The sequence below is a fragment of the Colossoma macropomum genome, unplaced genomic scaffold (genome assembly GCF_904425465.1).
Source record: "Colossoma macropomum unplaced genomic scaffold, Colossoma_macropomum, whole genome shotgun sequence".
Taxonomy (NCBI): domain Eukaryota; kingdom Metazoa; phylum Chordata; class Actinopteri; order Characiformes; family Serrasalmidae; genus Colossoma; species Colossoma macropomum.
Window position 1 is genome coordinate 20,116,669 of NW_023494796.1, and position 140,914 is coordinate 20,257,582.

Consider the following 140,914-nt stretch of genomic DNA (forward strand, 5'->3'; position numbering starts at 1 on the left):
TTACAACTCCGTTTCTAAAAAAGTGTAAAATGTATGTAAATGTAATTAAAAAAGAATGCAGTGATGTGCAAATCATGAAGACCTCATATTTAATTCACAGTAATACAAAGACAACATATTATAGGCTGAGAAATTGTATTGTTTTTTGAAAAATATATGCCCAATTTGAAATTGATGCCAGCAACACATTTAAAAAAAGTTGGGACAGTGGCAACAAAAGACTGATAAAGTTATGTAATGCTATCAGAATTACCTGGTGGAATGTCTCTAACAAATTAGGTTATTTGGCAATTAGGTCAGTAACATGACTGGGTATAAAAAGAGCATCCCAGACAGTCTTTCAGAAGATGGGGAGGGGGTCACAATTCTGTAAAAGACAGCATGGGTAACAATTCACAAATAAGGTTGACTTAAAAACGTGTGGATTTCACCATCATGTGTGCAGGGGACAAGATGCCCCCCCTCCCCAAGTGGTTTCTGTGTAATTTCTGGAAATTTGGGGGCCCCAACCAACATCATACTTTGTCTGCCTCCCCCCACCACCTACCCCAGTTATATTTTTGTTGGTAGGTATAGAAATAACGAGTACTTAATTGATTTTGATAAAGAAAAAACAAGAATTTACAAAAAAATTGAACATACTTTTGAAGGTACATCCTCATGAGCTTTAAGTCACTACAAAAAAATCAACGTGTGGATCTTCTTCAGTCTTGTTGGAAAAGCATCTCAGGCTTCTCATGCTGCTTAAGACAGTGATCAAGACTGTGTAAAGTTGCGTAAAGACAAACTGGGCCTATTGCTAAAAGAAACTATGATAGAATTTAACACTTTTTGAGTCTCTATGTAATTCTATGTGTATTATTTCATAGATTTGATGTCCTCACTGTTTTTAATAAATGTGTAAAATAGTACAAATACAAAACGAACTCTTCTTTGAGTAGGTGTGTCCAAACCTTTGACTAGCAATGTAAATGAGATCCTCATGAATAGTCTGCTATATACCATTCCACCTCTTTTCCATAGACTGGCACTTATATTTGCCATTTGTTATGCAGTCTACAAGGCCCTGATGGTTCCCTGCCTATTCTGTTTTCTGAACACTGATGTGAAACATGAATTTAAATCTAAATTTGCATGAATTTTGCATCTAAATGCAAAAAAATTTAAATTGTATTCTGAATCTTTATGAAGATGCTGGCTCCAGATGACTGGAGTTGTAGGAATAATTGTAATTCATTTGGATTTATTTTCTGCTTTGTAAAGAAACACTGAGTTTTTGGAAGCAAGTTTTGTTTTCAGAAAAGAAAAGAAAGAAAGTAAAAAGTTTTACAACTTGTATGCTAAAGGGGAGGCTGGCAGAAATGGCAGAACCATAATGTGTCTCAGATTTAATATAGATTTTCTCTTGGGATTGTTCATGCTATGCAGCCATCATAGTTAAACATTTGCATAAATGTGTTCAAATCAATAAGGACCAGTTTTTTCAGCATAAAGATGGCATTTAATTCTGAGCCATTTAAAATTTACCCTGCTTGTCTAAGTCAAAACTGCAGTTTGGAACATTTGCATAGTTACTTAATCAATGACAATGCCTGTCAGAATCAGGCCCATCATCAGGGGGTCAGTTACCCACCAATCAACATGCCTCACTAAGCCCACTATCTTGTGCATGTGAAACTCTACTTCGTAGTTACTTTTTCTCTGCTATGTGCATGCACTGCACCCCAACACCACCCCACCCCCATTTTTTGGATTTCAAAAGCCACACTCATGATTTAGTTCTGGCAACAGGCCTGATTAAAATATTCATCGCTGTAATGAAGAAATTATAACCAAGACTTTTCAGTTTGGGCTGTTGAGGCTACTGTGCATGTTTTTTCATTCAATTCAGAGCAGGTGGGGAAGTTCTGCCTCCTTTGGATTCTTTATTATAACCTTTTTTATATATCAGCCATCATATATCCAACATTCAATAGTTCTCTTTTTTATCGTTGTTTCTTGATTACATACTTCAGATTTCTTGCGTATTCGTGAATGGCTCAGATCAATTTCCAGTTTAATCCCAAAGCCGCCTTGATTATGCCTTATAATCAAATACATGTAAGATACTACAGGCTGTATTTAGTGTCAACAGTGTTTTATGCCATTTCTACCTACAGCGTTCCTCTAAAATACATGTTTGAAAGCATTTTCTGAGAGAAAATGGAATATATTGGTGAAAATACTATCAGAGCACACAAGTAATCCTGGGTTCTAGCTCCAGTTTAGTTTGTGTGAAAACACAGAATAAATAAAAAGAATCAGCAGATTCAACACACTTTACTATTAGAGACCACATTTCACTTAATTTCCAGTCAAAGCAGCCAATAAGCACTAAGTTATTCGTTTTTTAGTGTCTGGAAAAAAAGCAGAAAACATATTGAACAGACATTTAAACAGAAGCCTGAACATACATACATACATCATCTAAACCGCTTATCCTCCTGGGTTGCGGTGAGAAGCCTGAACCACCTAAAGCTGGACCAGAATGACCTGGAGGACAGAGTGAACTGCATTATTATCGCTCAAATAGAGCACTATGCTGGTGAGGAGGTAGAAGTGGATGAGAAGGAGCAGAAGGAACAGCAGGAGGAAGAGGCAGCACCAGAGCAGGAAAAGAAGGAGGAAGAGACCAAAGATGAGCAGAAAGTTGAACAGGAGAAGCCAGAGCCTGATTTTCTCCTCTCTCTCAAAGATGAGTTTATCTGTAATATATCATGTACTGTTTATCTTATGTTGACGGTTTAGATCCAATGTGTCAAACACAAGGCCCGCAGGCCAAGTGAGGCCTGTGACACAGGCCTATTCGGCATGCAAAATGATTTACATTTTCTATAATTATTAGCCTGTTTCACTCTGAGATGCACTACAATCCCAGCATGCACTGCAACATAGTGTGCAATCTGACCCCATTCCCCCAACAACAATCGATGGGTCAGCGGTTACACAAAAAGAAAAGATTCCTGGTGTGTAGTTCAAGCAAATAGGCAGTTAGAAAAAAACTACCTAACTATTAACTTTTATTTATAATTATTTAATTTGATTTATTTTAATTATTTTAAGTATTCAGTGCCTATTTTGCTGTTGAGGTTTTGAACAAACAGTGGCCCATCTCAAGTGAGATTTTTTGACATGGCCCATTTAGTGTTTGAGTTTGACAACCCTGGTTTAGGTGGTCGACCAGGATTGAATGGCTGTTAGGGGTTTTTTCCACTTATTCTGCTTTGTTCTTCTTCTTCGTTAACCAAAACTGTCCTATATGGATTTCTGATATACAGTAACGTATGGGTTTCACATATATAACATATGATAGCATTTATTGATTTCCCTTATATCCAACATGTATTAGTCACATATGGACATACATGCCATTTTCAGATATGAGACATATATTTCAGCCATATCACCATGTAAAAATCATCACTATATAGATGACATATATTACTAATTTGTGCTAACTGCATATATATATATACATATACATGTATGCCTGACCGTAACTATATGTGGCTATATGGCCATATGTCAGATTTCTTTATGGGGTGTATGTGGTAGCCTTAACCTCAATACAAAACCTGGTGCTACTTTAAGAGATTATTAAAAATGTAACATCTGCAGATTATCTGTAGTGGCCTATACGGCACTAAACAAATAACATGAGAAAGAGAAACATGCATCCAGGCAAAAGAAGTATTGAGGAACCTTTATCTTCCTACTTGCCATCTTGCCTATGAGCCTTTTCACTTTAAGCCAATTAAGATTATACACTGCATAATAGCTTCGAGGCATTTTATGCCACTAAAGTGAAGAATGAAATGACTGTGGATGCTGCACCTGATTAGTGGCTACAGGTTTTCAATTAAGATGTCAAGACAGCGCGATTAAAACGCCTCTCTATCTCATGCTCTGCCGTCATTTCTATTATTCCTCTTACCGTGTGAAGCAGTCTCAGCTGAGCATTTATTCAGAGGTGCTACATAATGGATGGAGCCGGTTTGATCCAATTTCCCGGAAAATAGGATCTTCTAATTCAAAGCTCGCCTGCTAGGCAGTCCCTGTACCTGCTCCAGCAATTCCAGCATTTAACACTGCGCCTGATCTAAAGGGCCTTTTTGGATTTATCGCGACTGCAGTTTATAGCTGGAGAACATTTTTAAGTTGCGAGCTGTTTGTACTATCAGCAACGCTCCTCAGAGGAAAAGGGCATTCATCCTGCCAAGTGCTTATGTGAAGCTTTGAGGAGACGCACCTTTTGACATTTGAGAGAACTCCCTACAGCAGTGTCTGATCACCTGCTCAAGAAGTACAGCATTGCCTCTGGAGCTAGAAATAGAAAATGTCTACTTGTTTCCTTCTGCTATGCCTGAAAGCTGTAAGTAGCTAACACATGTTTGGGCTGCTTTTGTCTTCTGAAAATCTTTAGGGTGATGCCTTTTTAGGTTCTAGGTTCTAGGGTTAACCAAGCAAGTATGAGTTACAAAATCCAAAGTTCTGGGTAATTAACCCTTGTGTGATGTTTGGGTCTGTGGGACCCGTTTTTAATGTTTACCAAAAGAAAAATGATGCCATTTTTTATTATTTTAACCTCAAACTCATTTTCTGTGAAGAACCTATAAACGAATATATTTTCATTGATTTCACACTGTGCACCCCCTACACATTTACATTACACATGTGGTGTTCGGGTGCACTGGACCTGCGGAAATGTGTCCTGTGTCCCTTCACTCTGTCCACCTCTATATGGCTTGCTGGTGAGACCTAAAATCCAGAGAAGACAACACATACCAAGAAGCTTAGCTTCTGCAGCCATCCTGAGCAGGATTCAGGAGGAGGAGGCTGGTGTCCCTTCAGCCCACAGACCCACAGAACAACCATTTGCAGAAGCTCAAGGTAAGTGTGAGATGCTGTTGCATACGTTATGTCTGACTTTCTTACCTTGACCAACTATAATGTGTGTGAGTGTGTGTTTGTGTGTGTGTGTGTGTGTGTGTGAGAGTGAGAGAGAGAGAGAGAGAGAGAGAGCGAGAGAGAGAGAGAGAGAGAGAGAGAGAGAGACAGGCAGAGAAAGATGTGAAAATAAATCCTGATCAAAGTATTTTCATCATTCTATGTTGCAGCCAGTAGCAACAAAAAGAAGTGCTGTGAGGTGTTTGGACCCAGGATGGACAGAAGGACACAGCATGCATGCATCATGTGCAAGAAACACATATGCAACACAGAGTAAAACAGTAAAACACAGTAAAACTTTGCCCCTCATGTGTTGTATAGGCTGGCATGAGTAGACTATGTGTTCAATGTGGCTGGTGTCTTGTATGTTTGTGACCTGCAAACATTGGCTGAGTAACAAAAACATGAACACTACACAAGGGTTAATTTGTGGAAACATGACAGAAATTACAAAGAAATGACTAACATGTTCTAGGTATTTAACAGAAAAACCACATAGCAATACATTTATTAAAAAATGAAGGTTCCCAAAACGGTTCTCCGGTGCATTGCCATATGAAAACCACTTTAGCTTCCCTAAGGTACCTTTTGGAATGTGAAAAAAACATTATTATAAATGGGATGTTCAAAGGGTCTCCATGATCTAAAGGGTTTGTGCTTATTAAAGGTTAATATGTTTAAGCTAAAAATCATAAATGACCAATATTGGGGTAGTTACTCAAAAAAGTAATCTATTACAAATTACTATTTACTTCTCTCATACTGTAATAGAATTACTTTACTTAGAATTTCCTAGAAAAAAAAAACAACGTCCTTATCACTTATTACTTTACTTCTATGGTATGCAGAAAATCAACTTTATTTAGAAACATATAGCCAATCACAATAAATGTTACTATAAAACCTGTCACTATCCCTACCTTTAACATTAATTTGGCTAATTATATTGAAAACCTAGAAACTAACCAGTAGAAACAGTTCTAAAACAGCTGCCTCAACATAAAATCATGAATAAAATTTAAAGCTTGCAGAGCTGTTTCTGAATAATTCAGGTGAGGTTGAGTCTCACTCTTCCCCAGCACATGTATTATTATCCATCAGTTTCATATTAGGAAGATCAGATGATTTGACAGTTTACAGTAGTGGAGAGTTTTTAGTAGTAGTCCTCACACTGCACTGGTCACATTCACAAACAAACTCATGCTGTTGCATAGAAGGACCCACATGGCTAATCTGCAGCAGTAGTTTGAACCTGTGGTGATTTTTATTTGTGTTTTAGAGTGCAAATTTTCATTACAGTATATAGACATTTAACCAAAGCAATCATTTTAAATATGACAAATATTGCAAAGGCAAAGCATCAAAAATATGTAAATATTAAATCAAGCTCAGTGATTGGTCAAAATATAGAAACAAGTAAAAGCGTTTCTCTTTTTGATCATGAAATCTCAGCATTTTTTGTGTGTGTTTTGGTCATACAGTCAAGTGAAATATGAAAGGCTACATTGATTACATTGTCGCATGCCCTTCAAAGGCTAGGAACCCCTGATCTATATAGAGGAAACGTATGTTTTAAATGAATCAAATGCATAATGTGCTCTTATAGACACATGAATAAAGCAAGTAGCGTAATTCTACTAATACTAAGTAAAGAACTATAATGTGATTACAAGAATTAAACTGTAATGAGTTACATTACACCATTACAGGAAAAAGTAATGCCATTACCACTCCTTTGTATCTCATTACCCCCCAACACTTCAAATAACCCTCATTTTTAAGAGTATGGCTCATAATTGCAAAGTAAACATACACTAAATCTCATTATACAACAGTTACTTCCGGCCATGCAAGCTGATTGGTTGAGAAGCGTTCTAATTGTGCTGTTATTTCACCATAATATCACAGGTTTTTCACAAACACTGTATCACTCCGCTGAGATGCCGTTGCTAAGCAACGACTTTGATAGGAGACGCTCAAGCTATTTGAATGTTTTTATATCTTACTTTGTGCAGAAACAGAAAATGGATACTTTTAAGATCACATTTGACCGACAGCCGATTTGGTCAGACTCTGAAGATGAGATTACACTAAATTCCCAAACTGTCAGTTCGTCTGTGTGGAGCTGGAGAACGAACTGCCGGCTGTGCAGCGAGTGAGCGGTGCTCGTTACTCTGACGTAGCAACAAGCTGCTTGTTAAGGAACTATAATTTGGCGGAAGGAATTGCTGACATTAAAACATATTAAAGGATACTTTCACGGCCCAGTTTATTAATTTCTTACTTTATTTATTTAACTTTTTTTTTGTATAAAAGCAATAGAACACTCAAGGTCGTGTGTTATCATGAATAACATCACAGCTGTGATCATCACAGCCGTTATGTTATTTGCAACAACACACGACCTCGAGTGCTGCATTGCTGAATTGTAACGCCACATGTCTAAACAGCAAAGTAAGGAAGAGCATGGCACAAACTAACGTAGGGTAAAATGTCACAGAGATAGCCGATGTAGCTAAGCAGGTAAAAGAGCTTTTGGACACCTTCTTGAATTACCACAGCAACATCAACTGTGAATATTTACAGTAATTGGACAGACATTTCTTGAGATTCACCCAAAGACTATTTTTATGCTATAAAGGTTTTCATTAAGTGTTTTTCAATTCTGTCACAGAAGTCACAGAATTCACACCTGTATTATTTTAATCTTTTTTTGAAGCATGTCAATAACTCACAGTGAAATCCAGCCATGCTAAAGTGCAGCCTCCACATGGTGGGGTTAGTTTGAATAGTGTTTATAAATACAAAACTTTCTATAGATGTCATGTAGATAAAATATATTTAAATTTCATCATGCTGTTCTATTTTATGGTCAAATCAATGTAAAGGTTACAGGCATGACTGTGTGTGTGTGTGTATAAGTAAGTGATGGTAGGAATGCATGTTTATTTTATTTTTATATATTTTTTTATTGTATTTTATATTTCTTTAATTTTATTTTATTTTATTTACTATATGTAAATGTCTGTCTGATACTGTGCACTGTGAGCTCCTGTAACCAAAACCAAATTCTTTGTATGTGTAAGCATACCTGGCCAATAAAGCTTGATTCTGATTCTGATTCTGAAATACAAAGTTGCCACAGTCTCTTTCACTGATCATATTTATTTTAATGCATACATATTTTTATGTATTGTGGTTGAAAAGATCATTTGGTTCAAATAACACAGAACTGTATTGAATTAATTGTGTTTTTCATTAACACAGACTTTCAGCCCCTCAGTCTGCTACAGTTAACCCCACCAATGGGGCAAGTTGTAACATTTGTTTTTTACATTTTACATTTACAGTTTACATTTTAATGTTTAGCAGAGATGTGTAGTTTGCTTGTATGAAAAAATTATGAATGTTGCTCAAATACTTTTTAAACTATTTAGCAAAAAAAAAAAAGGTTAGGTTATGCAATTAATAATTTCACAGTTGATTCTAATATTCCAAAACATAATGCAACTCAGTCACCACAGTCAGATTGATGCATCAATGCATTTTTTACATTCCTACCAATGACACATCTGCACTGCACTTTAACACTCCAGTGGCATTCTTTATGCAGAAAAATTCATGATTGAAAGTCACCTAGCAGAACCTTTGGCATTCATTCATCCAGCTCCAGCTTAGAGCAGTCACATTTGAATCTTATGATGTCTTTCCTTCCATTCGGTGCTTATGGCACTGCTACAAATTGCTAGCAGTGTGTTGTGTCGATGGTTCAGTGAACCAACTGCCACGTTAAGGGAATACTTCAGCGTTTTCCAACCTAATCTCTATCTGCCTCATCTGTATAGCGCCATTGATTACAGCGAATTATCATTTCCGTGCTTTTTCCTGATACGCATTAAAAGAACAGAAAACCCACCGACTCAAAACTCACTTATAACAGAAACCAATACACAATTGCTGAGTTCTGTGAAGCATTAGAAATACATGACTGTATAAGGCAAATTTAAAACTGCAACTATAACACCAACAAGTCTTAAAATGAGAAAGATGTGCCTGAATGTCTGAATCTGTTCTTTTGAAGTCCAGCACTGTATCAACGCAGTAAAAAATAGTTCCAATTACTTTCACTTCTCACAAGATACAAGCAGTATTTCCAGGCAGAAAAATTCATGAGAGTTGCCTTTCACCCATCTCTGGTTTAGCAGTCACATTCTTATCTTATGATATTGACTTCTCATCCACTCAATGCTTTTGTCACTGGCCTCCAGTGTCACATATGGCCTGCAATTGTTTGGCTCAATGGTGGAGACCAAGGAAATGGTAAAACAGCAGGAGGGAGAAAGGTGCATGTAATGACCACACAAGGAGGCTGGAAGTCATTGCCAGGAGTATTTATTCCAGACAAAAAGAAGGCAAAGGCAGACAGACTTGAATGAAAACACAGGAAGCACTGAGACACTGCTGGTTGTATTTGTTCATACAGATACATTTATTTGCATTTATAAGTATACAAACCAAGAATGGGTGTGAATTAAAGAAAATATCAGAGTGGGAGGTGGGGTTTAACTGTTAAATGTAGAGCCCAAATAGTAGAAATCTTGTCTGGTACCAAAAAAAGCATGAGGCGTAGCTATGGAGTGGCCTAGGGGAGTCCTGGCCCTCTCACTTGGACATCAGACCCAGATTTATAAAAGCTCAAAGGATGCCAATGTAAATGTTATGAAATGTAATTCGCCTTTTGCTTGAGTTCTTACGTCCTTGTGCTTTTTTTCCACTTTAACCCTTTAAATGTCCTGGGCCCACCGGCAGGCCCAAAGTTTTTTTTTCTATGCCCCAAGAATAGCTTAATCAGTTAGCACTGTTGTCCACATAATTACTGATTATTAAGCCTTAGTAGGTAATAAATCTGGGATTTTATGGGGTCAAACAAGTAAACACGACCACCAAATTTTTTTTATCACGACCTTTTGACATTTTTTTAACAGCACCACGAAAAAAACACAGCATTATCTTGCTGTTGTCGTCAGTATGCACACATCAATAATTGTCATTATTATTGACATCATATATCTTCTTTAAACTTGCTCTGATTCGTGCTGCCAGCTAGCTTTTCGGGCTAACCAGCTCTGTATTTGAATCGATGTTATTATATTAGGCTAAAGTAAACTAATTTAGGAGAATTCCACACATTTTTAACATTTAAAATGTACAAAGTTAACGAAGTAAAGAAGAATAGAAATTAGAAACATGAGTAAAACATGATTAAAACAATCAATTTTAAAAGAATCATTCAAATTTAAAATCTAAATGAAATTATGTTAACAAAGTGCCATTACAGAAGAGAAGTGCAATAGAGCTAATGGTGTTTTAAACAGAGCTGAAACCTGCTTAAATAGGAACGTTTTCAGGCTGGATTTAAAAGTGTCTAGTGTCGGGGCTCTTCTAATACTCACTGTCAACTGGTTCTATTTAAGATCAGCATAGTGGCTAAATGCTGCTTCTCCATGTTTAGTCTTTAACTTCAGCAGGACTAACTGACCAGTTCCTAATTACCGGAGAGTTCTGCTCGACTCATATCACTGCAGCATATGAAATAAATATGCTGGTCCTGCACCACTGAGCAAGTTATAGACCAGTAATAGTATCTTAAAGTCTATTCTGCAACACACTGGTAGTCATTGTAAGAATTTAAGAATGGGGTTGATGTGTTTCCTTCTTTTAATCCTAGTGAGACTCTGGCAGCTGCATTCTAAATGATCTGAAGCTGTTTGATCGCCTTTCTTGGGAGTTCAGTTAGGAGAACATTACAGTGATCAATTCTGATAGAAATAAAGGCGTGGATGAGTTTTTCCAGGTCTGGTCTGGTCAGAAAAATCTCTGATCTTGTTGATGTTCTAAATGTAATAAAATGCTTATTTAGTAACTGCTTTGACACGACTGCTAAAACAGAGATCAGAGTCCATCAGTACACCAAGATTACGTACTAGTTCTTTTAGGGCTCTTGAATCCAGACAGGCTGTGCCTCTTGTTTCTATTCCCAAATAAAATAATCTCTTTTTTTTTATCTTTATTCAACTGCAGAAAGTTTTGTCCCATCAAGTTAGTGATGTGCTCAAGGCACTTACAAAGTGAGTCAAGGGGACCATAGTTGTTTAGGAAAAGGCCAAATAAATCTGAGCATCATCTGTATAGCTGTGGTAAGATATCCCATAGTCTTGTAGGATTTAGCCAAGAGGAAGCATGTATAACATAAATAAGAGTGGCCCAAAATTTGAACCCTGGGAGACACCACAGGACAATGGCACTCTCTCAGAAACATTATTTTCTATTTCAACAAAGTAGTTCCTCACTTGCAAGTATGAACCAAACCATTTTAGGACAGTTCCTGAGAGACCAACCCAGTTCTCAAGTCTATCTATGAGAATTTTACGGCCAATGGCATCAAAGGCAGCACTGAGATCCAGCAGTGGTAGAGCAGATATTTTTCCAGCATCAGTCTCAGTACTATGATTAGATGATTAGGCTGAAATCCTGACCGAAATCTGTCAAGATAGCTATTTAAGGACAGAAAGCTAAGAAGTCGCTTGAAGATGATTTTTTAACCAAAATATCTTTGTGTGATGATGGAGAGAAAATGGGCTTTTTGGTGGATATAGATGTATTAATGGCTTGTCCGTGTTAAAAAGTATGCAAACTTACTTCACTTGTGGGCACAACAATCACCAGGGACCTGAAGTGGGACGGCAACATCAGCTCCATCACCAAGAGAGCCCAGCAGATGTACTTCCAGTGTCAGCTGAGGAAGTTCAACCTGCCCCAGGAGCTGATGGTGCGGTTCTACACAGCCATCATAGAGTCTGTCATCACCACGTCCATCACAGTGTGGGGCAGCTCAGCCACCAAGCATGACCTCCACAGAGTGCAGCGCGTCATCAGGTCTGCAGAGAGGACAACTGGGGTTAAGTTGCCCAGATTGCTGGAACTGCATGCCTCCAGAACCAGGAAGCGTGCAGAGAAGATCTCCACTGACTCGTTCCACCCCGGACACCACCTGTTCCAGCTCCTTCCCTCAGACCGGCGCTTCAGCCAGATGAGGATCAGGACATCCAGGCTACAAAGGAGCTTCTTCCCACAAGCCATCACTCTTGAACAGTTAAAATATTACACATTAAGATATTCCGGCTTCTAAACTGCGCTTCTAAATATACTGGTATATAGTATCAAACTCAACTCCATCCTCTGAAACCACCGTCACAGACCAGTGCTTATTTTAGCATCTTACTTACCTGCCATATTACCCCGCTTATCTGACTGTCACCTCACTGATCTCTTTCTTTGTCACTATACACCCTTTAACTGCTGCTGCACTCAGCACTTTAACTTTAGACCCATACTTTGCACAATGTAAAGGTTACAGGTATGGCTGTGTGTGTGTGTGTGTGTGTGTATGAGTGAGGGATGGTAGGAATGCATGTTTTATTTTATTTTATTGTATTGTATTTTATTTTAATGTATTGTATTTTGCTGTATTTTATTTTATATTTATTTTATTCACTACATGTAAATGTCTGTCTGATACTGTGCACTGTGAGCTCCTGTAATTCATCTTTAGCTGAACAGACTATTTTGTACACAGTTCCAGTGGCAGGAAGCCAGTTCTATTTCCCAAAAATATGCTCAAAGCTTTGAGTGCTCTGAAGTGGTTACCACTTCAAATTTAAAATGCACTCCTTTACCCCTGCTCTCATTAAAAAAAAATGTAAATGTATTGATGCAGCTTCCTTGGGACCCATTGTCCCCTCACACTGCGGCCTACTAGGAGATGGCATACAACAGTTCGGAAATTACTAGTGATCAACGTATGTAGCAAAGCAGTAAAGAAAATAAAGTTCAGTACTCTGGAAAATAAACGACAAAAAGGGTCTTCAACGCTTTGTCCCTTATATTTACTGCTAGTGCTGTAAAAGGTAGGCCTACGTGGATTATTAGCCCTTACCCACCGTGGTATGCTGTCAGTTGTAATAGACTACACAGTTAAGAGTGAGTACAGCAATTTTGTTGTTTTTCTCTCTAGTTACATTAGATACAATGCAGTAGGTTAATTGTAGCAGTGTATATTGAGCATAATGCTTCCTAGTTGCCCCCACAACCTGTAACCAGGCCCATCTAAATGGAAATTCTGGCTATGCCACTGATCCATGGACTGATAATTCAAAATTACCTTCCTTTTCTGATGTAATATTTCAGCATTTCTTTATTATTCTCATTCTTTTACCATTTTTTTTTTTTGGTGCGCATTTCATTCCCTCTGTCTTTTGGCATGTACGTCATTGTTTATGCATGAGCACTAAGCAACATTTTTTGGCTGTTGCCCTGATCACTGACTTAAAGATGGTGCCATTAGCCTGTCAGCCTTGTTAAAATGTCAGTTCTCTGAATTACTAGCACAGTCACAAAAAAAAAAATTAATGCACTAGGTCAAATTAATAAAGATGGTGGGATCCAGGACTTATGGATGCAGATAAGCCTCTGAGCAAATTAATAAGTTCTATGGCTAATGACTCTTTCCAGGTCCTGTAGTGCTGCCATGGAAATGGGAGTGGTATGGGTTGCTAATAAGTGGTGCTTATTTCCTATTCATCATTTCTTCCCCTCAGCATGGTCTGCAGGCATCTTCATTGATTCATTCATTAATTCCTATTCATAAACTTGGGGAAGAAAACGCAAATTAAATTACACAAAGATGTGTTGAATTCATCAATGTGGCCAGGGCAATAATTAAGAAGTTAAAACAACCAGAGCGGTAGTGAACCTGCCTGGAAGAGGGTGTATGTGTATTTTGTCTCTACTCTCATTATATGGCGCATGGTTAGAGAAGCTACAAATTTCTCCAATTATCACAGTTGGTGATTTAAAATGATAGTATTTTGGGGTCACCAAGTTCCAAAACTACAATTAAATAGCACTGCAATTGCAATGGACTATTTGTAAAGTCTTTTTTTTTTTTCATCTAACAACAAACGTACATTCACTAGACATTACTGGAACTGGCTTCTATGGTCAGATGACACAAAAGTCAATGAGCTTTTTAGCAACAAACACTTAATGTGAGCTTATCAAAAAGAGGGATGGTTATGCAGAAAACCACCCCATTCCCTCTGTTAAGTGTGGTGAAGGATCTGTGGTGTTTTAGGGCTTTTTTTCCTTGAAAGACTCCAAGAACCTCATTTGGATACATGATGTCATGGACTCTATAAAGTATCGGGAGAGTTTAAAAAAATCTGGCTGCATCTGCCAAAAAGCTAAAACTGGATTGTGGTTGGATTTTATTGCAGGACAGTGATGCAAAACATATGTCTAAATCCAAACAAATATGTTTCAATATCCACAGAATGAAGTTCCTAACATGGCCATTGATCATACACTGATCAGCAATCAGCCATAATATTAAAACCACCTCTTTGTTTCTACACTCATTGTCAATTTTATCAGCTCCACTTACCATATAGCAGCACTTCAATAATAACAATAACAGACTGTAATCCATCTGTTTCTCTGCATACTTTGTTAGCCCCTTCAATGGTCAGCACTTGACAGCTACAGATTCTTTCAGACCCATAGTCCTGAGTTGTTTTTTCACAGTGGACAGATGGCCTGCAAAAAAAAAACAAACATAGACCAGCAAACCAGCATGTTGTCACTGTTGGAACAAAATTAAAAAAGTAACTTTCCAGGACTTTTCTGGTAAAAATTATCTTAACTTTCATCGTAAGTTAATGGAATAAAATTTTATTCTAAACCATGTTGGAGCATTTATATTGGTAAATTTCTTACAAAAATGGACCAGCTAAACCAGCATGGAATTTATGTTGGTCTAAGCTGTTTTGTTTTTTAAGCAGGATGTAGTTTTTTCTCATGTTTCTCAAGGTGAAAGCTTTAAGTACTGTTTGTCTGAGGAATTTCTACAAAACTTCTGGCATCTCTCACAGTGTGAATTCTAAAGACCCCGCTGAAAAAAGAAAAGACTGGCATGCTGGTGCTGGTGCATGACCATGCTGGGTGACCAGCACACCAGCATCCAAAACACCACATCACTACTGTCAGAACAAAATCTTCATTTTTGCTGTTTTTCTGTTTTCAACATAATTTGAAAATTCCTGTTACCCTTTATATTGTGTGTACATCTGGTTACATTGACTTACATGAAAAGTAAAGCATGTTTTTTCCTTCTCCTGTAAATAGAGATATTAGAGATAGAGAAGAGATATTCTGGTGAGCCATTATGCTGGTCTATGCTAGTTTTTCTAGCAAGGTAAAGCCTCTGAATTACCACAAAGCTTCTCTTTTACCAGTAAGGGTTCACAGCAAGTCATAGACATGTACAAAACAATGCTAATACCTGTCAAGTTGATACTGGGACAGATACTGAGGTTTAGATGTATTTTCACTAGCTAGGTTAGCCAACTTCAGCGTAATTGTTTGGCTAGGTAGCTATCTACCATTAGCTAACTTCAGCTCATTTGTTTAGCTAGGGAGCTATCTACTATTAGCCAACTTCAGCTCATTTGTTTGGCTAGGTAGCTAGCTACCGTTAGCCAACTTCAGCTCATTTGTTTAGCTAGGGAGCTATCTACCATTAGCCAACTTCAGCTCATTTGTTTAGCTAGGTAGCTATCTACCATTAGCCAACTTCAGCTCATTTGTTTGGCTAGGGAGCTATCTACCATTAGCCAACTTCAGATGTTAACAAAAAATGCTAAGGAGCTTAATTACAGCATGCGCAAGATACTATCAGCCATACGGAATTATAATTATGTGCTGGCTGAATAGTGTGGGCCTCTAAGCTCTGAAAGAAATCAACAACTACCAACTACATCTGAACATGCTGTAATATCAACAAGATCAGAGATTTTTCTGACCAGACCAGACCTGGAAAAACTATAAAGTATCGGGAGAGTTTAAAAAAATCTGGCTGCATCTGCCAAAAAGCTAAAACTGGATTGTGGTTGGATTTTATTGCAGGACAGTGATGCAAAACATATGTCTAAATCCAAACAAAAATGTTTCAATATCCACAGAATGAAGTTCCTAACATGGCCATTGATCATACACTGATCAGCAATCAGCCATAATATTAAAACCACCTCTTTGTTTCTACACTCATTGTCAATTTTATCAGCTCCACTTACCATATAGCAGCACTTCAATAATAACAATAACAGACTGTAATCCATCTGTTTCTCTGCATACTTTGTTAGCCCCTTCAATGGTCAGCACTTGACAGCTACAGATTCTTTCAGACCCATAGTCCTGAGTTGTTTTTTCACAGTGGACAGATGGCCTGCAAAAAAAAACAAACATAGACCAGCAAACCAGCATGTTGTCACTGTTGGAACAAAATTAAAAAAGTAACTTTCCAGGACTTTTCTGGTAAAAATTATCTTAACTTTCATCGTAAGTTAATGGAATAAAATTTTATTCTAAACCATGTTGGAGCATTTATATTGGTAAATTTCTTACAAAAATGGACCAGCTAAACCAGCATGGAATTTATGTTGGTCTAAGCTGTTTTGTTTTTTAAGCAGGATGTAGTTTTTCTCATGTTTCTCAAGGTGAAAGCTTTAAGTACTGTTTGTCTGAGGAATTTCTCTTCACACAAAACTTCTGGCATCTCTCACAGTGTGAATTCTAAAGACCCCGCTGAAAAAAGAAAAGACTGGCATGCTGGTGCTGGTGCATGACCATGCTGGGTGACCAGCACACTAGCATCCAAAACACCACATCACTACTATTAGAACAAAATCCTGTATCTTCATTTTTGCTGTTTTTCTGTTTTCGACATGATTTGAAAATTCCTGTTACCCTTTATATTGTGTGTACATCTGGTTACACTGACTTGCATGAAAAGTAAATCATGTTTTTTCCTTCTCCTGTAAATAGAGATATTAGAGATAGAGTAGAGATATTCTGGTGAGCCATTGTGCTGGTCTATGCTAGTTTTTCTAGCAAGGTAAAGCCTCTGAATTACCACAAAGCTTCTCTTTTACCAGTAAGGGTTCACAGCAAGTCATAGACATGTACAAAACAATGCTAATACCTGTCAAGTTGATACTGGGACAGATACTGAGGTTTAGATGTATTTTCACTAGCTAGGTTAGCCAACTTCAGCGTAATTGTTTGGCTAGGTAGCTATCTACCATTAGCCAACTTCAGCTCATTTGTTTAGCTAGGGAGCTGTCTACCATTAGCCAACTTCAGCTCATTTGTTTAGCTAGGTAGCTATCTACCATTAGCCAACTTCAGCTCATTTGTTTAGCTAGGTAGCTATCTACCATTAGCCAACTTCAGCTCATTTGTTTAGCTAGGGAGCTATCTACCATTAGCCAACTTCAGCTCTTTTGTTTAGCTAGGTAGCTATCTACCATTAGCCAACTTCAGCTCATTTGTTTAGCTAGGGAGCTATCTACCATTAGCCAACTTCAGCTCTTTTGTTTAGCTAGGTAGCTATCTACCATTAGCCAACTTCAGCTCATTTGTTTGGCTAGGGAGCTATCTACCATTAGCCAACTTCAGCTCATTTGTTTGGCTAGGGAGCTATCTACCATTAGCCAACTTCAGCTCATTTGTTTAGCTTGGTAGCTATCTACCATTAACCAACTTCAGCTCATTTGTTTGGCTAGGGAGCTATCTACCATTAACCTGGAGCAAGAAAACTTAGCAAAGTTAGCATTAGTTTAATTAGCATTTGTTCCTTCATAGCCTAATGCCTGTCTAAAAAGTTAAATGCTAGTTAAAGATTTAGATATAGAAAGTAAGGTATGTGCAGCAATCTTGTTGGTGATTCATGAATTACTTTTGATGGCTGCTTTACTGTGACTACTAACCTATTAGCTGTAAATAGCCTGCTTAGCAGAAATAGGTCTAAATGCATCAGTCAAATTATAGTACTTTAGGGTACTTCTCAGCAGGGTGCCGAGTTTCATTTGACATTTTCTTGGAGGCAGTACAATCTATCTAAGGTGAGATTTTTTTAGTATCCTACATGTCTTCCTTATTTCAAAGGTTTTACTGAACTTTGTGGCCCCTTCTTACAAGTCTTGTGGTGACTTTTTTGTTTACTTCATATCATTTCACATTTTTTAGTCTTCATTATTTTGTGTACTGTGTATCTGCCCAGTAGGATCTTCTTTTTTGAAAATATGTAAGAAAAGTTATCAGTTAACATTGTGCCTGGGGTGGAAATTTGCATTTATTTTCAGGGTGAATAGAAAATGGAATGCATTAGTAGCCCATTTGAACTGATTTGTGCTTGAATTGAGCGAGAGAGATTTGCAGGCTTGAGAGAGATCAAGTCTATAATTTAGCCAAGCAGCGGCCCAACTGATCAATGCTGATTCCGTCCAGCGCTCTTCAGTGAAAGAAGACCAAAGTAATAATAAGATGACAATCGTGGCTTGCTGGTTACCTTTTGTCTCAGAAATCCCAATTACAGCCTTCTTGCTCTTCGCTTAGCATGAAGCAGCAGCCAATCATGCAATTTAACATTCCATTTTGTCATCAACGGCTGAAAGGGAGAAAGACATGCTGAGTCTATTCCATGTCAGGCAGTTCGCTGAGAGCTGCTCAGTACTGATTGTAACAACCCATTTGACTTGCTCTGTGATGTCAGTTACTGCAGCAACCACGGTCAAGAGGCTCTTTCTGTCCATGTCTGAGCATTAACGCCTTCTGTCTTGAGCAGTAACAATAATTAAAAGAGTGCAAGGAATACTTTCAGAGTCTGATGGTGAAGATGGTCAGTCCATTGTTCTGAGAACACCAGCAGCGTCTTTGTTTGATTTGCCAATGTTCTTCTTTTTTGTTTATTTCCTTTTCTCTGTAACAGCTTCTTGACAGCCACTCATCATTTCAGACTCATAGTGCTGTCATAGAGTTGTCTTCTCTCAGTAGAAGGATGGACAGAAACACCTGTGGATTTTTTCAGATCTGAAGTAAGAGTGGAACTTTTTCTCCTGTCTCTCCTCTCAAAGATGAAAGCTTTAGTTGCTTTTTATCTGATGGGGACAGGTTTGGTGGTCTACCAGCGCTTGAATGAAAGGTCTTAGATTTTTGCACTTTAGTCCACACTACTGGTCAAACATTTGATTATGTCTGCTGTTTTTATAATTATTAAAATCATAAGTATTTACAGAAAAAGGCAGTGCACAAAGAAGGTTCCTCATATTGCCTTAACACAAGCTTCAAACATAGATTTGGTAAATTTCTTTCTTAGTGCTCCTGTCACACTTCTGTGGTAATTATACAGCTGTCTTTAACAAATTGCACAATTACAAGTGCTTGACAGTCAAATTAGCTTAAATGGCAGTGGCTGTTTTTCAGTTGTTTTGAGCAATGACTGCCGAAATTGTTCATCAATGCAGTTAGTTCATATTTCTTTAGGATAGTGGTTCTCAGAGTCCCCAGGTGGTCCACAATTTTCCTCAATCCCTGTGCATTGTGAGCTGGGTTGGAGCAAAAATGTGAGGCCCTGAGAACAGGTTTGAGAACCACTGCTTTCAGCCTATGGAGCAAATAAGAAAACTAGTAATACCTAAATTAGCTGTAGATGCTACAAATACATAAGAAATAAAATAAATTGTATCATTGATTATCAATGGATCAATGGATAAATGCCCCAATGACCCTTTCCTTAAGCGATTTATCCAAATTCAGCCAAAATTCTTTGGAGCCCAAGAATTATTATACATAAAGCCAACATAATATAATTAATGTGATAATCAATTATAATCAATTGAAAGAAGGCTGGGAATCTTTGTCATGAAGTGACACAGGACAAATGAAAAATTATTTAAAGAAATAACCTTCACGATTATGCTAATTTCTACTAGCTTGCCTGTGGGATTCTAGTAGAGTGGTAGCGTTAAGCTAACAAAAACTCACATAAACATTTTTTGCCCATTTTAGATTAAGCACAAAATGATTTGCAGCTTGTAGCAGACATATTCATATATAAATTTTATCTTATATATGTATTATGACTCAGTAAAATGCTCTGGCATAGAGCTGCTGCTGTTTTCTATTTCTGACAGTTGACTATGACCCAAACAAAACACACTCTACCCATCTCTACCCCAAACATATTATAGAAATATACAATCCAAAAATCAACACCAGAGACTTGATTACTGAGCTGAAATATGGACATATAAGAACAACAGAGACCAATCATAATTGTATGCAAAATAAAAAATAAGTAGATAAATAAATAAATAATACACAAACTGTTTTATTAATTAAAAAAGGAAATGTATCAAACTATTAGTATATGTGTGTGTGTGTGTGTGTGTGTGTGTGTGTATGTATATAATAAAATGTATTTTGAAAAATTGATAATATTTTTAATAAAAATTACAGAAAAATTACAGTTTTGTTTTTTTTTTTTTCACCATTAGGCTACTCTTAAGGCCTAAAAAGCTCTGGGGGTTCCTTTCCAGATGTTAAGAATCAAATGTAATGAGATATGTGAGTGTAAAGAGCTTCCACATAGTGTGAATACCAATTAAAAGATTGTTTTAGAACTGTCTGTCCAGTGAAAAGACCATCGAGGTGCCTTTATTTTCAAGAGTGTTGAGTCATGGTTCAGAAGGGCTGTTCAGTACTGCGTAGATGGTTTTTACTGAGCCTTCTTGGAAAAGCTGAAAAAGCTGTGCAATAATTCTCTCTCGCTTTTTTTTATAAAGAATGTACTGTCCTATGACATGTCCGAGTGCTCTTGACCACTATAAAAATTTTATATTACAGCATGTTCAGATGTAGTTGGTAGCTGTTGATTTCTTTCAGAGCTTAGAGTCCCACACTGTTCAGCCAGCACATAATTATAATTCCGTATGGCTGATAGTATCTTGCGCATGCTGTAATTAAGCTCCTTAGCATTAACTAACTTCCTATAATAATCAACACCCCGCACTTCTGATCTTGTCGTTATATTCATAATTGTTTCCATTTCGGCATCTCTGTCAATGCCCATTATTGTGGCAGGCTTCAGTTACACCGGGCTGATTGGAATACCCGCAGCGTGACGCTTAATTAGCCCTCTCAATAGCAGGCTCTGCTAGTCCTCTCCAAGCAATCGCTCTTATCATGCTGTGGCTAAATTAAGAAGCGCTCTTGCCTCTGCATGGGGACTCGTTGACATTTGCTTCATTGTCTTTGTGTGTGTCATGGCTCAGTTTGTTCGGCGGGCGGCCTGTGTAGGTCACAGTGCAAAGCCCTTGCCAGACCGATGAGCTTCCAAGAGACAATAGGCCTTGAGCAGACGTCAGCCATTCAGAGCGGAAGTTAATTTCCCGGTGGATACTGGCCTGATAGCACCACCAACACTTTGATTTGACGAGGTGTTTGTAGTTTGTCGCTAATACATCTTGTGGTTTGGGTTTTAGGTCTTTGTTGGGTTTTAGGTATTGTTTTCATATCACGTTTCCTTTTTATGGCTGAGATTGCAGCAGTAGACTAGAGTAAGCTAGTATTACCAGTCAGATTCAATTGAATTTTATATGTTACTCAGAACTGATACCGATATAGTAAGACAGAAGCTGATTAAATTATGCCTGGCTTATGTGAGAGTTATAGGAGCTTATTTGAATAGAAAAATCAATCACAAAATGAAACCCTGTAGAAGTGAATGGAAGAGTGTACACATAGGTTTTGGTCAGACTTTATTTTGATAGTACCCTATAGATGGTCTACAGATACTTATATTGTTAACAAACTTTCTGGTGATAGTTGATTATCAACAACATTAAGGTTAGGGTTAGGTTTAGGTGTAGGGTTGTAGGTGTGGGTTTTGCCTTGAGGTTAGGGTTAGGGTCAGGTTTAGGGTTGCGAACAGATTTAATAGAATCTTTCACACACAATTGCATTCAGTAGATATTTAGTTGAATGTTAGTTAAAAGTATTCTCAGCCTCTACAAAGCATCTACAGTGGACCATTGAAATAAAGTCTTATTGAGGTTTTATGCATTTTTACTCAATGTTCTGTCATGTAGATACTGGAATAAGTGAATAAATATCGAGTACTGGGCAGATGTCAGAAACTATCATTTAATCTTTTTTAATTTTCCAGTCAGCCATTAAGGACAAGTTATATCTTAATAGCAATATTTTCCAGTACATATTGTCCATGCTTGGCCTTTATTATGGCTTCTGCAGGGATATTTTTCCACATCTGTAAAGTTCAGTCTTAGAAGTTGGTTGCATTTCCTGTTTCTCACATTCCAAAGAATACCAAACACATTCACAGCTCTGGGGTGGCCAGAACCTTGTTCTGAGCCTGTTGTTTCCAACCAGGACGGAGGTTAGCATTGAACTAACATGGTATGATGCATTGTTAAACTAACTAATGTCTGAAGTGAGACAGATTCCTAAAACCGATGTTACATTATTAATTTGTTAATTAGGCAATTTACATCGTAATCACATATCCCCAACAACAACAACAATATTAATAGAATTAACAATAATAAATGCATTTAAAACATTTAAATGAAAAATAGTAATTAAAACAATAGCCTAATAAAAATAATAGGCAATGAAGTATTAGCTACCCCAATGCATTTATACAGACTTGGCTTTGTAACCCCAGCACTGATGTGTTCTTTTATATTTTTCATACTTGATTCTATAAAGTAGTGTAAATATTTCTACTTTGTCTCTTCTGATATATGTTTGTTTTAAGCCTTACTTGATAGAACATCATTTCCATAGGTCATTTTGTATGTTTAGATTTCCTGCCATGATTGGTTACAGATGAACAGACCAGATCTCATGGACTAAAAAGCTGCAGGCCGTAGACTACACAAGGCCATGCATTAAGGTTAATGGAGTTTCATATGGTACTGGATGATAATACCAATGTGGTGTTCCTGCAGCTGCACTGAAATTGTATCTGGCTTACTTTGTGAGAGACAGAGGAGCTATGGAGCATTTTGATGCTGCTGGTGAGAAGAAATCAATCACAAAAATTGACCTGAACTGAAATACATTTTCCCACCTCATGAAAAGCACAGTGTAACATTCTGTACCTTCTACCTTGATGATATCCTACAAAAAGTGGTACCTTGGCATGTTAAAGCATCTTAAAAGTAGACAGTGTGTCTTATATTTCTTATGAAGAGATTGTTGTAAGAATTTTAGAGTATTCAACCTGTTTCTTAACATTTTTACTTGAGTAATTTTAGTATAAATAAAATCAATTCATCTTTGCAATGGCAGACAACTGCATTTGTCTTGAGAAATTAACCTTAAAAGAAGGTAAATTTTCTGCCATTGCAATTTAATCATTTGATAAGATGATCTTGATAAGATCATTTACAATATGCTTTAAATATCTTACAATAAGAAAAATGTGAATTGCCTACATTTAAGATGCATTCTTTGTCATATATTAGTGGATAAATCTACATATCATAACTTTTATGGCCAGTTTCCCAGACATGGATTAAGACTAGTTGAGAACGTGAATTTTAGTTTAGGTTTAGGCATGATCTGACTCTAGAAATCTGGCCCTTAATGCTTCAAAAGTAAATGTAAACATATTCATATATTGTCACAATTCCCCTGGTCTCATCTCCCTTGTTCCTCCATAGCCCCACCCCCTCGTCATGCCTCTCACCTGTGTTTAGTTTGTAATCCTGCCTTCATGTCATTGTCCCCAAGTGTTTTTTGTCTGGTTCAGTGTATATATAGTCTGTTGTTTGCCTCTGTTCTCTGCCCTACAGTGTTTGTTTTCCTTGCTATTTAGCACCTGCTGCTCCGTGTGCATTTTTCTTCTTTTCTTTTTTTTCCCTTCTTTTCTCTGTATTTAGTGTTTGCTTGCATGAGTGCGTCTTCTGCAACTGTGAGGCATAGATGGCCTTAATTAAATTACAATTCAGAACACGATGTAACATTGTACATGTATAAGGATGAGGTAGTGATCAACAAAAAATAATCTTAAAATTACTTACCCTAACACATATGCTTAATTTGACCCACCTACTTTTTTAAATCTGTTTTAGTTGACCATTGATGCTGCTAAATTGATGCAAGTTACAAAATGAATACTGTAGAATATTAAACTTAAATTATATAGGGGAGTTATTGGGGCTATATTTTTAGACACAATTGATAATGGAGTCCTTGCTAAGCTGTCACTGATTATTTTTTGCCCTAAAACTATTAAACAGTTTAAAAAACAGAGAGTCCAGAGAGTTTAGTCGAATAAGGAATTGTCACTGGCCTTTGGTGTACCTAAGAGATCAATTTTGAGGTCCAAAAGGGGTCGCCAAATGTGCCGGTGCATCAAATTAGACATTACTCTGTGTTTCTTTTAATATCTTTGTGATAATACAGCACAGATATTCAAGGTTCAAGCAGTTTCTGAATCTGTAGAGTCTGCCCTTTTGATTCCATCATATCGCAAGATTGTACGTGACTCACATCTGCAGTTACGAACCAATGAAGACTAGTTGAGATACACATTCAGTTTTTCAGCTTTAGGGGTGAATTATCTCTTTACACAGTGCTGCAAGTCAAAGGAGCCTCATTATAGCAAGAGCTGAGATTACTCTGAACACTTGATGTATAATATGTGAGTATTATGTCGTATGCAAATCTCCTTAGACCCCATAGGGTTAATGACTTGTCCACATATTGCAGGGACCTGAGGTGCAAGTATATACCAACGCTCCTGCAATTTGTGCACATACAATGTCTAAACAGCAATCAGCACATAAGCTTACTGCAGCAATGGTTCATGTTACACAGTGGCTTTGTGGTTCTTCTCTTTACCGTCATGTACATAAATGCTTTTGCTATTTGCCTTTTTACTAAGAGATCAAAAGATACCAAACATCTCTGCATCAGGAGAACAGCTGAAATTGGTAGCAGAGTCCAAATATCTTGGTATTATGATTTGTAGAAACCTTACATTTAAAAAGCAAATAAAACGGTATTAAATGTCAAACTTTAATTTGCCAAATTTTATCCATATCAGATCATTTAAATCTATACATCTTATCATCAGACTGTTAAGATGCCTGATGGAAGGTGTAATAATTAAAACCATGGCTATTGTATAAGAAAATGCCATTTATTAAGCTGTGATAATTATAATAAACTTTAAATATGTAGTGTCTTTTATAAGATCCTTGTGCAATTTAGCAACTGGTATTGTTCTTCGTTTTATATGCTGCATGTTCCCTTGATATAATTTTACGAACATGGTCAGTGCCTTTGTCTTTTTTGACCTGCCCAGGGACTGCAGTTGAAAATTAGCCAAGCTAAGTCAAGCAAAACCTTTTATAGCTGCCAAAAGCCAAAAGTACAAAAACCAAGTTAGCATTCCATTACTGCACCATTTCCTGAGAGACTTTTCCTAAACGTTAACTTTCGGCACATTCAGATACAGCAATATATTTGGCTAAAAACGTCTGTGTCTATTCTGCTAATTGCATGCTGCTCCTATTCCCTCAGCGGCCTCCATCTTGAGAGGCGACTAATATGGCTGCAGTGAGAGAAGCTAGTGCTCCTCAAACTCTGAGCGACAAGCATGAAATCTCAGCGATGCTGCTGTCACTTGTATTCAACCGAGCGTTTCAGAGAAGAAGTGGAGGACGTCGCGGCTAGATGCTTTGCCAAGGCCCTTCTGCCTTGGGGTCAGTATGGAGAAGGAGGAAGAGAGAGAGAAAGAGAGAGAGAGAGAGAGAGAGAGAGTGTGTGTGTGTGAGAGAGAGAGAGAGAGAGAGAGAGAGAGAGAGGGAGAGAGAGAGAGAGAGAGGGAGAGCGCAGGTGTTGCACCTGAAGTGTTTACAGTACTTAAGGGTTGGTTCTTTGAGTGAAATGTTTAACTTGCAGAGCCACTTTGTAAACTGGTCTAAAACTTGGAAAGATAATATATATATATTATATATATTATATATATGTTTGATATATTTGAAAATAAATGTTTCACTTTGATAGGGGCTGCAAAAACTGATATTTTAGCAAGTAAAAAAAGTGCCAACATACTGAAAATATATGATAATCTATTATATTTCTATATATTTCTATATATATATATATATCTCGTCTTTTAACAATACTCTGTAAGTGTTTGTGAACTGAGAAGACACTGCCGTAGTTTTGAAAATGAAATGTTTTCCCATTTTTGTTTGATATGTGATTTTAGCTGCTCAATGGGTTTTTGTTCCATATTGCAGCAGATGTTTTCAGGTGAAGGTCTGGACTGCAGGCAGGCCAGTTTAGAACTTGGAACTTGGTTGTAATACGTGCAGAATGTGGTTTGACATTGTCTTGCTGAAATAATTAAGGCCTTCCCTGAAAAAGACGTCAACTGGATGGAAGTATACGTTGCTCCAAAACCTGTATATGTATTGCACATTAATGGTGCCTTCACAGATGAGCAAGTCACCCATGTCAAGTGCACAAATGCAATGTACCTTGCATTTGTGGATGCAGCGATGAACTGTGTTCAAAGACAGTGGTTTTCTGAAGTGACACTCCATGCAGTCCATGCGGTGATTTCCATGACAGAATCTTGTCTGTTTTAACGCAGTTCTGTCTGAGGGCCCAAAGATCTCAATAAGCCAATATTTTTATTTATTTATTTATTTATTTATTTTTATTTATTTATTTTTTTATCTGAAGCCTGCTTATGATGTCTGTGTGGGTTTATGTACTGAAAACACAAACATTTTTCCAACTTCCTTTTATGCTTAAGAATGAAACAGGTTGATTTTGTTACTGCACCTTTAAGGCTGATATATGTAAATGATCTCTGTTCTGATTGGCTGGCCTCATTTAAAAAGCAGTCCATGATGAAACACTCTTTATACCTTCAATATGAATGGGCAGAGCTAAGCGTAGCCTGACTAAGTGGATATATGTGAAGGTGTTGGTTTTTGTGACATCACAAAAACAGTGAATCAATATCAAAATCAAAATAGGCTGTTTTTGGACTGTCCTGACTAAAAAGTGAGAAGTATGTTTTGAAACTTTAACATTGTTTACATACTTTAACAAACTCCGGGGGAATTCAGTTTCACATAATGTGACATCAAACACAAAAAAGATAAATAAATAAATATGTAGCTTTTATGATGTCCTCACGCACCATTTACCAGAGAATACCCTACTTTTGCTGAATTCATCCTAATTGAAATGTTCCGAGCTCGCTGTATGACAAGGCAGGAACAACATGTTCAGGACAGAAGATTTAAAGTGTCAGACCCCATTTTTATGCCCCCAAACATTGTTTAGACATAAGATTTTCATAATAGCTAATCTGATTCTTTGTGTCTCCAATTTATAAGGTTGTTTAACAGGTAATGTGAAGAAGGAGAGTAAAAGACAGAAAAAATGAGAGGACAAGAAAGGAAGGGCTTTCTGTCAAAAACATTCTAAGCCAAACCACAAATGGATCTTGCAACATATCAGTGATTGAAAACACTTCAACTCCATAACCCCAAAAGATAGGAAATGGCATATTTGAAACCTGTCAAGTCATAGCTCACATCTAAATTCAGCTGAAATGCTCTAGGGTTGCACTCCATACGTCCAAGCAAACCTTCAATGCATCTGAATTAGAGAGGTGGACTGAAATTCCTCCCAGACAATTTAAGCAACAAAACAAGAAGCGCTTCTTTGAGGACATTTTGATTTTAGAGGGCAACAAGAGATTCTGAGGCCAGAAGTGCACAAGGATTTGCATTTGCAACCTTTTAAATCTGTTAAAATACTGGGGCTTCACCACTTTTAACAATTTAATTGTCTTTTTGATTTATGTTAAATTTTATGCTAAACACCTAGTTTGGCTAATTAGCTAACTTGCTTGCCAGTTAGCTTACCTTATTGGCCGATATGAAGCAATATACTTGCACTGTTCTGCTCGTGCGCTCACGGAAATCTCTACATTTTACACGGAATCATGTGTAGAAACAAAAACAAAGGCTTAATTTTTCTCTGTTGAGTGTGAAACGACAAGCAAAAACTCTCTAGAAAAGCAACTCTCTTAACAACTTAGCTGGAAGAGTAAAGGATTCACTAACTTATCATTAGCTTCAGCTGCAAATGTTACCAAAGCCAGAGCCTCAGTGAGGTTAATACTACTTATAGCAGCTGTACCTGCTTTTGAAGGGCTGGGAACTTGTGAGCAAAGACATGTTTGGTGTCACAAATTTAGCTTTCTTAATTTTAAGCTGGAGCTACAAGGCTAATGTTGCAAACAAGCAATAGAAGTCAGTAGTTACACAAATCTGTTCTGTAAATATATTCCCAAAACCTCTCTTAACTCACGCTGTGCAGTATGTAAATAAAATTAGGATGCATTGATATGCAAATCATGTAAACCATATTTTTAAAGGTGCAGAAACAACATATCAGATGTTGAAACAGAAATTTTATTGTTTTCTGAAAAATAGATGCCCATTTTGAATTTGATGCCAAAAACATGTTCCATAAACAATGAACTGAGGAGACCAATTACTGTAGTTTTGAAAGAGAAATGTTTTCCTATTCTTCATTAACATAGGATTTCAGCTGGTCAACAGTTCAGGGTCTCCTTTGTTGTATTTTTCATTTCATAATGCAGCAAATGTTATCAGTGGGTGACAGGTCTGGACTGCAGACAGGTCAGTTTAGCACCCGGACTCTTTTAATATGGAGCCATGCTGTTGTAATACATGCAGAATGTCTTTTTCTTGCTGAAATAATCAAGACCTTCCCTGAAAAAGACACTGTCTGGATGGCAGCATATGTTGCCAAAACATGTATATATCATTCAGCATTAAGGATGCCTTCACAGATGAGCACATCACCCATGCCATGTGCACTAATGCACCCCTATACCATCATGAATACTGGCTTCTGAACTGTGCACTGATAGCAAGCTGAGTGGTCTTTAGCCCGGAGGACACTTTTCCCACTTCCCCTCAGTCCATTTTAAATGAGCTTGGGCCCAGAGAAGGTGGCATTTCTGGATCCTGCTTATATATGTTTTTTTTTTTTGCGTTTTAGAGTTTTAACTTACATCTGTGGATGCAGTGATGAACTGACAGTAGCTTTCAGAAGTGTTTCTGAGCCCATGCAGTCATTTCCACTACAGAATCATGTCTGTTTTTAATGCAGTGCTGCCTGAGGGCCTGAAGATCACAGCCAATACTGTTTTTTTGGCCTTGTCCCTTGCATACAGAGATTTCTCCAGATTCTCTATATCTTTTAATGTTATTATGTACCATAGATGATGAAAAGCAAAAGTTATTTGCTATGCTTGCTCATGCAGTCTTTCACAGAGTCATGAACTCCCTCTCATCTTTACTTCTGAAAGACTCAGCTTCTCTGAGATGTTTTTTTATACCCATTCATGTTACTGACCTGTTGACAGTCAACCACCAGGTGTTTTTTTTTAGCATTACACAACTTTACTAGCCATTTTGTTGCCCCCCTCCCAGGTTTTTTGGAATGTTTTGTTGGCGTCAAATTCAAAATGGACATATATTTTTCAAAAAACAAAAAAATTCTCAGTTTCAAATTTGATATGTTGTCTTTGTACTAGTTTCAATGAAATATAGAGTTTAAATCATTTGCACATCATTGCATTATGTTTTTATTTACATTTTGCACAGCGTCCCAACTTTTTTGGAAATGGGGTTGTAAAATCAGCCATAGGATATGAGCCAAAGTCGATACCATACAAATAGTTTTATATTAAAGATTTGGCTCTTTTGCCTCTAAAGCCTTTCCTCATGTGACTGATCATCAGACAGCCATGAAATATTGCATATTAAACAAAACAACTGAAGTTTATAAGCGCATAGTCACCGTCTCTCAATGCTCCGTATGTGACAGAAGCTACAGAAATACAGATTGGCTCTTAAAAAAAACATGACTTTAAAGTGTACAAAACCCACCAGTTTCTCAAAGCAGCCTTTCCAAATTCCCTATCAGGGCTGACTGAAAGCCACTTTATGAGAATTATGGGCTGTCAGAGTCTTCACAAGGCACAGTCAGGCATTCATGGCCAGAGGCCATCACGTAGGGGTCTGGCTAACAAAACCGAGGCTTCAGTGAGGCACAGTTTGACAGGTGTTTACTCACAGGAGCAGGAAGCAAATGCAGGCATAGTGTCTTAACTAAATGGAATGAAAATAAATATTTCAATGTTTGCAGTGTTTCAATTCCAGATTACCACCCTTAATGTACATGAAAGGTAGTAAATCTATATAACAGTGTCTTTTAATCAGTGAAAAGCATTAATAGATAGGCCATTAAGAGTAAAGTACTATAGTGCACTGTTCAATAATGGAAATGGGTTATTGATTAAAAGCAAAGCTTAAACTCATGCTAGAACTACCTCAAAATTTAAAACCTAGGGCCTGCTCATAGCTGTCATTTAGATCACCTTGACTGCTAATGCCCACTTAAAAACAAACAGGAGAGGAGAGAGAAGGAAGCTACACAGCTTCTTTCATATCTTCTGTGATGACATATTTGATTAAGGTGGTCTCTTTAGTAACAAATACTATTGGTCATATGCATTCCTGATCGCCTGTGCAGGTAGGTTAAGTCTGACAATATATATTTTCACCCACTCTTTCTTGCAGGACATGTTTAGTTCTGCAGTATTCTTGGGCTGTTTTGCATGCACAACATGTTCAAGGTCTACCCACAGATTTTCAATGATGTTCAAGTCGAGGGACTGTTTGTCTGTCTTGAAGGAGCTCATGGTGGTTTTTGAGGCATGTTTTGGAGAAGTGTCTTCTTGTAGAAGCTATTCACTTTTCAGCTTCAGTTCCTTAACTGACTATGTCACATTTGCTTCTAATATTTGCTGATATTCAGTGTAATCCATTCTTATTGTGCAACGTTTGTTGTACTGAGAATGTTTGCTGGCTCCCACACAACACCAAAGCATAAATGTTCCACCCCCATGCTTAACAGTTAGCAAGGTGTTCTTTTCATCAAATACTACTGTTTTCCTCTTCAAACATACCTTTGGAGTCCTTTGCTGTCATATGGGGATTTCGCTTTGCCTTTCCGGCTAGTGTTTGAGCAGTTCTATCTGAGAGTTTTCTTGGGCCATGGAAATTGTGAACTGGAAACACTCGTATAATTTATTAGCTTAATTTTCAGATCTTCAGCCGGCTGCTAAAGGTCATACCTCTTAATCATTGAATTCAGTTGTTTAATTAAGTCTCGCTGCCACAGGTGTATAAAATCAAGCATCCAGCCATGCAGTCTGCCTTTACAAACATTTGTGAAAGAGTGGGTCATTTAAAAAGCTAATTGAATTTGGTACTGTAATAGGATGCCTATACAAGTGAGTTTGCAAAATTGCAACTACGAGTTGGTATTATTGAAAAGTGGAAGCGTTTAGGAACCACAGCAACTCGAAGTGTCAGACCATGTAAAGTTACAGAGAGGGGTCGCCGAGTGCATGAAAGTCACCAACACTCTGCTGACTCAATAACTGCAGAGATCCAAACCTCCTCTGGCACTAACATATACACAAAAACTGTGCACCGGGAGCTTCATGGCATGGGTTTCCATGGCTGAGTAGCTTTATGCAAGCCTTACAACACCAAGCACAATGCCAAGCGTCGGATGGAGTGGTGTAAAGCACGCCGCCACTGGACTCTGGAGCAGTGGAAACGTATTCTGTGGAGTGATGAACCACACTTCTCTATCTGGCAGTCTGATGGACGAGTCTGGCTTTGGTGAATGCCAAGAGAACATTACCCGTCTGACTGCATTGTGCCAACTGTAAGGTTTGGTGGAGGAGGGATAATGCTGTGGGGTTGTTTTTTAGGGGTTGGCCTAGGCCTCTTAGTTCCAGTGAGGGGAAATCTTAATACTTCAGCAGACCAAGACATTTTGGACAATTGTATGCTTCCAACATTGTGGGAACAGTTTGGGGAAGAAACTTTTCTGTTCCAGCATGACTGCGGCCCAATGCACAAGGCAGGGTCCATAAAGACATGGTTCGGTGAGTTTGGTGTGGAATAATTTGACTGGCCCACACAGAGCCTGACCTCAACCCCATCGAAGACCTTTATGATGAACTAGATTGTGAGTCAGACCCTTTCGCCCTACGTTAGTGTCTGACCTCACAAATGCTCCTCTGGATGAATGGGCAAAAATTCACGGTCACACTTCAAAATCTAGAAGAGTGGAAGCAGTTATAGCTGCAAAAGAGGACCAACTCCATATTAATGCCCATGGATTTAGAATGGGATGTCATAAAAGCTCCTGTAGGTGTAATGTGTACACAATACCTTTGTCCATATAGTGTATACACCGATCAGGCATAACATGACCACCTCCTTGTTTCTACGCTCATTGTCCATTTTATCAGCTCCACTTACTATATAGGTGCACTTTGTAGTTCTACAATTACACACTGTAGTCCATCTGTTTCTCTGCATACTTTGTTAGCCCCCTTTTACCCTGTTCTTCAGTGGTCAGGAGCCCCATGGACCCTCACAAAGCAGGTACTGTTTGGGTGGTGGATCATTCTCAGCACTGCAGTAACACTGACGTGGTGGTGGAGTGTTAGTGTGTGTTGTGCTGGTCTGAATGGATCAGACACAGCAGTTCTGCTGGAGTTTTTAAACACTGTGTCCACTCACTGTCCAATCTATTAGACATTCCTACCTTGTGAGTCCACCTTGTAGATGTGAAGTCAGAGACGATAGCTCATCTGCTGCTGCACAGTTTATGTTGGTCATCCTCTAGTCCTTCATCAGTGGTCACAGAGCTTTTTTTATAAATCAAATGTGCAAGTGCGAAGAACCTTTTTAAAGTTTGAAGAACCTCCACATAATGAAAAGGTTTTATATGTATATTTTTTTTTATCAAAGTCAAGAATGATTGTGGAAACTCTGTTTTTTTATGTATGAGTGCAGATAGGTCTACATGATTTGCAGCAATACCAGACAGAAGAATAAATCAGAGAATCAGAAGCAATACTTGGCCTGACCTCCATATTCCGAATCATGAATACTCAGTGCCTTCACTGCCTGCTGTTAGCAGGCTTCTCAAACGCTTTTGAGAGTTTCAGACCTCGCTCGTTCACTCGAAGCCCTCTTCAATGTTTTGACAGATGCATTCAAGGCTAAGATTAAACGGCTACCTTTTGAATATGAAGCACGTGTTCCATGCTTTTTCAGCTTCTATTGAATGATAACAGTGCTTTTCCAAGCACCTCTGTAGGCTGCGTGATTCCCCTGTGCTGGCTAGAGGCCTCATGCAGAGAACTCATTAGCTGCAGGGTCAATGACCTCCATAGTTCTGCAATTCAAGTATTCATATAGAGATTTTTCCAAAATGTCCCATTAATTAGAAAAACATGATCTTGTTGGAAATGCTGGTGTTTTTATATATGCCTTATTTTTAAAACATTTTATTATTTATTTTATTTTTTTATTACAATTTTGCAATGCTTCGTTCTTAAAAAGTCCTCAGTGTTTCCTCAGTGGATACTGGCTTAGATGTACGGTTCTAGAAAAAAAAATATATTGTGGCATTTTCCCACTGGCAGTTGGGCATTTGGGGGCTATGCAAATAAGGCTTGTGGGAAATGCAAGTATAGCCCCTAAAGAACTATTGGTGTTTCTACATCGTTGTTCCTTAGTTTGAGTATGTGTTATGTGTAATTGGGGTTATTTTTATGTGGGTGTGTGGTTTGGCAGATTTTTTTGTGTTCTGGGATGGGAGTTACCAGAGTTACCCCCACATGAGTTCAATGTATGTTCCATTTTACACTCTTTCTCAATAAAGAGCAAAGGTTTGAGAAAATGGTTTCACCCTACTTCCACACCTTACCTGTGGAGGTTCTTCAAACTTTTCAAAAGTTCACGTTTTCTCGTTTACAAAGATGGTTCTTTGTTCTTTCCTCCAAAGATGGAGGAATCTCATCAATTGAATGACTCTTCATTCATTCAGAAAGGTAGTTTCTCTATTACATCGCTCCAAACAACCATGTTTATTCATATCCAAAATATTTCTTGTATTTTATTTCTTAACTCTGATGTCTTAAATTGTTATGTTCAGTAAATAGTCGTAGTTCATTTATGACAGAGAGCTCAGATGACTGTAACTCTGTTTAAGGCCCTTTTTGGTTGATGCTGGAGATGCTACCATTCATTAGAAAGGTACAGCAGATAGCATCACCATCTGTAAAGGTATAGTAGAGATCATCACCATCCAGAAAATCATTTGTTACTAAGGTATAGTAGAGATCATCATTATCCGGAAGACCATTTGTTACTAAGGTATAGTAGATATCATCACCATCCAGAAGACCATTTGTTACTAAGGTATAGTAGATATCATCACCATCCAGAAGACCATTTGTTACTAAGGTATAGTAGATATCATCACCATCCAGAAGACCATTTGTTACTAAGGTATAGTAGAGATCTTCACCATCCAGAACACCATTTGTTACAAAAGTATAGTAGATATCATCACTATCCCGAACACCGTTGATTTCATCTTCACCACCCATAACACCATCTGTAAATTGAGGCTTTAGATTTAAACATACTGTATTTCTTACTGTATCCTTAAGACTGATATATGTAAATGACCTCTGTTCTAATTAGCTGCCTTGTATTTTTTGAACTGTTTACATACTACAGCAAACTCTTTTATATCAAGAATAGTGAGGAAAATTCAGTTGTCCATGAAACAGGCTCTGTAAAAGTATAAAGTGAAACACAGAATGCAATTGAATTTACTTGATTAAACATTTCCACATTTATGCACATATGGATCAAGCCAATGCAGCCCATTACTTTTGTCAGTGTACTGTCTGATCCTCTTTTTGGCTTCAGGGCTGCTGCTGACCTTGTACAGACCAACGAATGACATGCGTTCAAGGTAAGTTCTGAGCAAACATGGAGCTTTAGAAACCTACTTTTCAAGTATCTTACAATAACAACATCACAATAGTCTTTTGATGCTTGTTTTCTGATTAGTGTTTGTCCTCAACTATAAAGAACTTTCAAGGGTAATCATCGTTTGTAGAGGACTAAGCCTACATGTGCCCGATAAACCAAGTATACTGTGCTTTGTGTATAGGACATTGGAGAAGGTTGTAACATGGGGTAAACTGTAACACCCCCAGTTTCCTGCAACAACATTGTCACATCATGTGTAAAAACACAATGTTGCTCATTTTTTATTCAAGATTCAAGCTACAAGTCTCTCTGTCTCTCTTTCTTTGTCTTTCTCTCATTAAAACTGACCATGGCCTCTACACATAAAGCGGATGTGACCTGCCTGTAGAACTGTGATGGACAGGTGGTTACCAGAGCTCCCAAAGACATCAAATGTAGTTCTTTTTGACACTTGTGGGTATGAATTCCTTTGCTGCCATTATTAGAATTCCAGAGCAGTACATTTGCAGATGCGAGAGGCCGTTGTCATGTGGCAGATAGAGGTGGTAGTTAAAGAGTGAAACAATGAGATGAGCCTCACGATGACTAACAGTCTAACCCAGGCCTTTCACCCAGCACAGCATGACATTAAAGGACAGTTGGGGGGAGGAACTGATACTGCGAAACCCCACTTTCTGAGTTACAGTGTACATCTGAGCTAGACACACGCAGTGTTGCCAGTTTATTAGGTACACATGCCTTTTATCACATACCTTTATATACTGTTTTTAAGAAAAAAAGTCAAATAAAAAAGTAAACTCACAAAGCTTACGACTGACACTATAATTGTAGTATTATTGTAGCAATTTCAGGGGTTAATCATCAGCAGGGGCTCCAGTAGACCCAGCTTTTTGATTGTAACTGGGTCTCTTAGAGCTCAGCCTGTTCAAGTTTACTATGAATCTGGGGCTGGATGACACCACAGGCAGTCAGTGTGTTCCTGTTTGCGTTGCTTTCCAGTGTAGCAATTTCCATACGTGAATCCATATGAAAATTGACAAAAGTGGCAGAAAGAATGATAAAGCGCTTGAGAAGGATGCAACGAAATGCTCCAAATACTGGACATATCCGAGCAGGTAGGCAGAGGGAAATGCTGAGCATTAGTTTGTAGCATATTGACTGTCATGATTATGCCATATTTAAGAGAAAGCTTTTTCTAGCTTTCATTTTATTATTAGCTGTTCAGCTTGCTTATAGAAGAAAATAGATGAAAATACCCGGTGTTTAGAAAAAGCCGTTTACTAACAGGCGTTTAATAGGCTTTATCTGCCACTCTGGTATTAAAAAGGTCACTATTAGCAGTCTTCTTTCTTTTATTTCTTTCTTTTCATTTTAATAGAAACAATGTCTGTTATACATGTAGTTATGTTATAACTGAAGTTTGGAGGGAGGATCATGCCCAATACCACTTCTTCTTCCAATCTAATATCCTAATAATAAACATCCTCACCTTCCGTTCCCATGACAAAGTGTTCAACCCATCTCCTCCCTATTCCTTAGTCCTGCTACAGCTTTTTTGAGGGTTCTGGCCTTCACAGCTGTACCAGGATTGGTGCAGAAGCTGCCCAAAACTCCAGCCCAAGTTTTCAGTATCCCCCCATCAGTCTGCCCTCATACTACCACCACCATGTTGAAGGCATGGTCTGAACTCACAAATTTATATTAGCATGTGTTCCTGTTCAATGACAATTACTTTGTGATTCATTATTAGTAAATGCCTTAAATACTGGCAGAAGATCATGTATCCTTATTATAAAGTGTTACTGCAATGTCCTGGGCTGAGGTGAGCTGGTCTGCATCACTCTCGCTCTGCTGTAGTCCATATGTTGCTCAGCAGTGACCAGCAAACATGGTGGTGGTAGCACAATTTGTAAACACATTAGCATTGCTGCTGTGGCTGCTCATACCAGCACCTCAGTGTACATATCATATATCATACAAATGTTATATGCATGAAGGAGCTTAAGATCATAATGTATGCATGGATTTGGGCGCAGTTCACCACATACAGCAACCATTTAGCTGCATTACAGAAATCTCCCTTCTTGGGCTTGTAGGAAATCCTGTGCTTCAGGCTCCACTTAAAACACCGTCAGAGGAAATGGATCACACGCTCTCAGTGGCTCTGCTACTGACCAGCCCAATTATTCTCTCTCCTGGTCCAGTAGGCCCCTTGGGAAGCTAAATAATTTACCTCGGCGCGGCTACGAACAGCATTCAGCAGTGAAAGAAATGCGCCCATGTAATTGCTCCATTACTTCCTAACATGCTTAATTAGAGCACTTCGGGCAAAGACTGATTGGCTTCTCCTTTTTGGCTGTGTCTTGCATGCACCAGACTGACTTGCCCATGGTGTGTTCTGCCCTGAGACTGAGTTTATAGCCTGTTCTCCCAATCATCACAGCGTTATCCAACCTGTTTTTTTGTTAACATCATCTCTGTCTCCAAACAAGACTATTTATACTTATGAAATCAGGTTCAATTTACTGTAATTTCCACTGAATAACAGAAATGCAATAGAGGTTATGGTGTTATATGAGGCATGAACAATATTAAACAGTAAAAGATAATATGGTGCGGTACAAAGCAATAGATATAAATTACTGAGGTGCAAAACATTGAACAGTGCAAATACTGTGGGTAATATTGAGATGTTGAACACTGAACTGTGCAAATAGTTATTAAAGTTTAAAGTGTGCTGTTGTAGCTGCTGTGGAACAGCTACATTCATGGTTAATGTGTTGCTAAAGTGATTTTGTGACAGTTCTTATGCTACAACAGTCCAACATACTTTCTCAGGCTCTGCACAATGAAGATGTCCATGACTCATTTGGAATTTCCTCCATTGGGTCAGATAGTTCTTTGATTTGGTCAAGATCTATTTATACTTGTTAGCTGATTCATCCTGGATATTAGTCCCATATCATCAGTCTGTTGGGTGAAGAGCATAAACAGGAGGGGTCTGAACATAAAACTCCCAGGAACTCTGAATGTCTAAGGCATGCGTGTCAATCTGGGGACCTTCTAGGCTAAAGTGCTGCAGAGATTAGCATTTACCCTCATCTAACCCTCTGAATTCAGTTCATGAAATCCTTGCTGATTAGCTGATGAGCTGAATCAGGTGTGTTTAATGATGCAGTGTGCTGGAGATGAAGTGTGTTTAATGACGCAGTGTGCTGTTTTGGCCCGCAAGGACACTCCCATGTCTGATGCTATACTGTCATCAAGGATTGAATGGAATAAGTCTCCATGGAATAACAAAGTTGACTGCAGATGATATAGCAATGAAGAGCATCCTTGCATACGTCCTCTTCTTCTTCAGCGGGTTTAAAGCCAGATGGAGTGCTTAAGTTAATCTATTAGGGCGTTAGGCAAAATGGAATAGGTCAGTTATGGCTGAGACAGTGGACTTGAAATGAGCCATCCTTGTTACAAATCAGCCTAAACATTTACAAAGTCAGATGTGTCCAAACATCTTGAGAAAACATCTAGAACATCTCAGGATAATGAACTAAACTACAGGCCTGCCAGAACAGTTACTTTTCTGTTTTTTCTTACGTACTGCACTAATGCAGTCACCACGGTCATACACTCTTTCAACCACAGTTTCCAACCCTATTTACTGATGTCTTTCCCATAGATCTAAATCCAGATGGCATTTTAGTCGCTATTGAAACTGTAGTCGGTTGAGCAGTCTCTGTGACTGAAGCTCAGCGCCACTATAATGAACCCTCTTTCAAAGTCACTCAATCCTTTCCTCTTGCCGTCCTGATTCAAAATCAAAATCAACTGGGCTTGCTCAGCATTTTATACATGGCCTAATTGTTCAAGTTATCAGTGTCCAGGCACAAATGTTTGGTGGGCCCCTTTCTGGCTATAACAGGCCTATGCAGCATCACAATGGCAGCACACTATCTGAACCGTAGGGCACGTCAACACTATGAATGCATATTTTTTTCCAGATTACACACTAATTAACAAGAACACTGGTTAACATGAACCGAACAACCCATGCAACACTTGCCTATAAAGCATGCATGTGATTTTCACAAGCGACACATTAGTCCAACGAAGACAACATTAGATAACATCAGTTGAAATGTACATAAAGACAGAAAAAAGTAGCACACTTAACAATCCAAACCCTCAAGCGTCCTAGCTCAAGCATACTGCCATGGCAGGCACAGAAAACATACATATGTGTGCAGAAGTAAACAGTTTGCAGATCATCGCCAACAAGGACGATGCAATGATTTTCTTTAACTCAGGCTGACATTTTATATTTGGCTTTGGAAATGGGCATCATCTACTCTGTCAAAGTATCAGGTCTTTCTTTTACAGATCTCTTAGGTGCATTTTTTGAATATCTGGCACTTCAAATTTCACAGTACATTCAAAGAAACAATAGCTCAGTAATAAAAAAAAACCCTGAAGGTTTGGCCAAAGTAATGGCAGACAGTGGAACAGTTCTTAAGCACTGATTGATGATGATGTTTAAGAAAAGATGTTTTGTGAAAAGCGTCAGGATTATGATCGGCCATAACACAAATGTATTTTTTTTGTTTTTGCCACTGCCAGTAAAGTCAGAGAATGTGTAGAGAGGAGGCGTCCCACTCAGTAATGTCAAAAGCTAGAGGGCGCTCCTGAGTGAGGCCAAAATGAATGGATTAAAATGAAGCATTTGAGCAAAATCCTATTTTGTAAATGCTAAAACATTTTTACAAAGAAGAATGCAATAATTTTCTGAACACGGAGCAGCACAAAACACTTTAACACTAGAAATGTAACTGTTATATTTTTGAGTGCTTTTGAACTCAGTTACAGGAGGCCGAGCCACTTCACACAACCAATCAGTACTCAGTAACAGTAATGCTAACCAGTCAACATTCAGTAGCAGTAATATTAAACAATCAGCACTCAGTACAGTAATGCTAACCAATCAACACTCAGTAGCAGTAATGCTAACCAATCAGTACTCAATAACAGTAATGATAGTGTCCTGCTACCCAAAACCTGTTTGCTGTAGAACAAAAAGGAACTATATAGGTACATTTTCTTTATATTTTTAATGAAATACATCTTTCAACTTTTCAGAATTAACGGAAGGACCTGAACAAATGATTAAAAAGTATTTTAACTTTCTTTTTAAGCAGTTTAACTCCTTTGCCTCTATTTATTGAGGACTTGCTTAAGGGTGCCTGCTTGCATTTTGCAGTAATGTTTTTGCAATAATGGGAGAAACAGGAAGTAGGCAGGCCCCCCTATAAACCAGCTCTGGTAAAGTACCTATTGTGAATCAAAGCAGCTGTTTAGGTTTTCTCATAATTGCTTGCAGGAGCCCCCTAGTGGCTCAGGGGTCTAAACATGTGCCTATGAAACCCATAGCTTGATCCAGGCCTCATTGTACCATGCAGTACACCTGTCTGGAGGTATCCACACATTATGGTTCTCCATACATTTATTCCAGATTTTTCCTTTAATTTGTTACCCGTCTGTATGTTAGTATTGAAAAAAAAATGTTATGTTTCTCTTTCACTTCACCGTTGTCTCATCTGATGAATGCCTAAAAAGAGAGATGACATCTCTGCACTCAGCACCAGTTGGCAAATGTTTGTTTGAAGAAGGATCCCTCTTAGACTATTGGCCTTCGTAGGACTGAGGGATGTCTTTGATTTTTTATGCACTACAGCATTTTCCTGGACTGTTTTCAAAAACGAGATTCATTTCAACATTTCAACCAGATGGATCATGCAAATGTTCCTGGGAAATACAAGCACCTTCCATTACAGGCTTGACAAATAGTAATATTCCATTAGGGGTTTAACAAACAATGGCTGGAACAAAGAACTTATCTTTGGCAACTAATGGATCTCACACATATACAAAAAAGTAAATGACACATTTGTAACACTGCCATGATTTGTAATGATGACATCAGGCTTTGACATCATCTGGAAAGACATTTAAAGAAGTGACCTTATAAGTGTTCCAAACAATGAAGAGATGCTGTAGAATTGAGAGGCTTAAAGCAGAAAAAGGTAGCCTAAGTTCAGAGTCCTTTTTTATGATGATCGGTCCTACATTGTTTTGTTACAAGGGTCGAAGCTCAGACAGTGAGAGTTTACGTAGGCATTCCTGAATCCAATAACATGAATAGAGAGCTCAAAACCAGGAACTACTTGAAAAAACATTAGCCAGGAACCAGAGAGGAAGAAAACAAGAAGCAGGAAACATAAAAATAGAGATCTATGAAGGCAGGAATACGGCTAAGAATTGCAAAGAATAATGAACATGCAGGACTTTACAATGGTACAAATAAACCAACGACTACTGATAAGAGAGAGGAACCATAAAGGTCCTCAGTGGTGGGGCACTACCTTCGAGTATCTATATATCACTGGGGGACTGCTTGTAAATGTGTAGATTTCCAGGTTTACCACAAGGAGGTTACACTCAGATGGCTTGTAATTGCTGGTGGTAACTTCAGGCATGTTCTTTGTTGCCCAAATTAATAAGTTGGGTTGTAACGCCAGCTAGTACATTCTCTGATACCACATGAACGCATAGTCTATGTTGCATTTTTGTCCAGTGAAGGATGTCATTGGTCCATGCCACTGGACATTCATGTGATCACTTTACCAGTTGCCAATAACCACCCAAATACAAAACATTGGTAGGGAAATTTTGCTGATGTGAAAAGTTTCTGATTTGGGTTGATGAAGACTATGCAGTGTTGAGACACATGGAAATTCTCAGAAGTATGCACACTTTCTAGAAAATAACATGACTTATGCTTATCTAGAAAACAATCTCCTCTGTAACATATGTTTATTTATACAACAGTTAGTTCCGGCCACACAAGCTGATTGGTTGAGAAGCGTTCTAACCGTGCTGTTATTTCGCCATAACATCACGTTTTTTTCACAAACACTGTATCACTCCGCTGAGATGCCGTTGCTAAGCAACGAGTTTGACAGCTGTAGGAGATGCTCAAGCCATTTGAACGTTTTTACTTCTTACTTTGCCACAAACAGAAAATGGATACTTTTAAGATCACATTTGACCAACAGCCGATTTGGTCAGACTCTGAAGATGAGACTGCACTAAATTCCCAAACTGTCATCACCAATGAGCAGCTTTTCAGTCAGCAGCTGTGACAGAAGAACATCTTAACAACCTGGAATTAGCCAGATATGAACCGAATACCATTCGCCAAATGTGTAGTCTCATCTTCAGAGTCTGACCAAATCGGACTGAGCAGTAAAACTGCCGCAATAAAAAACAAAAAAGCTGCTCAGTGGTGACGACCATATGGGAATTTAGTGTAAGGAGCTGGAGAACGAACTGCCGGCTGTACAGCGAGTGAGTGGAGCTCATTACTCTGACGTAGCAACAAGCTGCTTGTTAAGGAACTATAATTTGGCGGAAGGAATTGCTGACATTAAAACATATTAAATGCCGCGTTCACGGCCCAGTTTATTAATTCCTTACTTTATTTATTGAACTGTTGTATAAAAGCAATAGAGCACTCGAGGTCGTGTGTTATCGTGAATAACATCACGGCTGTGATAATCTACGGCAATGTACTGCGACCAAATCACATCACTGATGTTATTTCACGATAACACACTCCCTCTATTGCAATCCCTTCTATTGCTTATCTACAAAATAGTTTCCTCTGTAACATATGCTTATATAGAAGATAATCACCTCTGTAACAGATGCTTTTCTAGAAAAAAATCCCCCATAACATATACTTATCTAGAAAATAATCCCCTCCGTAACATATTTATCTAGAAAATAATCTCCTCCGTAACATATTTATCTAGAAAATAATCTCCTCCGTGACATATGTTTAGCTGTTCAGAATGAGCAAAAACTGATGTAGCATGCATCTGTAAGTTCTACATTATTCACACTGCTTTTTAGGGAAAATATTCATTACATATAAAGCAAACCATCTGCTTTTCTGAACAAAGATCTGACACAAAACTACCACTTGACTGAACATGAACTCGTACACATCCATTTTGAGGTCAGATTCTCTAAATGTGGGAACAGAGCAGCATTCCCAGAGCTCATTCCCAGAGCACCATCTGTGAAGTGGTTCTTTTAAATTAACATGAACAAACTGAGTAAAGAGCAGAGATGATAAAGGTTTATTTTGTGCTTTCTGAGCTGTACAAACATCACCATGTTCTTCAATCAAGCCAGAAACAGGGAGCATGTTGATGAACTGTCAGACAGTGTTTTGGTTTTGCCATATTCATGGACAGGTTAGGTTGTATTAGGCTGTACTCTCACCTCCAGGTTATGCCTGAACATATTGATCATATACATTCTACAACCCCATTTCCAAAAAAGTTGGGATGCTGTGTAAAATGTAGATAAAAACAAAATGCAATTATTTGCAAATCATTTAAACCCTATATTTCATTGAAACTACTACAAAGACAACATATCAAACGTTGAAACTAAAAAATTGTATTGTTTTTTGAAAAATATATGTCCATTTTGAATTTGATGCCAACAACACGTTCCAAAAAAGTTGGGATAGGGGCAACAAAAGGCTGGTAAAGTTGTGTAATGCTAAAAACACCTAGTGTTTAATAGGCAACAGGTCAGTAACATGACTGGGTATAAAAATGAGCATCCCAGAGAGGCTGAGTCTTTCAGTAGTAAAGAGGAGGAGGAGTTTGCCACTCTGTGAAAGACTGCGTGGGCAAATAGTGCAACAATTCAAGAATAACGTTTCTCAACATAAAATAGCAAAGAACTTTGGCTTTTCATCATCTACGGTAAATGATAACATTACTTTCTATTGCATAGTGTTGCCATAAGGCAACAATTACTTTATCTCAATTTTAAAAAACGGTAACATAAAATCTGTGTTTTCCCATTTACTTGTGGAAAAAGGGTGTTTTACTTTGAAAGGACAAATATTTTATGACACCACATGACCAGGAATTCTTATTATGATGTTGTTTTTACCATACGTTCCAAATACCATTGTTGGCATATGGCAACAATTTACCAAATACCCCACTTAAAAAAAAAATACATTTAAATATTTCCATTATGTAAGCAAATTTAAATAACAAAAACACATTAAAAACATTTTTATCATGTGCAAGTAATAATTCATGCAGTAGAGGGTTAAAAGATTCAGAGAATCTGGAGAAATCTCTGTATGCAAGGGACAAGGTCAAAAACCAGTATTTGCTGGCTGGGATCTTTGGGCACTCAGGCAGCACTGCTTTAAAAACAGACATGATTCTTTAGTGGAAGTTACTGCATGGGCTCAGAAACACTTCTGAAAACCACTGTCTGTGAACACAGCTCATCACTGCATCCACAAATGCAAGTTAAAACTCTAAAACGCAAAGAAGAAACAGTGTAGAAACAGGATCCAGAAACGCTGCCACATTCTCTCTCACTTAAAATGGACTGAGATGAAGTGGAAAAGTGTCTGTGTTCTGATCAACTTTTGTTTATCCGACCTATTGTTTGTATTTTCAAATCTACCTTTTTCCTTCGCCCTTTTGGACTTTGGATGCATGGATTAATCTTTGTTTGTATATTGTTGGCTTGTTTTGGTTTGACCTTCACCGGTTGTTTGACCTTGAGTGTGGATTTTGGACAAACTTATAAAGCCTCTTTTTCTCTTTTTTTAAAGCCTCTTCTGCAACATTTTTCTGATCATTCTAGATCAGGGGTGTCAAACTCAACCACTAAAAGGTCCATCTTAGAAAGACTCAGCAAATCCGCAGGCCAGACTCCAACTGGCTATTGTTAATTCGAAATTTGCAAAAACAGCAAAATAGGCACTGAATTCTTATTAAAAAATAATTCTAAATAAAAATATATTTTTTTAGTTCTTTTTTTAAACTGCCTTTTTGTTTGAACTAGACAGGTTATTTTGGGGGTTCAGAAAGCACATTATGTTGCAGTGCATGCTGGGGATTGTAGTGTATCTCAGGGTGAAACAGGCTAATAAGAATAGATAATACATAATTTTGTGGGCCGAATAGGACTGTGTCACAGGCCTGACTTGGCCTGTGGGCCTAGCATTTGACACGAGTTCTAGATTAAACACTGACAGTTGAAGCCCAAACATGTTTTATTTAAAGCTTGTAATCAAATTAACTTACACTCACTGAGCACTTTATTTGGAACACCTCCTTGAATGTACACCCATTGTCCACTTTATCAGCTCTATTTTGTAGGTCTACAGTTACAGGCTGTAGTCCATCTGTTTCTCTACACACTTTGTTAGCTCCCCTTTACCCTGTTCTTCAGTGGTCAGGATCCTGATGTTTTAATATAGACCAATACAAGGTAAAAACAGTGACCCAGTTATTGTTCTTTCTGTTGTTCTTCAGTACAAGCCAAAGATGAAATGAATGAACTCCTAATGTTTATTTGATTTAATGTTGTTTGGTTGCTGGTAAATGTATAAATGTATATATTATATTAGTGGTTTGGTTTAAAACAAAAGCTGTTTGCTGCTTTATTCTTTAAAACTATAGTCTTTTAACATTATGCCAATAACATGTGCCCAACCAACCCTGCTCCACCCTTCTGTTGTCTCTGAAAGTATTACAGTTCAGCATTGGTGGCTGCTACCATTATTCATAGCTATGCTACATACATTTGTCCATTTTTATAAATAACAGTATCTCGTACAGTGTCGGAAACTACTTAAACAATTAAATTACAGATTAGATTGCTTTAGCCTCATAGCTCCAGTGCACAACTAAAGAAGCAACCGTTAGACGACAAACAGGTCTAAGTTAATTAAGTACATTTGAAGTAAAAGGGAAAATATCATAAATCAGATTTTTTTCCAGCACACATACTGTTCACTCATACTTTTTTTCCTAGCAGCCTGGTAACTCCCTCAGAAAAGGGAACTATTCAAATGTCATCAGCTTTCCTCTGTAATTTAGCCACAGTTACTCTTCGCTGGGTCTCAGAAAGAGGGTGATCCATTAAAGAGTCTGCTGAGTGCTGACAGTCTATCTCTCCTTCTCTCCCTCTCTCTCTGTCTCTTTTGTATTCATTCACATTGATAAATGGGAACAAATCTGTTTTTTTTGTACGTTTCTCAGTACAAAATCGACCATAAGCATTTGCTCTCGCCCACTGACCACTTTGCATCTAAAATGGCTTTATGTCAGAAGGAAATATCTTAACATCAAGGCTATTTCGACATGTTATGCTTCGGTTTTTTAAAGTTTTACTTTGCAATTTCAGTACGTTTTGCATTCCGGTTCATTTCCAAGCCCTTTTGTCCTGCTAGATCTAATCCATGTTAATTTCATTTGTTTATGTGTTGCAGCATAACAGTAATATCTGTCTCAGCGCTGGTTTTGCATTACAAATCTACGCTCCTTATTCTGCTAATTAGCAAGTCCAATCAGCTTCATAATAGAAGCTTTGCTTGTGAGGAAAACGCACACCCTACATCTGCAATGCAGAACAGGGTGAGTCACCTCAAATGACTGGAAGCGCGATAGTTGCTCTTTAATGTTCTCCTTTGGCCTGTTGATACTTTGGATTATGCTAGTTTATCTTAAATTAAAGGGGTGTTCACTTTTACCAATTAAGCCATACCTAATATCGCCCATATAATCTACACTCATATGAAATCAGTATTAAAAGTCTCATTTCATATCAAACTATGAAACTAAATTAAAAATGCTTTTCTTATGTTTGATGCATTCTTGAAGTTTTAAACTGTGTTGTTCACTCTCCAGTCCATACAGTCCATTTTGGAAAGCAAAATACCAAAAAAATGCCCGTTTGATGTCACACAATGGCAAACCATGACTTAAAGCTAGGATGTAAATTTCGGGCCATAAACATCAACATTTGGTCAAAAATGAGGAAATTAGCCTCTACAGTCATGCTAATTTCTGCTAGTGCCCCTATGGGTTTCTTTTAGTATGTTAGCGCTGTTAAAGCTAGGCCTGCATTTCAGGCCATAAATGTGAACACCTGGTCAAAAAATAGGAAATTAGCCTCTATGACCATGCTAATTTCAATTCACATGAACATTTTTTGGCCTTTCTAGATGAAACACAGACATTTGAAGCTTGTAAAAGACATTCCATGCTTTATTTGGAGCATATAAGAGACATTAATGTACATTTTACCTTGTAGAGGTTTTACAGCGACTCCTTCACTAAAGAACTGCCATCACTGTTTTATGATTCTAACATCCAACAGAAATGCATTGATCAGACTACCACTTGTAGTCGCAGTCAGTGATGTGTCTAGAACTTCCAGAGGGTCTGACGAAATCCTACCCTTTGTAAATCAGGACATGACTGACTGGTTTTTAATAATGTAAGTTATTCAGATACATTAGACCTTCAGTTCAGCTCCTGAAGTCCTAGCAAATGGGAGAGCTTGCTTGGCTTTATCTGTGGAGTAAAATGTAATAAGGAAAACATTATTACAGCGATACTTGTACACTTTAAATACAACAAGCATGATAATTATGTTAGATAAAAATGCACTAAAACATTTATTTCCACAGACATAATTAGTCATTTACTGAAGGTCCTCGCTCAGTGAAGGCCTATTCAGACTACGGCAGCTTGGCCCCGCCCATCCATGCTGAAGTTACAAGGGGTGTTTCAGACTGTTTTTAAATAAGGGCAGCTAAGGGCGACCTGTCCAGGGTGTTTCCTGCCTTCCGTCCAGTGACTGCTGGGATAGGATCCAGTTCCCTCCCATGACCCAGAGGGATAAGTGGCTTAGATAATGTGTGTGTGTGTGTTTGGAGGAAATTGAAGTTTTATAGTTTTGAAAATAAACTACTTCCAGGTGTGTGGTGCCATATTAAAACAACCCTGATCAGCTTATCTCTCAGTTGTGTATTTAAAAAGGCTGAATGATAAAACTATTTTCTCTTGATACCTGTGACAATTCGCCAGGCCACAAACATAAGAGATGTCTATTATATTTGGGCTTTCCCATTTGGTGAACAAAGAGCAAAGGCCTACATTTTTGATGGCTTTAACACTGTGTTATCAGGTAAGCCAACGTTTTTGTTCAGAGTTTATTCATCTGCCAAGTTTAACCTTTCTTCCATTGAATTATTGACCTCAGTGTCATACACTCCAGTTGAGCTTGTGACAAGATGATCGAACTGCCTTTTGAATTATGGAGATAGCAAAAATTAGGAGTATGCAAAACAGCTTGTGATAAGGCCTCAGTTGGGTAGCTGCCACTGTGGCCAGACCAGGAATAAGTAAAGATTGTTCAAAAACACCTTTCATGTGCACATAATGATTTAGGTAAGAACAGCTGATCCATCAGCTTGCCAAGATATCCAAAAATGCCAATATGAACTCTTTCTTTTTCCACTCTTCTAAAAACCTGCAGCACACTTGCTGGCCACTCTGTTGGAAACACTTTTCTTGTAGCTCCATCTTGCTGCTGTATAGTTAATGACTATATCCCATCTGTTGATGCACAATTTGTGTCTGTGTTTATGAACAGACTACTGATGAAGGGCCGGAGGATACTAACTCTGCATCAACAGATGGGCTGCAGTGCTCCATGGAGTTGCTCTTGGCTGGATATCTTTGGGTGGTGAACCAGTCGCAGTCTAATAGTTACACTGATGTGTGTAAAATCCCCAGCAACACTGCTGCACCTGATAGACACATACCACACACACCGCCATGTCAGTGTCTTTGCTGCGCTGAGAATTGCCCACCACCACAAATAATATATAGTGAACAGCGATCCTGTGGTCAGAAACTGGACAAAGATGAATGGAGCAGAGGATAAGTGTCAATAGATGGGCTACAGTGTGTAATTCCAAAAAATAAAAAAGCAGAAAGCATCAAATTTAGCTACATTTTTTATTATATTTTTCAGCATATTTTTATATTAATTATAATTTAGAATTAAATTATATTTACTTTGCTCTTATTATAGCTTACATTCTCCAAATTCCTATCTTAAAAGTTGCATTATCTGCTTCTTCTAAACATTCAGTGATGTTGAGGTCTGGACTCAGGGGTGGTCAGTCCATTATTCTGAGAACACAGATAGCCTCTTTGTTTGATGTTTCTGTTTGCTTTTCTCAGTAAGAGCTTCTTAACAGCTGCACTTCCTTTCAGACTCATAGTGTTGAGTCTTCTCACAGTGGAAGGATGGACAGAAACACCTGTGGATGTATTCAGATCTGAATTAAGAATGGAGCTTGATTTTCTCCTTTCTCTCAAAGATGAAAGCTTTAAGTGCTGTTCATCTGATGGGGTCAGCTTTGGTGGCCTACCCAGTCTTGCATGGTTGTTAGGAGCCCCATTTTCTCAGTAGTTTTAAAGCTTTTTTGATCTCCAGTTTTGGAAACTCACTTATTTGTCTTTGTCCTTCCTTAATACCTAATCTCCTTAAATATCATCTGAGAATGAATAACTTGTACTAAATGGTTGTTTTGATTTGATAATAATGAGAGTAGTCTCTGTCATTAGTACAGTGCTGTATATAGTCGACCGTTAAGGTAGGTGGAGCTCATGTAGTGGTCAGTGAGCGGCAGGTAAATGTTTCTAATTGGAGGATGAGTGTAACTTTATTAAGTCCAGTACTCATTAGTGTATACACTCAACTTGTAAAATGCCGAATGCATGGGTAAAAGATCAAAGCAAAAATTCACAGGCTTTAAAATATAATTTTACATCATTTATAACAAGCCAAAATATAACCTTTAGAACTTCAAGAGCCCATAGTTTCCTTGTATTTTATTTTTTTTTCCCCTTGGAATGCTCTTAGAAAGCTTGTACGGCTTTACTCTTTTTATCCCTGTTTTTGTTACTGTGTCTTTAAGACTAATACATGCAAAAGTTTGAACACGTCCACTCAAATTCGTTGAGTAAACATAAGTTACTAAACATCCTCTAGAGGGGACAAACTTAAATAAGACATTTTCTGCAAATTCTACTGCTCAATTTCTATTTATTCACTGTGTTTGAATTACTAGAAAAAAAATACAAAATACAAGCCTTTGCACAGGCTAAATTTCCCCAGTATATTATATTCAGCAAATAATCAGTAACTGTACATTAAAATATGCATAAGTGTGTTCGTTATAGAGGATATAAAAATAAACAAAACATGAATTGGCCACCCTGTTAGAAATTTAGCAAGAAGAGTCAGGAGACTGGAGCTTCGGCGTTGACTGGAGTTTATTTCCACATACAGAGTATGGGTACAGCGTGGTCGATCAACAGTCAATCAGCAGTATCAGGAGTCTAGTCTTGTTCACGTGCATCCAGACAATCATGCATGGGCACAGGTCATCAGTGTGTCACCAGTCCAGTCTGGTCACCAGTCCATTCTAGTCTAGTCTGGTCAGCAGTCCAGTCTCCAGTCCAGTCTAACAAGAATATTTTGGAAGGACCTTATATACATTGAAAACTGCAGGGGAGGAGGGAGGAAGGAAAGGAGTTTGAGGAGGGGTAAGGAGGGGGATGAAGAAGGAGAATATGAAATGAGATGTAGGGGGTAGAGATAAGGGGGGGTGATTGTTATCACCTTCAGGTTATGAGACAAAGGGTCATCTCAGTACAAAGAAAAGAGTGAGTTGACAAGGTTATCACCTTTCACCTCATCCCTTTCTGCAAAAGGGCAGGGTGACGAGTGTTACTTTCCTACAGCAAAAGGCCATTTGCTAAAACTCTACAGTAAACATGGTTAAGACCCTTAAGAAAATAACATATAGGGGAAAACAACATATATTGAGAATATTTTCTATCAACCCAAACTTTTGCATATGACTCTATAAATGAGCTCTGCTCTGATTGGCTGGCCTGTTTTGTGCTCCATTAAAAAAAACAGTCCAGACTAAAGTGCAGTAACAACATTCTTATCACTTCAGTGAGAATGGGTGGCTAAATTGCTGTAGGCTGTCACATGTAGTTGTTTTCATGGTTGTGATGTCACAACAATGATGAATTTAAACATGCAGAATAGTACAGACAGTACAGTTCGAAACGTTTATCCATTACATAAAACCTTTTTATTAAAAAAGGGAAATTCAGTTTTCCTTATTATGATCCCTTAAATTTTCACTTCACTGACCGCACTGTGATGGCACTGCTCCATAGTAGTGTGTGGCGGTTTATCTAAGGTGCAAGTCTGTAATAACAATTTGCGTTTCTCTCCATTGCATTCATCTCCCTTTTGGCCTTTCTAGTCTCTACACTAACGCTCTAACTCCAGCATGGGAGTGAGCATGCAGAGCTGTTATCAGTGGACGCAATTTGAATTTCCCTTAAGGTTACATCACGCCTTCACGAATGTGTGCTCAGAATATCAGTCACTTTCCATGCGCTTTTGAGGATGAGACACATGGAGAATACCTCCTTTGAAAGCCTTCCTTTAAAGTCAACGTTCCTGTAATTTGGTTGTGTGACATTTTTAAGGAAGGGGGAAGTGAATTGATGGTCTGTGCTTGTAAAAAGTAAGCTATCATTTTGGGGAGGTATGGGTAAACTCTACACTTGAGGAAAATACTGTAGTGCCCATTTCCTGGACAGCTGAATTTTTCTTACTTTTTTTTTTCAGAAAAGAGTTTGAGCTTGAAATCTCAAGGCCCAAACAACTTCCCAGTCTAAACAGTGTAAAAATGTCTTGTTTTTGTAATGTCACAAAATACATTTGCATAGTGCCTATTCGGCCCGCAGCAGTTTGGCCCCACCCATTCACATTGAAGTTATAGGCCGTTTCAGGGACTGACTGATTTTTAAACGAGGTCAAATTCAGATCAGCCATTCAAAACAGAGAAGAGAGACCCTGAAACACTCCACAAGTTATGTATACTGTTTCCATCAAAAGTACCTTTGACTAGCTTGTCAGTGCTGCAGTAGGTACATCTAAATGTGGGACATATTTATAGAAAAAAAGAAATATGTAAATGATCAACAGCAACATTTATGTAATTATGTTTTAATTGGAGTTTTATGTAGTTCAGTTTCAACTGAAAAGAAGTCATTTTGTAATTTAGCAACTTTTTTTTTACATTTGAATATTGAAAGAAGGGGGTGAATGAAATAAATCTAACGCTCTGACCCAAAATATGCTTAAATACATATCTTTAAAAAATATATTTAAAGAATTAATTTGTCACACATCCCTCCGGTTCTGACGATCTCAAGACTCCATTCCCCAGAACTCCTTGGGAGACCATGTGACAGTGGAACCTCCTCAATCCAACAATCACCATTCTCTATCACCTGAGTAATCTGTCTCACCTGTTTACCATGTGACTAGACCTAGGCTAGCATATAAGCTCGGGCTTTAGACTAGTTAGTTTGTGAAGTATTGCTGCTCCTGGCAGAGCTACTGAGCGTTCTTGTATATTTGTTTTGCCTACTTGAAACATCTAATCACTGCTTAAAAATGCCTAGTTGTTATCGCTGAGATCCATCACTATAAAATGGCCCGTAAAATCCAAGCAGATAATGAATTGTCAGTTGAACTAACTGCTTTCCAAGCTATGTTCCCTGTAATTGAATATATTTTGTCCTCACTAGAATCCTCTGAGCAGGTCAGCAGAAAGCTAACAGGCTAACATGCCAACATCAACAGCTAAGGATAGGCTACAAGTTCTAGCCTTCACAGCAGGAGTTACTGAAAAACAGAGACACAAACTAAAGAATATGTTGCCTGTTATGAGATTAAAATGTCTGTATTCAATCTAGAGATGACACTGAAATTCAATAAGTGCCAAGCTTGTAACGTTAGCATACAATAGTGAACTAAAAAGAAGCATTATCATGGTGCTGGTTTATAAAAAAAAAAGAACTAAGCGTATGGACAGATTTCTGCCCTAAACATTGCTGTGGCATCGCTTTATGGTTTTATGCTTGTCCCTGACTCAGTGTAAACACAATGAAAAAGTTGAAATGAAATGACTTTATTGCTGCAAGTAATTCATGTAGGCTATAAACAGAATAATGTTTTTCTCATGCAGGTTCAGGTTTCTGTTGACAGGTTGATTACAAACATCAGCACTAAAGCATTCAAGCCAGGGGTGTAAAATGGGGAAAGAATGTTGTATTAAGCTGCATTTTCATCATCATCACCATCATCATCATCTTGAACCGCTTAGTCCAGATAGGGTCATGGATAATTAAATATCTCGCATTGCTTATTTATTTTTTTTTTTTTTAAATCAGTGTGGCAGCGTTTGCGGTCAAGAAATTTACCGAGGAACTGGCAAAAGTGAAATTCGGCCCCTGTCTTTTTTTCTACCCATTTCCAAATTCAAACACAAATTTAAAAACATTGTCATTTTCTGAAAATTTGGTTACTACATGCAAAAAAACTAAAACAAGCTGTGTCAGGATGTCAAAGCAGACAGCTATTACAATGCATCAAGTCATGGGTAAGATATAAATGGTCCATATGCCCTTTTCAAGCCCACCATGGCAGCATCTTATATTTTTGATTTGATTTGATTCATGTATTTAAGTTTGCTGTGTTGTTTTTCCTCAACAATTCCATTATGTTGTTTTTATTGTGTCAATGTCGAGCAGACAGATGCTGTGTAGTCTTTGAAGTGAGGGTGCTGCGGTGCTGGTTGTGTTTATATGAATCCAGCATTCTGGTTTGCTTTTTTTTTGTATCACCACAGGGATGGAGGTGTTGGAATACGTGTGGTGATGACTGCACTGCTGTCAGGAATAGACTACAGCCTGGGGTAATGACACTGTGGGAAATACATGTTTGGAAACTGTAACTACCAAGATGGCCCACTCTGTTTCACAGGCCTACGGCACTGGTTCAAGCATCCCAACAAGGAGGTGGGCAGAGTGGGCCAAGAGATCATGTCCTCTCCACTTTTTGAAATTATGCATGACAAATTTGGGGGTTGGAGGATGATTGTCGAAAAAAGTATATAGCTGAGTTGCAAAAGAGCTTTCAGATATGGATTATTCTGTAGCTCTCAGCAACAGTTTAAAATTGAAAATAACCCAAAATAGACTGTTGGCTGTTCAGTCATAACCAGCCAGTTATAGCCAATGACAAAAACTGCTAACTTGCTCTGGAATTGTTGTCAACACGTTTTACTGTACTGTAATAGTTTGCTGGTTAATTTTTTATAATATTTTTAAAAATCAATTACTTTTTATTTGACCTATTTTACATTGGGTAATTCTTACTAGTTTACATATTCATTTTTTTTACTGGTTTGATGTGTTTCCATGTTTTACCTTTTTACCACAATGTTCATTATTATTTATTATTATTTATTATTCTTTTTGATCCTTTGTTCTCTTTTCTAATGCTAGGCTACATTGCAAATGAGGGTCAGCCTAAATGCACTTTAAATACAGGTTGATTGATTTTGCTATAACAGTTAATCATAGTTATAAAAATAGATGTTAATGAGTAATAAACAATGATCTTACTAATAATAATTTTGCAATTATTAGGGTAATTTGTTCAAATATTCATAGCCACATGCAGATCAGACTTAAGAATTTTAATTACCTAAAATGCTATTGCAACAATAGAATCTATGACATTATTATTACTTTTAATGATATTTGGTTTTGTATTTTAGGATTGACATCTGCAACATGAGATATCAATATGATAAGTGTAATAGTGACCACACTTTGTTCACACAGTCTAATGTTTGAATTGCTGCGTGTAGGCTGTAGTCTCCTGACGACGGCCCTCCCCACGTGTCAGATCAAATTTGCACCCCTGCATGTTAATATATTCTATTTGCACTTCGCCGGGAGTTCTGCCTGCAAGTCACTCAAAGCATCATGGGATGTAAGAATAAGGTGGACGTTTGGTTTTTTAGTTCATTTTCTAAGCGGAAAACAAGGAAATATGACATCTGAGTAGAATGTGGGCCTGTTAAGGATTGCAAACACCACAGACAGACCAGCCTATTGCAGCCTTTGATTACATTATTGCACTGTATCTGCTGCAGAGCGTATTCTGCTTGATTTTTTTCCCCTTTCCTCCTCTTTGATGCATTACCATTGATGGGTATGCAAATGGCCTGTACGTTATTGACAACACCACAGCAGAGAACACACTGAGGCAGTAATGGGCGATTGATGTGATAAGGATGTGCACCTTGTTTGATGTGTCTAAAGCAATTTGGCTGAAACCAGCTGCCTGATGGATGGAGAGAGCACTGATTCCACCGAACGTTCTTCATGGAATATGGGCAGTACAAATACTGCACTGCGGAATAAAACACATAGAAGAATATAAGAGAGGAGTAAATATACATCCGGAACACATGGAGAATTCAATATAATAGCCATCAATAACTTTGAAGAGGAGTTTTAAAGGTTGGGTGTTTATTATTTTTAATTTTATATTTCTTTTTTCTAAAGTTCTGTGATTGTCCATGACCACTGTTTTAATTAAATTTGTCCCCTACTGTTTTCATTTGGACCGTTTATTTATTTATTTATTTATTTATTTATGTATGTTTGCTTAAAGGGCGCATATCCTACATTTATTCTGTACTTTCTTTTTCCTTTGAGGTCCACTTATAATGTTTATGTGCTTTTATGTCTTAATTCCTTATTAAATGACCATTTCCCAACGTCTCTCCCTATCTTAGAATTAAACAAGCTGTTGCTCCTGTGCCTTTAAGACTGATATGTAATTAATCTTGGTTCTGACTGGCTGTTCTGTGTTGAGCCTAATTTAAAATGCAGTCTGGGCTGAAACACTCCTTATAACTTCAACAGAAGTGGGTGGAGCCAACGTGCTGTAGACTACAGGTGGATATAAGTGGATGTAGGTGAATATATTGGTTTTCGTCCATCCATCCATTTTCTAAGCCGCTTATCCTTCTGGGTCGCGGAGGGTCCTGGAGCCTATCCCAGTGTTCATTGAGGGTTGGTTTTCATGACATCACAAAAACAAGGCATTCAAAACAGGCTGCTTTAAAAGCACAGTGAATTGTATGTCTTGAACCTTTGACAGTTTTTACATACAGTAAGAAACTTTTAGGTGAGAAAAATGAAGATGGAAACTAGTCGGCTAGTTTCCAACTAGTTTCCATTCTATATGGCTGTGAAGAGGATAGAATTACTTTGTTTTCTGTTTTATTTTATCCACTGCTGTGGATATTGGAATTTATGTGGATTTCTTTCCCCCAAATTTTCTATTTCCTCTGTTTCTGCTTTTTGCGTATTCCTTTTTTGTCTACATTTATGTATTTATTTATCACTTTTTGTCTGTTTTCTGCCCTTTTTAATCTAACTTCATTTATTCACCGCTTCATTGAATCATTTCATATACATTCATATACATGGACATTGGACCTAATTCACCAATATATTCCTAAGTTTGTTTTCGAATGTGTTCTTAAGAAAGGTCCTAAGAAAAAGTCTACATCAGCTTCATAGCGTGCTCTTAAACCACAGGACTGTTCTCACCGTTGTGCTCTTGAGCGAGTGTAGATTCTGTTCTTACATTAGAACAAATCCTAAATAAGAAAACACTGGTGAATGTCCGAATCTTCTTAAAAGCTGCGTAAATGGGCTTTACGGTTGGTGAATGAGAATGAATTTGTTATTTTCTCTGTTTTCCCTTTTGCTGTCTAATTTGACCTGTTCATATCCATGACGGTCATGAGTTATTGATATTTCCTTCATTTTTCCCCATTTTTATCATTTCCATTTCTACTGGTTTTATTGTCATTTTCTTGTCCAAATCCTTTATATTTTGCTGTTTTCCCTCCTGCTTACATTTATGATCATTAGTAGATTTTGTTTTTTGTTTTTTTTTGCCAAACTTCATTTGCTCTCATCAACGACGATAGTTTTTTTTTTCTTCCTTTTTCCATCCCTCCCTCCAGTGATTATCTAAGCACAGTGTGTTGTTGATGGAAAAGCCCACTGGCGCCGCGTCCAGCCCCATTTGCCCTCGCCAGTTTACCAGCGCTAGAATTAATCAATCTCTCACTCCTCACTCCTCTCCTCTCTCTCTCTCTCTCTCTCTCTCTCTCCACTCTCAGTCCCCCATCAGCTTTGGAGAGAAGCAACAGGAGAGAGCAGAGGGATCTCGTGCGCGTGCAGGACTGGACTGGATCACGAGCCTCACTGAAACCGATGTAATGCAGCGCGCGCGTGAGCAGAGCGTGTGAGTTAGTGTTGAGGAGGAAGCTTTCCTGGCTCTGGCTTTGGAAGCTCGCGCGCTCCACTCGCGCCATGGCACCGTCCCATAACGGCTCTGCGCTCGCGGGGAACCTCACCAACCAGTTCGTGCAGCCTCCGTGGCGCGTGGCGTTGTGGTCACTCGCCTACAGCTCGATCCTGGCCGTGGCCGTGTTCGGCAACCTGGTGGTCATGTGGATCATCCTGGCGCACAAGCGGATGCGCACAGTCACCAACTACTTCTTGCTGAACCTGGCCTTCTCGGACGCGTCCATGGCCGCCTTCAACACGCTGGTCAACTTCGTGTACGCCACGCACGGGGACTGGTACTTCGGAGAGGCGTACTGCAAGTTCCACAACTTCTTCCCCAGTCACCGCTGTGTTCGCCAGCATCTACTCCATGACCGCCATAGCGGTGGACAGGTGAGGGGAGAGTTATTGCAATTACACTGGACATTACATAAGAATAAGCGGGTAGCGGGTAGGTAGGTGCTTGTGTGTGTGTGTGTGTGTGTGTGTGAACATAGATGTTGTGTTTGTGTATGTTCGTAATTAGCCCTTTGTGGGGGCCCACACTGAAAACAGTGATGCACTGAATTGACTTGATCCAAACATGTATATGGATATTACAGAACACATCAAAACCACTGACTCTTTCAGTTTACTTAGTTTGTGCAATTACTATGCTGATGTATTTTATTCATATGTAAATGATGCATGTTTCTGAATCAGGTCAGTTCAACAGCAACAATTTGACATTGTGGGGACATCTGGACATTCATATATACTGTATATATACAAAAGCTCATATCTGCATTTTTGTAGTTTTTCAGTTTTTGACATAATTTGAAAATGCCTGTTGCTCTTTATGTTGTGTGTAAAGTTCATGATGAATGGACTAAAAGAAATGGGCTTGGAAAAAGTCTGGTTCCATTGACTTACATTAAAAGTAAACTAGGTTTTTTCCTTCTCCTGTAAAGTTATAATTTTGGAGATTTTCTTCTGATAACCGGGACATATATACACATATGCATAAAAAATTGCTGCAAAAAATTGCTGCTTTTATTAGGACAAAGTAAAATCCAAAGCTGATCTTTTAGTTTTAGTTTAGATGAGGTGTTGGTGTTGAAGCTTTTATTTACAGTCATACAGAAAGTCCTACAAAATAGTCCTACAAATTATGCATAATTTGCCCCTTTCGGCCACCAGATATGCCTTGGATGACGAACAACATGTTTTGGCATTGCGTGGACATTTGGCTGGTGTCCGTTTGGAAAATGCTGCATTCATTCAGTCCTTCGTTCATTCATACATGCATTCATTTATGCATTTGCAGCTTTTGTTAGAAAAAAGTGAAAGTCCACAGCACCAAAATCAGCATTTAGCTTACAGCCATGTAGAAAGTAATTGAAATACCAATGACAAGAATACAAATGTGACAAGTGTGTGCGTGCATTTAGCTCTTTGATGGGACCAAATGTCCCCACAATGGAAAATGTAATCATTGAATTAACTTCACTCATAGGTGTACATTACAACATTTCACATCAACACTGCGCTGTCTTTCAGGTTACTTGCTTATGGAAATCACTGTGCAGTTGTGCTGATGTAACACAGTTTATTAATGTAGAAATGATGCTTGATTAGAATCAATTAAATCCAAACCCAAGCATGTGGCAAATGTGGGTGTGTATTTAGCTGTCTGGGGGGACCTAATGTCCCCAGGATGTTGAAAAACATGAATATTTTGACATTGTGGGGACATTTTTTGCTACTGCCTATGCGGAATAAAAAACCTTTTAAGCTTCAGGAGAAGTAAAAGAGGCCAGAGCTGGTCAAAGTTTAGTGCTGGGTTAGGTGTTACACAGCAGCATTAAGATACAGTCACACAGAAAGGCAATGGAAAAAAACCCCAATGAAAACAGGAATACAAATGTGACAAATGTGTGTATGTGTATATTCTGTTTAGCCCTTCCCTGGTACCCAGTGTTCCCAGGATGGTCTTATATATCGCTGTTGTCGGAAGAAAACCTTGTATCTCCATTTTTGACGTTTCCAGTTTTTGACATAATTTGAAAATACCTGTCGCCCTTTGCATTATTTGTAAATTTCATGATGAATGGACTAAAAGAAATGGCCTAAAATCATTTGGAAAAATGTCTGGTTCCACTGACTTACATTAAAAGTCAACTATTTTTTTTCCTCCTCCTGTAAAGTTATCATTTTGGAGATACAAGGTTTTCTTCCGACAACAACAATATGAACATGTTGACATTGTGGGGACATTTGGCAGGTGCAGTTGTCCAAAATTACCTTTTTTTTTAAATGGAAGAGGGTATTATTAGAAAAAGAAAATAAATCAAAATATTATCTCTTAATTGCTGAGGTTAAGGTTAGGTTTAGAAATAGGTGTAGCACAGAAAAAATCAGCTACATTAGTACAGAAGGCACTGGATTATACCCCACAAAGGCAGGAATACCCATATATATGTGTTATGTTGTTGTTGTTGAGAATTTCTGGGAAGCTAAGAAGATAAGCACTTGTTCTAGCCTGGAGTTCACAAATGCTTACTTATTATGAAGCATTCCAAAGCTAGGAGAAATGTTCTTTAGCTGCATAATATGTATTTTACTCTTAAGACCACCTCTTTACATTCAGAAACAGCTTAGGGCAGACTATGTCGCAGCACTTCTGTTGGAACTGAAGACTGCTCACACGATTGCCCATTAGCCAGCTCTAATAACTTATTTACAATATCTCCAGGGGGCGGTATGGGAGAAGCAAACAGTCATTCATTCTCACAGTGGAATTCTCTACCCAACAATGTTGCCATTGCGTAAACCATATCAGTATCCTACAGAGAATACCTCATTGCTTTTCAGGGATAGAGAACTTGTCAGGGTTTATTTGCCATTTTTAACAAGTATAATGCAATTGACACAGTCCACTGGGTTCTGAGGCGTTTGCTTGAATCTGATCATTTATTATCCCTCTCTGTGCTCCAGAACCTGTTCTAATGCCAGTCATGTGATCAAAAAGACAAATGACCATGCTTATACAAGAAAATGCCACCTTGTTTTACAGATGAGGTGTTTGGGTTGTCCTGGATCATAAGCAGTTTCTTTTTTCTCTCTATATTTTCCTACCACACTGCCCAGAATACTTCATATAAGAATTCTCACTTATACTTTTCACCTCCAAAGTTCAGTCTTAGAAGTTGGTCGCATTTTCTGCTTCTCACAATCAAACATTCGGTGATGTTGAGGTCTGGACTCTTGGGTGGTCTGTCCATTGTTCTGAGTTATGTTCTTCTCAGTAGCAGCTTTTTGACAGCTATTCATCCTTTCAGACTCATAGTGTTGAGTTGTCTTCTCACAGTGGAAGGATGGACAGAAACACCTGTGGATTTTTTCAGATTTGAAGCAAAAGTGGAGCTTGATTTTCTCCTCTCTCTCTTAAAGTTGAAAGCTTTAAGTGCTGTTTATCTGATGGGCAGAATCTTAAATACAGTCCTAGAAGTTGGTTACATTTCCTGCTTCTCACAATCCAGGTGATCCTAAACACATTCAGTGATGTTGAGGTGTGGTCAGTCCATTATTCTGAGAACACCAGCAGCTTCTTTGTTTGAAGTGCATATTTTCTTATTTTTAGGCAATTCTAGATTTTTCCCCTTTAACTTACATTGAAAGTAAATGTGAAAAAATGTTCCCACAGATACTTCCTACACACAATAGAGGTGGATAGAGTAAAAAAAAAGACCAAAAATAGATGTTAAAATGGTTCTTTAGAGTGATACCACTGCTTTTGATTTAAATACTTGATTCTTGAAATAACTATTCATGTAAATGACAAGTGTGGGTGTAAAGAACCTGTTTTGAAGTCTGAAGAACCCCAGCAACATGTAAAGCTTCTATACCAATAAAACCTTATCATTTGTTATAATTTTTTACGGGGGCATTCGTGGGCTGGAGGTTAGGGAACCACACCTCCAGGCCAAGAACCATTGAGGAACCTTTATTTTTAAGAGTGCAAAGGGTTCTTTGTGTGTCCATGGTTCTATATAGAACCATTTTCTTTCCTAAGAAACCTTTGAAGCACCACCCTTTTTAGAGCATACCGTAACAATCAAGCACCACACAATCATGGATGATTAGCATATTTTCCACTGATCAAGCCCTGACTGCATGATACGTTGCAGTAATGGTCATTCATTCAATAGAAACCTCCATAAGTGGCTGCATGTACTTTGGGCATTAATGCAACTGTCAACTGTTCTATGAATGAATACTGATAAATCATGTGGGGACATTCAGCTCAAGTAAGTGGCTGGACTGGATCACTGGTGAGGCAGATACATGAAGTGCTATTGCCAAAGAAAACATTTTAATCAGCCAGCCTTTTACATCCTTAGGAAAGGAGTCAGAAGTGTTCTTTGGACACCACAGAGGAACCAGTTTTTGTTCCTTTAGTCCTTTAAAATCTCAAGCTTATTACATAAAAAGGCATACTATTCACTAATTACAGGCACTTCAATCCAAACTGGTTCTTAGGTTATAGAAGTGTGTAATAAGACTTTGTGCCCGCTGGCAGGCCCTGGTCATGTAAGGGCTTAATACCTAAGTAACAAATCTAGAGTTTAGGGAATACTGAGCCATTTTGTATTTAAATGTTGATTTAAGACCTGAGGGCATTTACAAGCCCTGCCTCAGTGGCCTTCTCCCATAACTGACATATCCTCAGAGGACCTGAGATGGCCTGTCTACAATGTTAGAACATGTTTTGCCCCCTGGCACTGTTCTACGATCTGCCTTAGCACTGAACCTATGAGGACAGTGCTGACTTGTGGAGTCGTTATAGAAGTTATTGAGAATAAACTGGACAGAGTCGTGCACTTTTGAGGAGTTAGAAGGTTAGATTTATTTCAAAACGTCGTCATACAATGATGTTCGCAGAACACCAGTTTGGTTCCTTCTCCCACAGAGATTAGAAGCAAACAACAGCTGTACAGAGTGTTATCACCCTCAACTGGCCCAAACAATCTCCCCTCCCTAAGTACCAAGGTTGTGTACCCGTGATGGAGAGGCATAGAAAAGTACAAACCATTCTAAGATGACCTAAAACGATCAGGCCCTTAGAGACAGCATGACTATTCTGATAGACAGAATAAGCATACAGGAGTTATACAATTAACCACTTCCAAAAAATCCCCCTGTGATTATGTATAAAAGAAAATGATTAAAAAAAACATATTATGCTCCAGGCATGCTCAGTTCTCAGAGCAGCTGCCTTTTTAGACAGTTTCACAGATTCTTCAAATTCTCTGCATAATTCTCTGCATAATGTTTGAGATGGGAACAAAGTCATTCATAGTTGCATCGCGAAGCCATTTAGCAATTCTTTTTTTACAGTACACTCTTAAAAACAATGTTTTTCAAGGGTTCTTTAGGTAAGAAAATGATTCTGTATAGAACCATGGACACTCAAAGAACCCTTTGTGTGAATGGTTCTTCAGACTGATGGAGAGCGTCTTGTATATGGTTCTATACTGAACCTTTTTGAAAAGGATTCTTCTACTGTGACGATGTCAAGCTTGTAACATAAGAAGAACACTTTTGGCTGCTATTTATAACCCTTTTCAAAAAAAGGTTCTATATAGAACCATCGACAGCACATCACTCTGAAGAAGGCTTTCACCATGCAAAGAACCCTTTAATCATGCAAAGGTCTCTTTCAGTGTTTATGGTTTTATATAGAACCATTTTCTTAACTAAGGAATCCTTGAAGAACCACCTTTTTTAAGTGTGTAGTGTCTTCTACACAAATATAGCCATTTTATTTATGTTGATAGTAATAAATCCATGTCCTACATTTCTATAGCATTTTTCCATTGATGTCTACTTATGATGTTTGTGTGATGTTATATACCACTAACAGTCATGATCCATGTTAAATGACTATTTTCCAACCCCCTTTTTGTCCCTTTGAATTAAACAGGCTGTTTTTTTCTTACTGTGCCTGTTCTGACTGGCTATCCTGTATTGCACCCTATTCAGCAAGCACTCCAGGCTGAAACACTCCTTATAACTTCAGGGAATGTGGGCGGGGCTAAAGTGCTGTCAGCTGGATAGTAATAGCAAGAGTTTTTTGTGACTTAACAGAAACAGTGCATTCAAAGCAGGGTATTTTTGCAGCTTGGTTTTGTACATGGACTGTATGAGTGGGATGTGGATGGTTTGAACAATGTTCAGGTACTTAAAAAGCTAGAAAATGTTGTTTTTCCTAGATATGGGCAATCTATACATCTTAATGATCTAATTATGTAGAAAATTTGAAGAAATTATTGCAATTTACACAATTTCCACCTTGCAGAACCCATCAGCTAAGATATGTATGGTTGTCAGAAACCACATACGCATTTAAGATTAGGCATGCAGTTTGCACAGTGTTAATAGGTGAAGTATACATGATACCTTGATTGTTAGCTAAATTAGCCTTGTAGCTCCAGTGCCAAACTAAAGAAGCAAACTTTTGACACCAAACATGTCTTGCATTTGGAGTAAAGTGGCAAAATGGTTCTGAGTGCTGAACTGTTGCTTTAAATAAGCTGGTGTTCATTTGTGCAGGGTTTCTATGCCACCTTCTGACATTCTGAGCCTTCATATAATCCCCCCATTTCCTTCCACATCCTGCTGTCCCCTTTCGTTTTGACAACCCACAGTTCTTTTGATACCTGGCAGGTTTGCTCCAGTCCAGAAAAACACACTACAGTATTAAATGCTGGCTTTTAGGAGTGATCAATAGCTTTGTCATGAATGGAGCTGTGCTTGTACGGGTGGTTTAATACGTTTTAAAGGCACGTGGTGTGAGTGTGTGTCGATACAGGCACTTAGGTAAATCATATTGGGAACCATGCAGAGGACTTCCATCAGATGAATATTGGGAACTACGAGTCCCCAATACAAATCAAATGGTCAATAGACCAATAGACCATATTGATAGAGCACTTAATTAGTGCATGAACGGTTATTGAGCTGGCTGGACATGCATGGCGGTTGGGTGATCGGCAAATATAGACATCACTCTGTCAGACTGTACAGCAGTCAATGGCTTTTGATGCGGGGCTATTTTCATTTTTTTTTTTTTTGTTTTCGCCACTTACCAGGCTTAGCCAAGTGGAGAGCGCTAAGCCCTGAGCCCACCCTCTGTCGGCCTGCCACCCTGAGTTAAAGCAAAGCCAGGAGATCAACAAAGAAATAAACAAGCAGACAGACAAAACAAACAGGCTTCCAAAGTGGTGTTCAACTCAGATTGACGTCTGCGCTCCTAAAAATAAAGGTTCCTCTGTGGTTCTTGGCCTCGACGTATGGTTCTCGGACAAACGTTTGCACTATATACTTACAGTAAAGATTCTTTGAAGAACTATCCACTGGAAGGTTCTTTTAAGGAACCAAAGTTGGTTCCTTTGTGGTGTCTAAAGAACCCTTCTGACACCTTTCCTAAGGATGTAAAAGGCTGGCTGATTAAAATGTTTTCTTTGGCAATAGCACTTCATGTATCTGCCTCACCAGTGATCCAGTCCAGCCATTTACTTGAGCTGAATGTCCCCACATGATTCATCAGTATTCATTCATAGAACAGTTGACAGTTTCATTAATGCCTAAGTACATGCAGCCACTTATGGACGTTTCTGTTCATTTCTGACCATTACTGCAACGTATCATGCAGTCAGCCTTGATCAGTGGAAAATATGCTAATCATCCATGATCGTATGGTGCTTGATTGTTATAGTACACTGTGGAAAAGGTGGTACTTCAAGGGTTCTTTAGTAAAGAAAATGGTTCATGTGGTTCATCTTGGATCATGAAATGGTTCTTCAGACTGATAGAGAATGTGCTGCAGATGGTTCTATATAGAACCATTTTCTATGATTCTATATACCACCCAAAAGGGATCTTCTATTATTACTGTGCCAGGCTTGTAACAATAGAAGAACCCTTTTGGGTGCTATATAGAACCTTTTTCAGCACATTCATGCACATTTTACATCAATCTGAAAAATGCGTTTCATGATGCAAAGAACCTTTTAATCATGCAAAAGGGCCTTTGAGTGTTCATGGTTGTATATAGAACTATTTTCTTTACTATAACCCTTAAAAAACATCTGTTAAAGAGCGTGCCACATGTGGAGAGGGCCATCTGCCATTTTAGTCTGTAAGCAGCACTTTCTACATGAGTTTCTTAAAAGGACTCTTAAAAGGACTAAATGAAAAATAGAACCATCACTGCATCTGTTGTAAGTGTGCTTATTCACATCTTATACCGGTGCCACAGTAGTCTAGAGTGAGATTTTCCTGTTTAAAGATGAGGAAAATGTCATTCTGATGAAGAAAAACTAGCGTTTGAAAAGCTACAGCTGCTTTGGGGTGAGTTATTGTCCCCTTGGAATTACGTACCTTTGTTCTATCTGACATTTTTGTCAAAATTGAGTTTTTCACATATAGTTATTCTGTGACAACTAACATCATGTGAGGTGTTACTCTAACTTAGTTCTATAAGGTTCTAACTGTGAGCCCTTCAGCACTTTCAATACACACAAAGGACCAATCAGGTTCTGCTGCTTTGTCATGTTGCCACACTGCTCAGTGACTGTGGGAAAAGTTTATAAAACTTGTCCTAAATTTAAGACTAGTCTGGTCTTAAATTTCATAAATGTTCAATCTTAAAGGGAATTAAATAGTAAACCTTTGTATTGATGTGGTCTTGATTACAACATAAATATTAATTTCATTATTTCACCCATAATTCTTTTTCTTCTTTCTCCCAAAATAAGACATTTTGGCTCAATGAGTCACATTTCTGATATAAAACAAAACCTCATTCTGCCTTTAGACTGAACTGCTACACTGCTACACTTGCTGGGACAGTTCATTACAGTAGCTGGTTGCTGTGAAACCTAAAGGACACTTAAACTAATGGTTCCTAACTAAAACTGACCTCTGCACTGGACAAAAAAATTAGCACTGACCTTTATACTGAATTAATTGCTTTTAGAATAAGAAAAATATGATTTGTCCTAATACATGAAATAAATGTCTTAAAAAAATAAATTAATAATAAAAATAAATGCCTGTCATAGAACTTAACTCTCTCATGATTTAGACACTCTGCTACAACAATGATTTTATATTTCAAAACAAATTATGAGTATCAACTGTTTGTGTTCCTTAAAAAATCATTGCTTCTTTTCATGTTTTGCCAAATAGAACCTTATAATTCCAAGCAGGAAATGAGTTGCTAGGATTAAAAGATTCTATCTGCATTTGGCCCATTCCAAAAAAAAAGAATTTACTCCAATAAATTTAGAGTGTCTCTCATTTTCATGTATGACACAGACCTGTTCCACATATCAGTTTTGCTATTTGTGATGCAAAATGTTCAATATCTAAACAGTAAGCAGTTTTATAGCAGCTGTATAACTGTAGGAACAGTCGTTACATCATCATTGCAGAAAGAATGCAAATGATAGAAATATCATCGGATGTGGAGGACAGCGAGCTAAAAGACAAAAACTTAGCAGGGCAACTTGCTATCTAGAGAACTCACCTCAGTTTGGCGTCTTCATTCTAGCTGACAGGATAAACAACTTGTCTCTGGTGTCTATTTTGAGTTGAATAAAAACAATTGCTGGTTTCTTTATCATTTTGTTTGACGACTGAAGTAAGAGTATCACTAAAGCCAGCTTGGTTGTATTTACTAGTCTACTGATAAACACTAAGGCGAGCAGTCATGATTGGTTGACACCACAGGGATTCCCAATGGAGTGATATATTTATTTAATGTATGCTGCACGAACACTCATGAATGAAAACTTGAAAAATGATATAAAATTGGGAATTCTGTCAAAGTGATGAGACTGATGACTGATGTAAGAGTATCGCTAAAGCTAGCTTGGTTTTATTTGCTCAATTTGATCAACGTTAAGTCTGGCAGTCATGACTGGTTAACATCACAGGGATTCCCAATGGAATGATGTATTTACTTGATATATGCTGAGAACATTCATGAATAAAACTTGGAAAATGATATAAAATTGGGAATTCTGTCAAAATGATGAGACTAAGCAATATGATGCTACTCTAAGGAATACTGCGCTAGGTTTAAGGCCTGTATGCCCCTAAAGGTTAAAAAGTTCTTGGCTTGGATGTACCTTTTTAGGAACAACCTTAAATTGGTGTAGAGTCTTAAAAAATCACAAAAAAGACATTTTTAAGGTCTAAATCTCCATAAAGGTTTTATACCTATTCAGTTTTCCTAGAACTGTACATGGAAAAGTTCTTTAGGGAGAGGTTCATGGCAATCACTCCAAGGAACCCTTATAGGAACCTTGTGTTTAAGAGAATATAACAAAAAAAAGGTTTTATATTTAAATTATTAAGTTTCATAACTAGAGGAGGACGTTTTATTATGCTTTGAATTTAAGTAAAAACTTTTCGTTTCCTTTACAGTGCTGCCATATCTTTGCCGTTGTTTTATGGCAGAAATGCAGGCTTGATCCAGAACCAATGCAGAATGTAAATATAATTAACATTTAATGTAATTACATGTAAATACTATAGCAATGTATACTGTAGACTTCTATTAAAGGAATTCATCATTCATAACATTGCTGTTCTCTACTGAATGGCGGTCATGTGACGAGTCACAAATCAGTAGTAGGGTCTTCGCTATGTTGTGGTTTGAATGCCATAAAAAGAAAAGCTATTTCCAAGCCAGCCAAACTGCCCTGGAGTCCTAGCCACTCACCACTGCTTATCCGCTCATTCGTTTTTATGATCTTGCATTAAATCTTAATGGGGATTGCTTCTTATCGATCCTGTCAGAGACATCAGCTGTCTTGCGTAACCGGCGGTGTACAACAGTGGCAGGGCAGTTCCATCAACAAATGAGGAACGACAAGAAGCTAATCGAGGTTCAACGTGTGTTGTTTTCACTAGAATCTGCAAGTTCTAGGCACATTTGTTGTGTGCGCTGCTGTTAGGCAGCAAATGTCAGCGGATTGGTGTAATTCCGATGAAATGTTTGCCGGGCGTGAGCGCATGTCGGCACAGTTTAGCTTGGAGAAGACAAGCCTGAATCAAATTTGTGACGACAGCGCTCTCACCCAGACTGTGTTCCGCTGAGTTAATGTTTAATGTTTTTGACAGAGCTGGTGTTAGCTTCTTTTTTGCAATAATAAGGCCTCTTCTTCCTCTTCTCCAGTGCTTATTTCTCATGTCAGCAGCTCTGTATTGCTCTCTAACTCAGGAACACACGTCCGTTTGGCCTTGTTCAGTGAAGCTTGTGAATCTATAAGGGCTGTTAGATATGCTGCTGGTTGAAAGATGGTCTGGTTCTTCAGAGAGATCAAGCGGTACTTGATGCAATTGCTTTTTTAAAGGCTTTGATGTCATGTAATTGTGTTATCTGCCTTGGTAGGCACTTTCATGTAAGAATGGCTTCAAAATAAAACCATAAACTACAAATCACGTTGTACCTCTGGCAAAGATCAGAAAGGATACCTTGATGTGTGAACATGGGTTGGTTTTAGTATATTTTCAGGACAGAAATGGCCCATAACCTACAATGCCAGGACCTACCAAACTGTTCTGACATTGGAAAGTGTTTTTACAAAAGATAAATTATTCTTTTTTTTTTTTTTAACCCTTGTGTGGTGTTCATGTTTTTGTTACTCAGTGGTTTGGTGAACTTATTGCATTATTGTTTTTTTTAATCAATACAGCCATAACAATTTATGTACAACCCCATTTCCAAAAAAGTTGGGATGCTGTGCAAAATGTAAATAAAAACAAAATGCAATGAAGTGCAAATAATTTAAACCCTATATTTAATTGAAAATAGTACAAATACAACATATCAAATGTTGAAACTGAGAAATTTTATTGGTTTTTGAAAAATATTCGCCCATTTTGAATTTGATGCCAACAACAAAATTTGGGACAGGGGCAACAAAAGGCTGGTAAAGTTGTCCAATGCTAAGAAAAAACACCTGGTGGTTGATTGGCAAAAGGTCAGTAACATGATTGGGTATAAAAAAGCATCTCAGAGAGGCTGAGTCTTTCAGAAGTAAAGATGGGGGGGGGTTCACCACTCTGTAAAAGACTGCACGATCAATTAGTACAACAATTCAAGAATAACATTTCTCAACATAAAATAGCAAAGAACTTTTACTTTTCATCATCTACAGTAAATAATAACATTAAAAGATTCAGATAATCTGGAGAAATCTCTGTATGCAAGGCACAAGGCCAAAAACCAGTATTTCCTAGCTGTGATCTTTGGGCCCTCAGGCAGCACTGCTTTAAAAACAGACATGATTCTATAGTGGAAATCACTGCATGGGCACAGGAACACTTCTGAAAACCACTGTCTGTGAAAACAGTTCATCACTGCATCCACAAATGCAAGTTAAAACTCTAAAATGCAAAGAAGAAACTGTGTAGAAACAGGATCCAGGAATGCTGCCGTCTTCTCTGGGCCTGAGTTCATTTAAAAGGCGCCATTGACACTCAATGATATATACATGTTTTGGCAGCATATGCTGCCATCCAGATGATGTCTTTTTCAGTGAAGGCCTTGTTTATTTCAGCAAGACAATACCAAACCACATTCTGCATGTATTACACAGCACAGCGATGTCTGATCCAGTCGTACCAGCACAACACACACTAACACACCACCACATCAGTATTACTGCAGTGCTGAGAATGATACACCACCCAAATAGTGCCTGCTCTGTGAGGGTCCATGGGGGTCCTGACCACTGAAGAACAGGGTAAAAGGGGGCTAACAAAGTATGCAGAGAAACAGATGGACTACAGTCTGTAATTGTAGAACTACAAAGTGCACCTATATAGTAAGTGGAGCTGATAAAATGGACAATGAGCGTAGAAACAAGGAGGTGGTCATAATGTTATGCCTGACTGCTGTATATATGTGATGCACATAATACATATTCTTATTACATACAGAAAAACATACATATACATACATGTAGATATCACCGCTGTCGCAACAAAACCTTGTATTTCCAAAATCGTTAAAGGAGAAGGTAAAACACTCTTAAATTTTAATGGGAGATAATGGAACTAGATATGTTTTTTTTTCATTTCCATTTCCATGTAATTTTGGACCATTCCGCTGGTCTGTTCATCATTAATTTTTAGCACAATGTAAAAATGTTTTTCAAATTATGTCAAAAACAGTACAAGCAGTACAAACAGTTTTTCTGACAGCGACAATATACAACCCCATTTCCAAAAATGTTGGGATGCTGTGCAAAATGTAAATAAAAACAAAATGCAATGATGTGCAAATCATTTAACCCCTATATTTTATTGAAAATAGTACAAAGACAACATATTAAATGTAGAAACTGAGAAATTTATTGTTTTTTGAAAAATATATGCCCATTTTGAATTTGATACCAACAACAGAAGAAGAACAAAAGTTGGGACGGCGACAACAAAAGGCTGGTAAAGTTGTGTAATGCTAAAAAAAACACCTGATTTGTTGTATTTGTACTATTTTCAATGAAATATAGGGGTTTAAATGATTTGCACATCATTGCATTTTGTTTTTAGTTTACATTTTGCACAGCATCCCAACATTTTTGGAAATGGGGTTGTATACTATACAAATGGGACATATACATATAGAAGACATTATTACATCAAAATACTTCATAGCATTTAATATGTATTATTTATTGCTGTTGTTGGACCCTTGCATCTCCTTTTTTGTTGGTTTTCAATTTTTTATATAATTTGAAAATGCCTGTTGCCCTTTACATTGTGTGTAAATTTCATGAAAGAAACAACACAGAATTACTTGGAAAAAAGTGTGGTTCCAATCACATACATTAAAAGTAAAGTATGTTTTTTCGCCACTTTGGAGATCTGAGATTTTGTTCCGACAGCAGCATATATATATATATATATATATATATATATGTGACTTCATGAGAAACCTGTGTGCGTTTGTCTGTGTGTGTGTGTGTGTGTGTGTGTGTGTACATCAGGCTGTGAGAGCTAATGCACACAGCGTAGGAGGCATTTCTCTCTGGCTTTCTGAATGCGAGGTCACTCAAAGTGCTCTGGCTTTGTGTGCCTCTAAATAACCTCGCCTGCCCTAGAAAAATAATTGACCGATGAACAGTCTGTCTAGTGCCTACACAAATCCCTGCACTACATCCTATCATTAGTGATGAGTGCCATACCAGGAATCTTCACTATCTGGTGTCATCATCTCAAAGAAATATGCACTAAACATATTGTGCATTCAAAACCATTTCTAGTAGTACTATCCAATTTGTCCAAGTATGGAATATTTCCAATAGTGTGATTGTCATGGAATCATTTGCTTTTCTTTCCCTTTAAAAACTGCTAAGCTGTAAAATAAGCTCTGTTTAATTAAAGCATTTCTTAAAAGATAGCCATTCAAAAGTACCAAATACTCCACCGCCCTACGGCAAGATAGAAAGTTGTCATCTTCTATGTCTTTCTCCTTAGTGGAAAGAATGTGCCTAAATGTTATTTGGTCAGCGAAATAAATTTTCATGCTTTTTTGACCAGCTTACAACTTTCTAGAGTAGTTAGCCTAGTTAGTGATTAAGCCATGTTAACTCTTTTTAGCATGGGTATTTTCCCCACCTTCCCATAATGAAACATAGCAAACACCTGAATAGTGACTTTGGTATTTGAACACTGGCTCCTCCAGGGTTTCACCAAATGCTGTAGTACCCATGCATGTCTCACGTTCAGTGGCATCTCTATTTTCTTGTGTCTCAGTCTGTACTCATGCTAATGTACTGTAGCATCGATGTTTAGTAAAAAACAGGGAAGGCCACGATTTCCACCATGAGAAGTGTTCTTTATGAAACACCAGGGTAGAAAGACACATCAAACGGCTGGAAGGCGATCTTCGTCCAGCTCAGGTCAGGACTGTGCACGTGCCCAGGGACTGGGCTTGAGTTGGTAGCTCGAGCTGGTATGGTCGCCAGGGTCGCCAGGGTAGTAACCCAGTACTAACTAGCGCTAGCCTCTGGCCTCTGGTGAGGCGTAGCCATGCTGATGGCCACGCTAGGAGGATCATGGGCAGCGCACCCTCTGGAAAAAAGACTATTATGTTGTTTACATTGTTGTTCGTCAGTTATAGGTATGCATCATGTGTTTATTGTGTTTTTCTGTGTTGGGGTTGTGAGTTGTATCATTTTGTGTTGGGTCTACTGTCAAGGTGAAGCCTGTGGCTGGTGGTGATCTCAACTTTTGCAGTGCTGTGGAAAGATTTAGTTCACAGATATAGTAGTACTATCTCTCATACTTTAGTTCTGCTCTTGAACTTGAACCATTGCCAGTCGTCTTCTACCTCATAGCAGGAAACAGAAGCATAAAATACAGTGTGTAAATATTGCCTCTTGTGCTTTTATTGCAGCTTTGTCATTAGTTAGCAGCGTAAAGTTGGCTATCGTGTTTATGTGCACCGTAGCTGAACATTGAGTATGTGTGCGTTTGCGTGTGTTTGCAGGTACATGGCCATAATTCATCCGCTGAAGCCTCATCTGTCGGCCACTGCTACTAAAGTGGTGATCGTATGTATCTGGGTGCTGGCTGTGGTGCTGGCCTTTCCCCTCTGCTTCTTCTCCACCATTAGAAAATTACCCAAGAGGACTCTTTGCTACGTGGCCTGGCCTAGACCCGGGGAGGACCCCTTCATGTGAGAATATTTTAAATGCTATAATGTATGCTGAGTCACTTATATTTACTTTGCAGAATGTGCAGGGAGATCTCTATAGTTTGACCTGATTAGAAGGATATTTAAAGAGGGAAATGTTTCATAATTTCTGCATAACTCAGTCACTGAGATGCAAAGTCATTCAGAGTGGTTTGACATGAAAAGGTTCATTGTAGAGAAACCTATCCACATGTCGATTTACAAGCAAGTTCTTTACAGTGTTGGTGATAGAAACCAGGGGTCGCCATGTCTACAACATAAACAGAACCATTTTATTTGCTGTCCAGAATGACCTATGAACCTACATGTATCTCATGAGTGTTTATATGTAATGATGACAGTGCAAAATAGTGGTAAATGTTTTGCCTTACAATGATCTTATGTATGTAACAATAATGAAGTCAAAATCTGCTATTAAAACTATCATAAAACAATGTTTTAGACCTCAGCAACATATTCATAGACATTTCATGCAATAACCTTTTGTCGTGTAACTTTTGGAGGCATTAATTGCTTCAGAGGTCTGGTTTTCTACTCTGAATGACTTTGTTTACATCTTCACCATTTAATTATGCAGAAAGTTTGGAAGTAAATGTGGAGTACCTCTTGAACAGAACTTTCTCAGCTTCCTCTCAAACATTAATTAAAGTGGTGGCTTGGCCATAAATCTAATTTCCTCATTATTCCATGTAGTCAACAAGCCAAGTTGGGTGCCTGACATTTGGATTATTTAGCTGTTCAAGGCTAATATGGCTACCGAGTAATTGAAGATCTTCCTGAAAACAACTCTCACACTTGCCTCAAACGGGTTGAGTTGTTAGTTAATCTCAGACTTGCTAATGTGGTTTCTGACACTGTTGGACATACTGTTGTCTATAAACATGGACAAAGTACAGGAAAAAATATAATATAGCAGCATATCCAGCAGCATATCCAGCACAAACTAGCATGCGTTCTATATGCTAGTCTAATGCTGGTCTGGTGCTGATTTAACTGGTCAGCCAGCACGGTCATGCTGGTTGACCAGCATACGAGCATCAAAACACAACATATGCTGCCACATATGCAGCTAGCTGAGCTGGTCTATGCTAGTTTTTCTAGCCGGCATAGCAACGTAGCAACATACTTTTGTGCATTTTTATACACAACAGTATGTTTTACAGTGTCAGAAACCACACAAGCAAGTCTATTTGAGATTATTTAGTAGCTCAACACAGTTTGAGGTGGAATGATTTAAGCATAGTGCTGTTTGATGCAGTATAAGCAGTTACCACAGTGCTAATTGGTGCAATATAGGCTTTCTTCACTTGTTAGCAACATGAGCCTTGTAGCTCCACTACAAAACTAAAGAAAACGTGGGACAGTATACATATCTTGGATAATCAGCTACAAGTAAATTAGATTTTTGGCCTTACGGCAATTTGAAACTGTATTTTAAACTGCTATGCTCACTGTGTCAATTAGTTATTCATGAGGCAGTAATAATCATTCCCATTTGCACCAAAACCCACAACTGGTCTACTATAAGAGTGCCAATTTCTATATTTCAGTATGTGCATTGTTATTTTGTGTTATTTGAAAGCCTTTATTGCCCTAATACTAAAATGGCCCTGACAGTTGCAGATATTGCCAGTTGTAACCTTAAGTAACCACATTATACACCCTTTGCTAAGTGCCTGAACACTGAAAAGTGTTACTTGTTGTACATATACACCACCAGTCACATGTATTCTTGTCTTCTCTAATCGTAAATTGTCTTCAATACGTTTCTATTTTGCAGGTACCATATCATAGTGACTGCATTGGTGTACATGCTGCCCCTAGTGGTGATGGGCATTACCTACACTATAGTAGGGGTGACGCTGTGGGGAGGGGAGATCCCTGGAGACTCGTCAGACAACTACCACGGCCAGTTACGTGCCAAGAGGAAGGTAAGCCGTCTGGTTTTGATTTCCTATTCAAATCCATAATGACTGTAATAGTTGCTAGCCATACTGTTTGCTTAAAGCTACATAAACAGGTATTTTCAAATGAATATGGAAATACACTCACTTATCTCAATTTATAATTTTAAGAATTGTATAAAAGCCATTTTATTGATATTAGTACCAGTCTTAATGACCATTAATATAATTAGACGTTTAACTTTAAATAATGTTTACTCTATTTGGCTATTTCTTTCCAAATAAAGTACAACAAAAATACAGAGCATTCCACTAGTGTTTAAACACTAAAAGTGTTTAAAGTGTTATTTCTCATGTTATGCAGTACTCTGTAGTGCAGAATTATATTCCTCTGTCTCATCAGTTTGAAAGAACTCACAATTCTTTGTCATTCATCATGTTTTCATTCATCAGTGGTCCACTACTGTAGAATGTAATATGCAAATACATTTCATAACCACTGGGAATCGCTGATGTGTGTGGTTTTACCTTTATTAAGTACAAAATAGATGCCTGAGAAAGTTTTTACCCTTTCAGCCGGAGAAAAGAAGCCAAACTGAGGGAAAGTATCTAGATAGCCATCTACCTTGCTACCTTGTCCTTCTCATCTGACGAGCCATTTCTGTCATTTGAGTTATCCATTCTCTCCATTGTAATTGTGAAGAAAAGTTCCTCCCACCTTCAAGATACATTAACAAAAGAAAGTTTTCCTAGTCTTTAAACTGAATCTTACTATAGAGACTACTGCAGTAGCATTGTAAGATGTGAGAAGGCATGTTTACAACAGACATAATGATAGTTCAATATTACACTCTGGCTGGAATGTCTAAGAGTGTAGGTTCTAACAACCAGGCATGTGCACAGATAGACCCCAGGTGGGCTTGAGCTCCTGCTCTTTGTCATTAAATGGTACAAATGCACTCTTGGTTGGTGTCTATAATAACTGTATGTTATATTGCCTCTGCCATTCCTAAATATCCATTTCAGCAATGCAAGGCTCAGCTTCAGGGTATAGAGCTTGTTGGTCAGTTTGGGTTCCTTGAGATCACTCTTGGGCACCCCCTCCAGTGCAGTATTTCTTCAACCTGTCACACATCACTACAGCGCTGGAAAACCCACCAATAAAACACAGATAGTCTCGTTAGGATAGCGTCACATTCTATAATGTTGTTATTTTAAACAATATATAATATTAGCAATAATTGGCAATAAATGGTGTTAATAATCTGGTACATCATTACTGTAAATGAACAGGGATTTAAAAGAGACTCTGTGGACATATATCACAATACTGCATGGTGATCAAACATTGTAGTGAATAGTGCTATGGATTTGTACACTGGAGACTGGGGTTCAAACTCCAGCATGCGTTACTGCTTTTGGCTGCTTTTGGTAAAACTCTTAACACCACATTTGGTTTTATCTGAATCCGTGCACAGGCCTGCTAACAACATGCCCTTGCATGTAAAGCCAAGTGTGAAAAAGCCACTGATAGAACATAGTGAATGGGATTTCAAACTACCCACGCTGCACAACTTGGCGACAAAGATTTAAGATGTCCCTCTCAATTTCACACCAAAGCTTGCCTCCCTTCTGTCTGCGTTTCAAGGTCATCCACAGACTATCACTTCCTCTGCTGTGAACACTTTTGACACGTCTTTCCTCTCCGAACGTGAGACCCCCTGAGGCTGCAGTGGGTACGGCAGCCTGGGAGGGTGTGCTTGACCCTCATTCTGAGAAACCTCACCTGCACTCCTTAAGTGCTGTCCTGCTGGGGAAGCATGGACACACATACGCACCTACAGAGAGGAGCACTATATGAAGATCAATAAAATATGAGAGGAACTGCTCAGCTGAGCCACGCCGAGACTTTTTGGAGAACCGTATGAGAAGTTAATTTAGAACACCAAATAAAACAAGGAAAAGACAGAACGAGTGGACAGATGGACATTCATTTCTTGAACATTTCCTCGCCTTCAGTTCCTCTCATTTAAGCTTCTCAATGTAACAGCCGTCTCCTCATAGATGTATTATTTAGAAGTTCTCTGAGTTAGAGGCAATTCATGTGTCATCAGTGGAACTTTATTTGTGGCTATTATGAATAGTTCACAATTAAGTGACATAATTAGCAAATTTGATGACCATTATCAAGCCATGCAGTCATTAAGTACATGTTATTAATTTTTCAGAACATATTTCTGGGGAGATTAGATATGGGTTCATCTACTTGCATAAGGAAGAAGAAAGTCAAAGAAAAATAGGTGAAAAAACAGTCCATCCCTCCACTGTGAGAAGACAACTTAAAAGTCTGAAAGGATGTTAAGAAGCCGTTGCTGAGAAAAAAAGACAAAAAAGACACTGAAACATTGCATATATGGAGTAAGCTTTTATGGAATGATGAGTCCAGTGTGCGAAATACTGAGCTGGCCATTCCAGTGTTGGCTGGCTGCTAACTCACTTGCCATAGCAATGTTGATGCTAGCTTTAATGGCAAGAAAATGTTTGGTTTGACAGTTCTTCTTCTGGAAATGCTCTCTTCTAGTTTGGTAATGCATTCTTCCACACATCACACAGTTTGAGGTATGAGTAACATTTCACTCTTTCCACTAATATCTAGGGAAATTGGGCAAGTTTTCAGATATACAAATATTTTCTGGCATATTGTAAAGTTTTTCAGAGGTATCCTGGGCATAGTTACAGTTGCTAGGCTATAAAGGACTAGTTGGATGAACCAATTTGCTATAGCGCCACCCTGAGGCAGAGCAGTGCTGCATCTCTAATTAGTCAAGGATACCAAAGACAGAAGCTCGCTGTTTTGTGGGTGAAGCAGCATTTTACGCTAATGGACAGCATAAAGTCAGAATAGGTTTATTTTTAGGGACCCCCAGAATTTTGGTTTTGACCCATTTCACCCTCATTGCTCGAAATATAGACAAGATATAGAACCAACAGTGTGCTAGGTAAACAGAGTTAAGGGGAAGAATATCTGAGTCATACCTTTCCCCGCGATGGAATGGCAACTGGGGGGTCCTGCAGAAAGGGAGTAACTATGTTGCTATGTTGCATTTACTAAGAATTGTTGATTTAATGCCATAGGGTTGTGATGAAAACACTAAATGCATCCTGGCATATGTCACTGCCCTGAAGTTGACTATTTGTAGACTCCCTCATTAAAGTCAAATCAAGAGTTTGAGGGTCTGCTGTCAGAATCTTCCCTCAACCCTTTTGAGAATGGGAATGCCCTTGGGGATAGCAGCAGGCATTCCCCCGAGGGCAAATGCAGAGGGAAAGTCTAGGAGAGCCATTTTCTACCAGAATCAGAATGCAAGACAAGTAAGTCGTCTTTGGATATTTGACTCCAATACTGGAGTAAAACAAAAACATGAAGTGGCTGGACAAATTCTGAATTCAGAATCCAACGACAAAGTTAAATGAGGTGCAAACATAAATCATACATAGCACATTTATGGCCAAGTAATGCTGCAACTGTGTGGCTGCTGGATCATTTCGCATTCAAGCTTCAACTCAATCGCAGCCAGATGGTCCTTTAAGTGAGATTGATGTGCTTTTAGCTACTTTTCAAATGCAGCACATGAAAAGAAGCTGTATTTTGACAGCAGGGAGTCTGTAATCCCCCCTACTTCGTTACTTTGAGCTCGGATGTGCTGCCTTATGGTTGCTCAAGTTCTCTGGTCAAATCTCTGCGGTCTCTGTTGTCTTCACAAAGGCTTGAGCAAAGCTGTCACTTTTATAAACCTTTTTTCGAGGCAGTGCGTTGAGGGACGCGACTAGCATCTGAGTTGATTTTGTGTCCGTGGGTAACGTCTGGGGTTATTGCCGCCCACCCCCACATGGCTTTCAAAAAGGCTCGCTCGGGCCTTAGTGTAATAAAGCCCTGGCAGGTCCAATATGCCCTCCGCTCTGCATATCCTACATCCACAATCAATGCAGGTTGCCACTCAGAGCTTTCGGGCCCAGGTAGAAGTAATGTCTTTCATTACAGCTGCTGGAATTGCTGGAGCTCTTTGCCTGGCTTGGCACCGTGTTCTTTTCCTCTATTAGGACCTAGTTAAGAGCTCAAATGTGCATGTGTGTTTGGAGGCTGGCGGCTCTCAGATGGGCCAAATGCCCCCACTTCCCCTCATCCTCAGAGATAATTAAGAAGGCGCAGAAGCAGGAACATGTTTTGCGGCCTTTGAAATAATCCTTAATTATGGAGGAGACGTGTATCTCCACGGCGAGATTAGAGAGCCTTTGGAGTATGTAAAGATCTAAAGGTGGTCAAAGAAAGCAATGGGTTTTTCACTGTTTTCCCCAGTTTGATTTTGCCTCAGCACATGAGTGGAGGATTTACTGTGACTTTTGCTTTTTCAGAATAAAATCTCTCCTATCCTGGCTGTTGGTTGGAGTTCAAACAACTTAATGGCTAGAAAATGCGAGGTGCTAGCATTTGGGAATACGAGGCATACAGGGGCTGATATTCCTTCTGACCCTTTTCTGATCCTTTTATTGTCTAGATTTCTCACCTTATGCAACATTGGCCTTCTTTAATGGGCTCAATAGACACTGTCTTCACTATTTTATGCTAGTTGATTAGCTCACTGAAGCATTAGCCTCTGCTTCAGTGGCAGTTTTCTCATGCCTAGTCCTGCTTTACTGACAAAATTCTTCTTATGAGCGCTTGAGGCGAGAGACATAATTGAATTGGTGCTAAATTGCAGTTTCTTCAAACCCAGTTCAGACATAAAGTGGTCTGATGTTCTCCGTATGGTGCCTTTTGTAGCACTCTGTAAAATTGACAGTTGGAAACAGCATAAGAAAGTTGAAAAATACATTCTGAAATATCTTTTCACTTAAGTTTAGATAAGTTTTGAGAGTGTAGGAGTGTGAGTAATCCCAATATATGTCCCTATACAGTGTATCTCCACCTGCCTGTCTGTGTAGATCGGTTAAACGGTCAGCATATTGTCTTAAATGGACATTCCAGCATAAAGTGAATGTTATTTAAAATTCTGTAGCACGTCAATGAATCCCTCAGCCTCATCAGTTTGACAGAATTCACAATTTTGTATTTTTGTTCATCACAGGAGATACAGAGGCTAATAAATACAGGTGTGATATTTGGCTTTCTAACAATAATGCATGATGTCTCACAAAAAAAACAACAGAAAGGGGTTTTTCTAGTCTTTAGACAGGTATATCTCACTCTTGAGACAACTGCGACATCACTTTAGGTGGCAAGTATCAGGTTGGTTATTTTTTTCATTCTGTGAAGAGCCAGTGTGCCTCTTAATGTCAATATTGTCAATTTTACTTAAAAAAAGATTAGTTAACTCTGGTTTTATCAATATTCTAAGCTCCTTTGGGAATAAATAGCACACATTCTTACATTATTAGCAAGCTTATCTCTCCCACTAAGCTTGTTTAGCTAATTTTATGATCAGTGGAACAGCACCTCTGTTAAACCCTTAAATGGTCAGGGCCCACCAGCAGGCCAAAAGCTTTATTATACATTTTTATAACCTAAAATACCTCAGCCAATTTGCATTGAAGTCCCTGTAGTTACTGAATAGTCTTAGTATGTAATAAGGGATTTAAGGGGTTAAGCAATATACTTGCTTTAGACATTACCAAAGTGTGCTCCCTTTAGAATGTAAAATTCCAATAAAAAGGCTAATTTAAAGCTCAGGAAAGTGATCCATAGCGATTTTCTCTAATGGGGAAGGATTAGCAACCTCAGCTCATTGATCTCAAGACTTAAGCTCTATCCCACCTGAAGCAGAGTTTAATGAATACTCTCAGGTTTCAGATCAGGCAGTTTGGAGAAAAGTTGTTTTTTTTGTGATCAACCAAGGTGGCCTGTGACTACTCTGGGGTACAAGAAAAGGGTCTCACTCATAGAGTTGCTCAGTAGAGATGCTCAATCGAAGGTAAATGGCTGTCTCAGTTTACATACTGCCATACTACACACTATGTTCAGAATATTAGCAGCATCATTAGTGGTGTACTAATTTGATATGCTATTTAGAACGGTGTATTAAGGTGTGGCCGGTGATTTTCATCTGTCAGTTATGCAGGGCTGGATACAGGGAGGACAACTTAACTTGGGAACAACTTAAGCGTTTAGTGATGGATTGTAGCTGCTAACAAGGGTACGCCCCTCTAAAACCCACCCAAATCTCTTTAGTTCATGCTTTTTAAATGTCTGGAGTGCTGATCACAGAAGCAAACAAGCTAGCTAGAGAAACACTATTGCTAACTAATGGAACTGTTTTTGAGAGGTAATGTTCTGTTTTAAGGAGTTCTCCACACAGGTGACACACATCTACATGCTTAACTGAAGTTTCTTAGGGGATTTTTCAGCCATGCTAATTTTTCTGACATCCATCTGCTAGTGACAGACTTGCTGTTTGGCAGGGTTAACAAGCACACCATCACTCGTCGCGCCATCGTTCAGTATTTAGGCATTCAGGATCCTAAAAAAAGAGTGGATGGAAAAGTCTTTTATCTGTTTGCCACATGTACTTTTCTCTCAAAATGACCCTGGCTCCCCATCAGAGATTTTAAGCAATTCTCAAACATAATGATGCAAAACGTAAGTGATTTGTTAGGAACTAGCTGGGGAAACAGCTAAAGGCCTTTTTTTTTAACCACGTAATTCGATACACATTACACTCTTTCAGAAAATTAAGCTCCGCATTTGTATTCTGAGTGCATCCCTCAAGTTTTAATGACGATAATTTTTCTGTAGTCTTCTAAGGGGAGAAAATGTAACTGTTTTCATTTGATATGTGCTCAAGTAAATGTTTTAATCTTGTTGCATAAATATGAATGTGGCCTTCGAAGCAAATTAGACAAGGGAATGGGTTTGTGATTAATAGGAAAGACGTTATATTAAAACGTCTGAGCTCATGTGCATGCATGTGTTTAAACTGAGTGAAAGTGCATGAGTCAAAGTAGCAATTAAAAAAAGGTTCTCTGCTGGAAGTCCATTTCCCATAGTGTGCTATAGTCAGACAATTCTAAAGACAGAGTAAATAATAAAGCTGGTGCCAATCAGTGTCGAAGGAAGAAGCTTCATCTCCAGGACATTAGCACACACTGCTTCATTTTTTTCTCTGTAGAAGACTTTTCTGTCGAAGTCTAATTATAAGTTTAGTGTGGGTTTAGGCACCCAAAGCAATCATAAGTCGTTTTACACAAGCGTTTTCCATCCTCTCTTTTTCTCTGGCTGTTTTTGTTACTGTGCCATTAAGACTGATACATGTAAATGAGCTCTTTTCTGATTGGCCAGTATTTGAAAAAAGCAGTTGGCTCTAAAATACTCCTTATAGCTTATAAAAATGCATGCCATACATATATGTACCTATTTGGCCTGCAGTAGGCTAAATAGGTAAATATATATAAATGTGTTAGTATTTGTGGCATCATAAAACAGGTGTTTTTTGCAGCTTAATATCTCTGTATTAACTGGGGAGTGAATAGAACCATTTCTACATACTACATGAAAACTTTTATTTAAAAAATGGTTTTCCATCAAATCGGACCTTTAAAAAGAGCAAATGTTTAAAAGAGCCGTTTTGTCTTCTTTACAAAAATCAAACCACCTTGGGAGCCACAGCATTTTTATGTCCATTTTATTGAAGTAATGTTTTACCATCTTGACTGTAAATATGTCTCAGTATGTGCTAATATATTACTAAAGTACTATTATTTTCTAAAAAATATCATATAAAATGTAGACATGGCTCTGCTTTAAGTTTTAGCTCAGCTATAACCACTTTTCTCAGATCTCTGGAAACTTTTCTGCAAAAGTGGAACAGTTTCTTGTAAAATGTCTCTCATTGTTTGACTTTTTCCAAGGCTGAAGTCAGCTTCTCATTCACCAGCTTCTCATTCGAATTTTCCCGTTCTGCCTTAAATGGTGCCTGATACGCCAGAATGAACTGTTGCACCATTTAAGGTGGAACGGGAAAATTCGAACAAGAAGCTGGCAAACGAGAAAATGGTTTCACGACTTTTTAGTGTTTGACAGTTTTACGCTGCAGATTAAGTGTATTAGGAAACCAGCTGGAGTGATTATAAATGTAAATACGCCCAGCATTCTGCACGCCAGTCTTCAGGGTTAAAGGGTTGAATAGCAGTTGTACATACAACTCCAGTGTTTAAGACCACTTAATTTTTGAACAATCAACAAAGCCTTATTTTACTGCAAATGGGGGATTATTTTATTCTTACCTAAAAATCTAATTCTGTGGAGCTGCAACAAGGCAGTAAAAAGCTGCATGTGACTCTGGAGCCATATGTTGCTGACCCCTGCACTAGCTCTTCAGCAAACTAGAAAAGAAATTATTTTGAAAACCTTTGGAAAAAAGAATTTAAGTGATTTTTCTACCTTAATAGCTCTGTTTCTGCCATTTGAAGGCTTTAGCATACAATATATCTCATATGTGCTTTTGTTGCTTGTTCTGCGTTCATGTTTTGACTCACTTTGGGCTATGTATCGTCTCTGCTGTGGAGTGCTAAATTGGAACCATAACAATAGGCAATACCTCTTAATCAACAGGCCTTTTAAAATGAACAGTCTATCACTGTCAGCCGACAGCGAAGGGGCATTAAAGGCAGACATTCAGTGTAGTCAGTGTATGCAATCAGCTCCTATTCCCTGCTGTTGGAGAGAGGGTCGCCGCCTGTTTTCTCTACCCGAGCCGTCTCTCGCTCGCTTCATTTCTTCTCAATAAGCACTGGAAACCATTTCGAGACAACCTGTTGAAATGACCAAATCAATGCCTCATTATGCGCTCTCCGACTTGTTTGTCCTCTTGAATCTCTGCAGATAGCTTTCCTTGTACATGCTGAAAGCGGCATCCATTTCCTCTTTCTGACCCAATGATAGAGGGACATGCATTGAAATCACATAATGCAATAGGTTGCGTTTTACTTGGACATTTTTTTTTTGCTAGTTTTCAGATCCTGAACCATTTTTTGCAACCAACACCTCACCTTTTATTATTTTCTCGAAATCTGTGAATATTGATTTGCCCTGTGTTAAAACACTACAACCATGTGTGTTTATGAAACTATTATATTTTTTAAAAAGTAGTGACTGAAGTGCCCTTGAGCAAGGCACCTAACCACTAATGGCTCCCCGGGTGCCGTGGATAGGGCTGCCCACCGCTCTGGGCAAGTGTGCTCACTGCCCCCTAGTGTGTGTGTTCACTAGTGTGCATGTATGTGGGTGTTTCACTGCACGGATGGGTTAAATGTGGAGGTCTAATTCCACAGTGTGCAAACACAGTTGGCTGATGGTTCTGAATATCATTGTTCGTGTCAATCAGAAGGTCTATGTGTTAATATTTACAACACTGTTTAAGATTCTCTTTGAATTTATTTGAAGAGAACTAATCACTCCTATCAAAATATGCTACATTAGGATTACATTTTTAGTAAAGAACACCAGTACTCACAAATAAAGTTTTTACAAAGATTTTGACATGCAACAGTGTTATTTGGTATTTGTTCAGAACAGAATCTACACACACTCTAGAGCACAAAGGTGTGAACAATTCTGCAGTTTAAGAACACGTCAGGAATCTGACAGACTTTTTTCTCAGGATGTTTCTCAAGAACAAATTTAAGAAAAAAAACCTTAGGAAGATATTAGTGAATGAGGCCCAATCTTTATTTCCTCACAAAAGCTTTCAATGGATAATTTCTGTAAAAGAACTTACTGGAAGTTCCTTTAGTTGAATGGTTTCAACTCATTCTTTAAAAATGTAAAAAATACAGGATTATTCATTGTATGGTTCCCTATGGACCCAGAGGTCACTCTTCTTTGGCATCACTTCCTTTTAAGAGTGAAGCTTTGTTTTTTTGTTAACTTTATTGACTTTTAAATGCAGTCTTATTGCTCAGTATTAATCTTATGCAATATTACTTAGTTATTACGTATATTATTTAGTAATTACTATGTACCTAAAATGTTTTGTCTTTATGAAAATGAAGAATTGTAATGTGGACCCATATACAGTCTCATGCAGTTTGTGATTAATATTGTGTAAATACTTTTTGTTTCTGAATTTACCCAAAGCATGTCTTGAATCTGTGACTGTCCGCGCTCACCGCCATAACCCTAACAAGTGACCCAAAACTTGCACCGTGTAGAGTAGTAGAACTATTTTGAACATTTCCCATTGCAACATCCTACACACAGTCTTTGCTTACACTGACCACGTCCTGATCTGGGTCACAGCACAGTTGTAAAGATGGTTCTGCACAAGGGGTCCGAAGCCCCAGCCTGACCCTTGATAATCAAACACTCTCCTGAGTGACCTAAGGGCAGAGCTGCCTGTGGGCTAGAGAGCAGTTGTGTGATTATCCAGTCTCTGTGGACGTGTCACAGCCTCTGTATTTGCACTGTCCAAATCCAATTATAGATACCAGACTCCTGTCAGCGCATGTCATAATATCAATCCATGTGAGTCTGAGTCGAGCTTTGAGTCTTTACTAGAGTCTTTTTTCATTTTATTTTCTAGCAGAAATCCGACTTTGAATTTTTGAAGTATCTAATTGCAAAGGTCTGATGGCCTGCAGATCAAAGGTTCATTTGGGAAAGCATTTATTTTCCAAATCACACTATTTATTGCAAAAACCTAAAATATCACATTGTGACTTTTCTAGCAGTATCACTCAGCCCTGCTGGGTAATATCTTGTTGAGGAGATTAGCTTAGGCACTGGTGCCAAATGCCTGGTGTCAGGAATGATTAGTCATGTTTAGCAACTGTTAGCATAGAACTAATGTCTGCATGAGTTGAGACCCCTGTGGGAAGTGCGCAGGCTCCATCTGAACAGCAGAGCTGCACAGGCTCCATCTCATAGCAGCGGTAAATAATTTAGAAATGTGACATAATTGAATAAATGAAGCATAACGCCCCAAACTGAGGTTTGGAAATAACTCGCCCTCCCTGTGGTGGTGGCTGTGCTCAGAGCCACGTTCCTCTGTGTTATGTGACTCCTCGTTGTCTGGCTGGCCTTCCCTTCGCATACTGATATGTGTTTCAGGCTGCTCTGTGTTGGCAAACACAAGTAAACATCTTCCCAGTGCTGATCCCATCCTCCATTGCATTTGTTCAATTGACCTGATGTTTGGAACTCAAACAGAGGGGGAACTGCAAATGTGGCCCCACTGCAACACTCAAATGCTGGCACACCTGGTAAATATGAGCAAAATGGGCTGTGAAAACATTCTTTATTGCGTTCAGTCATATTAACAAAACCTAACCTTATTTGAAGCATTATGATGAAAAGAATAATTTAAATATTATCATGAAATATTTTTCTTAAATCTATGAAATATTTTTTTTATTAGTGAAATTTAGCTAAAGTATTTTCCCATTTATATTTTATGTTTTAAAGGTCACTTAGGTGATTAGGAACACTTAAAGACCCAGAGAACCTAAATCTGTGTTTCTTTCTAATTAGGTCAGTCCTGTTCTTTCAGGCAAACAGTAAACATGTACTAAGTAAAGCCTTTAAATAATGTTCCAATGACCAAATGACCGATATATTTCACCATCATCTCTCTCCTCTCAAAGTAAACTGGGTGGTCCTAATCTTGTGTACTGCTTCTGAAGGTTTTCCCTGACCTCTCACATGAATGATGTCTCTTGCCCCGCCCCCACAAAACAGTTTCAGAGTCAGAGAAGCTTAGTGAGGTAAAGCTAACTTAGCCTAGCAAGCGAGACCACCTGTTTGTAGCTGCCTGTCACCGTTCATTCGTTTAACCCCACAACATGAACATTGTTTGTGCGTTTGTTCCTTCATTCACGTGTTGCTTCTTCCGTCCACTTGTTCGTTCGTCCATCTGCATGTCTGTTTTTCCGTTTCTTCATGCATTGCTTCATCCTTCAGTCTGTCTGTCTGTCTGTCTGTTTGTCCATGTATTTTTTTGTCCAGTTACTGTCACAGAAAAGCTGCATGAGTGGCAGAGCAGGCTAGGAGTGTTGGATAGAGAGCTGTCAATCAAGCTGCTCATTAGCCACGCCCACACAGTTTTCAGACAGTCTGATCAGCGTTTCTTAAGCTGTTTTATCATATTTATATCTTTTTTTTGGACGGCCAAACGTGTCAGAGGAAAGTGCCAACCGCCAGATCTTTTATGTCAGCTAACAGACACCTGCGCTGAGTGATGTGGGGAGAAGGGGGGCCATCCTTCCCACCCAGAAAGCGAGGCCAATTGTGCTCTCTTGGACTCCCGGCCATGGATGGCTGTAGCATTACCAGGGATCAAATTCACAATCTCAAACTCGCGATCTCAAACTCACAATCGCAAACTCACGATCTCTTGATGATAGGGCCAACACTTAGACATTGCACCACTTGGGAGCCATATGAGCATTTTTATTACTTTCTTCTGTGTTCTGTGGGCCTTTAAATGGTCAACCATGACAACCTGTTTCACAGGTGTATAAATGAGGTGATAGACAAGCCAGGGGTCAGATTGTCTCTTCCAAACTACACCTACAGAACCACAAGTTGTTTGGGAAGACAGCCTCTGCCTACATAGACCAACAAATTCAAGAAACCACAGTTTGTCAGACATTACTGATCCATTCGTACCAGCGCAACGCACACTAACACACCACCACGATGTCAGTGTCACTGCAGTGTTGAGAATGATCCACCACCCAAATAATACCTGCTCTGTGGTGGTCCTGTGGGGGTCCTGACCATTGAAGAAAAGGGTAAAAAGGGGCTAACAAAGTAAGAAACAAAGTAAGAAACCACAGTCTGTAATTGTAGAACTACAAAGTGCACCTACATGGTAATTGGAGCTGATAAAATGGTCAGTAATTGTAGAAACAAGGAGGTGTACTCAATGAAGTGGCTGATCAGTGTAGTTAACGAATAATGCATTTTCAAACTGGATCTGAGCTGATGGGAACAATTATAGCAATCATTCCAAAATGGATGACCTGTTGAAACAAAATGCTTTCAAGTGAAGTTTCCTGCTGAGAGGATAACAAGGGGTCATTTTAGTAACCAACCATCCATTTTATGGGTGGAATGATTGATGTTTGCATCCATCCAGAATTTTGACTTAGACTATGCTTAATTCAGGCTGAGTAAGTCCAGTCAGGGCTGTCATGCTTACAGGCCAACTCATATGATTCCATTCAAACATTCAACCTCAATGACTTAAACAAATTGCTAGCAACTTCTTATTAAATTTCAGCTCCAGGGCACTTTCTTTTTTAATGTCATTTACAGTATGTCAGTCTGAAGTGTCTGCACCCTTTAACCCGGGCTACTCCAGTGCAGCTTCATTGTTTTCTTCCCACACTGTGTCTCTAGATATGAACCCGTGTCAGTTCATTGATCGCTGCATTGTGTGAAGCCCATAGATCCTGTACAACCTTGAAAAAAATACAATCCGGCTGTTTCTTTTTATCACAGCTCTGAATTTACCCACACAAAGAGAAGTTCCTGCATTTTTTAAGGCTACATATTTCCTTTTGTGTGTCCCAGGATCGATTCGAGAGCCAAAGATAAGAGGAAAATTTAAAGACATGCTTTCAAGGAGGCAGACTGTACACTACCATTCAAGTGCTTGAAATCACCTATAATAGTAATAATCTTTTTTGTTATTTTATATATATTACCTTAGAAAATATAGGTTTGAAGATTGTAAACCAGACACAAAAGATATTTGGAGGTGTTTTATTTAATATGTAAGTGTAACAAAAAGTAAAATATAGCTGTATGCAAAAGTTTGGGCACCCCGGTTTTGTTCATTTTCGAAGTGAAAATAAAATTAGCACATGATCTCTAACAAACATTTATCTCTGAACAAACCTTTAATGCACAAATACTATTTATTTGCTGAATTTACACACACACACACACACACACACACATTCACATATATATATATATATATATACACACACTTGGGACACTTATACCCACCGGAGCTTTCATGACATCCCATTCTAAATCCATAGGCATTAATATAGAGTTAGCCCCCCTTTGCTGCTATATTCCACTCTTCTGGGAAGCTTTCTACTAGATTTTGGAGTGTGTCTGTGGGAATTTTTGCCCATTCATCCAGAAGTGCATTTGTGAGGTCAGACACTGATGTTGGACGAGAGGATCTGGCTCGTAATTTCTGTTCTAGTTCATCCCAAACGTGTTTGATGGTGTTGAGGTCAGGGCTCTGTGCAGGTCAGTCACGTTCTTTCACACCAAACTCACCCAACTATGCCTTCATGGACCCTGCTTCATGCACTGGAACAGAAAAGGGCCTTCCCCAAACTGTTCTCACAACGTTGGAAGCATACAGTTGTCCAAAATGTCTTTGTCTGCTGAGTCATTAGGATTTTCCTTCACTGGGAGTAAGGGGGCTAGGCCATCCCCTGAAAAACAACCCCATAGCATTATCCCTCCTCCACCAAGCTTTACAGTTGGCGCAACGCAGTCAGGCAGGTAATGTTCTCCTGGCATTCCCCAAACCCAGACTCAAACTCTGTCCCACTCTGTGAGTTTGCATGGTTTACTGCTTCGTAGCTAAGCTTTTGTTGCTCCTAGACACTTCCATTTCGCAATAATCTCCCTTTTCTTTTTTTGAAAATACCAGCTGCCCTTTACATTGTGTTAAAATTTCCTGATGAACAGACCAATGGAAAATTACATTGCAGTTAACTTCCATTGAAAGTCATGAAATTTTTGCTTCTGCTGTAAAGTTACTGTGTTGGAGACAAGAGGCCCTGTTCCAACAAGTGGGAAATAATTATGTTGGCTGAAAATGGTATGTTTTTAAAACAAGATTAACACTAAACAAAAAAAAAAGAAGGGAAGTTTTGAAAACAACAACATTAACAGTAATACTGTTTTTCACATCAGAGCTCATGGCTGCTCCTGTAGTTTGGTTTGTTTGCTTCTTTTAGCTCTGAGGCGCTTCATAAACTCCAACACACACAGTCAGAGCGCTGCCTTAGACGTTCTGTAATCCACCTCATCGATGGAACGGTTCAGTGGATCCAGTGCTCCTGCGTTCAGTGTTTGCTTAATAACAACAACACATCAGACTTGATGTGAAGGTTTCAGCGTGTTTAAAATTGCATTCACTGTTATCGTTGGTAAAAAGGGATTCATTACGTCCCACAGTATGTAATAAAATGTGTAATTACATGAACAATATAGCACAAGAAAAGTAATAAAGGGTAAAAAATGCAACAAAAGAAAAATGATCAGTTAAATCATAAGACACAGCCATTTTCTGTTATGATTATCGGCCTGGCAATTCTGTATCGGTGTGCCCCCCGCAGAGACCTCCGCCAGTGAAGGCTTCTCAGGAGGGAAATGATGCATGGGAAGGTTTGGCGTGAGTGGCAATCATAAATTGTTGCTTTGCCCCAGAACACATTTCCACTTCACCCCCTCAGCCAGCAGCCATGTCTGCTGGAGATCAGTTGCTGAGGCTGTCTGAGAAAGACTTCGCTGGGTTTGAAATAGCACCAGGAGAGCCTTGCTAGGATTCAGGTGAGGAATACTGATCACATTTCCCAGCAAAGCAGCTCCTTGCTTGGCTTCTTCAGAAGCAAAAAACCCCACAAAACATGAAACACAGGCTTCAATAAATTTATGTAAGATCATCATGACTGCCACAGAAAGGAAGTGGTGTGTGTGTTTGGTTAGATATGTCAGTCTTTGCCTCAATTATTCATGCTCTGTAATGATTCATTCATGTATGGTGGCTCCGTATTTGGCGCGGTAGAAGCAAAACTGATTCATCTAACTCCAAAGCCTTCAAAACATCCACAATCCAGTGCATCTACCTACATTCTGCTGCACTGTTATGATTTTAAGCCCTAACTTAAATTGTGTACTTCTGCTTGTCTCCAGTGCATCATGGAGGCTATTTTAGTCACCGTCCCTCATCACCTCACAGGACAGACATTCCACTAGTTAACTTATAAAGAGAAACACATTATAATTAGGTCAAAAAAGAATGTGTTTCCGCTCAATTCAGTAATGTCCTACATGGAAACGTCTAGGTTCAGAAATAAAGATTGTTCAAAATGATTTTTTTTTACGGTCTTACATAGGCATTATTTAAATATTCATATTTTACGGGTGTAACGATTTACAAAATTCAAATTGATACATTGATACAGTGGCTTCTCAATGAAACACATTTTTAATGCAGCACAAATAAAGAGTGGCTATGAATATGCCTTGGTTTAATATGTTAATGTTTCCATTTTCAGTTTATTAGAGTGTTCAACGTGATAAAAGTGCAATATTTGGAACAAAATATGGTGTCCCAAGCTAACACACAAGCCACAAGTTAGCACGCTGGTCATGACACAACACTACGAGACGCTGCGATACAGTTCGATACAGTACAATATGTCACTACAATCAAATTATTACGCTCTCCACCAAGCTTCGCCTTATTTTCTTAGCTCGCCAATCACTACTCAGCAACTGTTTCTATCTGCCATTGCCTCAAGCCTCCAGTTTGTTTTCAGCACACCAGTATTTGAATTTGAAGCTGCAGTTGCAGCTAAAAGACATGTAAAAGATTCTGACATGGGCTTTGTGAAAGTAAAAGCTCAATGTTACTTCAATGCATAAGAGGTAGGACGTTAATGGAACATACCTGTGTTTATGCCCACCATGACAGTATGTTATGGCTTTGATTATTAGGTTTAGGTTTTTAAGTTTGCTGTGTTTTTCCCTCGAATTAATACATCTCAGCAGTCTGATTTGAACTCAGTTATGTTGTCTTCATTGGGCAAACATGCCTGTGGTGAGTGGACAGATGCTAGGCTTTATAGTGAAGGTTGCTGCAGTGTTGGTTGTGTTTATGTGAATCTTGAATTCTGGTTCATTGCTTTTGTTTTGTATCACTGTAGAGTAGAAGTGTTGGAACAGGTAAAGTGATGACTGCATGGCTGTCAGGAACAGACATTAGCCTACTGTAATGACATTGCAGGACATTAGCATGTTTGGATACTGTATCTACCAAGCTGGCTTACCCACTTTTTCACAGGCCTACCCATTAATGTATTTCAGTCTATGCAACTAGCCAGAATCCCAGGCATTGCCAGTTCCATTCATTAGCTAGGTCTCCCCCAGTACATGATGCTATCCAGTTGGAGAATGGTGCTAGCACATGCTTCCTCTTAGATATGTGAATTCACCAAATCTTTTCAAGCTCACACTTCTATTCTAACTGCCAAATTCTGTCAACCCTGCGTTGGTCAGTGTCATGCTAAGTAATAGGGAAAATAAGGGTCATTATACTCACTATGCTCTTTTGGCCAATTATTCTCCCCAGGACTTCTGGCTATGGATGTCTGTGGGATCTAAATCACAATCTATTGAGTATAGATCATTTCAGCCAAAAAGAAAAAAAAACCCTGGAGCCCTTTTAGTGACCTCCTGATGTTTCACTGCTGTTTGATGAAAAGTATGTTCTGCAGAAGGCTGCTGTGGTCTTCTTCATGCTGACTGTTCAGTGGAGGTCCACTGTAGAACGCTTTTTATGCACAGCCAGAGATTTGCTCCTTCTTGCTGTAAGGGCCCATAAGGTCTGAAGAATGTAATTAGCTTTGTTAGAAGAATGAGATAGGAGGTCCTTCTAATTAGACAAGTGATGCGGCCAAGAGGACAGTTGTAGTTGGGGGGTTGGTGTTTTGCAGGTGGCTATAGCATGTCTTCTGTGTTCTAAGCTTCTAGATATAGGAGATTTTCTCATTTCTTTTGTCCTGTTTCTTTTGCTTTAAGCACTGTTAGGGCATCATTCATTTTACACTGGCACAACCCTGGGCAATATGACAAAACTTATCATGACAATGATATATAATGTCACAATACAATAAAATATGTTTTTCTGAACATATCATGTATATCATCAGTGGTTGTAGAACACTAACCAACTGCCTGTTTCATTATAAAGAGAGCAAAATGAATCCCATTTAACTGGATTTAGTGCAACACAATATGCCAAATATTGAATAAAAATCGATGTATTCACAGTTTTTGGTAGTATTTTTTAAATGTAGCACCACTGGTTCCTTTCCTACTGATGAGATGTCTGCAAAAAATAAATATTGTGACATAAGTGTTACAGTTATATTTTTGCCATATTGCCCACATCTTTCATGTTCATGAAGCCAGTTTGAGATGACTTTTGCTTTGTGACATGGTGCATTGTCATGCTAGAAGTAGCCATTAGAAGGTGGTACATTATGGCCATGAAGGGACACACATGGCCAACAACAACACTCAAGTAGGCTGTGGCATTCAACTGATGATTGATTGGTATTAATGGACCCAAATTGTGCCCAAAAACATTCCCCACACCATTACACCACCTCCACCAGCCTGGACTGTTGACACAAGGCCAGTTGGATCCATGGATTTAAGCTGTTGGTGTCAAATTCTGACCCTACTATCTGTGTGCCTCAGCAGAAATCGAGATTCATCAGACCTGTCTTTAACTGTCCAGTTTAGTGAGCCTTCACCCACTGCAGCCTCAGCTTTCTGTTCTGGTCTTCTGCTGTTGTGGCCTATCCATCTCAAGGTTTGACATGTTGTGCATTCTGAAATGCTTTTCTGCTCACCACAATTATACAGAGTGGCTATCAGTGTTACCAAGCCTTTCTGTCAGCTTGAACTAGTCTAGCCATTCTCTGCTGACCTCTCTAATCAACAAGGTGTTTCTGTCTGCAGAAATGCTGCTCACTGGATGTTTTTTTCTTTATTGCACCATTCTAAGTAAACTCTAGAGAACATTATGCATGAAAATCCCAGGCAGTTACAGAAATTCACAAGCCAGCCTGCATCAACAATCATGCCACGGTCAGAAACACTGAGATCACATTTTTTCCCTATTCTGATGATTGGTGTGAAAATTGCCTGAGGCCAGCCCACCTAAGTTTATGTACTGCACTGCTGCCACATGGTTGGCTGATTAGAAAATTCCCTGAATAAATAGGTGTACATGTGTTCCTGATAAAGTGTGTGGTGTGTGTATTTTTATTATGCCATCTGCATTCCTTTTTTCTATTCATTTGTGCATAAACGTTCAAAAAATTGACCGGGTTAAATTTATATGAGAGTTCTCTCATTGTTTACTTTATGAGGCTTAGTTGTAACACTGTTAAAACTAACTCTGCTGTGTGGAGGCTGCACTTTAGCCTGGCTAGCTCTCACTGTGAGTTGTTTACATGCTTCAAAACGGTACTTTATTAGAGCCACCATGAAAGTGAATAAAACATTAGAGCTTATGGCTTATACACTCAGTTAAGCAAGCAAAAATGACTTATGATCGAAGAAGTTACTTCTACATTACAAAATTCACAGATGAGATTGCCATGTGAATATGAGGAGAAGAATAAAAAGACATCCAACTTGAACCAGTTTAACTACCTACAATTTCCATGATATATTTAACCTTGGGTTAGTTTGTGGCCCTTTCTCTGCTACACTATGGAGCAGTTTCTCAGAGGATTAAGCCTAGTCCTGACCGCATGGCATCTCAGTCTGGGAAACCTCCCCTAAATGTCTGAAAGCTTGTAGAAACCTGCTCCTCTAGTGTTGGGACATTGCTGTGAGGATTAGATTGCATTCAGTCACAAGAGCATTAGTGAGGTCAGGTAATGATATTGGATGATTAGTGCTGGATCACCCCAACTCATCCCAGAGGTACTGGGTGGAGCTGCAACACTCTGGAGAACGCAGTTCCACTGCTTCACATTGGCACGGGCATCGGCTTAAGTGGTACCTGGATACCTTTGGACAATTTATCCCCTCAAAAAATAGTACTTTTTTATGCAGAATTTTCTTATATCCCATTCATGTGTTCTTTCTTTCAGCCTGCCAGTCAGCCATCCATTCATTTTTTTTTTCACACTTTTTCTATTCCATTTTCTTAGAACCACATGTAGGAGATTCTTTTTTTCTATTTCCCTCCATTCCTTCTTCCTTTTGTGTTCCTGTTATTCCTTCATTCTCACTTTCCTCTCTCTCAGAGTCCTTCACTGTCTCTATCTATTCAGAATTTTCTCACTCATTCATTCTTTCTTTCATCTAGTTGGTCATTCATCTTCTCTTTCACTCTCTCTCTCCTGCTTCCTTTTCCTCCTCATGCTTTCAACGCTCAGCTCATTTCTAGACACAACAAACAGATTGTGTTTGCTGAAAACATGGTGAAAGTCAGAAGGGAGGGAAATTGTACTCCAGCTAATGTGTTTGTTTAGGCTCAGTTGCCAGATACAGACGTTGCCCACTGCAGTGGAGCTTAGTTGTGGCTTAATGTTCAAACACCTAGTGCTGCTTTATGGGTTTATACTAGTGGCGTAGACAGAGTTTCATTCTGGGGGCTCGTAAGCAGCAGCTAGCGAGCATTATATGCCTGAGGCTTTACTACAATCACCAAATAAATAATAGCCTCTTTAGAATATTACTCTTAATTACAATAATCAGACAGTAAAAATATTTTCAAGGGCCCATACCATTCAAACCGCAGTATGTGGAAATTAAAGGGGAATTCCACCAATTTTTTCTAAATTTCTAACTAGTTAAATTGTTAAGATGTAAACAGTCATTCACAGTGGTTTGGTGTTAAATGCTCTGTTTTGGAGAAACATACCAAGTCAGAATTATTCACAGTGGTGGTGATAGGAACCAGAAGCCTCAAGCATCATATGCCTCCAAAACCCACAGCAAAGAAGTGGCTATAAATATGCTGCTTCATGCCTGAGACATTGTTTTATAGCAGTTTTAGGATTGATTTTGGCTTAAAACATACTTTTTTAAATTCATTCTTGGCAAAGAGATGCATGCAGGGCATTGTAAGGCAAAATAGTAGCATAAAAACCTATTTATTTCAGATTTAGCACTATTTTACTATTGTCAGCATTATATTTAAACTTAGAAGGCATGTGTAGGGTCACTGGTTGTTTTGGACAGTAAATAAAATAGCTATATTTGTGTTGTAGACATCATGACCCCTGGTTCCCATCACCACCACTGTAAAGAGTCCCTCTACAACGAACCGTTTCACATTAAATCACTGCAAATGACTTTGTTTCAGTGATGGTTTGAAACAAAGTCATGAATACTAAATACTTCAGTACTGCTCAACAGTTAATTAAACTATATTCCTTCAGTTTCTCAGACCCTGACTTGATCTAAGCCGACACTGAAAAAAGTAATGCAGTGAACTGACTTGATTCAAATGTGTACATTATTTCCTCATGAAGACATTATATTACATGACCACAGTTTTGTATTTGCATTACTTTTTCAGCATACAGAGGCTTTTTCAATCACAAAGCATCATTGACACTACGATTCAGTCCAGGCTCATTTCATGTCTTAGAAATCAACTCATTATAGTTTGTTTATGTGTTTAATCATATTTCTGTCACTTATGAATTCCACTGTCTTGGGGCTTTGCAGCCATTTTCTCAGCAGTTTTTCAGATGAAAATGTCAGGCCAAATTTATGAGCTCGGTCGTTTTCATAAGCCTGTCTTTTCATGTCATTTTCTCCATATTACAGACCCCTGCAATTGTGCACCAGCAATTTAAAGGAAGGCTCAAAAATAAGCCTAAATAACACTTTCAGCTTAAAAAGGAAGTGGGTCAGTGCATGGCGGCAGTTCATTCATGCATTATTTCATTTTACCGTTTTTGCTGTTCTAATTTTCATTTTTGAGGTGAAACTTTCAGTTAATTGTCCCTTAATTGTCAAATTTGATTGTCAATCAAACAGACACACAAACAGCTGTGAAGGCATTCTTAGCTGTGTTGCAGGTTACTTCTATTTAGCGATTATTTTTTGTCATCAGTTCTTTATACAAAAACATTTGTGTGCTATATAGCATGATATCCTCATGCTAAACCTTAGTGTTGTGTTTTATGTGTTTTTGCAGTTGGGAATCCTCAGAAATCAGTGATTTTCCACACATTAGAGATACAGTGAAGCCCATTAATATTTGGATGAGGACAAAGCATATGGATATGAGCTCAAAGTGCAGAAAAAAAGGAATGAAACCTATCAGAAAGATAGCAAAAACATTCAGTTGGACAAATCAGAAGATATTATCTCTGGTGAAGAAAACCACTTCACAACAGTTGGCCAGATCAAGAACACCCTCAAAGAGGTAGGCATATTTGTTAAAGTCAGCATTCAAGACAAGAAGAGTAAACACAGAAGGTTTAAACCACTGGAAAAACTGAAAACATGGAAGACTAGATTAAAGTTTGCCAAAAACATGCCTAAAAAAGCCTATAAAGTTCTGGAACAACATCTTATCAACTTGTTCCAGAATAATGGGAAGAGTATGGATAAGAGAAGGAACTGCTCATAATCCAAAGTACGTCAATCATGGTGGAGGTAGTGTCTTGTCATGTCATTTTCTCCATTTTACAGACTCATGCAATTGTGCACCAGCAATATAAAGCAAGGCTCAAAAATAAGCCTAAATAATACTTTTAGCTTGGAAAGGAAGTGGGTCAGCACTACCTCCACCATGACCATCAATCATGGTGGAGGTAGTGTTAGGTGTGTGTTATGGAACTCATTCTCTTGTATTCATTGATAATGTGACTGCTGACAAAAACAGTAGGATGAATTCTGAAGTGTATACATATATACATCATTATCTTTTTGACATCCAAATATTAGTTAACTTAATAATGGCTGTGTGTTAGTCATTATATGAAATAATACATTTCAAAGCAATACTGGAGCTTTATTAGTAGGATTTTTGCTATACTTCAGTTCTGTTACAGGCAGCTCTACTTATTCTGAGGTAAACACAGCCAAAACAGTTGGTTGTTGCTATTTGGGTTTGCATGTGAAACTTTTCAAAACCTTCAGTAGCCGTGCACTGTTTAAGTAAATACTACATTTTCGGTGAGGCAAATTTTGAGGAAAGTGTTCATTGTGGTGAATTCTGTTAAAAAAAATGTAATTTATCTTGCAAAATTTTACTCACAAAAATGTACACTGCTAACTGGTTTTACCATCTTTTTCACAATAATGGTCAAATGTTTAGGTCTTTGTCTGTTCTCTAATCCACTAACAACTTCTAAGGTAAACGATTCTCAGAAGATGGCGGCTCCATCCTCCTGAGATGTCTGAGATTTGATGGTTATATTATCAGGGATCCCAAAGTGCAGGCAGTGTTTGCAGTGCGAAATGACATGCAGTGATTAGAGGGATATTGGACAGCCATGCCGAGTGAGCCTGGAACTCATACTCAGAGACTTGATAATGAAATCTTGTAATAAGAGAAGCTCCCTGGTGGAAAGAATTGGAGTCATCAAGTGTCTGTCTGGCTCAAGCAGTTGAAAAAACCTGCAGGAAAAAAAAACTGCTGTGCAGAGACTATTCTACCGTTTATAAGTTTGGAATTGCTTGAAATATTGTTGACTGTTCTTTCATTCAATAATAACCTGTAAAGCATTGAAATATCATTAACTAGAATGAACCAGGGTATTGAAAGTTTTTTGGGGGGAAACAACAAAGTCATTAAATGATACGTAATATACTGTTGAGGTATTCGATTTATACTAATTTCATGTCAAGTCATCTGCTTTGAGATTTGATCATCATATTCATGTGATGCATTGTGTATATTAATTATTATAATTTTATCCTTGATGTTATACAGCTGTCAGTCATTATGGAATCATCTACAGCTCTGTGCACCAGTCTGGACCCATAAAGTGTCTTACTGCTTTCTACAAATTAGTTAAATATTATATGAAGAAAATGATTTTGGTGATTTAGGGGCTTAAGCAGCATCATACTTGGGGGCCAACTACCTGCCCCATACATAACTGTGGTGGAACTGAGGCCTAAGGCAACTGCTTATTTCACTTATAGAAAGAACATACACAGTGAAATTGTCTTTATATTGCTCAGTATAATTTATTGTTCTTTTCTCATAGAATATAGTCAGGTTCTCTTTCATATGAGACAACAGCACTTTATTCTTTCTGATTTCTCAGAAATTGGAATAATTGGCCATTCTGTTTCTGTTTCAAGGGTTGTCGAGTTGTCTTCTTACAGTGTGGACCGGAACACCTGTAGCATGTGTGTCAGGTCCTGCACGGTTGTCTGGAGTTCCATTTTTTCCTTGTTCTCTTTCTCTGCAATCGTTTAATTTTTTTAACTCCAGTTCCGTCAACTCTTGTTTTGGCTTTGCTGTTTGAGTCACATTCTTTCAGGCTTGCATCATTTCTTCGGAATGTTCTTCCTTTCTGCTCAGAGGATTGCGACAAATGTCACATCTTCCCACAAAATAATAAGGCTTCGCTCTTTCTCTTCCCTCCAGGTGGTGAAGATGATGATCATTGTGGTCGTGACCTTTGCCATCTGCTGGTTGCCGTACCACGTGTACTTCCTGATCACGGGCCTCAACAAGCAGCTGGTGAAGAAGAAGTCCATCCAGCAGGTCTATCTCTCAGTCATGTGGCTTGCCATGAGCTCCACCATGTACAACCCCATCATCTACTGCTGCCTCAACAGCAGGTAAAGCTCACAAACACTGTTTTCCGCCAATGTGTTCGCGTTCCTTTATGAGCTTTTAGAGAACATCCTGACGTGTAGCTGAAACACAGTGTATTTCAAACCAATCAAACTCTTTTTTTGCTCCTTGAAGCATGAGTATACTTATCCCACTGGGATGAAACACAAAAGATCTATAACCCCAAGGGCTTTCGCCATGGCAACCCAGAGTACTCTACTCCTTCATTCTGGCTAAAAGGTAGTCCTAGTGAAGCCTCTTTGATCACTCGATATGTTCTCCCAAAGGAGTCGTTGCTACTTCAAGGACTTATTCAAGTAGATGCTGAAATAGATCACTTCACACAGTAATGAATGGCCCTGAGATATTTCTTTGCAATATGAAGATTGTTCCCTCATACAAATGTCTTAACAGGTCCAAGCTTAAGTAACTTTATATATGAGTTGTAGTTACTTTCTCAGTTTCAGTGAGCTACAAACCGCCTGGTGATTATAAATGGTTTCCACTGAGCTAGCAGTATACTCTACTATTACAAGTTCTTCTTACTCTTAAATTAGTAATGTTAACTTGAATCAAATATTATTCTTTGTCTATTGTACTGACATAAAACTACTCCTTTGTATTAAATGGACTGTTTTATACAGTAATGCATAAATGGCTTAGATAAGACTAGAATCACCCATTTCTGAGGACTCTAATAGAATATTTACCATTCTGTTAGCATTCTGTGGCTGAACTGGTAAACCTGAACACAAAACACCATCATGGTGAGAATAACAACAACATGTAAAATGCATCCAAACTTCACATTTAACATAAGAGTACTGCTGCTGTCGGAACAAAACCCCATATTTCCAAAAGGATAATTCTACAGGAGAAGGAATTTTAATGTAAGTCAATGGAACCAGACTTTTTTCCAAGTAGTTTTGGGCTGTTTCTTTTGTTCCATTCATCATGAAACTTACACACAATATATAGAGCAGAAGGCATTTTCAAATTATGTCAAAAACTGAAAAACAATAAAAATGGAGAAACAAGGTTTTGTTCCAACAGCGGCGATATGCTATGACACAAAAATAGCAGTTTGCAAAGAGAATTATATTCATAAATTAGAAAAATAAGAGTTTTAACCCCTCAAATGGCCAGTGCCCATTGGTAGGCCTGAGGTTTTATTACACATGTCTATAACCTAAGAATAGCTTGACCAGTTTGCATTGAAGTCCCAGTAGTTACTGAATAATAAGACTTAGAATGTAATAAGCCTGGGAGTTTAAGGGGTTAATTAACAGAAACAACAAAACCACTAAGAATGCTGGGAAGCTTTTTGGGCACAGAACTCTTCAGTCTGTAGGATAAATTAACTGATCTTAACTGATCTTAAGAAATAGTATGTCTAACTAGATTTGTACTAGTAATTTTAACAAAACGTTAAGTGCAATTACAATGTTTTACATTGTGGCTACTCGAAGGTTTGGAATTTTCATGAGTTAGCCTGATGCTAGGATGAACAACATGATCAGTACCATCCTAAAGCAATGGTCATAAACCATCTAGTATCTATCAAGCTGCCCCACCCTCTAATGCATCTGATCCAGCCAATCAGGGAATTGGGAAGAGGTTAATTAGCTGGAGCTAAGTGTGGTTGGAACTAGACTCCATAGGAAAGTAGATGTCCTGCGTCAGGGTTGGAGGCACCTTCCTCATTAAAAAAATGTATTTAATGCAATATGTTGAAAATATGTGAAATTATTTATATGTTTATAAGAAGATCAAGAGAAATTAGGCTACTAAGCTTCTTGGTCTGGCTTGATAATTGTTGTTTACCAACTGTTGCATTGTAAGATTGTAAAACGGAGAAATACCTGTAAAAAGTCAGTAGACTACGTCAAGAAATTGAAATAATACATTAAAGGTAATGAAAAGGGAGTGGTTATGAAACGATGAGTGACAAAATATTGGCAAAGCCTAGACATTCATGCAAACTGTGGTGGCTCTTGCGTGAAATCAATGAAGAAATTATAGCTGCAGGACATTTTCAGGAATAAGATTTATTTTTTTGGCTTGTTCAGGTTGGCAGTGGCGTCTTAACATTATCTTTAATTAGTTCCCTTTGAACAGATTCCATATTTTCTCAGACATTGAGACATTGAGAAGTTTGACAAAAGCAATTTCTTTATAGCTTAGCTTTAAAATGCACCTGGAAGGATGTCAAGAAAATCTAAAAATTTGGCAGAACTGGGCGCTCAACCCCACATTCTTTTGTTTTGGTCCCTCTTCACCAAAGGTTTCGGGCCGGCTTCAAGCGGGCTTTCCGCTGGTGCCCCTTCGTGCGCTTGTCCAGCTATGATGAGCTGGAGCTAAGGGCTACACGCCTGCAGGTGGCCCGGCAAAGCAGCATGTACACGTTGTCCCGCATGGAAACCACTGTAGTAGCCGTGTGTGACTCCAGCGAGCCATCTACCAACCCGGCCCGAAAAAGCCTAATCAACCACCACCATAATGGCTGCTCTCATTCCACCAAAAGCAGAGCGGCCACCTACACACCCAGCGACCCTCAGGAGGAGTTCTGCTGAAGACTTTTTCCACACCGCAGAACATCTGTAGAGAAGGAAGCCCAGCAATGCTGCAGTTTTGGGGTGGACGCTGAAGGGACAATTTGCCTCCTTTTCCATTTCATTGCGCATCTCATATGAAGATTAAGAGAGATGGGGCTTATCTGTTGCAATGGATTTGGGCGAAAAAAGCTACAAAAGCACTATAAAGCACTATAATATGCTTTATTTAGCAAGTTTTCATCATATCATGAGTGGAACATGTTTGAACTGTGAAGAACTGTGGGAAAAAATCTAATGTTGCCATAACTGTTGAGTCATGTGCTTGCCAGGAGGCACCTGGTTAGCATTTTGTTAATGTTATCCACAACTGTCCCTGTGAAAATGGACCAGTTTGGCTTTTAAGCTGGTTATATAACTGGAAATAGAAGAAGAAGAGGAGAAAAGAGAAGAAACTACACTGAAACACTGTAAAGTTACACGTTGGTCTAAGATTCATTTTATGCTTGGGTGTGATTCTTGATTTGGAAACAACTTCTACTGAGAGAAAAAGTGTCTATAATGATTTAAAATAACAAGCTAGCATAGCAGCAAGCATCTTGTACTGCAGGTAGAACCCATTCTGCAATTGATTGAGCTGGTGGAGATTTTTGCAGGAGGGATATAATTCCCTTCAGCAAATAGACATACACAATAAACACATCCCCACCAACACCGATATCTGCATAATGGATTTCCAAGCATCCAAAACAAAAGGACTTCCACTTGATGCTAGCTTCTCTAGAGATAACTGCATAGTAATTGCTTCACAAGGACTTCAGAATGCATTAAACATAATCATTTAATCTAGCCCCTGGGTCTGCGTACATGTGAAAAGTATGGGTTCACGTGAGGTCGGAAAAGCTTTAAACTGATCTGTTGCCACTGTTGCCATGTGACATTTGGCTCTAGGTGTATACCTTCAGAAGTGAACTTCAACTGGCAGCAGACGAAGAGGAAAGATCGCTCCAGGGAACTTTTTTTTTTTTCTGTACGCTTGTGTGAGATCGCCCTATTTAGCCATAGCTCACAGGAGGCAGCTGGACTATTTGAAGTGTCAAGTTCAAATGTGAAGTGTTTAAAAGGAGTTTCTCCTAAACAGCAGCTCAACCCTTAGACATCTAGAGGTATTACTGTTGTATTGTTTGGCTCTACAATTCAAATTAAAAAGGAATTTAATTGATTTGTCCAAATTTCTACATAATTAAGTCATTAATGTGTAAACAAAGTCATTTGGAGTGGTTTGATGTGAAATGTGCCTTTTAGAGAAACTTGCCAAGTCAGAATTGTTTACAGTGCTTGTGATAGGAACCAGACATCTGAAGCCTTTAATGCCTCTAAAATCTACCCCATATGGAAGCTGTTACATAAAAGTGGTTACAAATATTTGCATTGCATTATAGTTTAGAGATAAAACTACTTTGTAAAATCCATTCATAGTGGAGAGGTACATGCAGAGCATTGTAAGGCAAAATAGTCTCCATAGAAAACTTTTTTTTTTCAGATTTACCACTCTTTTAGCATTAGATAGATAGATAGATAGATAGATACATAGATACATAGATAGATAGATACTTTAAAGATCCCAAAGGAAATTTAGCAGCCAGTAGCAGTCACACAACACAGGACAGTAATAGTAATAAGAGTGTAAACAATATAACAGGAAGAATAAATATAAAAATCCTATCTACAGGCATATAATACAAAGAGAAAAATACAACAATCTGGAATAATATCTATAACCTGAGATGTAAGTGGCAGTGCAATAATGACTGTACAAGGAGGCACAGGTAATATATTAGCAGCATTAATTATAGAAACTCAGAAATGTGTAGGTTCACTGCTTGGTTTGGATAGTAAATAAAACAGCTAGACATTGTGACTCCTGGTTCCTGTCACCGCCACTGTAAAGAAATTTGCGACTGCAATTTTCTCAACAATAAAACACTTCATACCAAACCGCACTGCGGGACTTTGTTTACATCTCAGCGATTGAATTAAATAAAAAATTCGAAAAATCAGTGGAATTCCACTTTAACACATTGTTAATGAAATAGGTGCGTAATGAATTATATTTACGTTCAGTTTGTGGGTGAAAAAATGAATATGGCATTTGGTCATATTCAAATCATAATAAAATATCTTAGTGCTTAGTACAGTTGAACATGCTTTTGCTATCACCAGCAATAAGTGCAACTTCTGAAATAATGAAATGATGGAAATTATGGCTATTTACTTGCTTCATTTTGCTCGAATAAATGTTGCACATTACAGAGCGTCCAAAGGCCTAAGGCTAAGCTTGTTTTGCAGTAGTGTGGGCTGTGAATAAAAGTGTGTCCCTGCTGGCATGCCCACACACACAAGCATGCACCACCACAAAAAAGCATCTTACAGTCCCCAGCACTTGCATGCTGAAAGACCACATTTCTTCACCTCTTTATAAGGCCCGTGCGGATGCGATTACTCATCGAGCGGAACAGCCAGTGGTAATGAATGCAAGTGAAGGGGTGTCCATTCTTAAAGCCCTAGGTATTGATTAGTAAAGCCTGAGGAGGTGGATGAGGCCTTGGAACCGGACTCCAGTCTGAAGCAAACATGACCAGTGCTTTCATCCTACTGCAAGGCAAATTCAAGTGTAATGGATTTTTTCCAGGTGAGAGATGTCCACCTGTGGTCACTGGAGATAACACACACATACGCACACACATGCATACACACACACTCATGCACACATTCACACATACAGTGCTGTGCAAAAAACAGACCACCCTTCATTTATCTAATGTTCACTCAAAACAGCCATTAAGCGCAAGTTGTTTATTTTTCAACATATATTTAAAAGATGATTACACTGAAGCCTCAACAGCTAAATATTACATTTTCACAGTGTTTACAGTGTCCACTCTGTGCTTTATTGCAGCTTCCATTCTTTTCAGGAGACTTGCTTTCAGCTCTTCAGAGAAACCTGCAGGGATATTTTTCCATACCTCTGAAGTTCACTCTGCATTCTGTGATGTTGAGGTCTGGACTCTGGGGTGGTCAGTTCATTGTTCTGAGAACACCAGCAGCTTCTTTGTTTGATCAATCATGCATTTTTTGTCTACCTCCTTTTCTCAGTAAGGGCTTCTCGACAGCTACACATCCTTTCACACTCGTAGTGCTGAGTTGTCTTCTCACAGTGGAAGGATGGACAGGAACACCTGTGCAGTCTTTCAGATCTGAAGTAAAAGTGGAGCTTGATTTTCTCTTCTGTCTCAAAGAAGAAAGTGCTGTATATCTGATGGGGACAGTGTTGATGCTCTACCAGGTCTTTCAGGTGGTTGTTAGGAGTCACATTTTCTCTGTAGCTTTTAATTAGTTTTTTTAACTTATTTTTCTTTGACTTTCTCCTTCCTTGTGCAAGTGGATTATGTATCTGCTGAAAAATGAATTGTACACTCTTCAGAAATATCACATGGAACCATTACCACTCACAGAACCCTTTGTATGCTTAATGGGTTCCTTGTGAAAAGGTTTTTCAGATTGATAGATAATGTGTTGAATATGGTTCTATACAGCACCAAAATAGGGTTCTTCTACTGTTAAGATGTAGGCTTGTAACAACGGCAAAACCCTATTGGGTGCTATGTAGAACCCTTTTCAAAAAGGTGCAATATAGAACCATCTACTGCACATTCTCCATCAGTCTAAAGAACCTTTTTTATGATGCAAAGGACCATTTAATCATGCAGAGGGTTCTCTGAGTGTTCATGATTCTATATAGAAGCATTTTCTTTACTGAAGAACCCTCAAAGAACCATCTTTTTTTAAGTATGTGCTTAATGGCCGTTTTGACTGGACATGAAATGCATGAAGGGTGGTCTCTTAATTTACATTACTAAATATGTTTGGGGTTACTTGGATTGTGAGACTAAATACAACCAAATTCTAAGACTGAACTTTGGAGGTGTGGAAAAATATCCCAGCAGATTTCTTTGAAAAGCTAATAGCAAGTCTTCTGAAAAGAAAGGAAGCTGTAATGAAGGTAAAGACTGGACACGCTAAATGCTGAAAATTTTGTATTAGTTGTATATTTAGTTGTTGAGGTTTCTGTGTAATCATCTGTTCATTTCCTGACACTGAAAAATGAATGATTTGTACTTAACAGCAGTTTCAAGTGGACAGGTAATAAATGAAGGGTCTCTGTCTTTTGCAGAGTACTCTACCCATACTTATACACATGTGCACACATACACTACTGCATGTCGTTGCTGTCCAATCTACATTTTTGTCGATTTTTATATTTCTACATCTTTTGAACACAATGGACCAATAGGAATGCTCCAAAATCACTAAGAAAAAAAACTTATTTATACACTATAGTCAGGAATGTTTTTCCTTTTCACATAACATTACTATTTTGGAGATGCATGTTTTTCTTTGGTCAGCGTCGCTATGTACATATGTGCATACCATATACATGTACACACTTATACAAACAAAACTGACGAATGTCAGCTGAATGCATATCTCTTAAGATAATACATGTATTTTTGCATTGAAAAGATGCTTAAATGTACAGTATGTGTTCACAGAATCAGTCTATACAGTCCATGCAACAATGTAAATAGAACTTTTTGTTATTTCTAACATGTACACAGACTCATTTCAGTGCCACTGATATGATTAAAGCTAACAAGATGGACTATTTTGCATCCAATTTGGCATTTCAAGTCTTTAAACACTTCACAGTCTTTACTTTCCATGTATTCTTTTGCAGACGACCAATTAACTGCTTAAATTGGTATTATTTCTACTCATTGAATGTCTTTCTACTGGAGTTTACTGTAATACACTTTGTCTTTTCCCCCATTCTCCTTGGTTACCATGTTCTCCGAAGGCATGCTGCTTGAAAATTCCTGCTACGTACTGCTTTTCATTCCTCTAAAAGCGTTTGAATGTAATCCAAAAGAAAGGTAATGGTATTTTTCTCAAGAGCAGTGGATTACTTTTTGGTAACTATAATGGATTATATTTAATTTATTGGTTAATCTCATTTCAGTTGTTGCTTTTCGGAGATAAAGCACTTTTTTCTGTTTATTCCTGTAAATAAAACTAAAGCGTACAAACTGAATGTTAAGACATTTTGAAAGTATTCTCCATGAATGTACACAATGTTGGAGGCATGTGTGTATTGTGTAATATTTTGTTGTCAGTCAATGTTTTCATGTTTTTGTGGGTTCTTATATATATAGGATGCTGTGTAAGACTTTTCTGTGGAATAAATAGTAATCATATTTTTAAAGAGATACTCCAGCATTTGAATCCTAATCTCTATCTGTTTCGTACAGTTCATTACCATGCAAGATAATCTCAGTGTGAATATCTGCACTTAGAAAAGAACAGAAAACTGACTTATAATAAAAGCCAATGGGCAGCTGCTGAATTCTGAGAATGAAGAGTAGGCCAATGTCCCACTCTTTTCTGTGTTTCTTTCCCCTAAAGCCCACTTATGATGTCTGTGTGACGGTCATAATTCGTATATAATCATTTTTACATATGTAAATGTTCTGATTAGCTGTCCATGTAGTCCATGTTGAAACACACAATTTATAACCTAAGTGTGAATGGGCAGGGCTAAACTGCTGTAGGCTGAATAGGTGGGTATATGTGAGTTGTGACATCACAAAAACAATGACAATGAATTCAATATGGGCTACATCATGGGTTTCTATGATATGGGCCTTTTAAATATGTGCAACATGACAAACAAAGCAACTGCCCACTGGTTTCTATTACAACGTAGCTTCAAGTCAATGTTTTTTCAGGTCTAAGTACAGTGAAACTTGTTGAAATTATTGTCCATAATAATCAACTGTACGCTACAGACTAGGGAATAGTTTAAAAGTGTGGGAGTATTCCTTTAATGTGAGCAATTTTTTCCTAGTTCTGCTAGCAGCTGTTTGGCGTGTCTTTTTAAAGAGCCGCATTTGCCCTGTAATCGTGTAAGTCAGTGATATATTCATGTATTCAGCCTTTGTTTTTTAAAGTCCTACTTGGTCTTTGATTGTTAGAGATGAAAGAGCGGCCTAATCGGCGCGGCGTCACGCAGGCTTGCTTTCTGACACTCAGCTAGCTGGGCATTTAGGTTCACCTGTCGAAAGCTGAAAATGTCTGCACGTGCTGCAACACCTGCTTTTACTAGTTTTGCTGAGGTGAAGGAGGTCAGCTCATTAGTAGAATGAAGCGGCACTGAGCCACGCTGGAATAAATACCTGTTGACGTCGTGGCCTTCAGTGGGTCAAGTTGAGCACCCGTGTCCTGGCATTTCTACATTTGTGCTAGCCTAGGGGCTCTTTGGCTAAGTTATAATCCACTCTGCAGCCATGGATCAGTCTGGTGTCGTACACAGTCTGCCTTCTGGTCATGACTTTATCAGAAGAGATACATCATGCCTTGTGCAGACTTGCTACTTTTTCCAGTGAGTCACCACTGAAACATGGGTAATTTAAAGGGGTAGCTTGGACAAATCTACACAATTCCCCCTTAACCCAAATGTGGTTCATCAGCCAAGACGTGTTCAAAGTCTGGAGTTTGCTTCTTTAGTTTTGTTGAAGCTACAAGGCTAATGAAGCTAAGCATTGGAAGTCTATAGCCATTAATACTGTGCAAACTGCTTATCTAATTCGCCACATACTTGCCTCAAACTGCTTTGAGTTGCTTGTTAATGTAGTTTCTGACACTCTCTGATATATTATTACCTTGGACAGGATGCTGCATGTTTAACAATGTGTCATACAGCATCAAAAAGAAATGATGTCTAGTGCTAGTCACATTAGTGCAGGCAGGTGGAACTGCCTTAATAAGCATAATAAGCGATTTCATTGTCCTTTTGATCTTTTGCTAATTAATGCTGACTTAACTTGCTTAACTCTACAATAGGTTGTACCAACCTGCAGTGATGTACTGCAATGTACTGCACATACACACTCACAAAAATGGACAAAGCACAGTTCCATTTTCTTGCTGTCAGGTTCTAGTACTTTGTGCAGGATGCTAGCAGGTGGCTATCCGTTACTTGTTAGCATTAGCCTCATAGCTCCAGTGCCAAACTAAAACTTTGGAAGCTGAATATATCCTGGCTGATTGATTACATTTGGCCTAAAATGAAAATTGTGTAAATTTGATTGTTGGCCAAAGAACCCCTTTAAAAACTCATGTTTAATTATTTGTGCTGGTGGAGCAGACTATAACTAACCATGGCAGTCACTAGGTTGTAATAGTGCCTATATCATTGTCTAGTGTCTAAAGGTTAAGTCTTTTGTAAATGTGCAAAATATAAATAAATAAATAAATATTTAAATAAATACACTTTTTTTCATGCCTTCACAGTAATATTGCTTATATATTTGACAGTGTTTTGCTTTGTGTAAAGGCAAGCTTGCTATTTTATGTATTGTTTTAGTTCAATAAAACAAAATGACTGTTTACTTAGATATGTAATAGTTTTTAGGCAATGGAAATAAAATTATGAAAATTATGAACTCTCAAATGTGTCCATGCTTAGGAATGTTCTGTATATAATTTGATTTTCTTTTTTTCTGAATTTTTGTGTAGCATTTTTTTAGTTCTGTTTTAACAGAGAAGAATGATGAAGTTTTCTTGTGTGGTTTATGGTGAATGAACTTTTTTGGGTAAAATTGCAAGACATTTTACCCAGAAGAGCTGGATATTTTGATTTGTACAGTTGTTGCTATGTGTTGTGCCATTGAAATAAAGCATATATAAAAAAAAACAGAATGATTCCTTTGCTTTGCTCACATAAAGGCATGGTTACAGGCTCTAGAGATCTAAATCTACACTATAGGTTTATATTGACCCTTTAGGAGCAACAGCTTATTACCATTTCAATAAAACTTTTGCTGATTTTCACAGAACATTTTCAGAAGGTTTAATCACTTTTTCGTAAACTTGTATTAAATCCACTGTAACTCAGTTGAGACTAATCCCTAAACCCTCATGACAGCATTGTTGCTGTGCATCAGCTGTGCACCATCTTTGCAGCTCCCCGATGGCCATTTCTCTTTGCAGGGGAACATTCCCACACATGAATGTAAGAGAATTTGTCCACGATGTGTTTAAAGGCATAGCAGAAGTGCATACAGGCTCTCTGTACAGAAGAGCTAACTTGTGGGCCCATATGCTTTATTTTGCCCTGAGGTTCAATTATGACATATATTATGATATAACGTATGACTTACATACGTCTGAAACACCTCTTATAACTTCGATGTGTATATGCGTGGCTAACCTGCTGGAGGCTGAATACCCGGAGTAATGTAAATGTATCAGTTTTTGTGACATCGCTAAACCAGTGCACTCAAAATTGCAGTTTTGGCTGCTTAATTGACATGTTTGGAATGACAAGTGAATGGTACATCTTGAATTTTGATATGTTTATATATGATATTAAACTTTCAGTTTCAGTAACAACAGGTACAACAACATCATGATTTTGAAACAAGGTATATATGGACTTCTTGGAATTTAATATTGTTTTCACAGTAAATGGAACTCTGTTGTTAAAAAATATAATAATAATACAATTTTGTTTCAATTTTTGGCTTAGTTTTAACCAAAAGAGTTCTACCCATTCATCCTGCAGCAACTAATTTGATGCTGATGTCATAACAAGTGATGTTACTGCAGACAGTCCTGTAGCAGAGTTATTAGAGTGGAAGATGAGGGGAAAAATGATGAAATGTGCTGTTTCTGGTTCTCTTAAAGCAAATGGATCATTGGCATTTAAAAGAAGTGACTGAAAGGATGTGTACATTTCTGTCTGGCCTGTTTTTTGAATGAAGCACAATATAGGGCTACAGGTCTTTTTATACATCAGTTTAATGCTTTAAATCGTCCAGCAATATGATGATGCAATATACCGTTAGAAATTGCTTGACATCTCAGGATTCGATTCCCACAATCCATTTAATGATCTGTTATTAAAAGCAGTAACAATTGTCTCATTTGCAGCATAAACACTGAATGAACAAAGCCAGCAAATCTGTGGGCCCTTACCTTCAAAGCCTTGTCCTTATTGCCTGAGACATTATAATCCACAACATGTGGTCTTGATAACACAGCAAGAGTCTGAGATCAGTTTAGAGACCTATGAGTCAGGTGGAAAAAACCTCCATTCCAATAAATCCTCCATTCTAGCCTCTCAAAACTTGAGAGTTACCTTTCAAATTAGTTGTGACTGTGTTACATAAATCCACACATACATTATTTGCTGAAAAATTATGGCTTGCAAATGCAAGAACAATATGTAGCATAAACAGTTCACAACCCCATCTTCAAAAAAGTTGAGACGCTGTGCAAAATGTAAATATAAAAAAGAATGTAATGATGTGCAATCATTTAAATCCTATATTTAATTGACAATAGTACAAAGACAACAAATCCAATGTTGAAGGTGAGAAATTTTGTTGCTTTTTGAAAAATGTATGCCCATTTTTAATTTTGTGCCAGCAATATGTTTCAAAAAAGCTGGGACGGGGCAACAAAAGGCTGGTAAAGTTGTGTAATGCTAAAAAACACCAGGTGGAACATCTTACAAGTAATCAGGTTAATTGGCAACAGGTCAGTAACATGATTGGATGCAAAAAGAGAGACTTTCAGAAGTAAAGATGGGGAGGGGTTCACCACTCTTTGAAAGACAATGCAGACTACGCAGTGCAACAATTCAAGAATGATAATTTTTAATGTAAAATAGCAAAGAACTTGGGGAGTTCATCACCTACGGTACATAATATCATTAAATAATGCAAAGAACACAGAGAAATCTCTGTATGCAAGGGACAAGGCCAAAAAACAATATTGGCTGGTCGTGATCTTTGGGCCCTCAGGCAGCACTGCTTAAAAAGCATTCCAAAAACCACTGTCTGTGAACACAGATTGTCGCTGCATCCATAACAAGTTCCAAGTTACATTACATATTCATTGTTCACACAAACCAACAGACAATTACATGAAAGCTAGAAACTGACAGCAACATACTTTATTTTCTTTTAAACACAACATAAATGGCTTATTCACCCCATTAAACTTTTGCTTCATGGATTTTTAATATACGTGCTTTGGAGAAGAGTTATTAAGGCATCCCTAAAGACCATAAACAGATATAGAAAGTAAACAGATATAGTGAACAGAGAAATATTTTAGTTTTGAACTATGCCTTTAATGTGTCTTTTTGCCTCCAGGCTGTATAGATTTCCTTATTTCTTGCACAAGACTGCTTTAATTGGGTCTATTGTTATAATGAGCTATAAACTGTTCCCAGAGTGAGATAAATATAGTTCTGGCTGGCTAAGTTTGCCAGCTTCACTGAATGCTGAGTAATCTGGCCACGATCCAAACAGTTTGCTGCCAGCCGATATGGGAATTCACTCAGACTGGGGTAAACGCCTGAGGCTGCTTCTTTCTCTCTGTGATTTAGCTGTCCCATACTATTAGCATCATATTTGTGGAACGTAAACGCAGAGCATTCAAACAGTTTGTACATGCTGTGTCAGCCTGAGTGCTCCGATATGGATCAAGGGATAGCCTTCACTATCTCAACCCAGCTGTAAAAAACAGAATTCCATGCTGGGTTAAGCCAAGATATGTTTGGTGTCTGAAGTTTGCTACAAGGCTAATGAAGCTGACTAATTCTATGACTGTTTTAAGCTATATGCTAATTTTCCATGCATTGTCCATGTAATGTACTTTTTATAGATAACAATATGCATAGGCAAGTCTATTTGAGAATCCTGAACAGTTGATGCAGTGTGATGCAACCATGTGATGATTTAGACATGCAGTCTGCACCATGCTAACTGCTGAGGTTTTAGCTCCCATTGCTTGTTAGCTTCATAATGCCTCATGGGGGTCATCCCTATACTTCCAGTGTCCTATATTTCCAGGACAACTCCATTTTCCATGACTCCATATTTAGGCCCCAAGTCACCTCAATCATGTTTCCCTTCTTCAGGGAATTAACATAGTCTATTGCATCTATTATATATTCTCTGCTAACTTGCTAGTAATCTAGCTATAGGCTACACAACTAGCAATGACAAAAATATTTTATGTGAAATTTTAGTGTTCAGTTCTGTTTGGAAAAGTTCAGTTTGTTCGAAAAACCTACATAGTACTGTGCAAAAGTCATAGATCACCCTTCATTTATTTCATATCCAATCAAAATGGCCATTATGTACAATATCAGTTTTTCAAAGTAACAAAGAATATAAAAGACTTATACCCATAATGCATAGGCCACCTCCACCAAGAGCAAGGCCTAATCCTGTCAAGGAGGTCAGTGCTAGTTCATCATTAGTGCTTCTGTTCACTTATCACTGCCTAAGTCCTTTCAGACATCATGTTATATCAAAAAGCCATGCTTTGTGCTTTCCCCATCATTAGTTATCTCCACAGCACTATGATGGTATTTTCATTATTTTTGTTCCAGCATTCTTTCATTCAAAATATAATGGCTTTGTGTTGAGGAAGCGTAATGATACAGCACAAAGGAAGCATTCCAATGGAAATTCCTGAAGGTAGGTAACACTTAGAAACATTTTCCATTAAAATGGGCAGCATGTCTTTTGCTCAACATGTGTGCAAGTGCTAAGGCCCGGTCACACTAGGGTTGAAATTCCACACATTCATTACAACAGAATTTGCCATGATGTGTGATTTAGGTGAACACATTTTGTGGGTGATGCTTCACATCCAGTTCAATTTTGGTGACAATTTCACCTCTTTAATCAATAGCACTGCAGCTTTGGCTGTGTTGGAGTGGCACTTATTCTGTTGTGAGTAAATAATTATCTGAGATAATTATGATAACGTTTGTGTTTTTACTGCTTGGGGTAGGGGAGTTAGAACTGCCATGTTAGCTCCTTGGCTAACCACAGCTGCACACAAGTCTATATAATTTTGCTGCAGCACTAGGCTGTCGCCGGTATATGATTATCTGACATATGTTCATGTTTGTGATGTTTTACAATGCTGTGTGTTGTCCATGTATCATCTTTTCCTTATATTATATCAATAAGCGTTATTGGATGTTATATAGTGACTTACAATGTCCAAAAGTTTGTAGATTCCTGCCTATCCAAAATTTACTTTGAAATTAGGGGTATTAAAAGGGGATTTGTCCTCCCTTTGCTGCCCCTGCTAAAAAAATAAGCTTGGATCAGCATGAATTCCAAGCTGATTTATCCCAGTTTATGCTGGTCTTGTGCTGGTTTAGCTAGTCACCCAGCATAATCGTGCTGGTTTACCAACATACCAGCCTCCGAAATGCAACACATGCTGGTTTTTGTAGTGATCAGCATAACAACTCCCATTGCTGCTGACCAACATACAAGCATCCAAAACACAACATGTGTTGCTTTTTCTAGTGACCAGCTATGCTGGACTATGCTGTTTTGTTCTAGCAGGGGCAGTAAAGGCTTTATAGATGATGGGACAATGCTATGAGGATTGCAGCCACATAAGCATTAGTGAGGTCAGTCAGTTATTTATGTTGAATGATTACTTCTGTATTGATCCAGCTTATCCCAAAGGTTTCAGATGGAGCTTGATCACTCCAGAGAATATAGTTCCACTATTCCCCAGCCCAATATTGAGGGGCTTTATATCCATCTAGCTGAAGCTTGCCATTGGGCCTAGTAACCTTAGGCTTATGTATGGGTACTCCAGAGTGTCTAATTCTGTTGGCAGTGCTTTTCTTTGCAGATTATATAACCTGTGTGCACAACTGAAGAGTCAATAGCTCATAGATATAACAGAAGTTAGTATGGCTGAAAAGTCTACCAAAATATCTAATTAAGCATGTGCAGTGCCCTTCACAAATATTGGCACCCCTGGTAAATATGAGCAAAATGAGCTGTAAAAAATATTCTTCACTTTTTGATATTTCATAAAAAAAATATTAGCAACAAAGCACCCTTTATTTAAGGTGCAATGATTGAAAGAATAAAAATAATCTTGTCATGAAAAAATATTTTTCTATGTGAGCCACACTTATTGGCAGCCCCTAAAAATCTAAATCTAATTGAAGTATATTCCCATTCAAATTTTATGTTTTATGTTCATCTGAGTGATTAGGAACACGTAAATGGTCAGCCATGACTTCCTGTTTCACTGGTAAATATATATGAGATGAAATACAGGCCAAATGCCCTCGGTCATCCATTACTATGAGAAAAAACAGTGAAAATAGGAAGGATGTACAAAAGGTTGTTAAACTGCACACGTCAGGAAATAGTTACAAGTAAACAGCTAAACAGTTGAAAATGTAATTTTCCACTATTATAGCAAAAATTAAGAAGCTTAAAACAACCAGATATGTTAAAAATCTGGACGTATGTCTATTCTGACACAGTGAGGAGGATGGTTCGAGTGGACAGAGAATCTCCAAGAATTACAGATGGGGATTTGCAGACATTAGTTAGGTCTTGGGGTCACAACATCTCCCAAACTGCAATCAAACATCACTTATATAACCACAAGTTGTTTGGGTGGGCTGGGGGGCTGACAGAAGAAAGCCTCTGCTGTCAAGGCTCAACAAACTCAAACTTTTACTGTTTGCTAGACATTACTGGAACTTTCAGGGGGACTATGTTCAGATGAGACCAAAATAGAGGTTTTTGGCAACAAACACCAGAGGTGAGTTTGGCGTGGACACAAAGATAGCCACACAAAAAAGTACCCCATCTCCCACTGTAAAGTATGGCGGTGGATCAATTTATTCAGAAACATGGTATCACAGACTCCATCAAGCACCCGCAGAAATAAAATCACAACTTGACTGTCTTAGCCAGGAAACTTAAACTGGGCCATAGTTTGGATCTTCCAGAAGGACAATGATCCAAAACACACCTCAAAATCACCACAAAATGGTTCACTGACCACATATTTGAGATTTTGCTGTGGGATGAGCTGAAGAAGTGTGGACATCGGAATCTAAAGGATCTGGAGAGGTTCTGTATGGAGGAATGGTCTCAGGTAGTCAGACATGTGTTCCCCAGTCTCATTAAGCATTATATGAGAAGACTCAGAGCTGTTACATATGCAAAGGGAGGTTGCACAAAGTATTTAATGCAAGGGTGCCAATAATTGTGGCACACATAGATTTGATTTTTTTTTTTTTCCTGATAAGATGCAGGGCTTTTTTCAATCATTGTACTTCAAAAATGTTAGTTTTTTGTTCATATTTTGAATGAAAGGTTAAAAGAAATTATAAGTTAATATAAAATATAAGGAATGTTTTTTACAGCCTGTTTTGCTCATGTTTACCAGGGATGCCAGTATTTGTGGAGGTCACTGTAGATGTGTGCAGAGAACATGCAGTACAGGGAAACAGGGAAAAACAGTTCCGTCAGCTAGCAGTAGCATTTTGCCAGATAGCTTGTTTTGCTTGTGTTATTGATTGCTCTGATGAACTAGGAGAATCTGGAGAGGGTGCACTCTTGTCTGTTGAGTGGATTTAGCCATTAAACTGTTGGTGAGCCCTGCTGAACCCTGCTGTCAGGTTAGTTATTGGTGACTTCCTGCCTCCATTTCATAACTCTGACCTCTGTCCATTTCCTAACCCCTCGAGAACCCATCGAGAGAGCTGGTGTCTGTGCTTCTGACAGAGGCTGCCGCATTTATCCAATTACCACTTCATTTTTACAAAGAGGACCAAAGATGCTCGGTCACTTTAGAGCTTCCATGTAACTGACAGAAGGCCTGCGCCTCAGACGTCACTACAGATGAGAATCAGTCTGCCCCCCACCACAGCCAAATGCAGCTTGCTGAAACAACCCACTGCGTTTAAGTTTGGCTTCTTTGATTTTCTTAGAAGAGCGATTAAAAAAAAAACAAGATTTTTTGGAAAATATATTTACTTATCACTGATAGCACCTCCAGCAGATAGCACTAGCCTCAGTTTCACCCAAAAAGCCTGTGGATAAGAGTGACAATCGCATTTGAAATGATGACAATCTCTGTGAATCTGTTCCTGTGTTTATTAAGCCAAACGCCGGTCACCAATGCCCTCTGGTGAGGCCTTGTTTTCAGATCATTTTTCAGATGTTCCTCTGTTAAGCAAAGCCACAGGAATCCCAGCATCAATGTCACTCCTCATTACATTTCCACCATTAGCTTGCTCTCCATGTATTACAACCAGCGCTGCCTCCATTGCCATGTTTATTAATGTAGCGAGGAAGGGGTTTTCTTAATGGGCTTGTTTTCCGAATTTGACAGCAATTTATTCAGTGTTGGCTGTGAATGTAATGGACTGGCTCAGACTTTCACTCCTTTTTAATCTTTTTTTAACAGTTTTGTTCAGTATCATTTCAATCTTAAAGATATAAACAACTTTAAACAAATGACACTCACTGGCCACTTTATGTACTTTATTAGAAACACCTTGCTGGTGTTAGAAATTGTAGCTTATCTGTTGATACACAGTTTGTATTACTCCTCCTCTAGCACTTCATCAGTGGTCAGTTTCTGACCATCACAGCCATTTTTGGCTGGATATTTTTGGGTGCTGGATCACTCTTAACCTAACAGTGACACAGTGGAAGTACAAGGTCGGTGTTTCTAATAAAGTGGCCAGTGAGTGGAAGTACAATGTGGGTGTTTCTAATAAAGTGGCCAGTGAGTGGAGATATAAGGTGGGTGTTTCTAATAAAGTGGCCAGTAAGTGGAAGTACAAGATTGGTGTTTCTAATAAAGTGGCCAGTGAGTGTACATCATCCAGTTTTCAGGGTTTTTTTACTTCATGCTCACACACTGCGGTGAATTGCATGGGCAGCAGTATTTGGTAGAGTGTAAATGAATGCATTTAATGGAAGTTTAGGTCTGTGTGACACAATGATTCTTTGATTCTTTATTCCACAATTCCCTTGAGAGAACCCCCCCACTGTACAGCTGCTGTAGAAGAAAACCCACAGTATGGTCTAGAATGGCTCAGTTCAGATATAATTCCACTGTGTATTTCAACATAATGTGATGAGAATTACAGAGCTATCTGTCTTTGCCACACTTCGCTGCACTCCACTGACGTTAACGTGCAGCGTTCATGCGGATGGCACAGAATAATTCCCATTGGAATCAGTTGAATATTCTCAGCTATAGAAAAAATGTCTTGAATGGCCAGTCAACACTGCAGAGGTGGTCAGGAGTGAGAAGAATGCTGAAAGACATTCCACTTGGTATTCAGCTAGCTAAAGTTTAAGTATGAGTAAAAAGTATGCTTGCATAACATCTGAATACAGCAGCTGTTTTCAGTGTGATCGCAGCTACACACGGTTCAAGGAAGTGTAGAATGGTAAAAAGAAAATTTCCCCAAAAAACTGCATTAAATTAAGAGCACTAGCCTTTAGAAAGTAGTTCAAAATATTCATTCTGGCACTGAATCAGAGCATGCACAGAATTTGTAATGCATTACTGAACATCATTAAACATCCTGAAGCCTCTTAAGGTCACTGGTTATTGTTAGTCTCTTCCAGTTGGGTGTCATTTGATATTTAATCCCAGGACAGATTTCTTCAGGCATAAGTTATGTGCTAATGTGATCTTTTCCACTAAAGCTTGCGCTGCATATTATCTGTGGTGCATGTTCGTAGGAAGCAGCTTATTTATAAAACAGTGACAAATAAAATAAAATACACCACTGTTCAATAAATAATGTTATTTATTCATATTACATATGTCATAATGCATGAGTCAGTGGCAGTATTGATATATAGCAATCATGAAACACAATTCACCCATAAATGTGTTCTTTCATAGCCACTGCTGCAAGGCTAAACAAGCTTTACATTCCCACCTAATGAGAAATTGTACCAACTTGTTGTGTCCCAGCAGCTTGAAAAGAGTGAACGTCTTTTACTGACCGGCATTGTTGAATCATGTATGTGCAAGCCTCACCCGAGACAAGAAACAGGTGGCGCTATATGCAGTTAAATGTCACCCTCATACCTCTCAGTGCTACCAATATAAGGCTAAGAAAGCAGAAACACACTCTGAAATTGTTCATCTTGCTGTATAAACAGTCTTATTTATCTATTGTTTAGTGTTCCAGGTGATGATAAAGTCACCAAGCACTAGTACATGACCAGTAAATGCACCAGAACATAAAGCAGAACAATATTTTGATGTGTCAATCACTATTTTTAGAATGATGTCTTTGCAAAGATATCATCAGGTTAATGCTAGCCAGTTCAAAAGCTGTAGCCCTATTAGCATGTATGCTAGCAGCTAGAGAACAGGTGAGTTTTGCATATATTTTTTACACCTTCAAGAGAAAACGTACATTTAGCTTGACTCTGCACAGGATTCTTGGTAACCGTAGACATTTCTCTGAGCATGTGTGCAATTAAAACATGGATGGTCCAGAATTACTTTTATAAAACGGATAGTTCCGGTCCTAAAATCTGATTGGCCGAGCCACGTTCAAAGCCATTGTAAAATCCATGATATACGCACAGCTATGACCACTTTGAAACAACTGAATTGTGGCTCTGTACTCCCTAAATAGTGTGCTAACCTTCCCTGTGATAAAATCGCAGTAATGCACAGCCTCACCTGGCTTATTGCTTTAAAAAACATTTTTTGTTACATTAGCTTGCATTGAAAGCTACACATGCTTTTTCTATCTACTGTAATGTTACTTTTTTAGAGGTTGTGCTACCATCAGCAAATTCCATGCTGCCGATCATGGTTCAGCAAAACCTTGCCTAGTCTTGTTGACAGCTGTCAAAAGAATTAGTTTGTCATGTGATGTGCTGGAATCTCAAAAAGCAGCACAAACTAGGTTACAGACAATGCTGTGTGCGAGTGCACTCATAAAGTTTTAGCTCCCGAATAAGGCAGTGAAACTCTATGATCTCCTTTTGCTTTGATCAGAATGGAAAGTAGCCTCTCCACCTCTCGTTCTATGAATAATAGCCTTTGTTTTTTTTTTGTTTTTTTTTCTCATGCTAGTGTTAGCACTGAAGCAAATTCTGACTTTATTTCTAAGCTACCTACTTTTTGATCAGCTACAGCAACACAGTTCAGCTTGGTAGCATAGCATTTTATCCTGGAAAATCAATGTAATGTAGTTACTCAAAAAGGTTCTCTTCAGGTTGAATGGGATTTTTCTGTGAAGATTGTCTGACGTCACAACTGTAGTTATGAAAGAATGACTGTGGGTAGAACCTGGAGGGTCAACTCTTCCACCAAGCAGTGTCCTTTGTTAACAGTAGGTTACTTTAATAGTCTAAATGATTCCATGAACACAATGATGGATTTTAAACACTTGGCACAGCAATACAGAATTCAGCTGATATGTAAGTCTGTACATTAAGTATTTTTACAGTGGCTTTCAACATGGCTCAGCCAATCAGATTTCAGAAATAGAATTATCCATTTCATAACATGAATTTTTAATGACTTCAAACATGGCCCAGCCAGTCAGATTTTAGATCCAGAACTATCCAGTTTAAAACAGGCATTTTACAACACCTTCAAACATGACTCACCCAATCAAATTTTAGAACCAGAACTAGCCATTTTAAAAGTGATATTTGTTTTGGCTGTGATAACGTGATCTGTAAATCTTAAAAGGATATGTATTCAGCCTTGAACCTAAACATATAGGTCCACAATATTGCCCAGAATGGAAGCCTGGCCTGAAATGTCACGCTTGCCTTGTTCTCCCTCTGGTCACTACCAGAGGAATCAAGTCTTTGTAATGAAAATGTTCTATTTTTGAGCGTTTGGATAGATTTCCCATGGGGAAAGTGGTCCAGTCTGGCAGACACACTGTTGCATGTTCACTAGTTGTTGGAACGGCCTTCTGCACCACTGATTTTAATTTCCCCTTTAGAGGACTCAGGCCCGTGTATTTCCTTATGAAGCTCCAATTTCCCTTGTTTAAACATGACATCTGGCAGAGGAGCCTCAAATTATGACTTTCCAGCTTCAATAGTATGCTTGTTCATGCTAGTATGATACAGGTTAAGACAGCATGATTCATTTGGTCCCTTAACTTTTTTTTTTATCATATTCAGTTAACTATATCATTCGTTTTGTTTATTATTATTTTAATACTAAACATATAATAAAAGCTCACAGACCATTGACCTGGCACTTTCTTAGCAACACATACCTCAAGGTCGGTGTTTCCAGAAAAGTGGCCAGTGAGTGGAAGTACATGGTAGGTGTTTCTGATAAAGTGACCAGTGAGTGGGCGTACAAGGTGGGTGGTTCCACTTAAGTGGCCAGTGAGTGGATGTACAAGGTAGGTGTTTCTAATTAAGTGGCCAGTGAATAAAAATAAAAAAGTGTTTCTTAGTGTTTACATTGGTTTTAGACATAGATTCACTATATGTGCATGCTCAGCTTGTGAAAAGCATTTCCAATAGAATAAGGTGCTCTTGAGCAGCTGCACAAAAGCCTTGGGATGTGGAGCTGTTGAAGTATTCTCTGGAGAAATACAGCTCCATCCAATAGCTTTGGGGTGAGTTGGAGTGGCCACAGGCAATTATCCAACACCAGTACTTGGCCTTACTGATGCTCTTGTGGCTGAATGCGATCAAATCCACACACCAGTGTTCCGCCTTCTAGTGTAAAGCCTTGCCAGAATAGTAAAGGCTGTTACTGCAGCAAACCTGTGATACTGTTTGGGCCTCAGTGTCCATAGCGTGATTTGAATAATCTACCCACAGTGATGAATAATACACAACAAATGATCTCCCACCAAGAATAAAATGTATTGTTTCATATGCAGTGATTTCATTTGAGATACATTAGGGATGGGTTTGATTTTTTTCCCGTCACAATCATTTACATATTCACATCGCTCAAAGATTCTCTTTCCCACCCTCTCTGTTTGTGTCTTCCTCTCTCCGTTCATTACTCTTGGCTCGGCTGGTAAACTGAATGCTGCATTTCCACAGAAACTGATTCATAAAGTAGCTCTGAATGGTTGAAACCACACATCTATTTCCCCACCCTCCCCTGAGCCCAGTCTGTCTTTATAAACGCTTGGGGAGTGGGGATATTCAATTCCATTCAGTTAAATACCTTAATGTCCCAGAAGGAAACTTTGGCCTGCAAAAGCAAATGATTTACACAAAACTAGAATTAGCAGAGGCTATAACAGCACCAGTCCAATTACAGACTAAAATGGATAAACATTCAAGCATCAATAAGGAGCATAAGCATGTATTAGCTGAATATTGATAAAATGCTAATGCTGCTACATTTACAAGAGCGCAGGATGAACAGAAACTCCTGGAAACTGTATAAAGGTGTAAGTGTAACCACTGGGGATTTGGAGATCTCTTTGGTGGATGCAATGTGTGGAAGAACATTTTGTAATGTGAGTGGATGAATCTGATGACTGTGAGCGCATTTGAAAGAGAATTCAAAGAGGACTCAGTAAAAACATGGAGAAAGGCCTGTCCTCCAAAGACATGAGTGAATTATCTACTATTGTCTTCATCAGTATAATGATAATTTTGCATTTGAGAGCTTAACATCGACCCGAACCTTCTTTTTGACGTTATGTAGGTGAAGTTAATATGTAAAGATGTGTAATGTGGTCTAAAAACTGCCGTGAAATCCAACCAAATTATTATTTCAGGCTTTACAGGGCAAATCACCATGTTTTACCGTTATGTAAAAAATGTCCTACTTACAAACTCACCAATTACCCCTCTATGGGAACTCTAGTTGGACCAGTCCATCCAGGACTGGTCCTCAACAACTCTAGCTCGGCCCTGGACTCTCACCAAAAATGATTTCCTCCTATGTATAATTATCAGTCCTGTTTGTCTGTGTGTTTATACCCTTTTGTCTGTTGAACATTTGCGAGGTTTTGCCAGATGTTTTTGATCTCATAATGGGGACAACCATAAGAAATTTTGGGCTAAATGTGGGTGGAAACAATTTGAGAGTGCAGTATCTAAACCAATCCAGTGCCTTGTGAATATTAGGGCCAGAAAATTAGAGGATGGTGTGCTCATCAACATTGTCCAATGGAGAATAAGCCTTCCATCAGCCCACAGATGTAACTTAAGTTAGCGTGGTTAGCATGGATAAGCATGTAGACATGCCTTTACATCATGTCTTGGATCATTTTTCATCATGTCTTGGATAACTGTGCCTTTGTCTCAGTAAACTACAAGTACGAAATAAGTAATATTTAGAGACAAGAGGGAAACTTGTCATTTTGCTGCCTTACTAGGAGCAGCACAGAGTGGCCAGCACAGCAGCACTGCCTGGGGGGTTTTAAGTGCCTTGCTCAAGGGTACAGCCAGATATACTCATCCATTTTCTGGGATTTGAACCCATGACCTTCTGGTGGCTGGCTTACCTCAGCTACCAGACTCTTGTAAGGCTTAGGGTTGTAAAAATCCATTGATGCATCATGATGCATTGAAATCAAGGTGTTAATTCAGCTGCACCATTTTTCAATGTTATAATTGATTTGAATCCATTACAATAACACTTAAGTATGTTCTATTTTCTGTCGCCCAAATGAATTCTATTTTCAAATGTAAAAACCAGCAAAATGCTTAAAAGCAATTGTGAAAGAAATGTACAACTTTGTGTTTGTATTCCACTAGTGTGTCAGTAGTTCCTTCAGTCATATTTATTTATTCATTAAAATAATCATGCCTGAAAAATATAACCAAATGAAATCAAATCAAATGTGAAATTTCATCATGCACTGAATCATTTACACAAGAATCATAATTTATTGAATCATTACATGATTAGAGTTAAACATCCAAACATATTGACTGATCTATGCTCAGCCCACAAATGTTCTTTCAACTGTAGGACAAACTTTACAGAACATGTACAAAAATCCCAACCTAATGAGAAACTGCAGTGAACTTTGCATTTAAGGCATTATGCTATTGAGCTGGACTATGCTGATTTAGTTAATCAAAACTATGTGGGTTTGAAACAGCAACAACAAAAGGTTTGCTAGCATGTTAACATTAGCTTGACTACTCAACAAAACCCAGGCCATATCTAACACCTATGCTAACAGCATGAACTCATACAAAATAAATATCATTTGATTCAGTAATCTGCTCTAAACACAGGTATTTTTACAAAAACTGCACTTTCTCATTAGATTGAATGGGATTTTTTTCCCCTTTGATTGGATTGGTCAGTGAATGAATCTCCAGGTATTTTGCTGTTGCACTTAGATTGAAACCACTGATTGAAACCACTCGACTCCCAAGGATGGCACTGCTCTTCTAAACAAATGGCTTTCAAGGGTTTCTGCCAGTTGGAACTGTCTGAGTCTTGTGGTTTTTTTGATTACCTTCAAAAACATGCCCACTGAGTTTTTGTTGTACAGACTCAGGTTAGCAAACCAGTGCAGCATACAAATAAGAGGACAGATTCAATGAAACTCTACTAAAACATTTTGCTATAAATTTACCCTGTGAAGACATGCATTACTGCATTTTATCTGTAGCATTGCTGATGCTACAGAAAGCCAAATTAATTTAAAAATGCTCACTCACTCATCATCTAAGCCGTTTATCCTCCTGGGTCGAGGGACTTCATTAGATAGAAGGCAGAAAAGACCCTGCACAGGTTGCCAGTCCTTCACAGGGCAGATACACAGACATATACATTCACACACACACTCACACCTAGGGACAGTTTAGTATCTCCAATTAGCCTGGCTGCATTTCTTTAGACTGTGGGATGAAAACCCACCCAGACACGGGGAGAACACCCAAACTCCACACACAAAGGACCCTGGTTGCCCGGCCAGGGAATCGAACCCAGGCCCTTCTTGCTGCTAGGAATGAAATAAAGTAATTCAGAGTTCATTAATAAACAAATTAACATGCAAACAGATTCAGTAATAAAATAAGGACTATAAATGAGGCTATTTATAAAACAAGTATACATATTGTCATTTACAGATACACCACTTTCCATACATACATTAGCAGTTTGGCAAAATTCCGCCATTATACACATTCATGAGCGCATTTCTGTCATGGTGCAAATTGGTGAGACCACAAAAGAATGTGCTTCTGATAAATCTCTACCGCACCTGCTACCTTTATCAACTGCAAACTTTTATTCCTCGGTCTAGAAGTGGGGACGTTTGCGTCAGCTTCTTAATTCGCGTGGAGCTGCGATGAGTGATTTCTGCTCTATGAATAGCCTGCCTCAGTTCCCCCAGGAGCTGCACGCTCAGAAGAGGCTGATAACAAATCCCCAAAGGTTGCTATCTCCCCTGCACTTTCAGAGCTGTGTGGAGACAGCATGCAGCAATAACACGAATCCAAAGGCAGTTCATTGGTCATGCTTCATTTTGATGGTCCATTATGGCAGAGAGTTTCTGGTCCTGGATTAGTTCTGTCTTGCATGTTTTTGAAGTGGGTCGTAACACATGCTTCATCTAAATAAGGGCTTGTTAATGTGTTCAAGTGCTGATTATGTGGATGAGGTGTGTAAGGTTTTAAGCCAGGAAAACAGGTAAATATACAGGCCGCAAAGCCTGCAAGACTCAAATTTTCTGATGACACTAGGTCAAGGTCTCAAGATTGCCAACAATACTCAGGGCTTGATTACCCAATAGGTTTTATAAGGCCTGAGCCATGCAAGCAATCATAGGAAAATGTAAGCAGCTTTTTAAAACTCATGCTGGGAACTCTACTAGCAGCACAGCAAAATATAAAAAAAATTGTCACTGTATTATGGCCGATCATAATCCTGAAGATCTCCTTGTCTTTTTTTTTAACTTCTGCTTCATTTTCTCTTCCAATCACTTACCAACTGTTACCCTATCGCCATTGTTTCAGTCAAGCTTTCAGGTTTTTAACAGTGAGCTAGTGATCTGTAAAAGCAAGACCTGATACTCCAGCAGAGTATAGGACAACCATCTCCAAAGCCAAATGTAAAATGTTGCATCATCCTTGTCGGCAGTGATCTGTGAACTGTCAACCAATGTTAGATATAAATGAAAAAAAAAAAAAACATTTCCATGCCTGCCACGTGTGGCTTAGCTAGGATACTTGACAGTTTGGGTTTTAAAGTTTGCTGCCTTTTCCATCTTTATGTACATTTCAGCTATTCGATTTTAAGGCCTCATGTAACCTGCTGTAATATCATAAAAAATTACCCAAAAAGGTAGACAGGTAGGCCCACCAAACATTTGTGCCCAGAGGCTGATAACTTTATTATCCAGGCCTGACGATGCTACAATCTCAGGGCTCATCTCCAACAAAGATGAGACTACACAGAGGAAGTGAGGCTGCTGAAATACTGGTGCAAGGACAACAATCTCTTTCTGAATGTCACCAATAAAAAAAGATATGACTTCAGAAGGACACAGACGCCCCACATCCCCAGCACATCAGCAGTACAACAATAGAGACAGTACACAGCTTCAAGTTCCTGGAAGTGCACATCACTGACAATCTCTCCTGGTCCCCTGTACACCTCCTTCTCAGTGAACAAGCAGAGGCTCCACAGCGCCTCTGCTTCCTAAAGAGACTGAAGAGGGCCGGCCTGCGAACACCTATACCCTCTACAGAGGCATCGCCCTGACCTGCAGTATCACTCTCTGGTATAGGAACTGTTTGCAAACTGTTCCTGGAGACAGGAAAGTGCTGCAGTGGGTAATGAAGGCTGCCAGTCCATCACTGGGTCAAGCTTTCCTGCTGTTAGAAACATCCACACTGCACAGGTTAGATAGAAAGCATGCAGCATCAGCCAGGTTCCCTCTCATTCCTCTCACTGTTTACACCACTCCCATCCGGAAGAATCAGGGCCAAGTCCTCCAGACTCGTGAGCAGTTTCTTCCTGCAGGCAGATTGCTGAACAGATCTACCTGATGGGCCTTTAAACATTCTCACTGACCTGCTTCCCCTATCTTACTACTCACTTTCATCTGCACTTTACCTTCTGCATTCAGCCTCTTTACTGTGAAACTTCAACCTCACTCACTTTATATTTTAATCTTTGAGGTTATATTACTAAAGTATTAATGTTAATTGTCAGTGCACTGCTAAAAAATACATGCACACCTATTATTGCTGCTGTGGACCAACACTTGCTGCTCTGTTTTTTCAGTTGTCCTGTGCTCAACAGTTGGATTGTTGTAGTTGTTGTATAGTACATATATTGTGTAGAGTTTGTGTTGTGTTTATGTTGTCTGTCTGCTGCTGTTCTGTATTAAATGGAGCACTGTGTCCTGGAGAAACTGCACTTCTTTCCTCTGTCAACACATCTGTGATTAGAAGGAATGACAATAAAGTTGAATTTGACTTTGAAATTGCTAACCAGTGCACTTCAGTTGATTCTCAACAGTATTGGAGTTAAGGTTTAGGGCATCGTTTTGTCTTAGCTGACAAGTAGTACAATCTAAAGTTCAGAAAGGCCAATTACACTTTATTTGAAGGCTACCTACATAAGGATATCATAATACATGTTGCTGGTGCAGGACTATGAAAGCCTGCAGCGCTGCAACATCTGTCTACCACAGTATTTTTTTGTCAAGCAACACTTGTCGACTAGAAATTAGGTCTTTTATGAAGGAGTTTCAAGTAAACATGGTTTTATTTCTTTTCTAAGCACAAGGAAAATGCATCAAGATTAGTGTATGTGGTGATCAGCCGTAATAAGCAGATGCAGCAGTTGGAGATTAGGTTGAAAAATGTTAACAGATGTTTAGTTGAATGCAGGTGAGCATGTACAAAGGACCATCAAAATAAAGTGTCGCCCAGTTTTCTGGATCAAAGGATCAAAGGATAGGAGGAGCTGATCCTTCATCAACCTGAAGTCAACTGCACAAAAGCGGATCAGACTTATTTTGTCACATCCAGTATGGTGGCGTGGCTCCTGCGTAGTTTCTGATGGCCTTTGTAGGCAGCTGCGTGGGATGCTGCTGAGAGTCTGTGGGTCTGGGTTATTGGGGCGTGATGTTATGATTAGTGTCACACTGCAATGAGACCAACACCAGCTTCAGAATGACCGGTGAAAATTATGTCCAGTCAGGGGTCGTTCGGTCATTTCTTGGAGATTTTTCTGTATGTGTGTGCATGCTAAGCGCCCATGCATTTGCTATTATTCACAAAGATGGGCACGTCTAAATTTTATTTTTAACCCTCTATTGCATGACATTGCCTCTAGGCAACAAACCCATTTTCTCACTTTACACTAACAATATACACATTTAACGACAATGACAGGGTTAATAATAAAAGGACGAATTTGACTGAGTCAATAAAAACACGACTTTATATCATTTCTTCCCATTGCCTCAGGGCAACATACCCCAAAATGACCCCTGCACACATTATTATTTTAAAATGTTTTTCAATTTAATAATCAGGTCAATTTTATGCAAGAAAAATGAATGCGTGTAGTAGAGGGTCAAATGTAATCAGATTTTGCTTAAAATAGTATCCTGTTATTATGAGCATAAGTTGAAAGTTCGTTCTACTAGTTTGTGGCTAATTCAAATTTGTGGTGAAATTATAATATGACTTTCATAATAACTCAGAAATGCACACATTATGCATTTTAAAGGGCACATCTCATTGTAATCTTGAATTATTTTCACACACACACACCTCTACAGGGAACTTACACCCAACTTATATATAGTGTGCCACATAATGTGCCATAAGTTTTGCATAAGATTTATTCACTTTTTATTTTTATTTTTTGTGTCCAATATGTTAAATTCAACGTTAAATTGTGCATATGTGTGTTCTCTGGAGAGCATGTTAGAAAATCAATAAAACGTAATTTGATCAGGGGCACCCAAACTTTTGCATACGACTATATATCCATCTCTTTAGCTTACAGTGGTGTAGCTCCGCCCATTCACAGTGAAGTTATAAGGAGTGTTTCAACCCTGTATTTGAAAAAGGCACATCAGTCAAAACAGCCAGTACATACACATTATTCACTTTTCAGCATCGGGAAAAATGCAGAAAATACGTGTTTCACAGATGCCTCAACAACTAAACATAATATCTCATTTTGCAGTATTTTGTGTTTTCAAAGAAATCTCCAGGGATGTTTTTCCATAACTCCAAAGTTCAGTCTTAGAAGTTGGTTCCATTTTCTGCTACTCCTCAGTCTATGAAACCACTCCACCTGTGGATTCTTTCAGATCTGAAGTAAGAGTGGAGCTTAATTTTCTCCTCTCTTTCAAAGATGAAAGCTTTAAGTGCTGTTTGTCTGATAGGGTCAGTTTACTGGTCTATCAGGTCTTGCACAGTTGTTAGGAATTCCTTTTTCTGTGTGGCCAATTTGGAAACTCCTGTTTTCTCTCACATATTTTCCTTTGACTTTGTCCTTCATCACACAATGTTATATCTAATCCCTTTAGAAATGTCTCATGAAAAATGAAAAACTTGCTGGCCATTGTCATTGGACGTGAAATAAATGAGGGAAAGTCAATGACTTTTGCACAGTACTGTGTATGCAAAAGAGACCACCAAATGTTTCTATTTTGTATTTCTTTTTATTTAAAAGAAAGATTTTCTCTTTCATCAGAATAACAATTTGAATGAAAAGTAAAATCTTTCAAGTGTTTACATGAATTTCAAAAACTCTTCGTAATATGTCCTTCTTTTGCTTTAACGACAGCTTGCACTTGAGCTGTATGAGCTCCACAAGTGCAAAAGCCTCTGATGAGTCGATCAAATCAACCTGAGACTCGTCCGAACATGAGCTTCAATGGAATCAAAAAGATACAAAATAAATCTGACCTTTTTGTACAAAGGCCTCAACATGGTAACAAATTTGTTTCAATTTGAACAGTGACCTAAAAATAGAGTGGTGTCTTGAACATTTCTTTTTCATTTTCATTTGACATTTTTCAGAATTCTTAAATGTGTTGTTTGTGTCCAAGTTTAAATGTAAAAACATTCCAGATTTTCACTGTGGTGTTGGACTTCCGGACACCACTGTACACACAGGGGGTGCCAAAATATTGGAAACACCACATGAAATATTGATACTCGGTCATTATAGCAACAATTCTGCACAGTTTACCTGCCCCTTCTACCCTGTCTATGAATGTAAAGGGACCACCATCAGAGGTGAGCTAGGACTATTAGAGTTAAGCCCTAAATGTCATGAAAAAGGAAAAAAACAAACAAAAAACAACTTTAACAATGATGCTAACTCATGCTACCCCTTCTATGGGATCCCAGTAGTATGTCAGCACTATGTTATCAATGATTCACATTACCATTTTTTGGCAGTTCTAAATTAAACACTGAAAACGGACGTTTCATGTTTTATTCGACACTTGCAACAGATGCGTTAAAACATACCTTGTAGCAGTTTTACAGTGACTCCTTCAGTAAAGAGGCAATGTAGATCTGCTGCTGTTTTCATTTGTAAGAAATGACTGAAACACATTGGTCAGGCTATCATTACAGTCAGTGCTGTATTTAGGATTCAAGAAGGCCTAGAGGAAAGTTTTTTTTCATGAAAGTTGGCTTTGTAAATCAAAATGTAACTAATCCATTCACTCTACTGTCAGTCTTTACTCTCCATTCTCCTCCAATCTTTTTAGTGAGGTCTCAAGTTGAAGTATTTGCTGAAGGATTTACTAAAACACCACAACATACAAAGTAAAGTGTGTATTACAAGCTTCAAATGTCAGAGTTTAAACTAGTAGTGCCATTGGTAGTATTTAACCCGACATGGGAAAGTGAATGTACACCACTATTAGCTTGGTGCAAGCGTAATACAGCATATCCAATAGAATGCTAGCAGAAATTAGCATCACTGTAGTGATGATAATCAGACAAACAAAGGAAGATTAAAAAGTGAAAGTTTCTAGTGTTTAATGTTAGAACCAGTGAGAGTACCAGTTGTATCGCACTTTCCATGTCTTTGCTACACAGTAACTTCTGTGAAGTCAGAGGGGGTTTTTGGAGAGGGGCCTGATGGGTACTTGGGTTGCTGCACTGTAATGTAATTTTTAAAGTGAGAGTGGTGGTTAAGTGCATTGAATTAATAGCTCCGAGCTGGACAACTTGTTCAGGGCTGGCATCAAACTTTCCAGGACTTAAGCCCTGAAAGCCCAGTCCTGATGCCCCTGCTGAGAAATAAAACACTGGAAATGCCATGGTGTAAACAAACCTATTTGTCTCACTTTACTAAGAGCTGACAAATACATCTTGCAAGCTCTCGTGGTGAGGTTTTAGTATTACATGTCTGTCATTAAAAGTTATGCCCACAATGAGAAATTCTGGGTGTTTATGAGTAGGCAGCTTTCTTAGTCATGGTCACTCTGCAAGCTGGGACTTATTGTCAGTTCTTTGGCACTGACAATATAACATGTTATGAGCACTACTGATATTGCAACATGTTAACAATGCATGATGCACAGTAAACATGGATATAAATGTAATTCATTCATCAATTACAACATGTTATGAGTGTGTTTTATAGATGTGTTACCAATATTACTACAATACTTGCAGAGTTTAAATACAAGTACAATTATTCTATTAAATACAAATAACCTGATGACAGGCATTCACTTTTTAATTTCACAAAAATCATTCAGCATCCTCTGAAAACCTAACCCTGAACATTTCCTATGGCTATGTTGAAATATATGATAATATAACAACATATTATATGAGTAATTTTGGATCACTTCTATTGGTCCTCTGGTCATAAAATGTTCACACAGGCTAAAAGGCAGCTTTCAAATGGCATGAAAACATTTTTTTCATTTGCCAGCAGCTATATGTTTTCAGTCTTATCCTAGCTTATCAGTTCATTCAGCCTGCTGTTTATTGCCTTCAAGCCTATTTTGTCCTTTAATATTTCTGTTCTTTGTGTTTTCAGTGTTTTGCTGGACTCTTGTCTGCAGTAAATCTCTGTGTCTATACATCCAGTCTTATGCTCATCTTTACAGGCTTATCTTCTTGCTGGCTGAGTGATATGGACTCTAATATGGACCTTGGTCTTGCAGCAGAAGGCTAAGGCTTGAGTCACAGCTCTCATGAGTAATGCTGTGGTGATTCAGACAAAGGCAGAGAAGCTGCGGGATATCACAGCCATTAGATCACTGCTGATAACAACTCAGTTACACATAGCGCTTCAATTTTTACCACTTCCGTTTATTAGTTAATAATCAATCTTTTTCCTCTGTACGCATCAGTCATTTGGAAAGGTAGAGCAAGCAGTCTTTGATATGCAGCTTTGTCACCAAACGTTTCATTCATGTTTTCCTATGTAGAGTTTTGAGTAATACTTTACTGAGGAACAGAGTTCAAAAAGATACACCACAACTGCATAAGCCTTTCCTGACAACTGACATAAACCTACACAGACATTTATACAGGCTTATTCCAACAAGCGTAAGGTGTTATAACACTTACTGAAGTGAAATTAGAACAAAAATAACAAATTAATTAGTTATTAATTAGTGATGCAACATGTTAACAATGCATGATGCATAGTAAACATGGATATAAGTGTAATTCATTCATCAATGCATTATAAGATGTTATGAATGTGTTTATAGATGTGTTACCAATATTATTACAATACTTGAAGAGTTTAAATACAAGTACAATGATTCTATTAAATACATATAACCTGATGACAGGCATTCACTTTTTAATTTCACAGAAATCATTCGGCATTCTCTGAAAACCTAGCCCTGAAAATTTCCTATGGTTAAAATATGTGATAATATAACAACATATTATATGAGTAATTTTAGATCACTTCTATTGGTCCTCTTGCCATTAAATGTTCACACAATGTGAAGCGCAAGGTCAGTGTCTCTAATAAAGTGGCCAGTGAGTGGACGTACAAGAGAGGTGTTTCTAATAAAGTGGCCAGAGGAGTGGACATACAAGCTGGGTGTTTCTAATAAAGTGGATGGTGAATAGTGCTCAGTAAACTAGTACTGTGTTAATAGCAGCACTAACATAGTACTCAGACTAAATCATTTTAAATACAGAAAAGCAGTTTTGAAGATGGAATTTGTCTCTTTACATGGCAACTATTTTTACATTGTGAGAGTTTTTTGGCAGTGATGACTCACAAGAGTGGAAAATTGGCCCCAGTTCTACTCAGAGGCTGATTTATATGCTAATCTCTGTCACAATGTTAAAGGACAAAACTGTGTCAGGAACGGTCATTTCATCTACCCCTCCCTGATAATCCTGTTTGGTGACCCTGCTACACTCATTCCAGAGGGAAAAGCAGGTTCAGGAATGTGTAAATCATATGGTCAAACTCCTTTCACGCTCCTTCCCTCTTGCTCTTTTAATGATACCCGGCCAGTTTACATTCCACATATGTTTGCTCACATTAAAAATGTACACCGTGAGAAAGTCAGAGACCATTTAATATCATTATTATTACAATTTAATATCTAGTAAAAACAGGCATTAACAGTGGTGGGTAGTAACAGAATACATGTAACATTGTAGTAGATGTTGATTAAGCCAGTACAGCCTTTTAATAGAAAGAACACAAAGTTAAAGTTTTTAGAATTCTAAATGATAAGGGGTCTCAAAATAGCATATCTACCAGATTGATCTTAAGAATTTGCCATGAGAAACAACAGATTTTTAACAAATAAGGCAAATAAGGACAACATAAGGCAAATAAGGTTGAGAAACCCTGTTTTAGTCTTTAAGAACTTTTAGTCTCAGTGTGCTGAAGTTTTGTCCATTCTTCCACTGCGAGAAGACAACTCAACACTATGAGTCTTAAAGGATTTGTAGCTGTCGAGAACTTACCGAGAAATAGAAAATTAGCTCTAGAACAATAAAAACTGGACATCTGAGGTGTGGGGTAAAGTTTTCAACAAATACGGCAAATAAGGCAAAGTCCCAAGAAGGCAGTACATGTTTAACTGGATTGCGATTTGTCGCTCTCCAAAGAAAAACATGTATCTCTATTTTTTATTTTTTTTATTTTTACTTTTCTACAGCATTCGAACATGGCATCTGCCCTTTACACTGTGTGAGAATTTCATGAGGATTGGACCAATAAAAATGCTCCAAAATTGCTTGGAATAAAATCTCATTACACTGACTTACATTGAAAGCAAAGAAAGTTTTTGCCCTCTCCTGTAAAGTTACTGTTGTTTTTCACTGGACATTGACGATTCGATCCAATGTGCTGAATCATCCAACATCAATTACTTGTTGCCCTGTGTTTTAGTCCAGGGTTTCTCAACCTTTTCCACTCCTAGGACCTGTTTAGAAGTACAAAGTATAGTAGTTGGTTGTTGGTAGTAGTTTAATAGACTGATAAATCTAAATTTGTATTTGGTGTCAGAATGCAACCAACTTCTAAGACTGAACTTTGGAGGTGTGCAAAAACATCCCTGCAGATTTCTTTGAAAAAGTGAAAGCAAATCTCCTGAAAATAATGGAATACTGAAAAGGTATTATATTTAGTTGTTGGGGCTTTTGTGTTATATATATATATATACATATACATTAAGATAAAATTAGTTTCATATTCTTGAAAACAGATTTCAGAACTCAAAGTCTTTGAATAGTGCATTGGCTTCTTCACTGAGTGGAGTAGCACAGCCTGAAGTGAATGGAGCTCATCGTTGTGGTGTATTGTGTTGGGGAGTGCGATGTGGACACACTAACCTACTGACACACACACTCACACACCTATTAAATTCACTCTCTTGAGAAAGCAGCAGGCAATCTGTGCCGCAATCACCTGAGCCCTCCTGGCCGCTTTTGACACACTCTTCCAGTGCTCCTGGAAGAGAGACCTGGCTCCCTTTAGCCCCCAAAATGAGCTTTTCTCTCCACTTCACTATATGTTTATAGATTTCTAAGGAGTACTGGCCAAGGTTTTATAAAGCCAGACCATTTACCTTTCAACTTGTTAACAGCCTCTTCATTCACTCTCTTCAGTCCTCACTATTTCTTCTGACATGCTTGCATATTGCTACCAATGGACAGAGAAGAGCGATGTATAAGTGGGTGTTCGTAAACATGCACCTTGATTACCGATGCCTCTTTCATGTTTTTTAAAAATATAATTATAATTATAAATATTATTATACATTTATAAAATGTATTATGAGGAAGCTTAGCTCTTTTTCACAGTAGGCATAAAACACAGGTCCCTTGGTCGAACTGTGCTTTATTTCTTCTGGGATATATTTGCAAGTGAAATGGATTTTCATTATGTAAAAGTGTTTTTGTTGATTTTAACTGCTCTGTTGTTGTTGTGGCAGTTGTACACTTTTTTTTGTGATATTAAAGCTGTAGCTTTGCTGTCTGTTGTCCTGCAACTTTGTGGAGAGGTGTGAATTGTTTTCACAACAGGGGTTTCTCACTCCTTTCCTTTCACTCCTCATTGCTCACTAGCAGCTCAACACTGTGTCACATCATATTACACACAGAGAGCCCTAGATACTCTGATAATAGACTGTATGGATACATTATATGGTTTGATATGTTTTCTCTCTATTTATACTGAACTATACTTTTATTCACTTTTGATTACAACGCCGTTTAACATTAACATTTTTCAGTGTAAAATAGCGAAGAATTTGGTAATTTCATCATGTATGATATGTAATATCACTAAAAGATTCAGATAATCTGAAGAAATCTCTATATGCAAGGGATGAGGCCAAAAAACAATATTGGATGGCTGTGATCTTCAGGCCTTCAGGCAACAGACACGATTCTGTAGTGGAAATCACTCCATGGGATCAGGTACACTTCTAAAAACCTGCCTGTAAACACAGTTCATTGCTGAATCCACAAATGCAAGTTAAAACTGTAACATGCACAGAAGAAACCGCATATAAACATGATCCAAAAACACCGCCACCTTCTCTGGGCCTGAACTCATTTAAGATGGACTAAGGCAAAGTAGAAAAGTGTCCTGACTGTCCGACTGATCAAAATTTGAAAATCTTTTTAGAAATCATAGAGACTGCATCCTTCAAGCTAAAGAGTGTTATCAGCGCATAGTTCAAAGGCCAGCATCTGTGATGGTATGGGGGTGCATTAGTGTACATTGCATGGGTGACTTGCACATCTGTGAAGGCACCATTAATGCTGAACGATATATACATGTTTTGGAGTAACCTATGCTGCCATTCAGGTGACGTCTTTTTCAGGGAAGGCCTTGATTATTTCAGCAAGACAATGTAAAACCACATTCTGCATGTGTTACAACAGCATTGCTCTGTATTAAAAGAGTTCAGGTGCTAAACTGACCTGCCTGCAGTCCAGACCTGTCACCCACTAATAACATTTGGCACATTATGAAATGTTAAATATGACAAAGGAGACCCTGAACTGCTGAGCAGCTGAAATCCTATATCAAACAAGAATGGGAAACATAACTTTCACAACTACAACAGTTGGTCTCCTCAGTTCGCAACACTTAAAGAGTGTTAAAAGATGAGGTGATGCAACACAATGGTAAACATGATCCTGTCACCTATTTTAAATTAAATACAGGGTTTACATGATTTGCACATCATTGCATTTTGTTTTTATTAAAATTTTGCAGAACATTCCAACTTTTTGGAAATAGGTTTGTAAATCACATATCTCCTGAGGGTTTCATTTAAAACCTTTTTTTTTACTTTAATTTATCTACAGTGTTATTATCTACAGTTATATCTACACTCCTGGGCAAAAAATGGGCCAAGCATTAAATATGAAAACATTAAGCTTTTTTTAAGATAACAACAAAATATAAAAAAAGTAACTTAGTATGTGACATATTTTTCCCTTTGATTTCTTGAAGTTTTGTGTGTTGATTTGCAGATTATAACAGAAAGAAGAGTCAGTATTTTTTGGAAACACTGCCAACACTGCCAATCTAGTTTGTGTTTAATATGAGACCAAAATTTCTCTATAGCATTTAAATCTGGACTCTGACCAGCCCAAAACCATCAGTAAAAACATTATATTTTGGGGTAAGGTCTGTGTTTTGCCCAAGACTATATTTTAATAAAGATTTTTATTATGCAATCCCTTTTAATAATGAAAGAAAGCTCCTGGCTAAATATAGTAAGAAGTCAGAGTATTTTTGGTGAAACACACTGATTCAGTAAATGTCACCTCCTCGGCTTCTGATGCTTCTAATCCTTGTGACTATAATTATCAGCAGGCTATGAACCACTGAATGACATCAATGGATGACTTTAATAGTATTTGCTTTATTGATGTATAACTAAAGCTCACTGTGAGCTGGCATGAGGCCTAGCTCTCTGAGCTTTGCTCTCCCAGCGGCCCTTACGTCCACGACACGGTGAGCCAGATTAAATAAAATATTGACTGTCGGAGTGATCAGAGAATTCGAGGGCTCCAAGGAGCTCCTGGTTCAAGACAGCTGTGAACTTTTGCTTCTAGCTGAATGATAAATGAGGGCATGTCAGGTTAGTTAGGAGTGATACTCAGAAAGGCTGGCAGGGAAGAAGGTCTAAAACTTGGAGGAAGTGAACTGACTACAATATCTTGCCATCCAATTTACAGAGCATGTAAACATCTGCACACTTTTAAAAATACAAACATGTCCACTCACTGGCCACTTTATTAGAAACACCCCCTTGTACTTCCACTACCTGACCACTTTTTTAGAAACACCTCTCTTGTTCGTTCACTCACTGGCCACTTTATTAGAAACCCCTATCTTGTACCTCCACTCACTGGACACACTATTAGAAACACCTACTTTGTACTTCCACTCATGGGCCACTTTATTAGAAACACCTACATTGTACTTCCACTGGCTACTTTACAAAAAACACCTACTTTATTCTTATAGGTCCACTATATACTGTACACTCTTAAAAATAAAGGTCATAAACAGGTCTAATTTTGGATGTAGGTTCTAGAAGAAACCTTTTTATTGGTATGGAACCTTAACATTATGTTGTGGTTCTTTAAACTTCATAAATGTTCTTAACACTCACACATTTCATTTACAGAATCAGCTGAAAGGTTCTTTAGGAAACTGCAAATGGTTCTTCTATGGAATTGCTCCACAGAAACCTTTTGGTTCCAACTGGCACCTTTATATGAAAAGTGTAGTGGAATAATGCCTCGAGTAGAAGTAAATGTAACCTCGCAAATCAGCAAAATCAAGCACCACAAAAAACACCTCAAGTACTGAGTTCTATCTAGAACTGCAGTGACACTTCTTGGTATGTCCAGTATAGGACCTGAAGTTTGTTAGGCTTTCTTCTTCTCTTTTTGGGACAGTAAAGCTCCAGAGTGAGAGGTGTGAACAACAGCAGGTGCTGAACCAACGGAACAGAATGAACCTAAACACAAAGAACAAATTATGAACGGCTAAAGTGAAAATGAATAAAAAGTAGATATCTTTCCTTACAGATATACCTAGGTAGAAGTAAAAGTTACTATTTTGAAATATTGAAAAAAGTACATTTTAATTTCAATATAAAATGTTCACGAATTCATTCTTTTCTAAAAATTACTAGTAGTAAATGTACAATACTGTGTGAAAGTCAGAGACGACATTGCATTGCATGATTAGTTGGATCATGAGAAGCAGAAGACCAACCAACTTCTAAGACTGAACTTTGTGGTAAAATAGCTGGGAAAATTCCTTTGAAAAACTGAAAGCAAGCCTCCTAAAAAAATGGAAGCTGTAAAGGAGGCAAAGAGTGGACACACGTAATACTAAAAAATTATATTAAATTTAGCTTTTAATCTTCTGTGTAATTTTCTGTGAAATATGTGATTTTCTGATGAAAAAAATATCATAAAAACATGGATTTTGTTTTGAAATTAAATAAACAAAAGGGTGGTCTCTGATTTCACACAGTGCTTTAGCTTCTCCACAGATATAAGCCTAGAACTGAGAACGTGTAACTATATTTACTACTACTGATCTCACTACTCTTGAAGTTATAGATATGTTACCAAATTAAAACATTTCTCTAAAACTAAACATATTGGCCAAATACAGTTCAAACAAGCAATGCATAGACCACAGACCACTTTAACTCCAGATTGACTTTTCTTAGTTTGCAATCAAATGAAATCAGATACAAATCAGAGAGACATCCAGTCTAATTGAATTGAGATAGATACAGATATGCAAATAAAAGAAAACAGATTGATTGCTTTGGTTTTATTCCAGTGAAGTTCCAAGCCCATTGTACCAAACCTGATTCAGGTCTTTAAAGTCTTTAAGACTTTGATTAGCTGGAGCATGCAAGCACGGTGTCACACTCATTAATTGTGTATTTTTTGCCTGTTATCCATGTGATCTATACATTTATTATTGCTTCCCGCTGTTTTCAGGTGATGTTTGCTTTTGTCATGTATTCCCTGGTTGACGTCAGTCCAGCCTTGACCTTCCCAGGACCTGTGGAAATGTCAGCAATCGATCATCGCTGGAGTCTCTATGGCCTGCTCTAAAAATGAAATATCGATAGTCTACATTCATCCTTCCTACTTCCTTCATTAGCTCTTTCTTATCTTCCTTCCTTCCTTTCATTTTGTTTTTTTTTTTTGCTGGTTGGATTCCGTCTATGTGCTTTTTCCTCGAGTAAAAAACGTAATCGTATTGTTTCAGATGATTTACGCTCATTCTGGTCAAGACGATACGCTCCAAGTTGGAACAAACGTTCCTGTGGCACTGTTTGGCTCCATTGTGCCAAAGAAAAACAAGGGCACTGACAGCTTTTCGCACTGACGTGTCAACTGCTAAGCCAACGATGAAAGACACCATTAAAATGTACTCTTATCTGCAGGCTGACACGCTTCTCTCCACTTGTCACTCCAGCTGGATGGCTTTGTAAATCTTGCGTGACGATTGATTTATGAGAATCGAGTGATAATTAAGTGAACATATGGGTACAGTATTGATTGCCTTATGACGTAATGGTACAACGGCAGTCTGCTCTGCTTGCTAATGAAGCGAGCGTTTGCCAATTATTTACAGCAGCTTTATTCTGCATCTAACATAGGACTTTTACAAACGCTCTTAAAACAAAAATGTTTGGAGCGATGCCATAGAAGAACCACTTTTGATTCCCTAAAGAACCCACTCTTAAGACAAGAACCCCTAACAGAGGAAATTAAACACGGTTGAGCTCATTCTTTACAGGTCAAGCTGATAAGCAACACAGATATTGTTCACAGCTTTTCTTGCTTTTCTTTGTATTTTTAGAGTCCTTTGCTTTTCTGATAACTCTCAATCATCTTTAAAGTGATGGCTTGACCATGTGAAACCTATTAATTCTGTCCTTACTGCAACTGTAGTTGATCAGAGTAGACATTTTTGGTGCTCCCTTTAGTTTTGCTGGAGCTACGAGGCTAATTTACAAGTTTATAGCCACTTGATTTTGTTCTAATACACCTAAATCACCACACACTTGCCTCAAACTGTGTCCAGTTGTTAGGTAGTCTAAATTGACTTGCCTGTGTGGGTTCTGACCTTATGACCTGCTATAAAAACAGACAAAAGTACAGACAATTCAAGACAAGTCAAGCTTCAAGATGGCTGCTAATACTGTGTTAGCAATGCACTGTAGGCTGACTTTTGTCCATTTTTATAGATAACAGAATGACATATATTGTTAGAAACCACATCAGCAGGTCTATTAGAAACCACATCAGCAAGGCTATTTGAGATTACTTAACAATTTGACCTGGGACATGGTTTGATTCAAGGGTGATGTTTTAGGCTTGTAGTTTGCATGTTGCTGTGAGTAGTTTCCATTACCTGTTAGCTACATTAGCTTCATATACCTTCAGATACCAACCGTGTCTTAGCAGATTGATTATATTCGAGGTAAGAGCAAACATGGTGAAAATTTGGTCTTATGCCTTGTACAGAGTGTATAGTCTGTGTTTACAAAGCTTGTATCATGAAAG

The 140,914-nt window shown here is 38.3% G+C and overlaps 1 protein-coding gene across 1 annotated transcript; it reads left to right on the forward strand.

Annotated features, from left to right (window-relative positions):
- The first annotated feature begins 57,178 nt into the window (after nt 1-57,178).
- tacr3a (tachykinin receptor 3a) lies at nt 57,179-101,984 on the forward strand. The gene is given in 6 exon segments (XM_036583483.1): nt 57,179-57,490; nt 57,492-57,547; nt 72,708-72,896; nt 74,695-74,845; nt 99,220-99,416; nt 101,696-101,984. Coding segments are annotated over 6 exon segments (1,194 nt in total).
- Nucleotides 101,985-140,914: the final 38,930 nt, after the last annotated feature.